The sequence below is a fragment of the Dendrobates tinctorius genome, unplaced genomic scaffold, assembly GCF_039654945.1.
Source record: "Dendrobates tinctorius isolate UK_male_01 unplaced genomic scaffold, ASM3965494v1 ptg000097l, whole genome shotgun sequence".
Lineage (NCBI taxonomy): Eukaryota > Metazoa > Chordata > Amphibia > Anura > Dendrobatidae > Dendrobates > Dendrobates tinctorius.
This window is the reverse complement of record NW_027361765.1, coordinates 17485960-17607855: the sequence shown is the minus strand read 5'-3', so window position 1 is coordinate 17607855 and position 121896 is coordinate 17485960. Positions and strand designations below refer to the sequence as shown.

Genomic DNA, 121896 nt, shown 5'->3' with positions numbered 1-121896 from the left:
CTTTTGCCCTCTCCCTTGTAATTAGTATTATGGCAGAGATAAGTCTGGTACATATCCGCCTGGAAGATCTTCTTACGTACATGGATAATGACTGCATGTGGCTTGTGCAGTGCGGCAGGAGTATACACACCATGATACTGGGGTGGGGGTTAGTCCAGCAATCAGCTCATGGACCCCAGATTGAAGCCTTTACGAGAGCAGTATTTCTCCATGGTGTGTTAGCGGTTCAGACATATCCAGTAAGGCACCTCACTGTTCTATTGTACTAAATGAACACTTGGGAGAATACAGCCCTATTGTGGACTCTGATGGCAATGTACTCCAGCCAGATGTGTTACATCTCATATATATGTACTTTCAGGCTGTATTGACTTCTGTCAGCGTAAAAAAAAAAACATCAAGAACATGGATTGGGTCAAAGAAAAGATCAATATTAGTGAAGTGTAAAAGAAAAAAAACCATCAGGTAAGTCTATGGACAAAATGTTTCTGTGCTGGGCCTGTAGCACAGCACCCCCTGCTGGAGGCTGCAGACCTTGCAGGACAGTAGTAATAGTCTTCATTTAGTTTGCCCTTCAGTGAATATGCTTTTTTGTTGTCTTTATGTAATGTTGATTATTTCACTTTCCTCCCAATTTTAATTTGACTATCATTTTCTAGTAGGACTAATATTATGTACATAGTATCAGATATAACATACTAAATGACCTAATAACTAACAATTATCTGGCTGTGATATGGTTTATTTCGTTTAACTGTTTATTTGTGTGTTTAAAACTATTTGCTACTGATATGCAGCCAACATATTCAATCATCTTGTCCCTGGATCTTAAACATCGACATGTATCCCGGCTCAAAAGCATGTATATACAACCAAATTACGCCATCTGGAAGACTTTGTTGTAGACCCAGATGTGTTTGACGGAGATATAATAAAAAAAATTTTTTAAAAAATGTACCTAAGCACTAACAGGCAGGGCTGTGGAGTCGGAGTCGTGGAGTCGGAGTCTGAGTTAGTTTTGGTTGGAGTCGGAGTCGGTAGAAATGTACCGACTCCGACTCCAGCTTTAAAAAAAAGTATTAATATTTCATAATTGAACTTTCATATGAATTTTATAAATGTTACTCAAATATATATGTTCTATCAAACTATGAACAACAGTGATAAGCAGTTCTGCTGGAGATAGAGACATTTCTTACTTCTTGTGTGTCACTGTTCTCCACTGCCCTTATCTAATCTTATACTTGGTTAACCTCATGCTGCCCCAACCCCCCTACTTACAATGTATGAAACTGAAAGTGAAAATGTGTTGCAAATTCTTAGTAGTAAAGCTCCTCCTCTAGACTAGATCATACTAGGTGTGCGTCTTCCAAGCATCTCACAGCTGCCTGCTACTCAGAAGAGGAAGACTGTAAGAAGTATTATCCTTTCAACAAACTTTGCATCAGTTAACTGTGAGTACATGAGGAATAATAACAGTATTACTGACCACTATATCAGTTGTACGACCTGGCAATAATTTTGTACAATTGTTTTTAGGAAAAACAATTGTCATTTGGATTGTGAATGCAGAATTAAAAACCTGAGAATGTCAAAGAAGCATCACATTAAATCAGCTGTATTTGAATATTTCACCATCACTCAAGATAGAAAGCATTATGTCTGTCAGTGTATGACAAATGATCCAGACGAAAACAAATGCTGTGAAGCCAAGATGAGTGCATATTCAGGCAAAGATAAAAATGCTCCTACCAGAGCTTCTAATCTAAAGAGACATTTACAGCGCTTTCATCCAGAAGTACTGAAAGCAGTGGATGAGAAAGACTGCATCCAAACCAATGAACCATTTTCCAGCTCTTCCAGCTAAACAAAGGAGCAGAGAACTTTGCAGCCATCAGTTGCAAGATATTTTGTCAGTGACAAAGTTACTGTGACAATGACAGTAGATACATTTAAAAAACAGATCATAGAGCTTGTTGTAAAGGATAGTGTGCCTATTTCATTATTTTCACGACCAGCTTTTGTGTGTCTGAATGGGGAAATGGCCCGCAAGCTTGGTGTTTCTCTGAGAGAGAGTATTAGAAAATTAGTAATCGAAGAAGCTTTTAAACAAAAGGAAGAACTTAAAAAATCTCTCAAGGGACGCTTTCTGTTTCTTAAAATGGATGCCTGCACACATCACAGAGTGAACTATTTTGCCATCAATGTCCGATTTGTTTGTGACAAAAATGAAATAGTTACCAAGACATTGGCAGTAAAAGACACCAAAGCTCATCACACCAGTGAGTTTCTCCAGGTCTTGGTGGAAAAGGTTCTGCAAGACTATGAACTTAAAAAAGAGCAAGTTCTTTCTGTCGTAACTGACAATGCTTCAAATATGATAAGTACTATTAAGCTAATGAATGAGAGTAATGATGGTGACCAGCAGCTAGAAGAACATTCTGGGTCCACAGACACAGAAATGTTTGAAATAGAGGAACACAGTATTGTAACTGAGGAGCAAACTGAAGTTGCTTCAGATGAACAGCAACATGATAGTTTAGATGATCTTGTTGAAATTGTGTCAATATGTTCTTTCATTCATCACATGCGCTGTGTTGTGCATACGCTACAGCTGGCTATAACAGACAGTCTGCAAGAAGGACATGCTGCTGCACTGATTGGCAAGGTGAGAAAATTGGCTACTGTTGCCAGAACCCCTAAAGTTGACTCAATTTTCAAGAGACGTGCTGGAAAAGGGGCAATTATTGATCAAGCCACACGATGGGGCAGTACTTACTTAATGATTCAGCGCTTGGTTGAACTGAAAACCTTTCTTGTAGACATGGCTAACCCTCAACTGACGCTAAATGGAAGTCAGTGGAATCAGGTGACTGAGCTGGAAAAATTGCTAGAGCACCCATTTACAGTGACTAAAAAATTTCAAGCAGAGGACTTAACTCCAGGTATTTTCTTAAAGGAGTGGAAGAACCTGATGTTTCGCCTGTCCCAAAGAGGAGGGTTAATTGCAAGTGGCATTGCTACATCAATGAAACGGAGAGAGGAGCTACTATTACAAAATAACATTCTTTTGGCAGCTGTTTATGTAGAAAAATTGAGAAATTTGACCGTTCATCAAAAATAACAGTGCAACAAGCGATTCCTCTGTATCCTGACATTGTCAGAGATGTTGCCCGAGTGGTTACTGCTTTGCCACCAACATAAGTTAGTGTAGAGAGGTTGTTCTCTGCTCTCAAAATAATTAGATCAGATTTGAGGGCATCCATGAAGGAGGATCTGACAGAGGCAATACTTTTTCTGAGGACAAATTTATAGATTTCTTCTTATTAACTGCATAAAAGTGTTTATTGCATATTTACTTACAGTTTAGAAAAGTTTATAAAAGTTATTTGCTATATTCTAATTGTATTCTAATAAATGTAGTTTTTGCTCTAAGTGGTCTGATTACTTATATGATGGTGAGAAACGGAATAAGCACGATGTCTAATATTTTACAACAGTAAATTTGTTGTTATGAATTGGCCATTTATGAAGGAGCCGGAGTCGGAGCCTGATAAAATCCAGGAGTCGGAGTCGGAGTTGCAACTGTGGCTTACCGACTCCACCGCCTTGCTAACAGGCACGTAATTGCAATTTACCTTCTTGCTGTGCACGGTGCAGTTTTCCCATGGCACAGAGCAGTCACAGACCGCTCCTGCTGGGAATTCAGGAGCCTCTGCTGACGTCATGTCGACAGGGCGGACCGGAAAAGAAGCCTCCAATCTGAAGACTTCTGGCATTATTCTGATTAACAGCCGGATCCACGCTGCCTAACTGGGGGGAGCCTGCTGTCAGTCAGAATGACGTCTGAAGTCCAGTCCTATCACATCAGCAGAGGAAGCTGAATCTCTGGCAGGAGCAGTCTAACTCTCTCTTCCTGGACTGATTATTCATTCTCAAACTTCTCAATTCTCTGTATATAGTGAAGACAAATAGTTACATTACTGATGATAGTTGGTGCTATGGAGATGGGAGGTGAGCTCCTGTCTCCTCTTCTCTGCTCCCCTGTGTACAGAATCTTACCAACTGCCATCTCCTATATAACTAGCTGTTTCCAGTCAGCTAACGCTCGGCATGCTCATTGCTATCTAATTAACGCTGCTGGTAATTAAACTAAAGTAAATAATGACAACATTCAATAGCGCTTACACAGGTGGTAAATTAAAATGAAGTTAATAACAATAATAATCATTAAAAATCTGAATAATACTAATGATACATTTTATTCACAGTGTAAAATCAAAAACAAACTGGATTCAGTAAGATGTGCGTTTTTTATTCATTCCAGCATCGAAACAAATTTCATAAGGAAACATAAATTAAGTTAATATTTCTCTGTAAACACAATTAAATGTATAGTCATTTTCGTCATTTTCAAAGATCTTTCCTTGACTTCTACCAGGTACAATTTGAACTGAAAGACCTTTACAACTTGTTACTCTAGAGAATGCAGTGTATAATTGACCATGTGTGAATACAGGATCAGGTAGGAGAATGCCAATCTTATCGAATGTTTGTCCTTGCGATTTTGTAATTGTCATGGAATAAGCCAGACGAAGTGGGAATTGTTTTCTTGTTAACTTAAACGGGATATCGCAATTTTCGCTAGTGTCCAATGGTATTCTTGGAATGAGAACCTTTTGACCACGACGCTCCCCAGAAAAAATACTGCAGTCGATGAGATTTGTGCCAAGAGTTTCTACTATTAATCGAGTACCATTGCACAGTCCTTTCTTTGGATTTAGATTGCTGAGTAGCATGACACAGCAGCCTTTCTTAAGGTTCAGCATATGAGGAGGGAGGCCCATAGGAGTTAGGGAATGTACAAATTCGATGGGGTACTGAGCTCTTTCTTATTCTGTCTCACAGGATGAAATATTTTCGACACTGAAGTATGATTTAGTCTGACCTCTAAGCATGTTCAACACTTGTTCATTGACTGTCAGCGTGTCACAGGTTTTAGGGCATAGTACTGCTCTGGAAGCAAGATCAGCAGGAGTGAGAGTTCAGGTCATTCCCAAATACGCTCGTCACAACGTCATGAGTCAGAATGTCTTTGCTCAGCTTCACAAAATCCACCAGATTCCCATCTTCAACTCTTGATCCAACAGTTAGCAGCCACTCACAAAATTCAACCTCATCAGGATTGACTCGCATGTTCCTGATTAATTTCAGTTCCTTGAAGGATTTCCAGACTGGACTGCTCTTGACACACGCCTCTACAATACTCACGCGATTTCCATGAAGTACAACTGGAGCTTGCTGACAAAAATCTCCTTCAACAACAATCGGGATCCCACCAAAAGGTTCTTCATTGTGAAGGAGAATACGTAAGCTTCTATCAACGGCATTGAAAAGATGAACGTGAGACATTGAAATTTCATCCCATATAATAAGTTTAGTATCCCGAAGCTCTCGGCAGACTGAGGGTCCTTATTTAATACTTGATACAGTTCTCTCATTCAAATGAATTGAAATTCCAAATCCGGAGTGGAGTGTTTTACCACCTGTGTAAAACAAAAAAAAAATCTTCAATACAGACATCTTAAATTTACATTTTTCAGTATTCTGTAATCGTAATTAAAATTACCTTTTAGTAATGTAGCTGCCAAGCCGGTAGGAACAACTGTTTTTACAATGCCACCATTCCCAAGTATAGTAGATGTCAAAGCCTTGTACACGAAAGTCTTTCCACAACCTCCTGCACCAGATAAAAAAAGCATTTTTGTGATGTGGTTGGATTATTAACTGCATTCATGATTGTTTGAAAGGCGCCTCGTTGTTCTAGGTTCATCAGAAACTGCAGTCGTTCAGATTCTTGTTTCTCCCTTTCCACATCAACAATGTCACACATTTTATACGCATCTGATGGGGAAGGTAGTCCACAACTTTTGCAATCTTTAGCAAACTGTCGTAAGTGGTCTTAGATATCAGCAAGTGTTTGCTGCTCTGCCATGTATTCGTTATGAGTCAGGAGGAAGTCTTCCATCATGTTATTTTTATATTTGTTGTATAAATCAAGTCCCCTTGTGATGTTGGCGTGGTTCAGGATGGCAGCAAATCGCTGTTGAAGCTCACCGGGCATTCTAAATAAAGATGCTTCTTCCATTGTTTTGTCCCACTCTGAATTGTCATGCAATAATCCCATGGCCTTTGCTGCCAGAATATAAGTTTCATATGTGTGTCCTTCCACTGTTCTCAGATCTTCGAATGACGTAGCACCTGTAAACAACATAAAGAAAATAATTAAAAATTAAAAAAGGATCTAATAACGTACAATTAGATGAATATGACTTACCCTTGATATGCATCAGGAGTAGGCGCAGGGAAAATCTTTCCCTATCTTGTGGAGAGACAGAGTACATTCTTGGAAGGATCTTGTCATCACCTCTTTTTCTTGTCTTCCAAAACTTATTTGTCCAGACATAACGTTAGGGTATTTCACAATATAAATACTGACGTGCTGATGGATCAGTTTGGTTTAGAACGAACCATTTCGTAAGTTTTGTGCCATCACGCTGAGCTTTTTCCACAGAAAGCTGCTCCGTTCCATCCTCAAAGTAAACTGATTGTTGGAAAGGTAGGTGTACCGGAAGTCTTTCTACAGCATGGGAACGTGCAGACATCTCAAATTTTCGCAGCCGCCACATTGCTTCAGGCGATGCCAAATATCGTGTGTCGATGTAAGTCTTAATCTCATCCCAGCGGTAGGTGCCGGTGTTGCTGACTTCGTTCACCTGAACAATGGCTGCATCATGTCCTTTGTACACGTACTTGAAAATATATTTGACGGTCTGGATGGAAGAGCAGATTTCCACATTTATGTGTGCGCTGTATTTCTGAGAGAGGTAGGGGTTGCATGGTACAACCGAGCGGCTGTCAACTTCCACATCCCTAAGCTTGAGCTTAATGCCATCTTTTCGTCTGCGGTATACTGGATAACTATCCACATTAATATTTGTTTCTTCGCTGAAGTCTTTGGGAAACTTTTTGGAGCATGTCCGGGTTCCTTTTACATCTTCCATACACGGTGAATTTCTATTGTGTTCTCCACAGGGCCCATGAATCATGCAGCTGGTGACAACATCGTAAAGCTCCTTGTTAATATCCGGGTCAAGAATTTCTGCACAAACAGCATTGTCACAATCGATAGCTTTTTGAAACTTGTCTTCGTCGTCCAGAATTAAGAGCATATGGCAATGAGGAAGACCTGAAATAAAAGGATGCATTAAATGTGCATTATTAATCATTCCATTCTTAACATTACTGTTACGAACATTCAGATGAATGCACGTAATACCTCTTTTTTGACGTAGGTGTATGCCTTTACTTGTCCCATCACTCCACCTTTTTTTTGCAGTCAAGTCGTTTAGTAACTCTTGTAGCTTTAAGTGGAATATGGTAGATACCAAATCTGGGCGGTCTATTGCTGTTTCATGTTGTAAAAGGCCGGACTGAATTTCTTCCCACTTTGGGTTGCAAGTGAACGTAATAAACAAATCCGGCTTTCCAAATTTCGCTACCAAAGTCATCGCATCTTGGTAATTCTGTGTCATGGCACTTTTCCACCGGTAAAAGAAGAGGAAAGTATGACGATGCGACCCGGTCTCAGATCTTGTTGTTCAGCCCTACTGTTGATATAATCCATAAGCCCGACATATAATTCTACTCTGAGTTTCTTTTGGTTTTGTCTGTTCCAGTCCAGTCACTGCGCTTCAACCTTTAGGTAGACATCAATTATGTATTGTTGTGTCAGCTTGCCAGAATGTAACAGCGGATTGAAGGATTGTCGATCCTGAAGGCGGTACGCATAGAATTCCCTCATTGACACATTTCTGTTTTTTTTTTTTTTTCCTTGTTCCCCTGCATCGTGACTGATATCTTCCTGTTCTTCATCGTCACCTTCCTCCATTTCATGACTTTTCCTTTTTGCAGTTCTCCCTTGCTTCCAGGTTATTCCAGGTTGCCATCCGTGTTCACCATATGGAAAGAGGAGTGAATACACCATTGGATCACAGTTTGGGCTATGGTACACAATATTCTGTAGTCCTCGCTGCCCAATGGGATGAACGGCAATGTCTCTTTTGATCGGCGGCTCTCCATCATCGGAGACCAACACAGCTGCAACTTCATTGGCTGTCGGCAAGTTGTATCGGCGAGGGTCGTGTTGTCTATCCTTGGTTATCCACATTTCGATTTTATGCTGGTCGTAGCCACGCTGATCAATCAAATCCTTCATCATCTTGAAAGCCTGAGCAAATGGGTTCATATCTCTGAGTAAACAGTCAATAGTATTCATTATGTCCCTCTTGCATCCTTCATTTTGCTCGTTATGTAATCGTTGAATGTTTGCATACTCAGGATACAATATGTAGAGTTGTGAATATGAAGGAGTATCAGATCTAAAGAAAGCACAAATATATTTTCATTAAAAAATAGTAGGAATGAATTAAAAACGTACATTTAATTTTATTCAGGTCTTTTACCTTAGAGAAGTTGATGTACAGTGGCACACTTGTCCATGAATGACTAAAACGGGTGGGCCACCGGAAAATTTCATTGACTGAAATCCAAAGGATGCAAAGGCAAAAGCACTGTTGTACTTTCAAGTGTTCTTTCTAAAAATTTTTGCCTCGTTCGTATCTTCAGTTAACCATGCTTGAAACTGCTGAGGATATTCATTTACTTCACGTAAGTGTATAGTACCACTTTCGCAGCACGACGCAAACTTTGCACTGTGTAATTTTTCTTTCTAAAAGTGAGATGCACCGCAATCACTACACAACGTCTTGCTTTCCCACGTGGTGTTCACTGGGTATATTCTCTGGATTTCTTGCTGCAAACCTCGAAGGTGGTGGCAGTTTACGTCGACGGGCATTGTTGTTTTCAACTTCCGCAGATGTCAAATTCCTTCTTCGTTGACGCTGGTGATATATATCAGCTTCCCTTCTTTCTGTCACTCGGTTGATATAAACCTTGTGATATCTCTCTCTGTCCTTATCAATCTGCTCAGGTGTTCGCTGTTGATAACCAATCCTACGATTTTGTCGATATTGTTGTTGTCGATCAGCTACTGCATCGTTGTCCGGATTTTCCTGCGGCCTGTGAGATGGACCTGGCGACTCTTCTTGGCTCATTTTGTTTGAGAGAATGCGGATGCAATTAAATGTACGTTTACCTTGGCTGAAGTGGTTGAATTACATAGAAAGGAAGTGCTGCGTGTGGTAATGGGGGGGAACGGAGCCTCGTGTGGTAATGTGTGGGGACGGAGCCTCGTGTGGTAATGTGTGGGGACAGAGCCTCGTGTGGTAATGTGTGGGGACGCAGCCTCGTGTGGTAATGTGTGGGGACGCAGCCTCGTGTGGTAATGTGTGGGGACGCAGCCTCGTGTGGTAATGTGTGGGGACGCAGCCTCGTGTGGTAATGTGTGGGGACGCAGCCTCGTGTGGTAATGTGTGGGGACGCAGCCTCGTGTGGTAATGTGTGGGGACGCAGCCTCGTGTGGTAATGTGTGGGGACGCAGCCTCGTGTGGTAATGTGTGGGGACGCAGCCTCGTGTGGTAATGTGTGGGGACGCAGCCTCGTGTGGTAATGTGTGGGGACGCAGCCTCGTGTGGTAATGGGGGGGGACGCAGCCTCGTGTGGTAATGGGGGGGGACGGAGCCTCGTGTGGTAATGGGGGGGGGACGGAGCCTCGTGTGGTAAATTGGGGGGGACGGAGCCTCGTGTGGTAAATTGGGGGGGCGGAGCCTCGTGTGGTAATGTGTGGGGACGGAGCCTCGTGTGGTAATGTGTGGGGACGCAGCCTCGTGTGGTAATGTGTGGGGACGCAGCCTCGTGTGGTAATGTGTGGGGACGCAGCCTCGTGTGGTAATGTGTGGGGACGCAGCCTCGTGTGGTAATGTGTGGGGACGCAGCCTCGTGTGGTAATGTGTGGGGACGCAGCCTCGTGTGGTAATGTGGGGGGACGGAGCCTCGTGTGGTAATGTGGGGGGACAGAGCCTCGTGTGGTAATGTGGGGGGACGGAGCCTCGTGTGGTAATGTGGGAGGACGGAGCCTCGTGTGGTAATGTGGGGGGACGGAGCCTCGTGTGGTAATGTGGGGGGACGGAGCCTCGTGTGGTAATGTGTGGGGACGGAGCCTCGTGTGGTAATGTGTGGGGACGCAGCCTCGTGTGGTAATGTGTGAGGACAGAACCTCGTGTGGTAATGTGTGGGGATGCAGCCTCGTGTGGTAATGTGTGAGGACGGAGCCTCGTGTGGTAATGTGTGGGGACGCAGACTCGTGTGGTAGTGTGTGAGGACGGAGCCTCGTGTGCTAATGTGTGGGGATGGAGCCTCGTGTGGTAAATTGGGGGGGGACGGAGCCTCGTGTGGTAAATTGGGGGGGACAGAGCCTCGTGTGGTAATGTGGGGGAACGGAGCCTCATGTGGTAATGTGTGGGGACGGAGCCTCATGTGGTAATGTGTGGGGACGGTGCCTCGTGTGGTAATGTGTGGGGACGGAGCCTCGTGTACAGGGGCGGACACTGACAGCTTGGTGCCCCTGTGCAAGAAATGTGTCTGGGCCCCCCTCCTTTTATGGCGTCAAAGCTACATGTGTATATGTGTATATATATATATATATATATATATAGCCACACACACATGCATGTATATACTGTATATTACATAGTCTCCTTTATTATGTATATTGCTGTCCCTTACACAGTGCCCTCTCTTATGTACAGTACCGTCCCTTACATATTGAATTATATAGAGCCCTGTTTTTTATTACATACCGTCCTATCTTGTTAGCTGTATAATGCAATGATGGCTGATGGAGCATGGGAAAGCTTCCTTTCTAATGGAGGAGCTGATTGACTGGTAGTTTGGTCACCGGCTGCTCCATCAGCAGTCATTTTATATCTAACAAGAGAGGGGACTATGTAATAAAAGGGCACTGTAAATAACAAAATTAACAAGAATACACTATGTAAGAGACAGCACTATACATAACAGCAGAGGAAGCTATATAATAAGGGACGGCACCATATATAACTAGAGAGGATGGCACATAATGGCGGGACGTGTTACACATAATAAAAGAGGAAACTATGTAACTAAGGGTGGTGTTATACAGAATTAGTGAGTACACTATATACTAAGGGACTTTGTTAGACATAGTAAGTACACTATATACTAAGGGACTGTGTTAGACATAATAAGCGATAACGTCTTCCTCCACCTCCCCCTTCCTAACATCCCAATCCCCCACACCCCTCATTGTCCTCCTCCCCTCGCATACCATTATTGTCCTCTCCCCCACCTCATCATTGCCCTCTTCACCACCTCCATCATTTTCTTCTCCCCCACCACTATCTTTGCTTTCTCCCCCACCAATCCCATCATTGCCCATTTCACCACCTCCATCACTTCCTCCTCCTCCACCACCTCCATTATTGCCCTTTCCACCACCACCAGTGCATTCTCCCCACCACTTCTTTTTCCCCCATCATTGCCTTCTCCCCATAACTCCCATCATTGCCTTCTCCATCACCCCATCACTCCCATCATTGCCTTCTCCCCATCACTCCCATCATTGCCTACTCCCATCATTGCCTGCTCCATCACCCCATCACTCCTATCATTGTCTTCTCCCCATCACTTCCATCATTGCCTGCTCCATCACCCCATCATTGCCTGCTCCATCACCCCATCACTCCCATCATTGCCTTCTCTCCATCACTCCCATCATTTCCTTCTCCCCATCACTCCCTTCTCTCCATCACTCCCATGATCCCATCAATGCCTTCTTTCCATCACCCCTCATGGCCTTCTCCCATCACCCCGGGCATCATGGCCTTCTCTCCTCATCACAGTCTTCTCATGTCCGCATCTCCTCCAGGGCCAGGCTCCACCTACACACAGACACACACACATACATACACACATATACATACACACACAGACATACATACACACAGACACACATACATACGCACATACAGACACACACATACATACACACAGACATACACATACAAACATGCACACATACACAAAGACATACACAAACACACACATACACACACAAGTGACTTACTGACCTGCGGCTGCAGCCACCATCCGGCCGGCGCCACAGGCACAGTGAAACAGTCTGTCTCCTCCTCTCCTCCCCCACAGCAGCAGCACAGCGTGACTGACGCTGATATCATCTCACCTCAGGGCTGGCTCCTCTCCTCCTTGCTGGCGCTCCACATGGCTAATTTGAATAATTAGCCATGGGGTGCTGGAGGGGCCCCCTCTCCCCTGGGGCCCCGTGCAATGCACGGGCTGCAGGGACGCTAGGTCCGCCCCTGCTCGTGTGGGGACGGAGCCTCGTGTGGTAATGTGGGGGGACGGAGCCTCGTGTGGTAATGTGGAGGGGCGGGATTATGTGGTAATGTGGTGGGGGGGCGGGATTGTGTGGTGATGTGGTGGGGGGGCGGGATTATGTAAGGTGATGTGGTGGGGGGGCGGGATGTGCGGTGATGTGGTGGGGGGCGGGATTATGTGCGGTGATGTGGGGGGCGGGACTATGTGCGGTAATGTGGGGGGGCAGGATTATGTGTGGTGATGTAGTGGGGGGGCGGGATGTGTGGTGATGTGGTGGGGGGGCGGGATTATGTGCGGTGATGTGGTGGGGGGCGGGACTATGTGCGGTAATGTGGTGGGGGGGCGGGACTATGTGCGGTAATGTGGTGGGGGGCGGGACTATGTGCGGTAATGTGGTGGGGGGGCGGGACTATGTGCGGTAATGTGGTGGGGGGGCGGGACTATGTGCGGTAATGTGGTGGGGGGCAGGACTATGTGCGGTAATGTGGTGGGGGGCGGGATTGTGTGGCGATGTGGTGGGGGGGCAGGATTGTGTGATGTGGTGGGGGGGCGGGATGTGTGGTGATGTGGTGGGGGCGGGACTATGTGCGGTAATGTGGTGGGGGGCGGGACTATGTGCGGTAATGTGGTGGGGGGTGGGACTATGTGCGGTAATGTGGTGGGGGGGCCGGGATTATGTGCGGTAATGTGGTGGGGGGGCCGGGATTATGTGCGGTGATGTGGTGGGGGGCCGGGATTATGTGTGGTGATGTGGTGGGGGGCAGGATTATGTGTGGTGATGTGGTGGGGGGGCGGGATTGTGTGTGGTGATGTGGTGCAGGGCCGGGATTATGTGTGATGTGGTGGGGGGCCGGGATTGTGTGTGGTGATGTGGTGGGGGGGCGGTATTTGTGTGTGGTGATGTGGGGGGCGGGATTGTGTGTGGTGATGTGGTGGGGGGCGGGATTGTGTGTGGTGATGGGTTGGGGGGCGGGATTGTGTGTGGTGATGTGGTGTGGGGGCCGGATTGTGTGTGGTAATGTGGTGGGGGGTGGGATTGTGTGTGGTGATGTGGTGTGGGGGCAGGATTGTGTGTGGTAATGTGGTGGGGGGCGGGATTGTGTGTGGTAATGTGGTGGGGGGCGGGATTGTGTGGTAATGTGGTGGGGGCGGGATTGTGTGTGGTAATGGGGTGGGGGCGGGATTATGTGTGGTGATGTGGGGGCGGGATTATGTGTGGTGATGTGGTGGGGGCGGAGCTACTGTGCAGGGGGCTGGATTAGCAAGTAATCACGATGCCTCATATACAGTCATATGTAAAAGTTTGGGCACCCCTATTAATGTTAACCTTTTTTCTTTATAACAGTTTTGGTTTTTGCAACAGCTATTTCAGTTTCATATATCTAATAACTGATGGACTCAGTTATATTTCTGGATTCAAATGAGGTTTATTGTACTAACAGAAAATGTGCAATCTGCATTTAAACAAAATTTGACCGGTGCAAAAGTATGGGCACCCTTATCATTTTCTTGATTTGAACACTCCTAACTACTTTTTACTGACTTCCTGAAGCACTAAATTGGTTTTGTAACCTCATTGAGCTTTGAACTTCATAGCCAGGTGTATCAAATCATGAGAAAAGGTATTTAAGGTGGCCACTTGCAAGTAGTTCTCCTATTTGATTCTCCTATGAAGAGTGGCATCATGGGCTCCTCAAAACAACTCTCAAATGATCTGAAAACAAAGATTATTCAGCATATTCTCCAATACAAGTCAATGGGTGCGATTAAAAAAACGGACCATCTGTTTTCAACGGATACATTACCATTCTGTGGCATAGAACACTGTAAATGGTCCTGTAAATGACTGTAGAAAAATAGTTGCTGGGGAAAAAAAACGGATTGTAAAACGGATGTAAAGATTAAAAACCGCATAGAAATCGCAGGACACTCACATAACACTCCACCCTTTTTTACAGTCCAGAAATCGGACCGTTTTTTTATTCGCCAATGGGTATGAGGCCTTAAAGAGGACCTCTCACACCAGATTTCTGTGTGTGAGATGTAATGACACAGTGCTGATCTCCTAGTCTAACCTCCTGCTTGAGCAAGTGTGGGTTGAGGGGCAGTATAGCTGAATTTACCTTTGTCACATTACAAACACTTCTCTCATGAGTACTCAATGTGTCAGAAATCACAGTTATGTCTGCTGTGCTGAGACAACATGTACTCGCTCTGCAGTGAGCTCACCTTGTCAATACATTTCACACAAGTTAGCTGTCTGTTCTGTACTTCTCCTGTGTGAGATGTAATGTCAGCCTGCACTGCTTTCAGTGCAGTGCTATTGCAAGTTCAACACAACAGACATAAGTGTCATTACGAATAAATCTCTGAACATGCAGTGTGGGGGAGGGACAGAACAGCAGAGCCGACAGTGTAGTGAGGAGAGCTGATAGAAGAGTTTGTAATGTTATGCAGCTAAACTCACCTGCACGTTCCCTCCTTCTACTCTGACTAATCCTGGACGTTAGACTAGGAGGACAGAGCTGTACCATTACATCTAACATGCTGAGAAATCTGCTGGAACCTAGGGTGGGGGGCATAATCTTTCCTTTGAGTATTTCTGCTTGCTTATGATTGGTTAGCATCATACAGGGAGAAGACGCACACTCCCCCAAGGAAAACTCTGATAACACCCTTATACTTTGATTGCTAATATCTCTGCAACAAAGAGGCAATTTTTTTTTTTAAAAGAAAAAAAAAAAAAAAGCGTTTTATTCCGCTCTGCAGCCACTATTGTATCATTTGTCCAGTTCAACATGAAATATTTGGAGAAAGGTGCTCTTTACTAATGTTTGAGCAGCCAATCATATTCCAGATACCCTTCTATTAAAGGTCAGCCATGGATATTTGTAGAGTATGGATTCACATTTCTTTTGCAATCAAAGAGCAGGGTGATGTGTGGTTTAGCTTCTTACCACACCAAATGCTGGATACTATTCTTGGAGGTGATCCGCTCTTGCATTCTACTCTTCCTTTGACACCATTACGCTCAGCTAGCATTGGCAGACCTCAAGTGTTTGCTTTAAGAGAACCCATCACTTTGTACATTCAGTCCGATCTGTGGTCAGCATAGTATGGAGAAGTTGAGCATCTTACATGGGTTTGTTGGAAAAGATTCAGTACAACTTACTTTATTCACCGAAATCTCTGCTGTTTGTGAGCAGCCAAGTCCAGTGGGCGGCATTAGGGTAAGTGCCCACGTTGCAGAAATGCTGTGGAAATGTGCGCAGTATTTCCGCAACTTCCTGCTGCGGGTAAAAAGCATGCGGAATTCGCATGCGTTTTCCTGCAAAACACAAGAGTTTTGCAAGAGTTTTTAGATTGCAGAATGCTTGCGCTTTCCAAGCGATTTGAAGCATCTCTTGGAAAAGTGATTGACAGGTTGGTCACACTTGTCAGGCATAGGCAGCATCAATAGTAAAAGATAGGATGTAAAAAATAAATTAAAAAAATGTTATTCTCATCTTCTGACGGCCCTGAATCTCCTCAGTGACGCTGCCGGCAAGCTCCATTCCCAGGGATGCATTGCGAGAATCACCCCAGATGACATCACGCTCGCGAGGTACCGACGTCATCTCAGGTCATTTGCGCAATGCATCCCTGGGAACGGAAGATGCCGGCAGCGTGGCTGAGGGCAGGAGGGCTCCGGAGGCCATCAGAAGGTGAGTATATCACTATTTTTTATTTTTATTCTATTTTTTACAGGAATATGGTACCCAGGGCATGGAGGAGAGTCTCCCCTCCTCCAGACCCTGGTTACCATCTGCACACGAAGCGCTCACTTCATGCATAGTGGGCATAGTCACATGCGTAAAGTGAGCATTTCAATGCAATCCTATGGCGGCGGAATTGCCGCGATTCCGCAGGAATAATGAACATACTGCAGATTTTACCGCTATGCGATTCCGCAACATGGGCACTGCAACTGCAGAATTCCATAGGACTGCATGGGATGCGTTTTAAGTGTTTCCGCTGCAGAAAAAAAGCGGCAAAAACGCTTAAAAAACGCAACATGTGCACACAGCCTTACTGTTGCAGTCATACAGGAAGGACTGCCCATCAAGGAATAGGACTGTATTTTTGTAAGCCGTGTTGTGTAAGCCAAAACATGGAAACATGACTGATTTTAATCAGAGTTAAGGATCAAACTCGCCAGGGGAAATTTATGGGTCACTGAAAATAATGTGCTGTCTGATTTCATGTTCGCTTTATAGGAGAAGCTTTAAAAAAACCAAGCATATGCACAAAAATAAGACGCGGATCAAACACGGACCCAACACTGAAGAAAATTGTCATGTTTCTCATACAGAAAAAAACTACCAGATATCTAAATGAATACTACTGTACATATTACCAGTTAACCCAATGTGTGCCACATAAAAACAAAGAGGAGACCAGTTCACTAAAATATATAGATTTATCTCATAAAAGGAAATATTTCAAATAACTGCAGCCAACGAGCTGCATATAATGTAATAAAAAAAGAACGTGCATTGCAGAACGTAGTCTGGAGATCTGGAGATGGACGCAGTCTCTGGAAGGTTTAGGCTACCAGGGAGACGGACGTTCCAGTCCCTGAGGTTGTGGGTCAGTCAGTGACCGGATCAGTGGCTATTACTGCACATGTCTGAAGAGCTCTGGCTTCATCTGTGTCCACTTCTCCTTTAAGTTGACCTTGATGTGTTCTGGAGCGAAGATGTAATCGATGGCTCGGTGTGACAGATCCCATATTTGATGTGGGGTCAGGTTAAATGTCTTAGCAGCGATTTCATACTCCAGGGACAGATCTGTAGCGAAGACGCCTTTATCATCAGTCTATGAAATAAACAAATAAGGTAAAAATACTGGGGAGCATTCATCATTGTGTTTGCACCACTTTTTTTTTTTTTTTTTGCAACATTAAATTTTTGTAGATGTCCAAGCAAAATTTACTAATGTTTTTTGCCATTTCTAGTACCTGTGTCAAAACCTAAAATGATGAGTAAATGATGGCATGGTTAACCTTGTGGTGTGAAGTACAACATATTTATAAACGCATTTCTAGCTGCATTACAAAAGGCGTGGAAGAAATACATTTATGTTGTAACTAGTGTTAAAAAAAAAAAAGTTGCAAATTTCACAAAATTTCAAATTATGCAACACATTGGTCTCCCTTTGCTTTCTAACAGTAAGAAGTGCGCCCATTAACAAGTATAAAATGTTGCAATTTGCATAAATACACTTTGCCTTCAAGTGCAACATCTGACAGTTTTGTCTCGGACATTTATCTAACATTGTACCTTGCTTAAGAAGTTGCCAAAAAAGTGCAATTCACCAATAGTTATTTTTTTTTTCACTATGTTCACTATACTGTAAAACTGACCCAGTAATATCTCCAGGTCAGCATGATTACACAGATACCAAACATGTATAGTTTTTTTTTCTAATTAATTGGTGTTTTTATTGCCAGTAACGCTTTCAATTTTCGGGATAAGGGGCTGTGTGAAGAAGTTTTTACTGACACCATTTGAGGGTAGATATGATGTCTAACAAAGACATTACAATTGCAATGTTGTGGCGGCCAAAACACCGTAACTCTGGCGTTTCAATTTTTTTTCCGTTACAGCGTTTACCAGTCGTATTCATTTATTTATATTTTGACAGAATGACCTTTTCCATATGCAGTGATACAAAATATATTTTTTATTTTAACTGTTTTATTTTTAATGGGGAAAAAAATGGGTGATTTGAAGTATTGTGTTTTTTTTCAGATTTTTTTTTTCACTTTTTTCTGTATTTATAGGTTCCCTTAGGGGGCTTGAAGCTGCCATCATCTGATCGCTTGTACTGTACATAGCAGTGCATCAGAAAATCACGATGTCCTATGAACGCCTGCTAAACGATAAGGACAGGCAGAACAGTGATTTTCAACGGATCCCCAGCTGTCAAAGCAACCCATTGGCAATCCACGATCACGTCATGTGGGCCAAATGACATGTGGAATGATGCGTCCCCCTGTCAGCACATGTCAAACACCTCTGTCAAGAGAATGACAGCAGCTTTTAACTGCCGCAGGCGACGCTCCGCTCCAACCACGGCTGCTAGAAGCAGATGATGGCTGAATAGTTCAGCCATCATCTGCCGGGAAACATGCAGGCACAACTTGCTACCCAGCATCAAAGTCATGAAGCCGGCATATGTCGGTAAGGGGTTAAAGAGGATCTGTCACCCTAGGGGATTATCAGCTGCGGCCACAGCCATCAGGGGCTTATCTACAGCATGCGGTAATGCTGTAGATAAGCCCCCGATGTAACCTGAAAGAAAAAAGAGTTAGATTATACTCACCCCGGCGTTCGGTCCGGTCCGATGGGTGTCGCCGTCCGATCCGGCGCCTCCCATCTTCATACGATGCCGTCCTCCTCCTTCTTGCTTCTCCCTCGGCTCCTGCGCAGACGTACTTTCTCTGCCCTACTGAGGGCAGAGCAGAATACTGCAGTGCACAGGCGCCGGACCCTCTCTGACTTTTCCCGGCGCCTGCACACTGTAGTAATTTTCTCTGCCCTCAACAGGGCAGAGAAAGTACGCCTGCACAGGAGCCGAGGGAGTAGCAAGAAGGAGGATGTCATCATATAAAGATGGGAGGCGCCTGACCGCGACACCCACCGCACCGGACGACGCTCCCCTGTGAGTATAATCTATCTTGTTTTTCTTATCTTTCAGGTTTCATCGGGGGCTTATCTACAGCATTACAAAATGCTGTAGATAAGCCCCTGATGGCTGTGGCCGCAGCTGATAGGCCGAAAATTAGGTGACAGATTCGCTTTAATAAACGTTGGCCACTATCTTTAAATATAATCTGTTAGCATGACTTCACAACCTAAATTATTTATATGTGCATGTTAGCCCATTTAAAGACAAGTCCAGCAATATCTTTACATAGCCAGACCATTCTACCATTACAGAGAAATCAGATTTATAATTGATTTACAAATGGCCATGGTAGATCTGAAGCCTCTGTCACTCCAGCTCTATTCCCCAACCAGCGCCTCCTCCTGATCCTTAACTGATGGCTCCTTTGTCTGAAGTCATACAGCATACAGGCCAGAGTGACGGAGACTTCAGATCTACCATAGCCATTTGCATATCAATTCAAATGCTAATTTCTCAATAATGGAGGAAGGGACTGGCCATGTATAGGTATTGCTGGACTTGCTACCAGGGCTGTGGAGTTGGTAAGCTAAACCTCTGACTTCTCAATTTCCCTGACCCCACAGCACTGGTCACTACTGAGCATGTACATAAAGTGCAGCACAGATTCATCTCAGCTATGACTCCCCAGCACTGGTCACTACTGAGCATGTACATAAAGTGCAGCACAGATTCATCTCCACTATGCCCCCACAGCACTGGTCACTACTCAGTATGTCCATAAAGTGCAGCACAGATTCATCTAAGCTATGACCCCACAGCACTGGTCACTACTGAGCATGTACATAAAGTGCAGCACAGATTCATCTCAGCTATGACTCCACAGCACTGGTCACTACTGAGCATGTACATAAAGTGCAGCACAGATTCATCTCAGCTATGACCCCACAGCACTGGTCACTACTGAGCATGTACATAAAGTGCAGCACAGATTCATCTCAGCTATAACTCCACAGCACTGGTCACTACTGAGCATGTACATAAAGTGCAGCAGAGATTCATCTCAGCTATGACCCCACAGCACTGGTCACTACTGAGCATGTACATAAAGTGCAGCACAGATTCATCTCAGCTATGACTCCACAGCACTGGTCACTACTGAGCATGGACATAAAGTGCAGCACAGATTCATCTAAGCTATGACCCCACAGCACTGGTCACTACTGAGCATGTACATAAAGTGCAGCACAGATTCATCTCAGCTATGACCCCACAGCACTGGTCACTACTGAGCATGTACATAAAGTGCAGCACAGATTCATCTCAGCTATAACTCCACAGCACTGGTCACTACTGAGCATGTACATAAAGTGCAGCACAGATTCATCTCAGCTATGACTCCACAGCACTGGTCACTACTGAGCATGTACATAAAGTGCAGCACAGATTCATCTCAGCTATGACTCCACAGCACTGGTCACTACTGAGCATGGACATAAAGTGCAGCACAGATTCATCTCCACTAACAGTCCAGATCCTTAGACCAGAAACAGAACAGACAGTTATAGGACATTGCATAACTTTCCCAAATTCTTATGAAGACATTTACAGCACATACTGCATTGTACTACTGCACCCAATTTATTGTATATTTAGGAGTCGGTCCATTTTATACTGACTCCACAGCCCGGCTTGCTACATGTGTGTATAAATAGCTTGGGGGGTGACATCCTGCTGACAGATTCCTTCTAAAGCTAATAAACTGAGCACAACATATTCAGAAACTTAACAATTTGTCTACTATTTTCTCCAGCCAGTCTATTTTTCCCAATTACTTAATTTCTATTCAATCAATACCCGTTGTAGTTATAGTACTCAGTTGCTATGAAACATGGATTTTTGTGAGTACTCACCGTAAAATCCTTTTCTCCGAGACGCTCATTGGGGGACACAGAGACTGTGGGTGTATGCTACTGCCGTCTGGAGGCTGACACTAGGTATACAAAAAACAAGTTAGCTCCTCCTCCGCCGCATACACCCTCGCCCCGATAGCGGGCGGAAACCAGTTTAGTGCAAAAGCAGTAGGAGAACATAAAAAACAAATTAGCCTTAATGCAGAAAGTCATGTGTCTGGAGAAGGACCACCCTACATTAAAAACAGGAATTATAGTAATTAAATAAAGAAGAGCCAACTGGCCTATAGGGTGGGTGCTGTGTCCCCAATGAGCGTCTCGGAGAAAAGGATTTTACGGTAAGTACTCACAAAAATCCATGTTTCTCCTTCGTCTCATTGGGGGACACAGAGACTGTGGGACGTCCTAAAGCAGTCCCTGGGTGGGAGGACAACTCACCGATCCAATCCGCATGCCCTCCTGTCTAAAGGTGTGCCACTGCTGCTTGGAGAATTTTTCTACCCAGGCTCGCATCCGACGAGGCCTGAGTATGCACATTGTAATGCTTACAAAAAGTGTGCAGGCTGGACCAGGTTGCTGCTTTGCATACCTGCTCTGCCGAAGCTTGGTGCCGAAGCGCCCAAGAGGCGCCCACTGCCCGAGTAGAGTGCGCCCCTACCCCTGTTGGAATCGGTGCGCCTCTAATACGGTAAGCCTCCTGAATAGTTAGGCGAATCCATCTGTCTATGGTCGACCGTGAGGCTGTGAGCCCCTTCCTGTGCCCTTCAGGAATCACAAACAACGAGTCTGTCTGGCGAAAAGGTGCTGTCCTTGCCACGTACCTCCTGAGAGCTCTTACCAGGTCTAAAGTGTGGAGCCCCCTTTCCACTCTGTGTACTGGCGCTGGACAAAACGAAGGCAGAACAATGTCCTCATTAATATGGAAAGAGGACACGACCTTCGTCAGAAAAGGCGGCGGTGGTCTAAGGACTACCTTATCCTTAAAAAAAGTCAAAAATGGGGCTCTACAAGATAATGCTCCCAACTTCGAGACCCGCCTAATGGATGTTATGGCTACCAAGAATACAACCTTCCTGGAGAGATAGGACAAAGAAATTTCCTGTAACGGTTCAAACGGGGCTTCCTGCAGGACACTCAGGACCAGGTTAAGGTCCCAGGCGTCTATGGGTGCTCTATAGGGGGGAACTAAATGAGAGACCCCCTGAATGAACATCCTGACCTGCATGTTGGTAGCGATCTTTCGCTGGAAAAGGACCGACAAGGCCGATATCTGCCTCCTAAGGGAACTCGGAGCCAACCCTGCGTCTAGGCCGGACTGAAGAAAAGCCAGGATGTTGGGGACCGAAAAGGATAATGGCGCAACCCCGTGTTCTCGACACCAATGAAAGAAAACTTTCCAAGTGTTATGATAAATTCTCGCTGAGGCCGGCTTCCGGGCGCTAACCGTTGTAGCAACCACTTCACGCCCAAACCCCGCCTGGGCCAGAATCCAAGATTCAACAGCCATGCCGTCAAACCCAGGTCCCCTAAGTTCAGGTGGCAGATCGGCCCCTGGGACAGTAAGTCTGGTCGTTCCGGTAGACGCCAAGGCACGTCTGCGAGGAGCTGCACTAGATCCGTGTACCATACTCGACGGGGCCAGTCTGGGGCCAGCAGAATTGCTGGGACCCCCTCTGCCTTGATCTTTTTGATGACCCTCGGGAGAAGTGGCAGTGGGGGAAACAGGTATGGGAGCCGAAACTGGTTCCATGGTAGGACCAACGCATCCACTGCGATTGCTCGCGGGTCCTGGGACCGAGCGACAAACGTGCCCACTTTGGCGTTCTCCCTGGAGGCCATCAGATCCACGTCCGGAGTCCCCCACCGTTGGCAAATCTGCTGGAAGACCTCGGGGTGCAGGGACCATTCCCCGGCCGCGACACCTTGCCGGCTTAGGAAATCTGCTGCCCAATTTTCCACGCCTGGTATGTAAACTGCTGAGATTACCGAGTGGCGCCTCTCGGCCCAACGGAGTACATGCTCTATCTCGCGCATGGTTGCCCTGCTGCGCGTGCCTCCCTGGTGATTCACGTACGCCACTGCCGTGGCGTTGTCTGATTGAACCCGGACTGGGCGTCCTGCTAGCAAGTGCTGAAAATGCTGCAGTGCCAACCGCACCGCTCGAATCTCCAACAACAGGTTGATCGGGAGACGAGTCTCCTGAGGCGACCATTGCCCCTGGGCCGTGTGATGGCGGAAGATTGCCCCCCAACCGAAAAGACTTGCATCGGTCGTGATCACCAACCATTGATCTGGGGGAAAGGGCTTCCCTGACGAAGAGAGGAGTCGCGCGTCCACCATTGAAGTGCCCGTCGAACCTGAGAGGACAACCTGCACTGATGATCGAGCGAGAACGGACTCCTGTCCCAAGACGCTAAGAGAGCATGCTGCAGGGGACGAAGATAAAATTGAGCAAACGGAATTGCTTCCATCGCCGCCACCATCCTCCCTAGAACCCTCATCCCGAACCGGATAGTGTGAGGGCCTGGTTGTTGAAGACTTCAAACTCCCTGCCGGAGCGCCCGAGCCTTGTCCTGAGGGAGAATTACCAACCCTCGGGAAGTGTCGAAAATCATCCCTAGGAATGAAATCCTCTGAGCTGGGGTAAGGGATGACTTCTTCCCGTTGACCAACCATCCTAGGCAAGATAGGGTATCCAGTGTGTTGCTGACGTTTTCCTCGCATGCCCGAAAGGACGGGCCCTTTACTAAGAGGTCGTCTAAGTACGGCAAAACCACTATGCCCCGAGAATGTAGAATGGCCATGACGACAGCCATCACCTTCGTGAAAATTCTGGGGGCCGTGGCCAACCCGAAAGGTAGGGCCACAAATTGGAAATGCCGACCATCGATTGCAAACAGAAGGAACCTTTGATGCGGGGGAAAAATAGGGATGTGCAGGTAGGCATCCTGGACATCGATCGAGGCCAAATATTCTCCGTGCTCCATGGACGATATGACCGACCGGAGAGATTCCATGCGAAAATGCCTGACTCTGATGAACCTGTTCAGGAGCTTTAGGTTCAGAACCGGCCTTACTGTTCCGTCCTTCTTGGGGACCGCGAACAGGTTGGAATAAAATCTTTGGGTTCTTTCGCACTCTGGTACAGGGACAATGACCCCATTGCGCTGCAGCACCTCGATGGCCCCTAACAATGCCTCTGCCCGGGATTCCGTTTTGGGAAGCCGGGAAAGAAAAAATTGTCTTGGCGGATCTCTGACAAATTCTATTTTGTACCCGGAACACACTAATTCTGCCACTCATGCGTCGTGCGCCACTGCGACCCAGACGCGGCAGAACCTGAGCAGACGTCCGCCTACTCTGCTGTCCTCGGGTACCGGATGCCTCGAGTCATTTTGCTGAGGGCCTCTGGGACCTGGCCCCCCTTGACCTGGGCGGGCGGCCCAGCATCCTGCCCAGCGGGTTGGTTTTATACGTGACCTGACGCTCTTTGTCTTAGCTATAGCGAGCTGGGGCGGGGGTACTGGCCTCTGCCATCCACCCGGGGGTGCGAAATGCTCGAAAGCGCGCCTGAGGTTGACGAAATGGCAGTCTAATCTTCTGTTGTGGAAGAAAGCTGCTTTTTCCCCCTGTAGCGTCTGAAATGAGTTTGTCTAATTTCTCCCCAAATAGCCGATTACCCTGAAAAGGCAGGGAAGTCAAAGACTTCTTAGAAATCGAATCAGCCCGCCATAGCCTTAACCACAAGGCTCTCCTAATGGCGATTGCATTTGCCGCCGCTAGTGCCGCGCCATTAGCCGCATCCAAAGATGCATTAATTAAATAGTCACCCGCCATTGCGATCTGACTTGCTACCTCAGCCACTTCCGTCGGCAATTCTCTATCCTGTAGGACCCTATTCAAAGAATCTGACCATGACATCATGGCTTTGGCTACCCACGTTGCCGCAAAAGAAGGAAAGAGCGCTGATACCGATGCCTCATACACCGAGCCCGAAGCCGCGGGCTAAATTAGAGACGGTCCACCCGCTTGGTATGCTGGCGGACCGCTACCCCGCGATCTGACTCCCCATGCCACTCCGTCTGCTGGCGGCTCCCCGGGCCCACTGAGTCTCCCGGACCGCACCGGTACCAGGAGGGAGGAGGGAAGTGACGGCGCGAGGAAGGTTAGATGAGCGGAGGGAGGGAGGCTTTAGCCATTCTAAAGACTGTCCCTCCCAGCCAAATGGCCGCCTGACTCCTGCAGGGCCTCTCCACCCGGGGGTAAGCCTGACTACTATCCCTGGCTCCGAAAAACGCTGCCCATGGCCCTCTCCAGCTCCTACCTGCGCTCTAGCTCGATAGCCAGCACCTGAGGTATTTCCGTTTAGGACGGTGCAGGCACCCTAACTCCATCCGCCTTGCATGGGCGAGGAGAGGGACCGTCCGCCGCCATGCAGCACCACCGTCATGTGTTGGTGGAGCAGTGGGGGCCGCACAGACTAGTCTTGTGCCTCTGTGCAAGCCCATAGTTTCAATACCTAGGGGTGGACAGGGCTAAGTCTGGCATAGTGTCCCATGTCGCGGGAAAGGAAACGTGCAGGGACACTCGCACGTGGTCGCCCGTTGCTGGTTTGGGGAAATCGGATCCTTTCAATAGGATGCGTTGCCCCTGTCTTATCTTCATAAAATAAAAAACAAAGAAAAAAAATAGATGTCTGGGGAAAAGTCCCAGAGATGTCCCTCGGTGCGGGAAAGGATACGCGGAGGCGATACTCAACGCGTGCTCGCCCATTGTTGGTTTGGGGAGATCGGACCCTTTCTATAGGATCCGTCGCCCCTGTCTCATCTTCATGGTAAACTAGAAAAAAATAGTCTGGAGAGATCCAGACTGCGTGTGCCTCCATAAGACACTAAGCAAAAAACTGGTTTCCGCCCGCTATCGGGGCGAGGGTGTATGCGGCGGAGGAGGAGCTAACTTGTTTTTTGTATACCTAGTGTCAGCCTCCAGATGGCAGTAGCATACACCCACAGTCTCTCTGTCCCCAATGAGACGAAGGAGAAATTAGTCAGCAGTATAACAGGATATATTTTCCTCAACTTCCTAGTCATGTCAGAAACATTTCTCTTTTTTTGCCACCTAGTGAATAGGACATCAATATTTGGAAATAATAGTGCACATATTTAATAAATTAGACACATTTTGTGACTCCCTTTTTTCGTTAAAACAAAAGTGCTAAGTACTAAGAAGTTCTATTCTGGTGCATATTGTTTAGTAAAACTGCTTGGTTGTAGCTGAATAGTAAGATGGGGCATTAGGCAATAGTAAGGGTCAAATACAGTACTATTAATATTCTGCCAATTGCATGCAAAGGATGGAAGATATCGGGAGATGAATCAATGCAAAACACAATTTTATGGCAGAATTGCAATTAAAGGGAATTTGGAACCAGGTTTTTACCACCTAATGTAGTAACAGAGACCCTGACTGCAATGTGTCACTGGGCTGCTAGCTGTGGTTTTGATAAAATCACCATTTTATCAGCAGGAGATTATCACTAGAGGACTAGTTAACCTGCTGCCATGTATTCCTCTAGATTTTTGTATAACTGCGTCCCCACCAATGACTGGGCAGCTTTCTGCCTATGCACAGTGTACACAGAAAGCTGTCAATCAGTGGTGTGGGCGGGGTTATACAGAGCTAGCAGTCCTCTTGAATGCTGAGATCTGCTGCAGATAGGACAGTCCTTTATCAAAATTGCACCAGTCAGTCAAGTAAATGATATATCACTGGAATCAGGGTCTTTGCCCGTACATCATGCTGTTTTCCAGGGTGGTAGCAAAAACCTGCTGACAAGATTCCTATTTGGGAAAAAAAAGCATTGCCGAATGATTTTTGGAGGTAGCAGGATTTCCCTGTAAATTCTGCACTCCGTGCAGTCATGTTGCAGGATACCTACTGTACATGTACCTCATTACCAAACTCAGCTAAATAATGCTGTTTTTTTATTATACACGTTTTAAGAACGGTGACAATTAAGTGATAGACTTACACATAATACAGACGGATGATCCAGGTTGTACCAAAATCCAAAATGATGCTTGTCATAGGAAGAGACCGTCTGTCCTTTAACATTTGAGGTCAAGCAGAGTTCTAGGCAGAGTAATAATTACTTACAGTATTATATTCATTCCATGCGGTTATGAAAACACCTAGCTGGTGGCAAGGTCAATAAAACATGAAGCGGAACAACAATGGCGTAGAACAAAATGTTATCGTCTAAAAATACCAGGTCGCTCCGAGTCCTCATCACTTAACATTCATAATACATACATAGCGGAGGACTTCATATTTAGCACCGCTAACAGCCATAATGTAAAACTGCACACGGTTAGTCACGGCAGAGATTAATGGGAAAGAAGCGCATGTGGCATCTGACTCATTGTTTCACATCCAGCAGGGCTGACTCATTTTCAAAGAGATTTTCAGGACAAAGCTACGTTTAGTATAGCTGTATATAGAAAATATTACATTTGGATGTTAAGATTTTACCAACTGATCTGCCTGATAATAGTTTCTTATATTGATTTGTTAAGATTAAAGAGGACTTGTCACTTGCTCAACCAGATTGATTTAAGTAACTTGTTAATCTCTCCTGATTTTGCTACTTTTTTTTGTTTTGTGTTGTGTCGCTTCATTACAGAGATATTCACATTTGCTTTTAGAGAGCACTATGTGAAATCTCCTCTTGTAGTGCAGATGGGCGATTCTTCAGTTTTCTCTAGATAGATAAAAATGCATGTAATTGTATCCCCCAGATGCTGAAAATCACAGGTCGGCAGCATCGGAGTCTGCTAGATCGGCTGCCAGGTCGTGATTGGCCCCCAGAGAAGGCTCTGAAGAAACGCATAGCTGAACTACAAGCAAAAATTTCACATAATCCGCTCCAAAAGCAACAAATGTGAATGGAGTGATGAAACATAAAATGAAAAAGGCGGCAGAATCAGGGATTTAGGTATTTAATTCAAATTTTTTTTTTTTTTTTTTTTTTTTTAAGGAGTGACAGGTCCTTTTTAAATTTCGTTTTACCAAGGTAATGAATTAACCTCTACTCTTAAGATAGGGGACAACTAACTGATCACTGGAGGTTCCACCGCCAGGACCAACAACAATCCCATCTGAATGGAATGGAGGTCAGGCATACTCACACCCGCTCCATTTACTGTCTGTGGGACTGCTGGAGAAAGCAGAGTACAGCTTTTAATGGCGATCCCATTGACCATGAAAGAAGTGTAGGTGCTCATGCTCGACCGTTCAGTAACTCCTCTGTTCTAATAATGGGGGGTAACTAAGCAACACCTTTGAAGAAAAGCTCAATTTAAAACCTGCTTTAGTAGACATGAAACCTTTTTCTGTACTATTGTGTCTAGATGCCTTATAACCTCTCACAGTAGCAGGCCCAAATCCTGAACTGCACCCCTGAAAGTATCTATGTGGTACATCATGGTTTCCTGTGCAGTGTGGTCATGGAGACCACGTGTGGCTACCACAAGGCCTACTTCATACCTGACTTACATAGGGATAGATATGTGTGCTCATGGATGGATCACTCCTTATACTGACAAACCCGTTAACAGGAGCAGACGGGTAGGCCGGGGTCACACTTGCCAGTGTGATGCGAGAAACTCGGCAGCACAGAAAGACATGCAGCCGCACACTCCAGTCCGAGTGCCAGCGGCAGCGCCGGGTATTGATGCGAGTTTCTCGCATCACACTCGTAAGTGTGACCCCAGCCTTACAAGGACGATAATCAGCCTTCTTTATTATCCAGCCGCACTTTCCGCTATTACCAATCTAAATGTGCTAATAGCATTAAATATCTGCTGGCAAATGCAAGAAGTGTCTCAAACAAAATGAATGAACTGGAGACTGTTAGGTCAGTCACAGAATATGATGTGCTGGGCATTACGGAAACAGGGCTGGATGACTGCCATGACTGGGTGACAAATGTAGAGGGTTACACTACATTTAGAAAGGACAGGAAAGACAAAAAAGGTGGAGGGGTATGTATTTTCATCAAATACAAATTAAGACCTGTGCTCAATGATGACATTGGGGGGAGCTGCGACAATATAGAGTCATTATTGGTAAATATATATGGGGATGGCAATAATGGAAAGCTGCTAATTGGAGGATTAAATGCTGCTACAAATTAAAAAGGCAGCAAATACAGTGCCTTGCGAAAGTATTTGGCCCCCTGGAACTTTTCAACCTTTTCCCACATATTATAAAGATACCAAATGTACCTTTTCCCTTCAAACATAAAGATACCAAATGTAAATTTTTGGTGAAGAATCAACAAGTGAGACACAATTGTGAAGTTGAATGAAATTTATTGGTTGTTTTAAATTTTTGTGGAAATTCAAAAACTGAAAAATGGGGCGTGCAATATTATTCGGCCCCTTTAACTTAATACTTTGCTGCGCCACCTTTTGCTGTGATTAAAGCTGCAAGTCGCGTGGGGTATGTCTCCTATCAGTTTTGTACATCAAGAAACTGAAATTCTTGCTCATTCTTCCTTGGCAAACAGCTCGAGCTCAGTGAGGTTTGATGGAGATCGTTTGTGAACAGCAGTTTTCAGCTCTTTCCACAGATTCTCGACTGGATTCAGGTCTGGACTTTGTCTTGGCCATTCTAACACCTGGATAGGTATATATGTGATCCATGCCATTGTAGATTTTGCTTTATGTTTGGGATTATTGTCTTGTTGGAAGACAAATCTCCGTCCCTGTCTCAGGTCTTTTGCAGACTCCAACAGGTTTTCATGAAGAATGGTCCTGTATTTGGCTCCATCCATCTTCCCATCAATTTTAACCATCTTCCCTGTCCCTGCTGAAGAAAAGCAGGCCCAAACCATGATGCTGCCACCACGTTTGACAGTGGGGATGGTGTGTTTAGGGTGATGAGCAGTGTTGCCTTTACGCCAAACATAACGTTTGGCATTGTTGCCAAAAAGTTTGATTTTTGTTTCATCTGGTGTGTCTCCCAGGTGGCTTGTTGCAAACTCTAAAACAACACTTTTTATGGATATCTTTGAGAAATGTCTTTCTTCTTGCCACTCTTCCATAAAGGCCAGATTTGTGCAGTGTACGACTGATTGTTGTCTATGGACAGACTGTCCCACCTCAGCTGTATATCTCTGCAGTTCATCCAGAGTGATCATGGGCCTCTTGGCTGCATCTCTGATCAGTCTTTTCCCTGTTTTAGATGAAAGTTTAGAGGGACGGCCGGGTCTTGGTAGATTGGCAGTGGTATAATACTCCTTCCATTTCAATATGATCGCTTGCACAGTGCTACTTGGGATGTTTAAAGTTTTGGAAATCATTTTGTATCTAAATGCGGCTTTAAACTTCTCCACAAAAGTATCACAGACCTGCCTGTTGTGTTCCTTGGTCTTCATGATGCTCTGTGTGCTTCAAACAGAACCCTGAGACTATCACAGAGCAGGTGCATTTATATGGAGACTTGATTACACACAGGTGGATTATATTTATCATCATTAGTCATTTAGGATAACATTGGATCATTCAGAGATCCACAATGAACTTCTGGAGTGAGTTTGCTGCACTGAAAGTAAAGGGGCCGAATAATATTGCACTCCCCACTTTTCAATTTTTGAATTTCCACAAAAATTTAAAATAACCAATAAATTTCATTCAACTTCACAATTGTGTCCCACTTGTTGATTCTTCACCAAAAGTTTACATTTGGTATCTTTATGTTTGAAGCATGATATGTGGGAAAAGGTTGACAAGTTTCAGGGGGCCGAATACTTTCGCAAGGCACTGTAATAATTGCGTCCTTCTTATAGGGCATATCAACTATCCAGACAATCAATCGGACATAGAATCATCTGATTTTGCTAAAGGCTGCAAGTTCTTATTCACAATTCAGGACAACTACCTCTCTCAGCTGGTAGATAAACCAACCAGGGGAGGTAATCTGCTGGATCTAGTCCTGTCAAAACAGACGAGATTCAATTTTAGATCTTCAGGTCTGGGAGTATTTGGGATACAGAGATCATAATATGGTAAATTTCAATGTAATTTTCAATTAAACGGGGAAATGCAAAGCCTGGAACTTTAGGAAAGATGATCTCAACAAATTAAGAAAAGAGCTTAATCGTTTAGACTGCAACCATGTCATAATAACTGGGGATACCAACCATAAATGGGGTGTTTAAGGATATACTGCGGGAATCCTGTAGAAAACGTATACCCTCTGCTATTAAAATGTCCACATATAAAAAGAAGCCATTATGGATAAATAAGACAGTACAAAAGTTAAATAAGAAAAGCAAAAATAATTCAAAATCAGTGGTTAGCACTTCAGCCTTGCAGCACTGGGGTCCTGAGTTCAAATCCCACCAAGGACAATATCTGCAAGGAGTCTGTATGTTCTCCCCGTGTTTGCGTGGGTTTCCTCCCACACTCCAAAGACATACTGATAGGGATTCTAGAGTGTAAGCTCTAATGGGGACAGTGATGATAATGTCTGTAACGCGCTGTGGAATTAATGGCGCTATATAAATGATTAAAATAAATAAAAATAAATAAAATCTTGAAATCTTGAAGGCCGAGAATACAGAAATTCCAAAAAAAAACAAAACAACTGATAGTGTCAACAATAACAACAAGATAATTATAGAAAACAAAGAAAAGGCTGATATTAACCCCTTACTGACATCGGGCGTAATAGTTCACCAATGTCAATATCCCCGGCTTTGATGAGCCCACATCAAAGCCGGGACATGTCAGCTGTTTTGAACAGCTGACATGTGGCCGCAATAGCCGCAAGCGGAATCGTGATCCCCCGCGGCTATTAAATAGGTAAATACCGCTGTCAATATCACAAGCAGCACAACCTGTTCACCTGGGGCAAGGTGCTGCCAATAACAATAATTTTTTTGCCAGCATAAATGATCCGATCAGCCAGCGAACAAATGTTTTGCTTGTTCATCAGGTGATCTTTGGCATTTTTGTATGGTTTACCTTGTCCAATTTTGGAACCATGTTGAGCAAGGTGAAAAAAGTGTCTAAACCTTAAAATAAAAACATTGAAAGGCATGGAAACAGATAATATTGTTCTAGATGACAATCTGTAGTATGATTTACACCGATCATGAAAACCCTCATCTACATCGTAATATAATCACTGTAGATCTGTCATGAAAATGGCAAAATGTATCGTACAGTACTATTAATTGATCTACACAGCATATCATTAATGGCACATGAAGCAACAAGAAACTGGCACATAAAGCAATAATAATACTTAACCATCATACGATATAGCGGTATAAGCCGTTTAAATATACAAAAGCAGAACGAATACCTACCCATGGGTATGCGATGTTCCTTAACCACTTCAACAATTTTTGGAGAGTTACAGAGGAAAGTCCCGTGTCCTATTCTGTCTGGTGGAAGTCCAAGTAGAAGCATAGTCTCCTCTTCTTGACTGGCCACCTATAATCAATGAGTTGCCTATATATCAGGAATCGGCATCAATCATTCTACCTCAGTCCAATTACACACTTAAAATATTGCTGCCTGTCGTTTGGAAATATGAGTTATATGGCCTGGTTTTTGGGTGGAGGTCTACTTATCGAATGCTGTAACACTTTCAGGATAAAGACCTTTTCATTCTTTAGGAATTATGATACATTCTTATAGTATAAAATAAAAAATAAAATCAAAACATTTGACTTCCTTTTTCTGCAACCAAGTTCCTAGCAAAATACCCTTAATTGTGGTAACACAATGTAACCATTATCTTGCAATGTTTTTGTTGGAAATTGGACAAAACTGCAATAGAGATACTTTTATAATTTACATTAATTTTACAAATACTTAAATATTTTTTACCTAAATATAATCCTATTTATCTTGTATATATAACATCACATCAACAGCTTGTGCCATTAATTCAGTCTGAGCTCACTGATTGGCTGCAGCGCTGTCAACATGATATCAGCACTTCAATATACAGAAATCTAGACTACACATACACACATCGATCATATCGTGAATATATGAAATACCTCTGACAAATGAAGAGCTAGTTTGAGGCCAGATCTTCTAGCTTCAGTGAGCGGATCCATGAAGTCTTTTCCGTGTCCAACCTAAAATCATCAAAGTCATCATTATCGTTCCACAACCAGTCTACTGAAATACAAGTTACACAACTGCAACTCTACGCAAATAAGAAAACGTTCCCAATTTGATATATTCTTCTGGATTCAAAAAGGTTTCCTATAGTTTTATACAGTTCTATCTTAAAAAGTTTTTCTTGTTTGTTTTTCTTTGTAAGGAAATGAGCCATACTTACCCGCTGTCCCCCTCAATCACGGACTGCAGGGTTGGGAGATAACCAAATCCAGCTTATCACAAAGGTTCGAAATTAGGTTAAACTTGTCTGATGGCAACTAAAGACACCCATACACATGAGTTGGCTATTCGGTTTGTCTGACCCGTGACCATCTTGCCCGACTTTCCCACACACCGTAGCGCTTGCTCTGCCAAGCACTCCTGGGTTCTCTATTAGGCCGGCGTCACACTACCTTAGAATATGGGCGAGTGCTATGCGAGAAAACATCGCATAGCACTCGGCCCAGTGTTAACCTATGGGGCAGCTCACATCACCGCTTCTTTTCTCGGGCGTATTCAGTGTGCGCATAAAATCGCAGCATGCTGCGATTGTCACTGAGACTCGGCCGAGACTCGCCAATGCAAGCCTATGGGTCCGAGAAAAGAAACTGCACAGCACTCGCATGGTCCGGGTGTCCTTTGAAAAGTCGGCAAGTCATGTGTAATATCATATGGACAGGGATCTCCGGTATGGAAGTTAGGGTAAATCCCTCAGAGCTCTGATTCTCACCTCAGGCTTCTATTAAAGGGATCATTGGTATGGAAGTCATGGCAAATCCACTCAGCGCTCTGGTTCTGACGCCAGGCTGACGGGATGATGTGGGATATTATGGGTAGCAGTCCGGTAGCTCTGGCTGACGGGATGATGTGGGATATTAGTGGTAGTTGTCCGGTGGCTCTGGCTGATGGGATGATGTGGGACATTAGGGGTAGTAGTCCAGTGGCTCTGGCTGACGGGATGATGTGGGATATTATGGGTAGTTGTCTGGTAGCTCTGGCTGATGGGAAGATGTGGGATATTGTAGTGAATGTGGCCATGCGGAATGGGCGGGGCTCTACACTCAGCTTTATATACATAGATATAATCATTATAATTTTTTAGTTAGTTACTATGCCCGGGCAGTGTGTGTATATATATATATATATATATATATATATATACACACACACACATATATACATACACACACACACACTGTATATATACACATGCATTATATGCAAGGTTTTCACCTCACGGGGCACACCTGTGATGTGAAAACCATTTCCAGTGACTACCTCTTGAAGCTCATCAAGAGAATGCCAAGAGTGTGCAAAGCAGTAATCAAAGCAAAAGGTGGCTACTTTGAAGGACCTAGAATATAAGACATATTTTCAGTTGTGTCACACTTTTTTGTTAATTATATAAATCCACATGTGTTAATTCATTGTTTTGATGCCTTCAGAGTGAATCTACAATTTTCAAAGTTATGAAAATAAAGAAAACTCTTTGAATGAGAAGGTGTGTCCAAACTTTTGGTCTGTACATGCGGCATATACCAAGGTGATGCACTTTCCCCATTGCTGTTCTGCATAGGCTTGAACCCCCTCAGTCAGATAATTACAGTCTGGCTATGGATACAAGTTCAAGAGGGGAAGCACCATCAGCCATTTCCTCTACATGGATGACATCAAGCTGTATGTGAAAAATAAACGACACACGAATTCATTGATCCACCTGACAAGGATCTACTGTACAGTGAAGACATCGGGATGTCCTTTAGACTGGAGAAGTGCGGCCGGTTGGTAATAAAGAGAGGCAGGGTAGTCAAGACTGATGGAGTGGAAATACCAGCAGGGCACATAGCAGATGTAGATACATGCTACAAGTACCTCAGCATCCCACATGGATACGTTAACCAAGATGAGGAGGCAAGGAAAGCGGCAACATCCAAATACCATCAAAGGGTAAGACAGGTCCTGAAGAGCCAGCTCAATGGGAAGAATAAAATCCGTGCCATCAATACATATGCCCTGCCAGTTATCAGATACCCTGCTGGCATAGTGTGCTGGCCAAAAGAAGAGATGAAAGCTGAAGATGTGAAGACACAAAAGCTCATCACAATGCATGGAGGTCTCCACCCTAAGTCTAACACCCAAAGATTACATACAAACAGAATGGAGGGTGGTCGAGGCTTGATAAGCATCCAAGCCACCATCACGGATTAAACAAGGATTATCCAGGAATACATCAGAAAAATGGCACCAAAAGATGAGATGCTGAGAGAAAGCCTAAAGCATCAACAACAACAGATCTGGAAGGAAGTAAAGAAACATGAAGCACCACGGCAAGACAAGCCGCTGCATGGGATGTACCATCGACAGATAATGGAGGTGGCAGACATGGAGAAATCCTACCAATGGCTGGAGAAAGCTGGACTTCGAGACAGCACAGAGGAACTAATCATAGCGGCACAAGAGCAAGCACTAAGTACCAAATCCATAGAAGCAGGAATATACCACACAAGACAAGACCCAAGGAACAGACTATGCAAAGGAACCTCAGAAACCGTCCAACACGTAGTGTCAGGATGCAAAATGCAAGCAGGAACAGTGTATATTGAACGCTACAACCCAGTAGCGGGAATTGTATACAGGAACATCTGCACAGCGTATGGGCTAAGTCCAGGTGGGGAGACCCCAGAAAAAGTGGTGGAGAATGAAAAGGCTAAAATCCTGTGTGACTTCAAGATCCAGATGGATAAGCAGGTGTTGGCTAACCAACCAGACATTGTGATAGTAGACGAGGATCAGAAGACAGCAATGATAATAGATGTGGCAGTGCCAAGTGACAGCAACATCAGGAAGAAGGAATAAGAGAAGTTGGAGAAATACAAAGAAGATGTGGAAGGTGAAGGCAACAATGATTCCAGTGGTGATAGGAGCACTTGGAGCAGTGACCCCCCCAAGTTGGAAAAATGGCTATAACAGATCCCAGGAGCAAAATCTGTACTCTCTGTCCAGAAAAGCGCAATGCTGGGAACAACTAAGATCCTGTGCAGAATCCTCACACTCCCAGGCCTCTGGTAGAGGACCCGAGAATGAGGAAGGGCAAAAAATTCATATGGCGTTTACAGTAAAATCGCAGAGACAGTTTAGAATAGATAGAATGCATAGATATATATAGAGGTCAGTGATATACATAATATATTATATATACACACACACACTGTATAAAGCAATTCATGTTCCTCGTTCTGTAAAATCACAGCAGGAGCTGACAGGATAGAAGAGATGGATTACATACAGTAAATACAAATAGAATAGCTAGATATATAGATGTCTGTGATAAGTACAATTAGTGCAGTGTGTGTGCACCTTAGGCTAATTTCACATTTTGCGCTTTTCCATGCGTTTGTGTTTTTTATGCGCATTTGTTCTCTAGGGGTTAAAACCAGTGTCTACACATTTTTACGCCAAAACCGCATGCGCACGAAAACGCAGACGAACGCATGTCCATGTGCACGCCTGCGTTCCCATAGACTGTAATGCGTTATTTTGTCGCATTCCATGCGCAAGCATGCGCATTCTGTTTTTTTACGCCTTTCGGCGGCCCCAAAAATGCAGCAGGTTGCGTCTGGCGCGCCTAGGCGCACACCCTGAAAAAACGCATATGAACGCGTGCAAACGCAAGACCATGCGCTCGCCATGTTAAACATAGGTACGCATGATGCATGCACATGGACGCGCACGATGTGCTACGCAAAAAAACCCTAACGTGAAACCAGCCTTACTGTGCATGTATTCAATAAAATTTTTCTTGGAAAAAAATGGCATGGTCTCACATGCAATTTTCGTAACCAGCAGAGGAAAAACCGACAGCTGGGGGCTGATGTTTATAGCTTGGGAAGTGGGTAATACCCATGGAGCTTCCTAGGCTATTAATATCAGCTCACAGCTGTATAATTAGCCTTTACTGGCTATTAAAATGGAGGACCTCAAAAAAATGAAGTGGGTCCCCCCATTATTAATAACCAGCAAACACTACGCAGACAGCTGTGGGCTGATATTAATAGCCTAGAAAGGGGCCATGGATACTGCTACCCAGGCTAAAAACATCTCTGGCACTTAGCCTCACTCTTCCCAATTGCCCTGTAGCGGTGGCAAGTGGGGTGATAGTTGGGGGGGTTGAAGTCACCTTTGTATTGTCAGGTGACATTAAGCCCCGAGGTTAGTAATGGAGAGGCGTCAATAAGACACCCCCATTACTAACCCCATAGTCACATTGTAAGAAAACACAGACAAAAAAAAAAAGGAAATTCTGGCAATTAAAATTTATTTATTGCCTTCTCATGTTTGCCTTTTTGGTTGACCATAATAATTTTAGATTTTGATAGATCAGATGTTTACAAATGTTGTCTAACCGAATATGCTTATTGATTTTAATTTTTTTTTTTAAAGGGACTATGCAGATCATACAATTGGTGACCTATTCACACCCAGCACCCCACAGCTCTGTTGAAATGTTCTGCAACAACCAGATATTTTTTCTATCTCCCATTCACTTATATCTGAGATAAGGTGCATTCCTCAGCAATGGCCACTAAACAATTCATATTGTAGAAGATTTCAGCTTGCTGGTGGCGGCCCGGCCAGAGTGTCAGACCCCCACCAATCTTATATTGTTGACCTATCCTGTAGATACGGTAGGTCAGGAATTGTTTAGTCTGGCAATCTTATTATTCTTTATTATTACTGTACTTTTCACTTTTTTCCAGTCTTCAGTGTCAGCCAGTGTCCGATAAATGCTGCCCGTACATCGGACAGCATGCATCACATAAAGTTCCCTTTATTGTTAAACCAAATACCAACAGAAATTAAACTACCCAACTACATAATAAACTATTCCATCTTTATCAGGTAAAGTACAATAAAAACATACAATTAAAAAGCTGAAATAAAGGAGGGATTTTTCAGAGACAGAAGTGGTAATCAATCATATATACACATAATGAAAGATATAATATAACAAGACTAATATAAATATATACTGGTATACACACTCTCATAAAGAATTTTACAAAGTGCAGAATATATCAGGAGATGGATGGTTCCAATAACCAAGCAATAAATACGGCAGATGCCACAGCGCCACCTAGTGGTTTAAAGGTGATAGTATTATTTAGGGGAAAATAATGTCCTTATAGATCATATATAGACATATATTACATGAACAGCATTCCGTCCTGTTTTCTTACTTGATCAAGATACTTGGTGTTTATACCTCCACCAGCTGCATAATACCCATGGAAGACTTTATGTAGCACTGGTCTGCACTTTACTTTATACTTACCTCATCTTCCATGGATATTGTACAGTGGTTGTTATATATGCTCTGACTACATTATATATTTTCTTTTGGGTATGTTCAGCTTTTGCTCTGTGTCTCTTTATTAAATAGTGGTATGAATCACTTGTTGCACAATATTTTATTAATAAGCAAACAATAATTATATTCATTTTTTATTTATTTATTTATTGATGTATACGGTGCAGTGAGTGTTTTATACATACACATCTTAACTTAGGGGAAAATAATGTCCCTGTAGATCCCCTAAATAATACTATCACCTTTCCACCACTAGATGGCGCTGTAGCATCTGCCGTATTGCTTGGTTATTGTAACCATCTCCTGATATATTCTGCACTTTGTAAAATTCCGTGTGTGTGTGTGTGTATGTATATATATCAATCAAGAAAAAGGGCAGCACTACCAAAATAATACAGCAATTTCAATAAGAAATAAAGAAAAGCATCATTTTACTCCAACCCTGGTTTGCTGAGTTCTTGCTGGATTTCCTTCTTGTTCTCCTATTGAAGGATTTACTCCTAATCCAGTCCGTGCAGGTACTTGATTACCAGGTGGGAAAGACCCATGAGTCTCATTGCTGCAGCTGGACACTGACTATATATATATATAGTCTTGTTATATTATATATTTCATAATGTTTATAATAGCATGGCCCGTGCAAGATTTTCACACATTGGTCGTCGGGGGCGCAGGCAATTTCATAAAAAGCAAGCTGCTCAAATGTAAATGTATTTCATGAGCTGATGAGCACAGACAGGTATTTATATATGTAGATTGGTAATACAATAAATGGTTTTGATAGGTAGAGGCCAATCAATGTTTTCCGTTTGAGGTGCCACCCGCAGGTCATTGTGTCTTTCTGCAGAAAATTAATGTTTAAACTGTATTTTGTGATCAAATCGTGAATGTGTGGTTTGTTTGGATCTTTTCTTGTTGAAGGGGGCAAGTTTACCTTTCAAATGGTGTATCGTGTATGTGTGGGTGCAGTATGAACGGAGATACAAATGAATCACCGAAAAACAGTGTGCAGAAATAGTAGAATCGATGATTACCACTTCTGTCCCTGAAAAATCCCCCCCTTTATTTCAGCTTTTTAATTGTATGTTTTTATTGGACTTTACCTAATAAAGATGGAATATTTCATACTCCCTTATATTGGTTAAACAGTGACTTGTATTCGTTTGAAGCATGTTGGCGTTACACATATATGTCTGGAACCATGAAGCTAGGAACCATGAAGCTGTATTTTTAATGATGTGTGAATAACGAAGTATCTGCTTGAATTATAGGCTCTGGATAGTAGACGTCTAATCTATGTTTTTCTGCTTTGTTTTTGTTTTTTAGCCACACTTGTCTTCAAAACCAGAGATATGATTTCCCACGTATGTACATTTCCATGATGCTGATAAAACCGGTTGTATCTGCTTGTGTTTTACGCATGGTCTCTGAAGCAAGATACAGCACCTATGCTTGTTTCCTGAATACTATCTCGCTCACCCTACCTTCTAGGACCAGATGGCACACAGGAGATAAGGCCACTTTGTCACAAAGTCCTTCTATGACACTAGGCAACAAGCTCGGGGGCCTCCACAAGGATAAGAGCGCAGGAATACATTCTGTCTCTGTTCTGCAAGAAGATACAGCATGGCTACATGGGCTACTATCTATCAGAAACATCTCACACTTATTTCAAAACAAAAAAGGTATTCTTGTAAAAGCTCTTCTATGTTTAGGTCAACCTAGAAAACAATGTACATGGCTCTGTGCTGGATCATAGATTTAGTTGTTTTTCTTGCTGTTAGAAAAAAAGAAATAATTGTTTTACAAATGTGTTATACATTTACATAATGGTTAACCCCTTAATCAACCCTTAAGTGGGTTCTGCGGGAATTTTAAAATATCCTAAATACTTATCATTAATAAATCAAAATCAAACCTGTTTAAGGAGGTAATTCATATATAGAGTTTAAATATCAGCCTGTCCGAGAAGGTGCCTGTGCAGTAGAAAGCTCCCCTGCTGTGACCTGGAGATAATCTACACCGTGTATTGCCACTCAGAAAGACAGCAGTGTGAGCAGTCTCTTCTTGCCACAGCATCCATGGTATCTACACTATTAGTTTCAACGGTTTTATTGAAAAGGAAACATAAAACATGAAATACATTCATATTAGAGTACAAGGATCACCTCGCAGGGGGAAATATACAAGAAAATACACAATATGTCATACTTTATCCTTGACTTCGTAATCTAAATTTGTAGAAATTTGTAGAAGAACAATTATAACACGACTAATCTAGTCTTAACGAGGTGGGGAGGGAGAGAGGGGAGTATGTAATAAGTGTCAATAGTATAGAGTAAATAGGTACTAGAGAGTTTGTTTTAGAGACTATAATTGTAAGAGACAACTACCATGTCAGTCCGCTATGTGGATAAAGATATCCTGGAAAGGTCATCATCCCCATAAGCCTGAATCCAAGGGTCCCAGATATTTCGAAAAGCGTCGAGTGCATCAGATCTGATGGCTTCTATTTTCTCGTATAACATCAAATTAACCCTTCTCTTCACCTGCGTTATTGATAGCATACTAGTCTTCCATCTGCTAGCTATGTGGTTTCTCGTTGCCATAGCAATAAAGTCAATAAGACGGCAAGTCCCATTATTAGCATTGATTGGTCTGTCTCCCAGTAGTAGTACTGATGGCGACAGAAGCAATTTCTTACCCAATATATTGTAAATTAGTTTTACCACATCTTTCCAGAGAGACTTTACCATCGGGCATGTCCACCATATGTGGAGGGTATATCCCCACTATCCGTGCACCCTCTAAAACAACCGCCAGGGACTGAATGGTAGATATTGTGCAGGAAGCTAGGTACGTAGCGAATCCTATGGAACAGTTTAAGAGATGTTTCGGTGAGTGAAACTTGATTGCTACCCCTCGTTATATTCTCGTAACACCTGTACCACCTTTGAGGTGTGAGGGAGATTTGTAGGTCTGCTTCCCATTGCTCCATAGATTTCAGTTTAGAGCCGTCTCTAGGTTGATTAAATGTAGAATAGAGTTGGGATATAAGGCCATTACCCAGGGTTCATATAAACATTTTAACTCGTACGTTGTAGGTTTTATGTTTGGTGAGCCTACTGTTAGGTTTTGCAGAAAGTGGAAAATTTGTTCCAGTCTGAAAGCCTCAGACCTCGGGACTTGATATTTCGCGACAAACTCTTGTTTTGACATTAGTTTAAAAGTGAGTCGATAAATTCTGCAGCCTAGTTATTTTATTCTGGTGCCACCACGAGTGGTTCCAAGACGTAATTCCTGGCAGAAATATGGGGTTATTAAACAAGTTTAAAAGTGGGAGGTGTGAGATTGTAGTGCGAATTGGAATCTGTTCGCTCTCCCGAGACTTCGGTAAGGGTCCTGTGGCCCAGATTAGGCTCTCCAAGGAATAAGGTGCTATCTGTGAGTTTTCTATTTGCGGCCAGATGGGAGTGTGTTGTTCTGCGTTGACCCCTGCCAGCTGGGCATTCTGGGCCGCCCTGTAATAAAGAGTAAAGTTTGGCAGAGAGACTCCTCCCTGTCTTTTATGTCTGAACAAAATTTGCTGAGAGATACGGGGCTTTTTATTATTCCAGTTAAAACGTGTTATGTGCGACATTATCATTTTGAAAGTCATCAGAGGCACTCGAGTGGGCAGAGATCGAAACAAATATAGGAATTGAGGCAAAGTGACCGTTTTAATCGAATGGACTCTTCCTAAAAAAGAGAGAGACAGGGAGGACCATTTTGATAAAAATTGTGTTCGTTTTTGGAGAAGAGGGGTGTAGTTATGCTTAAATAACGTGGATTTGGATAGTGTAAGGTTTATTCCTAGGTAGGTGATATAGCGCTTCGCATTGCAGAAATGGAAGTTCTCTAATACTGAGGTTTGTTCAGTAGGGGAAGTATTAAGGAACATGATTTCTGATTTATCAACGTTAACCTTCAAACCAGAAATGTCCTCAAAGTGTTTAAATGTATTTATAAGATTAGGCAGGGACACATGTGGGTTCGTCAGAGTCAAAAGAAGATCGTTGGCAAACAGACTGACCTTGTATTCATGTTTACCTATAGTTTGGCCTGTGATATCGGGGTGTAGGCGGATCTTCTGCGCCAATGGTTCCATTACCATAGCGAATAGAGCTGGAGACAAGGGGCAACCCTGCCTAGTTCCCCTATGAATAACTATTGGTTCTGGAGAAGTTGAGGGTAGTTTTAAATACGCTACTGGGTTATTGTAGAGGAGTTTGAGTGAGTTGATTAATTGTTGCGATATCCCCAATTTGTGCATTATATTAAATATATATGACCATGTGACGGTAACAAAAGCTTTTTCTATATATAAAGCAAGTATAGTTAAAGGGGTTTTACGTTTGTTGGCGCTATGAATAAGATTTAGGTTTTTACGTATATTATCTGGGGCCTGCCTAGTTGGAATGAATCCATCCTGATCCCTGTGAATAAGGCTAGGTAGGCATTTATTAATCCTGTTGGCTATTAAGAAGGAAAAGATCTTGAGGTCCACATTCAAGAGGGATATTGGCCTATAGTTTTTCGTGAATAACGGGTCTCTCCCTTGTTTTGGGATAACAGTGATATGTGCTGTGCAAAATTCCGGCGGCATTGTTTGGCCTGTTAGTATGTTATTGCAGTACATTTGAATATGTTTAAGCAAGATATTTGAGAATTTTTTATAGTGTAGTGCGGTCAATCCATCGGGTCCCGGAGCTTTCCCAACTTTTAGGCGGCTTATTGTGGATGTGATTTCCTCTTCGGAGATAGGAGAGTGTAATGTGGCAGCGTAAGTCGGGGTTAGGGAAGGTAGTGGCACATTAGATAAAAAGTCCTCCAGTTTGGGCAATGAGAAATTTGCACTATCAGTGTATAATTTTTGGTAGTAACTTTGAAACGTTTTATAGATTTTATTAGGATTAAAGGTAGTTTGGGACTGTTCGTCTTTTATAGAAAAAATAGAGTTTATTCGCTCTTTCTGTTTTAATTTTCAAGCAAGCATTCGGTCCATTTTATTAGAGAATCGATAAAATGTCACTTGCGTCCACCTAATTGCTCTTTCTGTGCGGGTCATTAGCAAAGTGTTTAGCTTTAGTTTTAAATCATAAATTTGCTTAGTTAAGTATAATGAGGGGTGTAGCTGGTTGGCGGTTTCTAATTTATAGAGTTCGTTCTCGAGAATCAGTTGCTCCTGAAGACTATTTTTCTTTTTTTGGGATGCTATCCTAATGAGTACGCCAGTGATATATTTTTTATGGGCCATCCACACATTACCCATAGAGGTGTCAGGGGTAATATTAGAGAGTAAAAAGGCATTAAGCTCCTGTTTAACCAGTAGTCGAGTCTGAGGATCGGACAATAAGGATTCATTCAATCTCCATGTGTACAGACGTGTATTCGCTACGCCCAGTTTAAATACAGAGAGCACACCATCATGGTCAGACCATGAAGAAAGGACATGCCTGGAATACATCAGTGATGGTATATTTTCTGAGTTGGTGAGAACCCAGTCTATCCTGGAGTATGAATGAAAAACCCTAGAAAAAGATGTGTAACCTCTTGACTGTCTATGGGATTCTCTCCATGTATTAACCAAATGATGAGTTTGGAGGATATTTTCAAGTATAACTTTATCCTTCCTTGACATGTCGGACCTCTTATTATTGGAGCTATCAAGGGTTGGGTTTAAGATCAAGTTAAAATCACCCCCCCATATGATAGTATCATAGGAGATGGACCTTAGGGATTTTGCAATAGATTTAATTGTTTTCATTTGTAATGTCGGAGGTGCATATCAATTAGTAAGACAGAGTCGCTTCTCCTGTACCGTGCCCCAAAGGATTATGTATCTACCCTCTGTGTCCACAGTCATACCTTCCTGCAAAAATGGGAAAGAATTATGGAGCAGTATGGCGACTCCTTTCGTTTTTTTATCATGAGAGGCAAGAAAAAAATCTCGAGTAAAGCTTATGGAAAAATTTAGGGGATGAGTTATTGGAAAAATGAGTTTCCTGCAGGAATAGCACATCAGGGGAATGTTTCAGGTAGTCAATAAAGGCGCGGTTTCTTTTTATCGGAGAATTGAACCCCCTAACATTGTGTGAAAGTGTCTTAAGCATTTGGTTTAATTAAATAGGTCTAAATAAATCTCTAGCATAATAACATCCAGGGTGGATAGCTTCACGTCGGTTATCAATCTAGGAACATGTTTATAAGACATCAGCACTCTTTTAGTGGAAAGGAGGGAGCGGAGGTAACAAAAACTATAATAACAAATGAAATGGTCACAACCAATGACCGGTATGCGGGCTAGAGTGTGCCAGCCCATTATTAGTAGGGCCAGAAGCAGCAACAGCCCAAAATGGAGTGGCATACTTACTCCAGGGGCACAACGCTCAACAACAAGAAAAGAGAAAACAATATTATATGTAAATTGTCATAAATCACATCAAATAGTAATACTTATCAGAACAATGTCCCAGCATTTCATTTGCTCTTTGAATCTGTTCCAGCACAATCGCCGGTAGCGGTCTCAAGAAGTATCTACACTATTAGATCTGATAGACAAGAAGACAACTCTCAACCCTACATTAGTACCAGTAGCATAGCTACTGGGGGGGGCAGAGGGGGCCGTTGCCCCGGGCCCAGTCATATGCAGGGGTCCACTGGGAGACAGGGCCAGTATCTGAGGTGTCATGGAGAGTGCAGCACAATGCCGGCTCCCCTGTCTGACAGACTGCACAGCGGCTGGTTGCAGAGCCAGAGTCTCAGTCCCTGCAGTGTGCTGCTTTCTCACCCCAGAAGCTCCTTCCAGCAGCTGCAGTTACTTTCTCTCTGTGCAGGCTCATGCACGCTGGGTCCTAGTGTCCTTCTCACATTAATCTGGACACTTCCTGGTCCTGCCTCACTGTGCCTGGAAGCTTCATTGGTAAGTGGGGATGCAATTGATTAGATTCATTTAGTTTGGGCATGTCATGGTCACTGTGGGTTGAATGGGGGTATTATGAGGGGGGGCTAGGGCACTGGGGGAGTGAATGTGAGAGGATGGGGTATTATGGGGGCTAAAGAGGGGAACAGGGCACTGGGGGTTAATGTGAGACAATGGGGTATTATGGGGAGAGGAAACGACACTGGGGGTGAATGAGAGGATGGGGTATTATGGAGAGAGGGACGGCACTGGGGGTGAATGTGAGAGGATGGGGTATTATGGGGGCTGAAGAGGGGAACAGGGCACTGGGGGATTAATGTGAGACGATGGGGGTATTATGGGGAGAGAAAACGACACTGGGGGTGAAAGAGGATGGGGGTATTATGGAGAGAGGATACGGCACTGGGGGTGAATGTGAGATGATGAGGGTATTATGGGGAGAGGAAACAGGGCACTGGGGGTGAATGTGAGAGGATGGGGTATTATGGGGGCTGAAGTGGGGGGACAGGGCACTGGGGGTTAATGTGAGAAAATGGGGTATTTTGGGGGCTAGGGCACTGGGGGTGAAGGTGAGAAGATGGGGAGAGAAGACATGATGCTGTAGTGTGAATGTGAGAGGATGGGAGTATTGTGGGTGTTGGGGTGGTGGAGATGAGATACGGCACTGGGGGTGAATGTGAGAGGATGGGGGTATTTTGGGGAGAAGTGGACAGGGCACTGGGGGCTGATTATTATACTGTTTTGATATGAAATTATATGCACTCCCATCACATGTAACAGTTGCTATCTTGGGGCTCGAGATAGGGGGCTTTTTATACTTGCAAGCTGGGTATTTTATAAGTATTAGTATAATAAGCATGACAATACAGGTTAATAGCAATAAGTTAATAAGGGGTTAATATCTCAGTATTAGTATAACCAGGATAAGTATAAGGCCTGGGTCAGACTTGCGAGTGTGATGCGAGAAACTCGCACGAGTCTCATGTCTCAATACCTGGCACTGCCACCGGCACTCGGACCGGCGTGTGCGGCCACACAGAAATACATGCAGCCGCACACGCCGCTCCCAAGTGCCGGCGGCAGTGTCGGCTATTGAGGTGCGAGACTCGTGTGAGTTTCTCGCAAGTGTGACCCCGGCCTTAGCATAAGGGTGCAGGCAGACGGCCGTATAACTCATGCGAGGATTGCTTCGCAATCCTCGGACTGGCTGCTGCCGCTCCTGACATGAGCGTCACAGTGTGATGGATTACTATGCAGCTGTTACACTCAGGTCAGGAGAGCCAACTGTCAGTCCGAGCATTGCAGTACGATCCTCGCATGAGAAATACGTCTGTCTGTCTGTCCCCAAACAAGTATAACCACACAGTAACCACGAGCTGCATTCTATTTAATAATTTCATAATTTATTATTATAAAGTAACTAAAGGCACGGGGGGATAAATGTCTGCAGTCACTCAGACTACAGATGGCCATGACATGGTGCACCTGCTGTCATGAGACCCCAATACCACTGGTGCGATCAGGCGGTCATGCGACCACGTTTGCTATGTGCCTGTGTCGATTAGATAAGTTTGACTTCTCTCAATAGAAGGGGACATCATACTGTATATAAGTGAGCTATGGACCCATCATACTGTGTATAGGGGAGCTGTGGGATCATCATACAGTGTATAGGGGAGATGTGGGATCATCATATGGTGTATAGGGGAGTTGTGGGCCCAGCATGCTGTATATAGGGGAGTTGTACATGGGGAACTTAGGGGACATAATTAAATGTTAAGTGAGCACTTAAACATTATTGTTATAGGGGCACTCAGTATTGTGACCATCAAAGTTGCACATTGAGTATTATTACTTTCTAGGGACAAAACGTGGAGGGCACATGCACCTGAAATTAATATTTTCTTGGAGGCAATTTTACCATCTAGAGATCACAAAGGAGGCATTATTACGATGTAAGGGGCACAGTGGTGGCATTACTATATGGGGCAGTAAGAGGAGCTCTGTTTTTGTACCGCACAGTAGATGCAGGAATAGGGATTCATATGGCAGCAGCGGCTCAGTATTGGGGTATCAGCAGAATGAGGAGTTTGTGCAGGTTGGGAATACATTTACACATGGAAACACAAGAAGCAATAGGATGAAACTGAAAGGGAGAATATACAGATTAGATATTAGAAAAAACTCTTTGACAGTGAGGATGATCAATGAGTGGAACACGCTGCCACGAGAGGTGGTGAGTTCTCCTTCAATGGAGGTCTTCAAACAGGCTGGACAGACATCTGTCTGAGATGGTTTAGTGAATCCTGCAATGAGCAGGGGGTCTGACACGAGGATTATGATTCTACATGTGAACGGTGCTGGAAATGTGAGAAGTCAGATGTGTCTTTGTTGTAATCTCTGCAGATGAGTCCTGGCTGGAGAAGTAGACATGTCTGTCTGGGCCACATGGAATAGACGGGAAAAGTGAATGACTCCACCTGAAAGAACGTCCTCTGTAAGTCACCATCTATAACTGTACTGTAATCTCTATATGTTCTGCAGGACTGGTATCTACCACTATGTGTCACCATATGGCGGTAATATCAGTGCTGGTCTTTGTATAGAGATTTTCAATAACAGTTTGGTCATCTCCTGAGGTTCCCCTATACCACCATAGTTATAATTATGATTACCTGGTTAGGGGCCACAAGGAGACACAGATGGAAAGAGCCCCTGTGCAATAACAATATATGGGCCCTTTGCAGCCCAAGATCACCTTCTTTGGAGGTAGATATGGGCCCCCTAATCTCTTGCACTCATGTGCGGTTGCGCAGGTTGCACCAATGATATGTCCTCCAGTTAGGGGCCCACTCAGATGTTTTGCCTACCCCCCAGAGCTGAACCCCTAGCTACGCCTCTGGTTAGTACCCATGGTATCTCCAGTATAAGATCAAATAGAAAGGGTGGACTGCAGAGTAAGCAGCCTCTTCTTACCTAAGCACTTCCGGTATGGCTGGTAATACATCAGATAGACACAGTGGAAAGCACTGTGATCAGCCTCTTATCTCAACACCCATAATATTATTTATTATTATACATTTTTATAGCGCCATTTATTCCATGGCGCTTTACATGTGAAAAGGGGTAAATATAGACAAGTACAATAAACATGAGCAATACAAGGGACACACAAGTACAGAAGGAGAGAGGACCCTACCCGCAAGGGCTCACAGTCTACAGGGAATGGGTGAGAATACACTAGGAGAGGGTAGAGCTGGTCGTGCGGCGGTTAAGTAGACTGAGGATCACTGCAGGTTGTAGGCTTGTCGGAAGAGGTGGGTCTTCAGGTTCTTTTTGAAGGTTTCCATGGTAGACGAGAGTCTGATGTGTTGATGTAGAGAGTTCCAGAGTATGGGGGAAACACGGGAGAAGTCTTGTATGTGGTTGTGGGAAGAAGAGATAAGAGGGAAATAGATAAGGAGATCTTAATAGGATCGAAGGTTGCTTGTGGGCAAGTACCGGGAGGCCATGTCACAGATGTATGGATTAGACAGGTTGTGGATGGCTTTGTATGTCATACAGTGGGGAAAAAAAGTATTTAGTCTGTCAGCAATAGTGCAAGTTCCACCACTTAAAAAGGTGAGAGGCGTCTGTAATTTACATCATAGGTAGACCTCAACTATGGGAGACAAACTGAGAAAAAAAAAATCCAGAAAATCACATTGTCTGTTTTTTTTTTCATTTTATTTGCATATTATGATGGAAAATAAGTATTTGGTCAGAAACAAAATTTCATCTCAATACTTTGTGATATATCCTTTGTTGGCAATGACAGAGGTCAAACGTTTTCTGTAAGTCTTCACAAGGTTGCCACACACTGTTGTTGGTATGTTGGCCCATTCCTCCATGCAGATCTCCTCTAGAGCAGTGATGTTTTTGGCTTTTCGCTTGGCAACACGGACTTTCAACTCCCTCCAAAGGTTTTCTATAGGGTTGAGATCTGGAGACTGGCTAGGCCACTCCAGGACCTTGAAATGCTTCTTACGAAGCCACTCCTTCGTTGCCCTGGCGGTGTGCTTTGGATCATTGTCATGTTGAAAGACCCAGCCACGTTTCATCTTCAATGCCCTTGCTGATGGAAGGAGGTTTGCACTCAAAATCTCACGATACATGGCCCCATTCATTCTTTCATGTACCCGGATCAGTCGTCCTGGCCCCTTTGCAGAGAAACAGCCCCAAAGCATGATGTTTCCACCACCATGCTTTACAGTAGGTATGGTGTTTGATGGATGCAACTCAGTATTCTTTTTCCTCCAAACACGACAAGTTGTGTTTCTATCAAACAGTTCCAGTTTGGTTTCATCAGACCATAGGACATTCTCCCAAAACTCCTCTGGATCATCCAAATGCTCTCTAGCAAACTTCAGACGGGCCCGGACATGTACAGGCTTAAGCAGTGGGACACGTCTGGCACTGCAGGATCTGAGTCCATGGTGGCGTAGTGTGTTACTTATGGTAGGCCTTGTTACATTGGTCCCAGCTCTCTGCAGTTCATTCACTAGGTCCCCCCGCGTGGTTCTGGGATTTTTGCTCACCGTTCTTGTGATCATTCTGACCCCACGGGATGGGATTTTGCGTGGAGCACCAGATCGAGGGAGATTATCAGTGGTCTTGTATGTCTTCCATTTTCTAATTATTGCTCCCACAGTTGATTTCTTCACTCCAAGCTGGTTGGCTATTGCAGATTCAGTCTTCCCAGCCTGGTGCAGGGCTACAATTTTGTTTCTGGTGTCCTTTGACAGCTCTTTGGTCTTCACCATAGTGGAGTTTGGAGTCAGACTGTTTGAGGGTGTGCACAGGTGTCTTTTTATACTGATAACAAGTTTAAAACAGGTGCCATTACTACAGGTAATGAGTGGAGGAAAGAGGAGACTCTTAAAGAAGAAGTTACAGGTCTGTGAGAGCCAGAAATCTTGATTGCTTGTTTCTGACCAAATACTTATTTTCCACCATAATATGCAAATAAAATGAAAAAAAAAACAGACAATGAGATTTTCTGGATTTTTTTTCCTCAGTTTGTCTCCCATAGTTGAGGTCTACTTATGATGTAAATTACAGACGCCTCTCATCTTTTTAAGTGGTGGAACTTGCACTATTGCTGACTGACTAAATACTTTTTTTCCCACTGTAGTTAGGATTTTGAACTGGAGCCTCTGGACGATAGGAAGCCAATGAAGGGCTTGGCAGAGTCGAGGATCACCCCAAAATGGAACCGAGCATGCGGGACTGGGGAAAGTGAGCAGCCATTGACATTGATGGATAGGTCTGGTGGAGGGGTAGAGTGAGATGGGGGAAAGATTATGAATTCTGTTTTGTCCATGTTCAGTTTTATAAAGCGAGCAGAGAAGAAAGCTGAAACAGCAGACAGACATTGTGGGATTTTGGTAAGTAAGGAGGTGAGGTCAGATCCAGATAGGTAGATCTGCGTGTCATCAGCATAGAGATGATACTGCAAACCGTGGGATTTTATGAGCTGTCCCAGGCAGAAGGTGTAGATGGATAAGAGTAGGGGTCCTAGAACTGAGCCTTGAGGAACACCGACAGACAGGGGGTGAGGTGGGGAGGTGGTGTGGGAGAGGGTGACACTGAATGTTCAGTATGTTAGATATGATGAGATCCAGGATAGGGTCAAGCCTGTGATGCCAAGAGATGAGAGAATGGTCCACAGTGTCGAAGGCAGAGACAGGTCCAGGAGAAGGAGGACAGAGTAGTGTCGCTTGCTCTTGGCGATTAGTAGGTCGCTGGTGACTTTACTTAGGGCAGTTTCAGTTGAGTGATTATGTCAGAAGTCTGATTGTAAGCGGTCAAAGAGGGAGCAGGAGGAGATGTGGGAGGACAGTTCAAGATAGACATGCTGTTCCAGTAGTTTTGAGGCATAAGGGAGAAGAGATATCGGGCGATAGCTAGACACAAAGAATGGGTCAAGGGAGGTTTTTTTTGAGGATGGACGTGATCGAGGCATGTTTGAAGGATGAGGGGAACACACCATTTGTAAGTGAGAGGTTGAAGAGGTGTGTTAGAGTAGGAATGAGGACTGTGGCGAGGTTAGGGATGAGTTGGGATGGGAGCGGGTCAAGCATACAAGTGGTGAGGTGTGATCTTGATAGGAGGGTGGAGAACTGATCTTCTGTCATGGTGGTGAAGTTGGATTTGGAGGAACAGGGCTGAGCAGCTAAGAGGGGCATTGGGGGCTTTTGGCCAAATATCTATTTAGCTCAGATAGGCAGGATGGACAGCAGTGTGAGCAGCCTACTCTTACCTCCATTATTAGATCAGAATATTCACTGGGAGTACGTCTTCCTACACATGAATGGAGAGACGGATCTTTTACAGCAAAAGGTCATTGGCACCTGTTTTCTGTTTTGTTGTTAATAATCTATGACATGTTTCTATCAGTGACCATTTCAATTCTATATTGCTTATCTTCTTAGAAAAAAGGATTGTCCGTTTCTAATTAAATGTATTTAGTAAATTATTTATAATGACAATTTAATGACCGGAAAGTCTCTACTAACATCACTGCATGAAAACTCCTGCAACCTAGAAGCAGCAGGTAAGCTTCCTTACTGTCATAAAAAACCCAGGGATGCTGGAGTGAAAATAAAGGCAGTTTATACACAACTTCTGTCTTCTCTTTTTCATCTTATATAGTACTTAAAGAGCGCAGGAGCAGAAAAAACGGGATTACTAAAATATGCTGCATTTTTTCCTTATGATTTACAGCTTTCAGTGCGTTGGGTTTTTTGGGGTTTTTTTTCAAAACAGGATGGCAATTATTTCAGCATATTTGCAGTGCTTGTGCTGTATTTTTTACCCATTGAAATCAATTTGGGTCTTAATAAATGCAATTGAAAGTTTACATGCTTTTCTCATGCTTTTTTGTGTTGCTATTTCACCCTATAAAAACGTAGGTGCGTTTTTAAAATAGGATGATATTAGATGTCACGCTGGTGACTCACACAGGCGGGAAGTCCCGTCCCATTCACTACAGTCACCACTCTGCTCTCCTCAGTAGCAGGCTCTCTTGCTGAGCTGCCTCTTGTAGCATTTCCAACATTGCTGCATCATACTAAGTCTCCACTTGCCTGTTGAGAGGCGCGGCCACTATCTGCAGATATTTAACCCCATGGTGTCCTGCAGAGGTGAGATCCTTTGGCCTATCCCCAAACAGCACCACTCCTTACCTGATCTAAGGTTCTAGTTCAGTCTATGTCTAGATTCTTGAAAAGTGCTGTCTTGTATGGTCTCTTCTGTTATCTGACCCGCTTTGCCTACCCATTTATCCAGACCTCTCCTCTCCTGACCTCGGCTACGTTTATTGTACCCATGCTGCCTTTCCTGACCTTGGATTGTATGACCACGTCTTTGCCTCTGTCCACTTGTACTAATATCTCTGAACCTCTGGTGAGCTGACCCGGGGACTGCCCTGGAGTGGTACTTCGTTACTAAAGGCGTCCATGCCTATCCTCACCATTAAATGCTCTAGTGAACACCCAGTAGTCACTTAGTCACACTTCTCCAGGGTAAGCCTGGCCCATGACGCAGCGGGTTCGCACCCACCAGCGTTACATTGGATCCTCTGAGGAGGAGGAGGAAGACATTGCAACTTAAAGAAAGCATCAACAACCTCATCAATAACGTATAAAAAAAGCTTTTTTCCTACCAATACACTTATTTCATGTGGGGGAAAAAGCAGCAAAAACGATTTGTGTGAAGATACCCTAACTGTAAACGAAAATGTTTGTGCTAATTGACTGCAAGGAGAGATCATGAAGGTTTGAAACGTAAATTACATTAGTTGCCTAACTGGAGAAAGTTAGAAAACTCCTTTAAAACAAGCACAAAGTATGGATAAATAACATCCGTAAAACTGGTTAGCGACATTAGTCATGTGGTATAGGAAATGTCAGCACATAGAGTACACTGAACTCACGGTTGGGTCGCCGCTGAGATCCAGGCCTAAAACAAGATCATTGGTAGAATGGAAAAATTGCTCGGCCAGTTTTACAGTTTCTTTAGCAACTGTTGGACCACCTCTTCTGTCAATTGCTAGTAAGAATCTGAAAGAAATGAGAAACCGAAATAACGTTATATAAAAATTTCTATGTTTAAAAGATAGCCCCTTTCCAATAAAATACTCCTCGGCTTTCTTTATGTAACAGACCAAAGTGAGTTCTGTGGAAATACCCACAAGGAATTGTAGTAGAGCGAAACCACTGGGCGAGGCGTACCTAACATCGATGTCCACCTCCTCAGCCTTGCACCGCTTTATCCCTTCAAGCACAGTCTCCACATATGTTTGCTTTGTCATCCCTGCAAGGAGATTAAGTAATAGCACGAATTCATCCATTTGGTGAACACATGGTCCAGGCAACATATCAACTGTCTGTTGCTCTAAACATGATGTGCTCACAACCTTTATGTAATTCTTCCTCAAAATACCAAAAATGAAATGGGCAATACATAGTACCTGTGGCAGACTCCCTTGGTGTGCTCCGTAACTCCAGGTATTTGACACCATCTGCCGCAAACTCTTTAATAACATCCTTTGTAACCTAAATGAATAACAGGTAATCAGGGAAAACCAGGACAAGTTCATTTTAAAGGGACTGTGTCATCAGAAAAAGATATACTGCTTATAATCATATTATTAACTAGCTGAAGAGCCCGGCGTTGCCTGGGCATAGTAACCAACTGGGGTTAGTTATAACAAATTATAATGATTATACTGCACATAAAAACCATGCATCTAATCCTATCCTGTGTGATACTGACTGCTGAGCCATGTATCTAATCCTATCCTGTGTGATGCTGACTGCTGAGCCGTGTATCTAATCCTATCCTGTGTGATACTGACTGCTGAGCTGTGTATCTAATCCTATCCTGTGTGATACTGTCTGCTGAGCTGTGTATCTATTCCTATCCTGTGTGATGCTGACTGCTGAGCTGTGTATCTAATCCTATCCTGTGTGATACTGTCTGCTGAGCCATGTATCTAATCCTATCCTGTGTGATACTGACTGCTGAGCCGTGTATCTAATCCTATCCTGTGTGATACTGGGCTCCCCCTGCAGTCTGTGTCAGAGGGTGGTCTGTGTTGGCACGATAATAAATTGTGTTATTTCCAGCTTTACAGAAGGACGATAACACCATAGAAATGATAAGAATAATAGGCCTCAGTTACCACAACTGTCTACAAAGAAAACTGTTGCTGATAGCAACCAATCACAGCTCATTTTTCATCTTTTAAACAGCTCTGGGACAGCGTGCGAGTGGCGACTTTTGTGTTTCGACTTTTATGTGGCGAGGTTGGTGTATGTGTGGTGAAATGTGTACTGAGGGTGGTATATGTGTTGAAGCACGTGGTAGTGTGTGGCGCATTTTGTGTGTGTGTTCATATCCCCGTGTGTGGTGAGTATCCCATGTCAGGGCCCCACCTTAGTAACTGTACGGTATATACCCTTTGGCGCCATCGCTCTCATTCTTTAAGTCACCCCTGTTCACATCTAACAGCTGTCAATTTGCCTCCAACACTTTTCCTTTCACTTTTTCCCCATTATGTAGATAGGGGTAAAATTGTTTGGTGAATTGGAACGCGCAAGGTTAAAATTTTGCCTCTCAACATAGCCTATGACGCTCTCGGGGTCCAGACTTGTGACTTTGCAAAATAATGTGGCTGTAGCTGCGATGGTGCGGATGCCAATCCCGGACATACATACACACACACACGCACACATTGAGCTTTATATATTAGATGAATTTTTAAAGCATTTTTAATCATCTTTTTATTTTTCGTATCATGATTTGTATTTAAAAAAAAAAAACAACTTGAAATATTGCAACTTTCATAGTGGGCACTGGGGCTATTCCAGACTCATTCTTCCTGTTTCAGGAAATTCACATCTTTTGCATCAAAGAATCTAATAAGTGTGTGCAAGGGTCATTGTGAAAAAAATGGGAAACAGAAGGAGCTGTGACACCTCCTAATGTGATTGGTGGATCCTGCATTATCAGTTATGCAAGACCTGTCACCAGTCATTGTAATCCTGCCTGTGATGATTACGAGGCTTCTGAAAAGTATTTTCTAAAGAATAGGATGTCTGAGTCTATAATGGTCCAAGTGTGAAAATTGAACAATTTGTAATATGATGAACACTATATCAATATGAGTGCTTGTGCAGGACTGTATTGAATATTAAGGTGTTAAAGGAGTTCTGCAGTTAAGTAATGTTTTTTAAGGCATCAAATCTAGAATAACCTACTAATATACTCTAATTAAAAAAGTGCAGTGCCCTGATGTGGAGAATACAGCACTAGTCCTGAGGGGTAACTCAGGTACATTTCAAATGCTAAGCCAGGACCTATTCAGTCTACGGAGATTTGAAGATGGGGGTTGGCTTAGCTACTTTAAGAAGCCAGACAGCCAACCCCCTTTGAACACTTGACAAAGTGACAAGGAGGAAGCTCTCTACATATCGAAAAAAGTGAAAGTGCAGCTAAATGGATCACTGGGTATAGTTCTTTTTCTTAAGTATATCAGTAAGCTTAAGGGTATGTTCAAATTTAGTTTTTTTGTGTGTATTTTTGCAACTAATTCATTTTAATCTCAAGACTGAAAAACTGCATTAAAAGGGATGAAAAAATTGACATGTCTTGTTACTTATTTTTTTTAAATGTCATCTTTTTTGAATGTCACTCAGCAACCGCAGGATGACATCAAGTGACCTACAAAAGGAATGGCAAATGGCAACTGGGGTGAAAAGCACGACAAGATAAGTTCGTAACAGGCTCCTAGAGGCAGGGCTCAAGTCATGTAAAGCTACAAAAAAGGCTTTCATCAATGAGAAGCAAAGGAGAGTCAAGCTGAAGTTTGCCAAAGACCATAAGGATTGGATCATAGCAGAATGGAGTAAGGTAATCTTCTCTGATGAGTCTAATTTTCAGCTTTGCCCAACACATGGTCATCTATTGGTTAGACGGAGACCTGGAGAGGCGTACAAGCCACAGTGTCTTGCACCCACCGTGAAACTTGGTGGAGGATCGGTGATGATCTGGGGATGCTTCAGCAAGGCTGGAATTGGGCAGGTGAATCTTTGGGAAGGACGTATGAATCTAGCCGCATACAAGGTTAGCCTGGAAAAACAGTTGATTCCTTCTGCTCAGGCAATGTTACCCAACTCTGAGGACTGCCACACAGCTGGGTCAATCAATGTGTGGATGAAGGATCACCATGTGACGAGCGTCAGTTTACGCTGAGTCATTTTTCTTCTTAGAGTGGACCCTCTGGGCCGTGGCACCCACCCACCTAGGGCGAGCTGACCTAGTAAGAACCCACCCCCTGTAGAGGGAGAGTCAGGGGCAAGACCAAGGGGGTGAGCCACCACAGCAGCTGGACCAGACAGCAGGCTCAGGGAGACACTATTGAGTGTCTAGCAACAGGACGAACAGGATATGAAACATAAGCGAGGTCACAGGGTTTCTTCAGCAAACGTGGTTACACACTTTAATCCGATACAAGGCAAAAACAGAGAATCAGATGCAGGGCACAAACGGTGAAACACGGCAAGGTGCGTGCAAGGGCATGCCAAATGTTCCAGACATAACACGTGCAGAAAACATACCGGAGTCCAGGGCAGGGTATGTGTTAGGGGGTCACACCAGAGTTCCTAGGTGGGATGCGTGCTAGGACACGCTAGAGTCCAAGACAAGGTGCGTGCTCGGAGACACGCCAGAGTCCAAGGCAGAGTGCGTGCAAGAAGACACGCCAGGGTCCAAGGCGGGTGCGAAGGCATCAGACTCCGGAAGACTGGCAAGGACTGACAGGATCCAGGCATCAGGATGTAGTTATCTGGTTCCGGACCTCTGGCAGCGGTCAGCAGGCTTCGGGAATCCGGCAAACTAACCAGAATATGGGGCAGGGTGCGTGCTAGGAGACACGCCAGGGTCAGGTTCAAGGACGGAGGCCTGCGTGTGCAGAGGGCACGCCAGGGACAGGTACAAGGACGGAGGCCTGCGCGTGTAGAGGGACACGCCAGAGACAGGTACGAGGATGGAGGCCTGCGCGTGTAGAGGGATACGCCAGGGACAGGTACAAGGACGGAGGCCTGTGCGTGCAGAGGGAAACGGCAGGGACAGGTACAAGGACAGAAGCCTGCGCGTGTAGAGGGACACGCCAGGGACAGGTACAGGCAAGGACCTGTACGTGCGAGAGGGCACGACAGGGTACTTGGCAAGACCTGCGCGTACTTTTACAGAAGCACGGGGAGGTATGCCACGGGGCAGGCGAGGGCCTGCGCGTGCTAAGAGAAGCACGGAGAGCACAATGCAGAGACAGCCTGAGGTGCAAGGAAGCACAGAGAGCACAGCTGGGGCACTGTCTAGCTGATCGGGCTGCGGCACTGACAGACGTGCAAGACTCCAGCGAACCCGGCTGAGGAATGGCAGGCGACACAGCTGTCACTGACCGACGAGCACGGCTGAGGCACAAGCAGGCGGGCACGGCTAGGGTGGGCACGGCTGAAGCACAAACAGGAGGCTAGGAATGCCAGGCGCATGCAAAGAGCACACGAAGCAACAAAGCAAGGTAAGACAAGAAACAAGGCAGAGCAAAACAGAGAGTGGAACACGGAGAGGAACATAGGCAGAAACACAGAGTTAGGTCAGAGAGAGAACAGAGCTAGTAGCAGAGCGTAGGCCGAAGCCCAGAGCCGGGCCAAGGCAGAGCCTTGGGACTAGACAAGGAAATGTGCAAGAGAGCACAAGAGGACAGAGTACGGAAAACCAGGCAGAGACAAGAAACATGAGAAGCCCTACAAGGCTCAGAATAGCAAAGAACAGACATGGTGAAACAGGCTAAGGCAGAGAACAGCGGAAATACTACAAGGCAAAGCAAGGCAAGGACAAACATGGCACGAGACAGGAGACAGAGTACAAGCACAGAGCGTGTGCAGAGACGCACGACAGGGCAGAGTGCAGGGGCACAGAATACAGAGAGCGACCAAGCAGACCAAGCAGCCATGCAGGGAAGCAACACGATACTCAGGCCCTGACCATAGGGAGGGGCGATCTGATATAGCACCATAGCACCAGTACTTCCGGGTCAGCACCAGGGAGGGACTTTGGGTTCAGATCCTCCAGGATCATAGAGAGCATTGCTAGAACAGCCTGAGTAGAACCATAGAGAAGGTCACAGGATCAGGGGTTATAGGAATGCAGCGGATTGCAGAACCAGAGCAGGGCTGGAGCATAGGAAAGGTCACATGACCAAGGGTTCCAGAATACAGCGGATTGCAGAGTGAGATAGAGACGGATGGTTACCCAGCAACAGCGTGCAGCCATGAGGTAAGGCGCGCGTGCACACTGCTCCAGGCATCTTGCGGCATGACAGACATGGCGGACATGACAGACATGGCGGACATGACACACCACATCAAATCCCTGTCATGGCCATCCCAATCTCCAGACCTGATCCCCATTGAAAACCTCTGGAATGTAATCAAGAGGAAGATGGATAGTCACAAGCCATCAAACAAAGAAGAACTGCTTTAATTTTTGTACCAGGTGTGGCATAAGGTCACCCAAAAGCAGCGTGAAAGACTAGTGGAAAGCATGCCAAGACGCATGAAAGCTGTGATTAAAAATCATGGTTATTCCACAAAATATTCATTTCTGAACTCTTCCTGAGTTAAAATATTATACACACACAGTCAGACGCAGCAGTGCTCCACAGTCAGACGCAGCAGTGCTCCACTGTCAGACGCAATAGTGCTTTAAGCCTAGGAGGTGAATATCAGCCACACGGCAGAAACTAATACCCATCCTGGCAGGGTAATGAATAATTTATGTATTAACAGCAAACCTATTAACAATAATGGTACTTACCAGTAATATGTCTTCTGCTGTATCTGTAATCTGATGAATTATTCGGAACATTTGAAAACACCTAGAATGAGATGAGATCAAGGAAAGAAGACGGATAAATCACTTGTAGTAACATATCTGTAATAGGTGTGAAATCAATGCAACACAATAGAGGCTAAAAGTACCAGAAACTACTGGAAAATGAAAAACAAAAATTCCATCATGGTGAAAGCATAGTTTATACCTAGATTTCAGTAGAATGTGAACTAAAATATACCGTAAGCTGATGTAGACATACTGACAAAGGCCACGTTCATATGTTCAGTATTTGTAAGCCAAAACCAGGAGTGGAACGGTCAGAAGAAAAGTATAATAGAAACACGTCACCACTTCTGGATTTATCATCCACTCCTGGGTTTGGCTTAGAAATACTGATGCGAAATACTGACCAAATACTGAACATGTGAACTTAGCATTATGGAGATACTGAGCCTCATTTATCAAAAGTGTGGAAAAAAAAAAAACTTTTTTTTTTTTTTTTTAACTACCTTGACAAAACGAAAGCTGTGCTGTGATTAGTTTCTATGGACCCAAAAAAAACACCACCCCCCAAAAAATTAAATTTTCGTTCAGTCTTGATGAATCTGCCTCATTGCACCTCATCTAGTATCCTTCTAGAAATACACATTATCCAGCTCAACTAACAGGAACTTACGGTACATAATCGCATTAAGCAGGTAAACGCTTTGGCTGTGTTCAAATTTAGGGTACATGCTGCGGTTTTTTTATCCAGTTGATTTTTATCCGCATGTGTCGGAGCTAAAAAAAATATGCAATGACAATCTTCTCTGATTATTGTGACTTTTTGATGCATTTTCCCTTTAATTTGATGCGATTTGATTGCAGATTTAAAGCTACATTTTTATGCATTTTTCTAGTGCAGAAATGCTGAGACTCTGCACTTAGCCCATTCGTGACCGCTAATACGTCTCTTTACTGACCTGCGATATAAGAGAATAGCATCCCAATACAGGTGACAATCCAGCAGCTGTTGCTGTGCACTCTAGCTGACAACTTGCTGCATCAGCCACGATCAGTGATGGCACCAACCATGGCCGTTTAACCTCTTCAATGCTGCTGACAATTATGACTACAGCACCTAGTGGTTAACAGAGTGTGTGGGGGGGGGCTTCCTCTTTAACCCCACTGGCACCCTGAGATCTTGATTGTGTGGTCCTGCAGTTCACTGCCAAATAACAGCCTTAGGCTATGTGCACACGCTGCGGATTGGTCTGCGGATTCTTATCTGCGGAACTGCAGGTAAAACCGCAGGTAAAATGACCTGCGGTATTACCTGCGGATTGGCCTGCGGTTTGACACCTGGACAATGGAATAGGTGGCAAACCGCAGCAGAATCCGCAGAAACAATTGACATGTCAATTCTTTCTGCAGATTCAAATCCGCAGCTTTCCCGCAGATAAAAATCCGCAGCATGTGCACAGCAGAATGTAAATCCCATAGGATAACATGCTACTGTACACGGTCTGCAGAACTGCTGCGGCCAAAACCGCAGCGGAACCGCAGCGTGTGCACATAGCCTAAGAGTCTGCCGGCTACAGCGGCCTGTTCAGAAGTTAGAGACATTTAGACTGTAAAAATAAATGTCTTCATTCCTGTTATGATACTTTGCATTAATTCCTAAAAAGCACCTGAAGGGTTAATAAAGTACCAGAAAGCAATTTTGAATACGTTGAGGAGTGCCGGTTTTAAATTATCACTTATGGGGGTTTTAAGGCTATGTGCCCACGTAGCGATTCCTGAGCAGAATCGCACACCCTGCTCCCGGGAAAACGCATGCGGTTTTTGACGCGCTTTTTTAAGCGTTTGTCAAGCGTTTTTGCCCATACAATTGATGGTATGCGGAATCGCGCGCGATTCCACAAAATTAATGAACATACTACGTTTTTTACCGCCAAGCTATTCCGCAGCGGAAAAAAACGCACCATTGGCACAACATGTGCGTTTTCAATTAGGAATGCATGGAATGCTTTCTTTTTTAAGCATTTCCGCGGCAGAATCGTGCGTTTAAAATCATTGCGGAAACGCATAAAAAATGTTACGTGGGCACACAGCCTTAATATATAGGACCCCCAAAGTCACTTCAAAACTGAACAGGTCTCTAAAAAAAAATGCTACATTGTAAAACCTTCTAAAACGTTAACAAAATAAAAGATTTTATGAATGGTGCTGATATAAAATTAGACAAGAGGGACATGTTATTTATTGATGTTTTGCTATGGTATGACTCTCTGGATTAAAAGAATAATCATTCAAAGTTTGAAAATCGAAAATTTTTTGAAAATCTTGGGAAAATTTTATATTTTCATAAATAAATACAAAACATATCGATCTAAAAATTTACCATTACCATAAAGTACAATGTGTAATACACATTTAACTTTTTGTTTTGGCTCCCCACAGAAGCCTGTAGAGAAAAAATATGCACAGTTCAATGGAATCATTAACACTATAAAGTGGGGGTACGTGAGTTTTCAATTAATCACACCCACTTTGCAGACAATTAAACGCAGCAGATTTTCTTAAAACAAAAAAATAAATAATCCAGAGCATTTACGCTACATATGAACATGGCCTTGGATACACCCGTGCTGCTGTAAGTATTTAAACCTACATGTTGGCAATATACTCTAGACACCATGGAATTAAAAGGGGTTGTACAACATCTTATGCCAATTCCCTATCTAATAAAACTAAGTATTCCTCTAATTTAGGTCAGATTTACCCTATTTCTTCTTTTTTTTAAACTTCGAATGCGGATTGAAACTCCCAGCATGCATAGAGGGGATCTAAGACAAAATGTCATCACTGATGATCACTCCATGGGCTAGTCCTGCTGTCACATCCACTGGCTCATGCCCTTCAGAAGCTCATCAATGACATCTGCTTCAGGGGTTGGACTCGCTTTCCCGTGTACTGAGCATGTGTCGGTTGTTTGATCTGACACATGCTCAGTGTCGTCTCTCTCGTTAATTCATCCATTCTCCCTCTTCACTACTAATATATCAGGCCTTGCTTCTTATCCAATCATACAGTGCCTTTAACAATGTCATTTAGACCCACATGCCCAATAAAGTCCATGAAGAAAGCTGGCCATCACCTGCTTGCTTGGCCCTTGATCTCACCTGCCCAGCTAAAAGGATTATGAGAAATGGAGTATGGTCACTATGTGAGCTCTACCACTATGTCATCAATGGTACAATGGAGCTGGGAGGAGAGGGAGAGTCACTGATAGGTGATTGTCACGGTCAGGACGATCTAGCGCACTAGCTGAGAAGCTAAAATTATTGGGGGATAATATAGCTCCATTTTCATTAATACAATGACATTGGTGTTAGAGAATCTATTCAATTAAGCATTACATGCACCATTTCTATTAGACATTAAAAGGGACCTGTCACCAGGGCTGTGGAGTCGGTAAGACAAATCAGACTCCTCAATTTCTGTGACTTGGACTGACTCCAAAGCACTGGTCACTACTGAGGGTGTACATAAAGTGCAGCACAGATTCATCTCAGCTATGACCCCACAGCACTGGTCACTACTGAGCATGTCCATAAAGTGCAGCATAGATTCATCTCAGCTACAACTCCACAGCACTGGTCACTACTGAGCATGTACATAAAGTGCAGCACAGATTCATCTCAGCTATGACCCCACAGCACTGGTCACTACTGAGCATGTGCATAAAGTGCAGCACAGATTCATCTCATCTATGACTCCGCAGCACTGGTCACTACTGAGAATGTCCATAAAGTGCAGCACAGATTCATCTCATCTATGACTCCGCAGCACTGGTCACTACTGAGCATGTACATAAAGTGCAGCACAGATTCATCTCAGCTATGACTCCACAGCAGTGGTCACTACTGAGCATGTACATAAAGTGCAGCACAGATTCATCTCAGCTATGAGTCCACAGCACTGGTCACTACTGAGCATGTGCATAAAGTGCAGCACAGATTCATCTCAGCTATGACTCCACAGCACTGGTCACTACTGAGCATGTACATAAAGTGCAGCACAGATTCATCTCAGCTATGACTCCACAGCACTGGTCACTACTGAGCATGAACATAAAGTGCAGCACAGATTCATCTCCGCTATGACCCCACAGCACTGGTCACTACTGAGCATGTACATAAAGTGCAGCACAGATTCATCTCAGCTATGACTCCACAGCACTGGTCACTACTGAGCATGTACATAAAGTGCAGCACAGATTCATCTCCGCTATGACCCCACAGCACTGGTCGCTACTGAGCATGTACATAAAGTGCAGCACAGATTCATCTCAGCTATGACTCCACAGCACTGGTCACTACTGAGCATGTACATAAAGTGCAGCACAGATTCATCTCCGCTATGACCCCACAGCACTGGTCGCTACTGAGCATGTACATAAAGTGCAGCACAGATTCATCTCAGCTATGACTCCACAGCACTGGTCACTACTGAGCATGCACATAAAATGCAGCACAGATTCATCCTCACTAAAAGCAGAGATCCTTAGTTCTGGAATAGTTGGGAAAGTTATGAAATGTCTTATAAATATAGGACATTTCATAACTTTCTCAAATTCTTATGTAAAATATGCAGCACATCCCGCATTGAACTAATGTACCCAATTTATTAGATATTTTAGGAGTCGGATTCGGTTCATTTTATAAAGACTGACTCCAACTCCACAGCCCTGCCTGTCACCTCTCCTGACCTCTGTCTTTTAGTAAATGATAGCTTTCTCTAAGGCTATTTTCACACATCCGGTGTGATTGTTCCGACGGGGTGCGGCGGAAAGCCGGACCGCCGGATCAGGCGTGCAGCGGTGATAGCGGATGCAGGTGCGGCGCCTGATCTGGCTTGTAAAACATTTAAAGGAGCCGCAGAGGGAGCAAGCGAGAGAGGCAGCACCGGGGAGGCCGGTATGTACGGAGGAGAGAGAGGCAGCACCGGGGAAGCCAGCACCGGGGAAGCCGGTATTAAAGGATCCGCAGCGGGAGCAAGCTAGAGAGGCAGCACCGGGGAAGCCAGCACCGGGGAAGCCGGTATGTACGGAGGAGAGAGAGGCAGCATTGGGAAAGCCAGCACCAGGGAAGCCGGTAAAGGAGCCGCAGCGGGAGGAAGCGAGGCAGCACCGGGGAAGCCGGTATGTACGGAGGGGGGGGAAACGCGCGTGCTGCGCCGGGCACTTATGGGGTTAAAACTCACAGTGCCCGCGCATGCGCTGTTGAAAAAGCCGGTCCAGCGCTGTAAAAAAAAAAAACGTTGCAGCCAACGTTTTTAGCTGACGCCGGACGGCGCAGGTTTGCCGTTTCCGGCAAAACCCGGAGGCGCCGTATGTCCATCCGGCACGATGCGGCGATCATTACATTCTATGTGCCAAAACCGGATCCAATTCCGGATCCAGTTTTCACACTTTTCGATGCATCGTGCCGGATTAAAAAAAACGGATATGTGAAAGAGGCCTTAGAAATAACAATTCTGGATCGTCGTTTGTAAGAACTCTGCATTGTACTGTACAGCGGCTATTTCTCCATAAAATGTATGAATAAATTGACAGGCTACTACCAGCCACAGCCCTTTATCAATGGATGCATCACTATACTGGCAACATTTACTGCACAAGGGCAAACTGTGAAGAGACACATACCAACTGGGGACACTCAGTTATCAGTGTATTCACACATTTCTAGGATTAGTAACAGAGAAATGGCACAATGCAGTTATAAGACTAAAGAAAAGGTGCTCCAGAATTGTTTGGGATGAGCACCATGGTAAGACGTACATGTGGCACACACGGTCCCTGACCTTCATCTCCTGGCTGCTGTAGGGGGAGGCGTGGGTGCAGATAAGTGACTCTCCAATTCCAAGCAAAACGCTCAGCAAGTTGTACTCGACTGATTTTGTCCAATAACAAGATATAAAAACTTATTAATGCCCAGAGATGGGATCAGATACTTACTCTTCTAGACTCCTCTTCTGTCCTTTGTCTATCATCGTCATTCCATTCTGAATTTGAAGATGAGGTTTTTGTGCCATGAGCTTTTTCATGGTGGCAGAACTTATGGAGCCATTGAGGTGGGCATGCAGCTCCTAGAAGAGGCAACCCAATACACCAATTATCATATTATATTGTGAACGTCAATTGAATTTGTTGATTTTCCTCTGTATTGTAGAAACAACCAGTGATTGAAAACACTTTCATATACAGTGGGTACGGAAAGCATTCAGACCTCTTTACATTTTTCACTCTTTGTTTCATTGCAGCCATTTGGTAAATTCAAACAAGTTCATTTTTTTCTCATTAATGTACACTCATGACTGAAAAATAAACAGAAATGTAGACATTTTTGCAAATTTATTAAAAAAAGAAAAACTGAAATATCACATGGTCATAAGTATTCAGTATGAAAAAACAAAAATGTTGTTTATCAAAAGGCTCTTGAACGAGTTGAAAATAAAATACTACTTGAAATTCAGTGAGATCAAGGCTAAATATAATCTACCATCATCTGAGCTGGTCTTTTACACCATGTTGAAAGACAGAATTTTGAAAATCATAAAAGGGAAGACTTTAAATTATGAAATGCTAACTTCACTGTGCAACCTTAAAAATAAAAACCTCTGGAGTCTGCGTAATTTGTATAGATCTGTCGTCAAGGACCTAACGAGCCACAAAAACATATACATGAAGAGATGGGAGTCCGATTTTGGTGCTGATATCCGTCTCGAGAACTGGAACATTGCCATCAAATTCACTTACAATTCCAACATATCAATGGGTCTTCACGAGGGTTATTTTAAACTGTTAAATAGGTGGTACTATACCCCGACAAGGTTATCACATTTTAACACAGAATTATCTTCCTTGTGCTGGAGAGGCTGTGGACATCAAGGGAACCTCTACCATATATTTTGGGGTTGTTCAAAAATCAAAAACCTCTGGTTCCAGGTCACACAGCACATTAACCTCATTGCTAAGGACTTCACAATTACGCCTGAAAGAGCACTTCTTTCATTAGACATGGAACAATTTGATGATTCGGTAAGACACATTATCATCCACATCCTCCTAGTGACTAAGACCATGTTAGCACAATGGTGGAAGAAAGTCGAGGTTCCTAAGTTTTCGGATGTACTTGATAAAATAGGCCAACATAGTGATTTAGAACTCAGATTTGCGATTAACAACAATCACATCCACAAATATACAAAAAAAAAGAAGACTTGGAACAACAAATTCCATATCAAATAGACCTATTAAGAGGTATTATATTTTGAGGCCTAAACATGGCCGTTGTAGTACCGGGATGTCGTATCTCCTTCTAAGAATGTTACCCCATAATAAGGATTGTCGATTTTCTTTTCTTTTTTTGTTGTTATTTGCAATATGCTATTTAATGTCTATTTGTGGGTTCTCTAGTTTTAAATTTTTTCCGTACCTGTACAAGGTTCTTTACTTCCCATTCCCTTTCCTCCCTTCCTACCTTCCTTCCCTTACCCTGTTTAATGACTGAAAACCAATAAAATTATTTGAAAAGAAAAGAAAATACTATCAATACTTGGGTAATCGTTTAGTTAATTTGTGTTGCAAATCTGTAGTGTTGAATATGTGATGTGAAATGTTTTTATGTGCAATATAATCATTATAATCTAGTATAATAAATGCGCTAAGCAGCTTCCGTCCGGTTGTAACGCAGCTTCTGTCCGGTTGTAACTTGGTGACGTCACATCCAGACAGAAGCTGCCTTTGGCAGTAGCACTGTGCCTCTTCTGCCTCCCCGCACACTCCCCGACACAGTGGCGTAGCGTGGGGGGGCGGTCCGCCCCAGGCAGCACGTGTGTGGGGGCGGCACGGCGCGGCAGCACTGACAGCTCCTCAGCTGCTTTTAGGAAAGGCCCCAGCAGCCGTGTTGTTATGGTAACACTGTAGGACTACATTACCCGTCATGCCTCGGGCGCGCGTTCCTGGTATGACCCCGCTGCAGCGCTGTAGACTGGCAGTCACATGACCGTGGAATCTGCCGAGGCTCCGGCTGTCACATGCCCAAACAGCGAGCGGAGCGGCCGCACAGCACGGAGCATGGCCAATGTGGCCAACAGGGTGTCGTGGTCCGGCCGGGAGTAGCTGGAAGAGGCCGGGGAGAGCACACCGCTGCTGAACGGAGCCGGCAACCGACAGGTGAGGGCGGGACGAGGTATACTGGGAATTGGGGCGCTGTGCAGATAGGTGGCCACGGCGAGGCTGTGCAGGGGAGGACATGGGGGGCTCTGTAGGGAGAGGACATGGGGGGGCTGTAGGGAGAGGACATGGGGGGCTCAGTAGGGGGAGGACATGGGGGCTCTGTAGGGGAGGACATGGGGGGCTGTGTAGGGGAGGACATGGGGGGCTGTGCAGGGGAGGACATGGGGGGCTGTGCAGGGGAGGACATGGAGGGCTGTGCAGGGGAGGACATGGAGGGGCTGTGCAAGGGGAGAACGTGAGGGCTCTGTAGGGGGTGTACTGTGGGTCTGTGCAGGGGGAGGACACGTGGGTCTCCTTACACTGTTTTATGGTGCGGCTCTCGGCAGGGCAGTGGTGGAGGTTCAGTAGGGTCATCAAGCTAATACATACATATATATATATATATATATATATATATATATATATATATATATATATACACAGAGAGAGAGAGGGAGAACTGCAATAAGATGAAAGTCTAGAAATTTAGAAATAACAGCAGAGTCAGCTTTGAGTGTAGTGTGGGCTCTTCGGATGCTTCCGGATTATCAACGACCAAAGGGGCGGCAAATTTTTTGACCGCCCCAGGCGCCACAAACAGTTGCTACGCCACTGCTATCTCCACTCACGTCCCCCCACTCTTTCACTCCACATACGACCCTTTCTCTCACTCCGTCTCTCATACTCACGCCGTCATCGCCGCTGCTCCACGATCGCCGTCGGCATCGGCACGATCCCCGACCACTTCTTCCGCCGGCGCCATCCTGGATCCAGACGTTGTCCACGCCGGCGACATGTTCTTGCGGCGACGCCATCTTGGATCGGCGATATCCTGCGATACTCAAGACGGCGTCTGCGAAATCTTGCGAGATTTCGCCTACGCTATCTTGAGGATCGCGGGATTTCGCCGATCCAAGATGGCGTTGCCGCAAGAACATGTCGCTGGCGTGGACGACGTCAGGATCCAAGATGGCGTCGGCGAAATCTCGCGAGATTTCGCCGACGCCATCTTGGATCCCGCGGAATTTCGTCATTTACCTCACGCCGTCTTGCTGTGCGGACGTGTTGCTTTGCTCCTCTGCCTGTTCACTGCCGGTGTCTAATTACAGGGGCAATTTGCCTCTACCACTTCATAACTACTGCTGGGCAATTACAGGGCCAATTTGCCGATACAACTTCATAACTACTGCTGGGCAACTACAGGGCCAATTTGCCTCTATCACTTCATAACTACTGCTGGGCAATTACAGGGCCAATTTTGCCTCGACTAGGAGGACACCAGTTTCTTCAAACGTTAAGCATAACTACAGGAGGACCCCAGTTTAAGTCTTCTGCATAATTACACCAGTTAATAAGTCATTTATCTCACATCATTTATATGCCCTGTTTTGCTGTACCCCACTTCTATAAGAAGACTCACAGTGCCGCACAACACATGGTCAACACTACATCACTATCCGGGCCTTAATCTAGTCTACTATATAATTGTCTAATTCAGTCTGTCTTTCTGTAATGGAAATCCTGCCTTGCTGATTGGTCACAGCCTAACTGCCGCGACCAATCAGCGACAATTGCTTAGTCGTCGCGGCAACACGGTTGCATTGCTTATTGTACAGGCACATTACAGCCGTTAAAGGAATCACTGCTGCGTCGCTCATTACACAGGCACAGTCCTGTACATATTCTGGAGTACATTAGGTAACAGCAGAAAAGTGACTGCAGCTCTGGGTGTAACTGGAGTACAATACATTAGGTAAGATCTGAACAGTGACTGCAGCTCTGGCTGTAACAGGAGTATAATACATTAGGTAAGAGAAGAACGGTGACTGCAGCTCTGGGTGTAACTGGACTACAATACATTAGGTAAAAGCAGAACAGTGACTGCAGCTCTGGGAGTAACTGGAGTACAATACATTAGGTAACAGCAGAACAGTGACTGCAGATCTGGGTGTAACTGGAGTACACTACATTAGGTAACAGCAGAACAGTGACTGCAGCTCTGGATGTAACAGGAGTACATTAGGTAAGAGGAGAACAGTGACTGCAGCTCTGGGTGTAACTTGAGTACAATACATTTGGTAAGATCTGAACAGTGACTGCAGTTCTGGCTGTAACAGGAGTATAATACATTAGGTAAGAGAAGAACGGTGACTGCAGCTCTGGGTGTAACTGGACTACAATACATTAGGTAAAAGAAGAAAAGTGACTGCAGCTCTGGGAGTAACTGGAGTACAATACATTAGATAACAGCAGAACAGTGACAGCAGCTCTGGGAGTAACTGGAGTACAATACATTAGGTAACAGCAGAACAGTGACTGCAGCTCCAGGTGTAACATGAGTAAAATACACTAGATGGTGGCCCGATTCTATCGCATCGGGTAGTTTAGAGTCTCTGTTAAAATAAAAAATAGTTATATACTCACTTTCCGACGGCCCCCGGACTCTGTCCCGCCTCTCACCACGCTCCCGGCATCTTCCGGTTCCAGTAATGATTAGCGAGAAGGGCCGAAGATGATGTCACTCTTGCGAGAGCGTGACGTCATCAGCGGTGATTCGCACAAAGCATTACTGGGACCGGAAGATGCCGGGAGCGTGGTGAGAGGAGGGACAGAGTTCGGGGGCCGTCGGAAGGTGAGTATATCACTATTTTTTATTTTAACAGAGACGCTAGAATACCCGATGCGATAGAATCGGGCCACAATCTAGTTTGTTATAACTAACCACAGTTAGTTACTATGTCTGGGCAACGCCGGGCTCTTCAGCTAGTCTATTATAAGCATGGGCTCCTGGAACCTGATCCCTCATCGTCACCCGATACTTAAAGAGCTACCATCCGTCACTGTCCTCTCACAATCCAGAGTCATGACTTGGTTAGACCTCCCCCACAGGTCAATACAGCAGTGTGATTCACTTCCCTCTGTATCTACAGTCAGGACCAACTCGGTATCGTCACATTCTCTATTAGGTCTCTTATCTTGGACCCTCAGCATTAGTTTAACAGGGGATTCACTACCCCTCAACCTAGTATGGCCACTATCCTCAGGACGTCTCCGGAAAGCTCTAAGATGGTGTTTTCCTCCATCACCTAGAGACCGTTGCACCACCTGTCTCTAGCTTCTGCTGTGGCCAGTAATAAACACACTGATTGTGCGTCTATAGTATACACACCAGGGGGAGTGTGAAGGGAGGCAGCAGTCTCGAATTGGTGCGTGCGGCCGCTGCTGAATGCGAGCCACACGAGAGCAGGACCTGAGACATGTGACCACCGGGGGAGTGGCAGGAGGTGGAGCTAACCCCAGTGTGAGAGAAAGAATGAAAACGGGAGTCGGCAGCGCCAGGAGAAAGGTCAGACTAGCCAAGTTCAGTAACCGGAGCATAACGCAGTGTCATAGGGATGAGACAGAGGAATGGTGCAATACAAGTCGAAGTCAGAAGCCGGACAGGAACACAGTAACCAGGGGCACAGACAAGGGGGAAGTCAGAGAACTTAGCCAAAGGTCAGAACCGGAGAATTATCAGAGGTACCGAATCATAATGCAGACAAAACGAGGGAGAAGCCGAATCATACACAGTACAAGCACACAGAGGAATAAGCGGTATAGACAAGTATCACTTAGGTCAGCTGCTCAGCCGAGAACGGAAGTATCACTGACAAAGAGCCTAGCACAAGAGCGTGTTAAAATAGCCCTCCCCCAACCCAAGGGAGGCTATGCAGCGTTAACCTCAACAAATCCAGGGCAGGGAAGGAAATCCTGTCCTGAGCCACGCCAGGCTCATCTATTACTGGAAGGCCCTCCACTTCGTTGGGTACCATGCGTAACAGAGGGCTTCCAACTTTGGAAGCGATGCCGTCATTCGATCCTCGCTCTTTCCAGCCTTAACTGCTGTAGTTCTTTAAGATGAGCCAGCCTGCATGCGAGGAGAATCTGCATATTGCCAAGACTCTCTCCTGTCCCCACCATGAGGAACGGAACCATACCCACTTTCCTGGGAACCTTGCCTTCTTTATTATGGGGAATTCTCACTCTCGTCACTCCCGATTTCTCTACCATTTACTGCATGAGTTGCCTGTTTGTCCCGATAACTTCTCTCAGCAGAGAACTAGGCACCTGGACAACATCTTCCAGTAAATTTCCTCATAAGTTGGGTAGGTCATATGGCAGACTGGACACCCATAGTACACTTGTCCCCAGCAACAGTCCGTCTGCGCCACCCCTTTGAAAGCGGGATGCTCCTCCCTCTTTTGGGCCATTATCCCCTTTACGGCCACCACCCCCTTTTGGGACTCTGCCCCCTTTTGGGCAACTACCCCTTTTGGGGATACCGCCCCCCTTTTGGGCAACTACCCCCTTTTGAGATTACCGCCCCCTTTTCGGCAACTTTCCGTGGACACCCCACCAGCTCCTGCGGATGCCCACGGATCACTGAGTGATAAATCTCCTCGAGAGTGTCACTGTAAGCCACTTCACACATGGCTGCTTCGCTTCCCACGGCTGTCGCTGGACCTCCTGACACCCCCAGTTGTTGGACCCCTGCCGCTGCACACCAATCCACGCCGGGCATTTTGCATGTCTCGTTGCGGTCGCTCTTAATCTTGGCATGCTCCTCCGGGCCACAGCAAACCTGGGTTGAGTGCATTGATACGCTTTGTAACCCCTCCGAGTTACAGCCAGATGCTTTAATCTTTGTGGCCCCACCGAGCCAAAGCGAGATGCTTGCTTCCGCGTGTGCTGTTGCAGCTATATCGTTGCCCCCAGCAACCAGGCTGCACAATCCAGAACCGTGCACCTCGTCCGTTGCACCCAGCAACCGAGCTTGTAAGCCTCATCCGTTGCCCCTAGCAAAAAGGCTACAAGAGTGCCCCTAGCATTGTCCACCACATGTGACATAGCGATCACTTAAGTGAGTTGGGGAACACTCACATGGCAGCGATATTCAAATGCACAGCAGCCGTTTTTTCATTAAAACAAGTCCAGTCCTGGTTTATTATATAAGCATAAACCACTATAGGGCAGTTGCACAACCTCACGCCTCCTGATAAAGTGACACTCAGGAAACGTGCATCGGGGAAGCGGGAGCACCAGAATCAGCCTCTACTCATTTGTGCAAGTTCCATTTGCACTTTGTACTTGAGACAAAGCACTTTAAAGGATTTCAGTGTATATATAGCGTTTTTTGTGCATGCTTTTCAGCAGCAGCTTGTATCTAATCAGGCACTAATTCAGCACTTTATATATATTTAAATATGCCTATAAGTTAACTTATGTTTAAAGCTATAACACTTTATATTTAAAACAAAAAACACTTTATAGGATTATATTACCGGTATATGCAGTATTTACTCAGCATGCTTTTTAGCAGCATTTTAAATTTTTCTAGCATTTAATATATTTGTATGCTTATGAGGAAGATGAACTAAGGTCTCCCTAGACTGTTACTGGATTTGCAGCCTCCGATTTGGCATTAGTACTCTATTTATTTGGAATATTTTTTTATTATGTTTAATAAAGATTTATATTAATTCTTTATTTTTGTACGTAAGCTCTTTTTTTTCCTTTTGAGTTAATAAATAGAGAGGATGTTACGTAATAAGGGATGGCAGGGTACAGTTACCGCAGACACAGTGCAATGTGCAAAAAGGAGGCAGGAGCATGACGGCGACCGTACCAAAGGGCCGGTGAATAAGCTGGTGTCCCTGCATGGAGGGAGGAGGGGACACCTTGTTGGGCATAGCGCTACATGCCCCTTTCTCTGATAATTTGTCTTGTTCTTCTGCAACACATGAAAAAAAAAAAAAAAGATTCTGCTCACCTGTCTCAGCTCCCACGCCACGCGGCGTCCTCTTCTGCAACCGGCGCAGGAGCCGCCTGCTGACTTCGGCCTCCCCACCATCGTGCATCATGTCACTGCCATATGCCCCCCAGTCATGGGCACACTTAGGTCAGCTGCTGGACGCAAGTTGGCCAGCGGTGTGTACTGCAGGGGAACTGACAGATCCCCTGCGCTGCAATATATTTCAGCCTAAAGTGCGTCCAAGGATGCAGACCGAACTGAAATATTTGCTGGTATCAACCGGCCTCACTCCACCTCTGGGCCCGATGCAGACGCACCGGCGATTTGCCTGTTCCCTGGAAACCCTCGTTAAGCGATACTTACCCTTACACATACTGACTATTGTGTTTCAGGTACTAAATTACATATATATTACATATACACACACACACACATATATATATATACACAGACTGTGTGTCCATAAAGTCATGGTGCATTTTTGACCAGTCACAGGTGAAAGCCATGGCCACCACGATCCCCGGATCTGACGCCCTTTCACTTTTCCTGTTATGTGAAGCAACATGTACATTGTACGTATCAACGACATTAATCACTTAAAACAGAGAATCACAGACGTTATTCACTCTGTTACACCAGACGTCCTTACCCGTGTGTGGCAAGAACTTCACTATCGTTTGGATGTGTGTAGGGCAACAAATGGAGCACACATCAAACTGCACTGAAAAGGTATGAAACTGGGAGAGTTTTTCTTTTATTTGGAGCACAATTCACATACCTATCATTTTTTGTTGCTTTCCAGTGACTGGTCAAAAGTGCACCATGACTTTACGGACACACTGTATAGTTTTTTATATATATATATATATATATATATATATATATATATATTATACACACACACTGCTCAAAAAAATAAGGTAACACTTAAACAACAGAATATAACTCCAAGTAAATCAAACTTCTGTGAAATCAAATTGTCCACCTAGGAAGCAACACTGATTGACAATCAATTTCACATGATGTTGTGCAAAATGGAATAGACAACAGATGGAGATTGGCAATTATCAAGACACCCTCAATAAAGGAGTGGTACTGCAGGTGGAGACCACAGACCATATCTCAGTACCAATGCTTTCTGGCTGATGTGAGGAGGGTCATCAGAAGACTTGGGAAAGTGATGCAGATGGTGAATAGGTCCGGTCTGATGAGAGTGAGGATTCTGGCTGATGACGAAGCCCAGGTCGTTGGTGAAGATGGGATGGTTCCATTCCTCGTTGTCGGATCCATGGAGAGCCTTGGGAATATCCAGATGCTCCTGGAGTATCGCATGGCGTTCCTGAAAGAAGTAGAGCAGCTAAGACTTGAGAGGGAGCAGATCAACAGAGAGCTGCAGGAAATGGGAAGAAGATGGTCGCCACCTTCAACTCGCGGTATAGAGAGGCGAAGAGGTTCGCTTAAGACTGGAAGTCCTCAAGCTGCAGCTAATAGACGACAGGGACTGCTCTCCAGGTAATAAAGACCATAGGAGAAGTGGTCAGCAGAGATATAACAGAAGGTGGCCTGATGGAGGAGGTAGAAGCAGTGATGCCTCAGTTAGCTCAGGGCTGAGTGACCTAAGCGGGAGACACTGTAGACAAAATGACAAAGAGTCAGACCAGACAGGTCGCATGGGTGCATGGGAGTTATGCCTACATACTGACCGATGGGGGCAGGGAAGGCCTAATAGATTTCTGATGCTGAAACATGAGGCGACAAAGTCTGATAGAGCATTGTTCACAGACAGGGATGTGGTGACAGTGACGGACTATGTCTCAGGAGCTGACGCTCAAAACCAATGGGGAAGGCCCTCTCGACGGGTAGGGCAAGGTGATATGGGTGTCCTGGCTCGAGGCCCTCGGTTTAGGACAAGTGTTCAGCCCCACAGGTTTGAACGGGGGGGGGATATGTGGTGTGACTGGTGGTCGCATGGTTAATGGGAGGTATATGTAACAGGGATGGATGCTCTCTCCTCACCTCTGGGTACCCCTGTTTCCCTGTGTGTGGTTGTGAATTTCATGACCTGCAGTGAGGTCATGACCATGTGACCAGCCCATGTGATCCATACCTCACCTGTGGGTGTGGTTACAAGCTATGTAATCGAGGTGTGTTTAGCACATGGCAGTGAGTGTTTGGGAGTCTGCCAGTGTGGACAGACTTCCATGTGTCCAGGCTGGATATTACAGGGTGGTCTGTGTCTTGAGAGGGAGAAGCCTTCCTGTGTCTGTGGCTCCAGATAGAGCCTGCGTGCTGGACATTGCACAGTCTGTGTGCCCACAGGCCTGGGAGAGCAGAGCTCTGCTATGGACATTGATGTAAAGACTGTTTACCTTTTTGTTGCTGACTTCATGGTTTATGAAGCAAATAAACCCACATGGAAGTTGAAGAGAATGTCTCTCCTGTTTCCTCCTACGCACCTAAGTGAGTACAATCCTTACAATATACACACTTTCACAAACTGAAAATAGTAAGTCTGTACACATTTTATTACCTCTTTCTGGCAGGTGCATTCTTCCGTCTCCAGCAGCTCCATCCTGGTGGTCTTCAGTCCATCCATAAGCACTTACTAGCCAGATCTCCAGCTGTCACCAGTCCTTCTGCCTCTTCATTACCTCTGATAGCTTCAGAGAATAGCCTTCGAGCAGTCAGTGAATTGGACACTTCTTCCTCCTGAGAAGTTCTGGCAGGTGCCTGACCCATGTGAACATCGGCCATCACATCAACCTCCCCTTCGCCCGTAGCCACTTACCACCCCCGGTATTGAGGGGGCTCTATTGGGACACAGCTGCACTAGACATTCACTGGACACTGCAGCTACTGCCTCTGAATGTGCCAGAGCAGCAGTTTTCCATTAAAGGGAATCTGTCACCTTATTTTTCACCTATGAGCTGCTGGCACCGTCTTCAGGGGCTTATCTGCAGCATTCTGTAATGCAGTAGGTAAGCCCCAGATGTAACCTGAAAGAGAAGAAAAAGGAGTTAGATTATACTCACCCAGGGGCGTTCCGGCTCCGGTCTTGGTCCGATGGGTGTCACGATGCGGTCCGGCGCCTCCCTTCTTCTAACGGTGACGTCTTCTTCTTTGCTGCCTGTCGTGGCTCCTGCACAGGCGCACTGCTCTGCCCTGTTGAGGGCAGAGCAGAATACTGCAGTGCGCAGGAGCCAGACCTCTCACGCCCCTCTCTGACAGCAAAAGACTAAGGTATGGGCCCCCTTCCTCTCCTCTTAGGTTATGTTTCCACTCTGCGTACTTGCAGCGCTTTGGATGCAGCGGAAACCCCACTCCACCCAAAGCGCCACACCCTGTTGTACGCGCGGTGAAACTGCATGTGCTCATTGCACACATGCAGAATCATCGCATCCTATCCATAGACTGGGTTATTTATCTTGCGTAGACGGAGCGTCTCTGCAAGATAGACATGCTGCGATCTGGAAAGATGCGCCGCATGCCTGTAATTTCGGGTGTGTCACCCGTGTCCCTGCATGCATAGTGAATACTGGATTTCATAAAATCCACTCCACTATGCTGTAACATCTGGACGCTGCGGATTGAACGTTGCTGCGGTACGCAGAGTTCTATCTGCAGCAAATCCTGAAAACATACGCTATGTGGAAACATACCCTTAGTGTAGATGCTGCCGCTGGCTCTATCAGAGAACAAGACATTTCAGCAGTTGATCGGGCCCCCTCTTCTCCGGGGCTCCTGTGCAGCTGCACCTCCTGCATCGGCAGTATGTCCACCCCTGCCTACCACCACTATAACTCAAACCAATAAACTGATCTATGCTGTTGCCTCAGCAATCATGGAAATGCTTAGCTATTCAACCAGCAAGAACAATAGAAGTACATGCCCCCCCTTGAAAAAGACTAGAGACAAAGATCAAGGTGACACAAAGGGAAGTCAGCCAACTAACAGAAATACAGATCTTGTAAAGATCAAGAATAAGACCAAGCTGGACAAGCAAAGGCCTGACCCAATCTGAAGCCCTAGAGACTGCTACAAAGGCTCACAGCACTCGCTGAAAGACTAGGGAGATACAATAGAGAAATTGAGGCCAAGAAGATAAATGCCCTGTTCTCCAAAGAAGCATTCAAGGTGTACTCTCAACTACAGAGTAACAGCACAAAGGCAGCAACTCCACCAATAGCAGAGACTGAACAATACTGGAGGAACATATGGGAGAAGGAAAAAACGTACAACACAAGTGCAATGTGGCTGCAAAATCTGAGAATGAAACACAACAACCATCTAGAGCAAGAACCAATCACCATTACAGAAGCAGACATCCAACAGAGGGAAAAGAACATGAAGAGCTGGACAGCACCTGGCCCAGACATGATCCACACCTACTGGCTAAAGAAAATAACAGCTGTACATGAACGCATGGCAAAGATGATAAACCAATTGCTAAGGGTATGTGCACACGTTGAAGATTTGTGGGCAGAATTTTCTGCACAAAATCTGCATCTCCTGGCAGAAAACGCAGCTGCGGATTTGTCAAACTTTATTGCGGTTTTGTCACGTTTTTGTGCGGATTCTATGCGTTTTTAGTGCGTTTTTCATTGCAGTTCTTGCTGCGTTATTTGTGTGGATTTGATGCGTTTTTGCTTACATTTTTCATGCAGATTTGTCGGCATTTTCGTAAAGCTAAATAAAGAGAAGAAACTTCAAAACAGAAAAAAAAAAAAGGTTTTGTAGGAAATGATATCGCATCAGCCCACAGTCGCTGGCTTTCCCTCTCTAGACTTGAAAATTGGGCGGGAGCCCACACCATTTTTTTTTCAAGTCCAGAGAGGTAAAGCCAGTGATGGGGGCTAATGTTTACAGCCTATAAAGGGGTTACTCTTCACAGGCTATAAACATCGGCCCCAAGTCACTGGCTTTACCTCCCTGGACTTGGAAAAAAAAAAATGGCGTGGGCTCCCGCCCAACTTTCAAGTCCAGAGAGGTAAAGCCAGCGACTGTGGGCTGATGTTTTGTAGCCTGGGAAGGGGGTTAATCTTCCCAGGCTATGAATATCAGTCCGCAGCTGTCTGCATAACCTTTTATGGCTATTAAAATAGGGGGACCCCCCAAAAAAATTGACGTGGGGTCCCCCTATAATTTATAGCCAGAAAAGACTACGCAGACAGCTGCGGGCTGATATTCATAGCCGAGGAAGGGGCCATGGATATCGGCCCCCCCCGGCTACAAATACCAGCCCGCATCCCCCCCAGAAATGGTGCATCTGTAAGATGCACCAAATCTGGCGCTTAGCCTCTCTCTTTCCACTCCCTTGTAGTGATGGGTTATGGGGTAATAAGGGGTTAATGCCACCTTGCGATTGGAAGGTGACATTAAGCCCGGTTAATAATGGAGAGGCATCAATAAGATGCCGATCCATTATTAATCCTATAGTAGAAAGGAAAAAGAAAAAAAAAACAGACAGGAAAAAAATATTTTAATGTTCTTATTTTTACCATACTTACGAATACGCCTAATTCCACGAATCCCTCAATCATCTGTAACAAAAGTAAAATAATAAACCAACAATATACCACCTGTTCCGACGTAGTCCAATCAATATCGAGTGTACCACGACGATCTAGCGTGGAGAACAGTCACATCAAGAGATGTGACTGCTCTCCACGGCTTCCAAAACACACTGACAGGAGCTAAAGCTCCTGCAATGTGACTGCGCATGCGCGAGAGTTTACCGAAGTTCAATCAACTCCGGGACGCTCACTTTACGGCACTTCATGCAGGTCAAGTGCCGTAAAGTGAGATCCCGGAGTAAACTACCGGGGAGCAGTGATACACTGCAGGAGTGATTAAAGCCCCCGTCACACACAGCGACCTCGCTAGTGAGATCGCTGCTGAGTCACAAGTTTTGTGACGCAACAGCGATCTCACCAGCGAGATCGCTGTGTGTAACAGCTATCAGCGACCGACCCCCTGCCGGGTATCGCTGATTGTTCATGAAAGGTCAGGACTTTTTTTGGATCATTGGTCTCCTGCTGGCCAGCACGCAATGCTGCGTGTGGCAGGCGGGAGAGCAACGACCAGCTAGCTGGTAACCAAGGTAAACGTCGGGTTTCTAAGCGGCGCACAGTGCTTAGAAACCCGATGTGTACCTTAGTTACCAGTGTGCTGATGCAGGGAGCTGGTAACCAAGGTACATATCGGGTTTCTAAGTGCCGCTTAGAAACCCAATGTGTACCTTGGTTACTAGCTCCCTGCATCAGCGCGCTGGTAACTAACGTACACAGCGACGCGCCTGCTCGGCGTCGCTGGTGCTCATCGCCGGTAAAGCTGCCTGTTTGATAGCTCACCAGCGATCATGTAGCGACACACCAGCAATCCTGACAAGTTCATATCGTTGTCGGGATCGCTGGTGAGTCGCTATGTGTGACGGGGCCCTAACTCTTGCAGTGTATCACCGAAGGATGTCGTGGGACAGTCTATTGGATTACCGTGGACCAGGGAGTTTTTATTTTTAAATTTTCAGATGATCGAGGGAGGGCTTCGGGGACAAAGCATATGTAGTGAGCATGTACTACATGTTGTATGTACTGTATGTTACATGTATGTAATGTGTTTGTGTTTTTAACCCATTGTAGTCATTCGCCTGACGATGGGACAACTCTCCCATCATCATATTTTGATGGGAGCAGTTGTCCCATCCAACGAATGACTACAGTCAGTCACTAGACACACAGACCATATTTACCAACTCAACCAGACGCCTGACACCCATCCTCATGCGACGGTACGACTCCATTTTGACAACACTCCGCCCACACACTTCTTCCTGTGACATCACTTCCCTCTGCTGCGTTTTTGACACCCCAAACTACATCAAATCCACAGCAAATCCGCAGATGTTTTTTACATGTGCGGTTTTGTTGCGGATTTGCCTGACACAATGGAAGTCAATGGGTGCAGAAACGCTGAAAAGAAGAAAAGAACTGACATGCTGAAGAAAATAAAACGCTGTGTTTCTGTGCGGATTTTTCCGCAGCATGTGCACATCAAGTCTGCCGTTCCCATGACTAACATTGGTTGTGCAGTACACTGCGGATTTGATGCAATTCCGCGCTGAGAAAAACGCTGAGGATCTGCAATTACATTCGCAGCGTGTGCATATACCCTTAAAGAAAGCCACCAACCAACCTAGCTAACACAAGGAAGAACAGTGCTGATCATGAAGGATCCTCACAAAGGAACAGTTCCATCCAACTAGTGCCCAATAACCTGCCTTACAACAACATAGAAACTCCTGTCAGGCATCATAGCCACCAATCTACAGAACCATATGAACCAGTACATAAATCCACCTCAGAAAGGCTTGGGACCGAAACCAGAGGCTCTAAGCACCAGCACATAGTAGATAGAGCACAAGCTCAAGACTCAAGATCCAGACACACCAATCTCAGCACAGCTTGGATTGACTACAGGAAAGCCTGTGACTCAATAGCACACACATGGATCTGTGAATGCTTGGCTCTCCACAATATCAACAGGAAATTAAGAATCTTCCTCAGAAACTCAATGGGGCTATGGAGAACAACATTGGATATCAACTCAAGACAACTAGCACAAGTGACCATCAAATGAGGCATATAACAAGGTGATGCACTGTCCCCATTGCTGTTCTGCGTAGGCTTGAACCCCCTCAGTCAGATAATTACAGTCTGGCTATGGATACAAGTTCGAGAGTGGAAGCACCATCAGCCACTTCCTCTACATGGATGACATCAAGCTGTATGTGAAAAATGAACGAGACACCAATTCACTGATCCACTTGACAAGGATCTACAGCGAAGACATCGAATGTCCTTTTGGACTGGAGAAGTGCGGCCGGTTGGTAATAAAGAGAGGCAGGGTAGTCAAGACTGATGGAGTGGAAATACCAGCAGGGCACATAGCAGATGTACAGACATGCTACAAGTACCTCAGCATCCCACAGGGATACGGTAACCAAGATGAGGAGACAAGGAAAGCAGCAACATTCAAATACCACCAAAGGGTAAGACAGGTCCTGAATAGCCAGCTCAGTGGGAAGAATAATATCTGCACCATCAATACATATGCCCTGCCAGTTATCAGATACTCTTCTGGCATAGTGTGCTGGCCAAAAGAGATAAAAGCTGCAGACGTGAAGACACAAAAGCTCCTCACAATGCATGGAGATCTGCACCCTAAGTCTAACACCCAAATATTGTATACCAACAGAATGGAGGGTGGTCGAGGCTTAATAAGCATCCAAGCCACCATCACGAATGAAACAAGGATTATCCAGGATTACATCAGAAAAATGGCACCAAAAGAGGAGATGCTGAGAGAAAGCCTGAGGGAGCAACAACAACAGATCTGGAACGAAGTACAGGAACATGAAGCACCATGACAAGACAAGCCGCAGCATGGGATGTATCATTGACAGATAATGGAGGTGGCTGACATGGAGAAATCCTACCAATGGCTGGAGAAAGCAGACTATGCAAAGAAACCTCAGAAACCGTCCAACACATAGTGTCAGGATGCAAAATCAAGCAGGAACAGCGTATACCGAACACCACATCCAAGTAGCAGGAATTGTATACAGGAACATCTGCACAGCATATGGGCTAAGTCCCCCTAAGTCCAGGTGGGAGACCCCAGAGAAAGTGGTGGAGAATGAGAGGGCTAAAATCCTGTGGGACTTCAAGATCCAGACGGATAAGCAGGTGTTGGCTAACCAACCCAAGGATCAGAAGACAGCAATGATAATAGATGTGGCAGTGCCACGTGGCAGCAACAACAGAAAGGAGGAATATGAGAAGCTGGAGAGGACAAAAAAAGACCACCCCGATTGGGGGGGGGGGGGGGGTAAGAAGGAAGAGATATATATTATATATATAAATAATATATTTTTTTTCAGCTCTATCCACAGATTCTCGATTGGATTCAGGTCTGGACTTTGACTTGGCCATTCTAACACCTGTATACGTTTATTTGTGAACCATTCCACTGTAGATTTTGCCTTATGTTTGGAATCATTGTCTTGTTGGAAGACAAATCTCCGTCCGAGTCTCAGGTCTTTTGCAGACTCCAACAGGTTTTCTTCAAGAATGATCCTGTATTTGGCTCCATCCATCTTCCCTGTCCCTGCTGAAGAAAAGCAGGCCAAAACCATGATGCTGCCACCACCATGTTTGACAGTGGGGATGGCGTGTTCAGGGTGATGAGCTGTGTGGCTTTTACACCAAACATATCGCTTGTTGCCAAAAAGTTCGATTTTGGTTTCATTTGACCAGAGCACCATCTTCCACATGTTTGATGTATCTCCCAGGTGGCTTGTTGCAAACTTGAAACGACACTTTTTATGGATATCTTTGAGAAGTGGCTTTCTTCTTGCCACTCTTCCATAAAGGCCAGATTTGTGCAGTGTACGACTGATTGTTGTCCTATGGACAGACTGTCCCACCTCAGCTGTAGATATCTGCAGTTCATCCAGTGTGATCATGAGCCTCTTATCTGCATCTCTGATCAGTCTTCTCTGTTGTGAAGTGAATTCGCTTTCTGGCCTACCTCTGGTTACTAGTGAAGGTAGTGGAGCTGGTTATATTGACAGAGGGGTCGCGAGTTCTCTTTCCGGGCTCCCTCTGGTGGTTACTGGAGGTAATGGAGCTGATCTAATTAACAGAGGCCTGCCACCTGATAATGAGGAGGATGACTGGAAATCTGGAGTTTCTGACTGGATTTAAGACAGCGACTCTCTCTATCCCTGCTGGTGATTTTTTCCTGCCTACTGAGGTCTTAGTTTCCAGCTCAGTCCCTGCATGCTCAGCTAAGTGTTCTTTTGCTATTGTTCACATTTGATCTGGTTTTGTCTATTTCAGTTTTGTGTGTTCAGCCAGCTTCGGCTGGGGCTGTGCTGAATTTCCATCCCTTTGTTACTGCTTGTGCCAGTTTGTTTTTCTCCCTTATTAGATTGGCCTCTTTTTGCTCGGCTTTCAGAATATACCAGAGTGCTGATATAGTGGGCAACGTCTAGTGACTTCAGAATTTTTCTATCAGACGTGTTGGGCATTTTTTGCAGGGTTTTTTGCGTGATTGCAGACAGTCTTTCCTTTCCTTCTAGTTAGTGTGGGCCCCATCGTTTGCTCAGTCTATTTTCCTAACTGCGTTTGTGTTTTCACCTTTTCTCACCAACAATATATGTTTGAGGGCTATCTATTCCTTTGGGGTGTGCTCTGGGGCAGTTTAGATTTCCCCTTTCTTGCTTTAGGCTTATTTAGTTCTCCGGCTGTGTCGAGGCGTCTAGGATCATCGTAGGTACGCTCCACGGCTACTGCTAGTTGTGTGGATAGGATCAGGGGTCTGCAATCCGCTTAGTTACCAACCTCTCTGGTTTTCTGTGGCTTAGCTTGGTCTTGCTTTCCTCCTCGGTGACCCAATCATAACACTTCTCCCTATTTGAGATGAAAGTTTAGAGGGACGGACGGGTCTTGGTAGATTTGCAGTGGTGTGATACTCCTTCCATTTCAATATGATCGCTAGAACAGTGCTCCTTGGGATGTTTAAAGTTTTGGATATAATTTCGTATCCAAATCCGGCATTAAACTTCTCCACAACAGTATCATGGACCTGTCTGCTGTGTTCCTTGGTCTTCATAATGCTCTCTGTGCTTCAAACAGAACCCTGAGACTATCACAGAGCAGGTGCATTTATACGGAGACTTTATTACACACAGGTGGATTATATTTATCATCATTATTCATTTAAGACAACATTGGATCATTCAGAGATCCACAATGAACTTCTGGAGTGAGTTTGCTGCACTGAAAAAGTAAAGGGGCCGAATAATATTGCACGCCCCACTTTTCAGTTTTTGAATTTCCACAAAAATTTAAAATAACCAATAAATTTCATTCAACATCACAACTGTGTTCCACTTGTTGATTCCTCACCAAAAATTTACATTTGGTATCTTTATGTTTGAAGCATGATATGTGGGAAAAGGTTGACAAGTTCCAGGGAGCCGAATACTTTCGCAAGGCACACACATATATATATATATATATATATATACACACATACACATAGATACATCAAAACCCTGTCATGGGCAGCCCATTCTCGGGACCTGAACCCCATTGAAAACCTCTGGAATGTAATCAAGAGGATGATGGATAGTCACAAGCCATCAAACAAAGAACTGCTTAAATTTTTGAGCCAGAAGCAGTGTGAAAGACTGGTGGAAAGCATGCCAAGATGCATGAAAGCTGTTTTTAAAAATTATGGTCATTTCAAAAATATTGATTTCAGAACTCTTCCTGAGTTAAAACATTAGTATTGTTGTTTCTAACTGAATATGAACTTGTTTTCTTTGTATTATTTGAGGTCTGAAAGCACTGAATTTTTGTTTGTTTTTTTTAATTTTGACCATTTTTCTTTGTCAGAAAAAAAATACAAAATTTATTGCTTGGAAATTCGGAGACATGTTGACAGAAGTTTATAGACTAATTTACATACATATGTACATTTATTATTTGAATCCTCCAAAACTCATGGAGTCCAGTTCTGTCAGCAACTAATGAAATTGGCTGCCTGAGAATAACTGTAAACATTAGAAAGGTGAAGTTTGAAGACTAATAATTTAGATTATTAATCATGAGAAAACTGATTAGTCAGTTATACTACTGTTGGTATTGACTGTTTTTTCTAACCAAACCATGGGGCCTCCAGTATCAGGGAGAACACTCATGTTATCAGTAGATCATTTGCACTGAGTGTTTAGGAAAGAGGCCTACAGGCTAAAGCTGGCCATACAAGAGACAACCATCTCCCCAGGGTCTCCATACACAAGACAACCATCTCCCCAGAGTCCATACACAAGAACTCAGCCGAGCGTGAAAGCTGCCAGACAATCGGGCAGTGCTCAGGTTGCAAAACAGACTGGGCATAGAAATGCCAATACTCTAATTCTTCTTTACCAGGATGTCCTTGTCATCTCATGAATTAGACAAATGGGCATCGCCACTTTCGCACATATTTTTCAAAAGATGACTGAAAGTGACGAGAAACCGATATTCCACAATGATGAAACTGCAGGCGGTTTTTTCCAAGCAAATACACTGGCAAACCATTCAAAAAGATGCCGATTTTGAGCCTATTTACTTGTATTGTAAATAATTTACAGTAATATGGATTTTTTTTTATCTAGTTTTGGCTAATAAATGTCTACTCTAGCCTAACCTATAGAATCACTTTGGCTTTGTCCACGTCGCATCCATGATGAATGGCTCATCTGGACTGGTATAAGTTATAATCTCCTTTTTTTCCCTTAATTGAAATATTTAATCTGTGATGTACACACCAATATTTTTTTTAAAAAAAAAGAGACAAAGAACAGAAATAAATACCATACAATGAACAGAAAACGCCATGTCCCGATCTGTACATGCCAGACGTTGAATAAACATCACGGCACTTTTCAGCCTGATATTTCATCAGTTCCTTCTAAATTTGGACATTGATCGATCCTAAATCTCTTCTATTAGTGCTATATCGGCAAGTAAGAGAAATAACTGTCCCAAAGTGGGCCCCATAAGAAATAATGCTGAAACTGTCATCAGTAGACACAAGGTGCCCAGTATAATGTCCAGGACTGTCAGCAGTAGATACAAGGTGCCAAGTATAATGCCCAGGACTGTCAGCTGTAGATACAAGGTGCCCAGTATAATGCCCAGGACTGTCAGCTGTAGATACAAGGTGCCCAGTATAATACCCAGGACTGTCAGAGGTAGATACAAGGTGCCAAGTATAATGCCCAGGACTGTCAGCTGTAGATACAAGGTGCCAAGTATAATGCCCAGGACTGTCAGCTGTAGATACAAGGTGCCCAATATAATGCTCAGGACTGTCAGCAGTAGATACAAGGTGCCCAGTATAATGCCCAGTACTGGCAGCAGTAGATACAAGGTGCCCAGTATAATGCCCAGGACTGTCAGCAGTAGATACAAGGTGCCCAATATAATGCTCAGGACTGTCAGCAGTAGATACAAGGTGCCCAGTATAATGCCCAGGACTGTCAGCAGTAGATACAAGGTGCCCAGTATAATGCCCAGGACTGTCAGCGGTAGATACAAGGTTCCCAGTATAATGCCCAGGACAGTCAGCTGTAGATACAAGGTGCCCAGTATAATGCCCAGGACAGTCAGCTGTAGATACAAGGTTCCCAGTATAATACCCAGGACTGTCAGCAGTAGATACAAGTGCCCAGTATAATGCCCAGGACTGTCAGCAGTAGATACAAGGTGCCCAGTATAATACCCAGGACTGTCAGCAGTAGATACAAGGTGCCCAGTATAATGCCCAGGACTGTCAGCTGTAGATACAAGGTGCCCAGTATAATGCCCAGGACTGTCTGCTGTAGATACAAGGTGCCCAGTATAATGCCCAGGACTGTCAGCAGTAGATACAAGGTGCCCAGTATAATGCCCAGGACAGGACTGTCTGCTGTAGATACAAGGTGCCCAGTATAATGCCCAGGACTGTCAGCAGTAGATACAAGGTGCCCAGTATAATGCCCAGGACTGTCAGCTGTAGATACAAGGTGCCCAGTATAATACCCAGGACTGTCAGAGGTAGATACAAGGTGCCAAGTATAATGCCCAGGACTGTCAGCTGTAGATACAAGGTGCCAAGTATAATGCCCAGGACTGTCAGCTGTAGATACAAGGTGCCCAATATAATGCTCAGGACTGTCAGCAGTAGATACAAGGTGCCCAGTATAATGCCCAGTACTGTCAGCAGTAGATACAAGGTGCCCAGTATAATGCCCAGGACTGTCAGCAGTAGATACAAGGTGCCCAATATAATGCTCAGGTCTGTCAGCAGTAGATACAAGGTGCCCAGTATAATGCCCAGGACTGTCAGCAGTAGATACAAGGTGCCCAGTATAATGCCCAGGACTGTCAGCGGTAGATACAAGGTTCCCAGTATAATGCCCAGGACAGTCAGCTGTAGATACAAGGTGCCCAGTATAATGCCCAGGACAGTCAGCTGTAGATACAAGGTTCCCAGTATAATACCCAGGACTGCCAGCAGTAGATACAAGTGCCCAGTATAATGCCCAGGACTGTCAGCAGTAGATACAAGGTGCCCAGTATAATACCCAGGACTGTCAGCAGTAGATACAAGGTGCCCAGTATAATGCCCAGGACTGTCAGCTGTAGATACAAGGTGCCCAGTATAATGCCCAGGACTGTCTGCTGTAGATACAAGGTGCCCAGTATAATGCCCAGGACTGTCAGCAGTAGATACAAGGTGCCCAGTATAATGCCCAGGACAGGACTGTCTGCTGTAGATACAAGGTGCCCAGTATAATGCCCAGGACTGTCAGCAGTAGATACAAGGTGCCCAGTATAATGCCCAGGACTGTCAGCAGTAGATACAAGGTACCCAGTATAATGCCCAGGACAGTCAGCTGTAGATACAAGGTGCCCAGTATAATGCCCAGGACTGTCAGCAGTAGATACAAGGTACCCAGTATAATGCCCAGGACAGTCAGCTGTAGATACAAGGTGCCCAGTATAATGCCCAGGACAGTCAGCTGTAGATACAAGGTTCCCAGTATAATACCCAGGACAGTCAGCTGTAGATACAAGGTACCCAGTATAATGCCCAGGACAGTCAGCTGTAGATACAAGGTGCCCAGTATAATGCCCAGGACAGTCAGCTGTAGATACAAGGTGCCCAGTATAATGCCCAGGACAGTCAGCTGTAGATACAAGGTGCCCAGTATAATGCCCAGGACAGTCAGCTGTAGATACAAGGTGCCCAGTATAATGCCCAGGACAGTCAGCTGTAGATACAAGGTTCCCAGTATAATACCCAGGACTGTCAGCAGTAGATACAAGTGCCCAGTATAATGCCCAGGACAGTCAGCTGTAGATACAAGGTGCCCAGTACTGTCAGCTGTAGATACAAGGTGCCCAGTATAATGCCTAGGACTGTCAGCAGTAGATACAAGGTGCCCAGTATAATGCCCAGTACTGTCAGCTGTAGATACAAGGTGCCCAGTATAATGCCCAGGACTGTCAGCTGTAGATACAAGGTGCCCAGTATAATGCCCAGGACTGTCAGCTGTAGATACAAGGTGCCCAGTATAATACCCAGGACAGTCAGCTGTAGATACAAGGTGCCCAGTATAATGCCCAGGACAGTCAGCAGTAGATACAAGGTGCCCAGTATAATGCCCAGGACAGTCAGCTGTAGATACAAGGTGCCCAGTATAATGCCCAGGACAGTCAGCTGTAGATACAAGGTGCCCAGTATAATGCCCAGGACAGTGCTGCAGCAGAACAGGACGACTACTATAAGGTTATTACACACCACAGCTGTGATATCTGGCAGCGCTCTGCAGATGGCGGTAATTGCGGGGCTCTCACCACTTTGGGCAGCTGTGTGTAGAAGTGTCGCTCCGCTCCTCCAGACATTGCGCCTCGGCTCCTGTGTCCTGTCCGATGTGTGAACACTCACAGCGCCGTTGTCTTCCTCTACTCCAGTAACTCCACATACAAGAGCCGCGCTCATTGGCCGCGGAGCCGCCATCCTCCTCCATGTGGGCGGCCGTGTCACCATCCTTCCCAGGCGTCATACTTTGTGGTCTGTGCACCTGCACCACAGCAGAGAAGCCGGGGCGTGTCCAGGGATTCCAGGGGCGTGTCCAGGGGCGTGTCCAGGGATTCCAGGGGCGTGTCCAGGGATTCCAGGGGCGTGTCCAGGACTCCGGAGCTCAGCAGCATCAACTCAGAGGAGAGGAAGGGGCCCTTCCCTTAGGCTATGTGCACACCTAGTTCAGAGAGCTGCGGATTTTTCCGCGCGGATTTATAAAAATCCACAGGTCAAAAGACCTGCGGATTAGCTTGCGGTTTAGCTCTGCGGTTTCACACCTCTACAATGGAGAAGGTGTGAAACCGCAGCGGATTCCGCACAAAGAATTGACATGCTGCGGATTGTAACCAGCAGCAAATCCGCGCGGAAATATCCGCAGCATGTGCACAGCGTTTTTGGTTTGACCATAGAAAACAATGGTACTGTACAATGCAGCAGAAACTGCTTCGGACCCGCAGGGCCAGAACCGCTGCAGATCCGCAACGTGTGCACATGGCCTTATAGCAAGACAGGTACGAGCCCCCTTCCTCTTCTTTTAGTGTAGATGTTGCCGCTGGCTGTATCAGAGAACAAGATATTTCAGCAGCTGATCGGGCTCCCTGTCCTCCTGGGCCCCTGTGCAGCCGCACCAGCTGCACATGTGGTATGTCCGCCCATGGCTCCCGTGTGGTGTAGTATATAGAGGATCTGTCAGCTCTCCCGTGTGGTGTAGTATATAGAGGATCTGTCAGCTCTCCTGTGTGGTGTAGTATATAGAGGATGTGTCAGCTCTCCTGTGTGGTGTAGTATATAGAGGATCTGTCAGCTCTCCCGTGTGGTGTAGTATATAGAGGATCTGTCAGCTGTCCTGTGTTGTGTAGTATATAGAGGATCTGTCAGCTCTCCCATGTGGTGTAGTATATAGAGGATCTGTCAGCTCTCCCGTGTGGTGTAGTATATAGAGGATCTGTCAGCTCTCCTGTGTGGTGTAGTATATAGAGGATCTGTCAGCTCTCCTGTGTGGTGTAGTATATAGAGGATCTGTCAGCTCTCCTGTGTGCTGTAGTATATAGAGGATCTGTCAGCTCTCCCGTGTGGTGTAGTATATAGAGGATCTGTCAGCTCTCCTGTGTGCTGTAGTATATAGAGGATCTGTCAGCTCTCCCGTGTGGTGTAGTATATAGAGGATCTGTCAGCTCTCCTGTGTGGTGTAGTATATAGAGGATGTGTCAGCTCTCCTGTGTGGTGTAGTATATAGAGGATCTGTCAGCTCTCCCGTGTGGTGTAGTATATAGAGGATCTGTCAGCTGTCCTGTGTTGTGTAGTATATAGAGGATCTGTCAGCTCTCCCATGTGGTGTAGTATATAGAGGATCTGTCAGCTCTCCCGTGTGGTGTAGTATATAGAGGATCTGTCAGCTCTCCTGTGTGGTGTAGTATATAGAGGATCTGTCAGCTCTCCTGTGTGGTGTAGTATATAGAGGATCTGTCAGCTCTCCTGTGTGCTGTAGTATATAGAGGATCTGTCAGCTCTCCCGTGTGGTGTAGTATATAGAGGATCTGTCAGCTCTCCTGTGTGCTGTAGTATATAGAGGATCTGTCAGCTCTCCCGTGTGGTGTAGTATATAGAGGATCTGTCAGCTCTCTTGTGTGGTGTAGTATATAGAGGATCTGTCAGCTCTCCCGTGTGGTGTAGTATATAGAGGATCTGTCAGCTCTCCCGTGTGGTGTAGTATATAGAGGATCTGTCAGCTCTCCCGTGTGGTGTAGTATATAGAGGATCTGTCAGCTCTCCCGTGTGGTGTAGTATATAGAGGATCTGTCAGCTCTCCTGTGTGGTGTAGTATATAGAGGATGTGTCAGCTCTCCTGTGTGGTGTAGTATATAGAGGATCTGTCAGCTCTCCCGTGTGGTGTAGTATATAGAGGATCTGTCAGCTCTCTTGTGTGGTGTAGTATATAGAGGATCTGTCAGCTCTCCCGTGTGGTGTAGTATATAGAGGATCTGTCAGCTCTCCCGTGTGGTGTAGTATATAGAGGATCTGTCAGCTCTCCTGTGTGGTGTAGTATATAGAGGATCTGTCAGCTCTCCCGTGTGGTGTAGTATATAGAGGATCTGTCAGCTCTCTTGTGTGGTGTAGTATATAGAGGATCTGTCAGCTCTCCCGTGTGGTGTAGTATATAGAGGATCTGTCAGCTCTCCCGTGTGGTGTAGTATATAGAGGATCTGTCAGCTTTCCCGTGTGGTGTAGTATATAGAGGATCTGTCAGCTCTCCCGTATGGTGTATTATATAGAGGGTCTGTCAGCTCTCCCGTGTGGTGTAGTATATAGAGGATCTGTCAGCTCTCCCGTGTGGTGTAGTATATAGAGGATCTGTCAGCTCTCCCGTGTGGTGTAGTATATAGAGGATCTGTCAGCTCTCCCGTGTGGTGTAGTATATAGAGGATCTGTCAGCTCTCCCGTGTGGTGTAGTATATAGAGGATCTGTCAGCTCTCCCGTGTGGTGTAGTATATAGAGGATCTGTCAGCTCTCTTGTGTGGTGTAGTATATAGAGGATCTGTCAGCTCTCCCGTGTGGTGTAGTATATAGAGGATCTGTCAGCTCTCCCGTGTGGTGTAGTATATAGAGGATCTGTCAGCTCTCCCGTGTGGTGTAGTATATAGAGGATCTGTCAGCTCTCCCGTGTGGTGTAGTATATAGAGGATCTGTCAGCTCTCCTGTGTGGTGTAGTATATAGAGGATCTGTCAGCTCTCCCGTGTGGTGTAGTATATAGAGGATCTGTCAGCTCTCCCGTGTGGTGTAGTATATAGAGGATCTGTCAGCTCTCCCGTGTGGTGTAGTATATAGAGGATCTGTCAGCTCTCCCGTGTGGTGTAGTATATAGAGGATCTGTCAGCTCTCCCGTGTGGTGTAGTATATAGAGGATCTGTCAGCTCTCCCGTGTGGTGTAGTATATAGAGGATCTGTCAGCTCTCCCGTGTGGTGTAGTATATAGAGGATCTGTCAGCTCTCCCGTGTGGTGTAGTATATAGAGGATCTGTCAACTCTCCCGTGTGGTGTAGTATATAGAGGATCTGTCAGCTCTCCCGTGTGGTGTAGTATATAGAGGATCTGTCAGCTCTCCCGTGTGGTGTAGTATATAGAGGATCTGTCAGCTCTCCCGTGTGGTGTAGTATATAGAGGATCTGTCAGCTCTCCCGTGTGGTGTAGTATATAGAGGATCTGTCAGCTCTCCCGTGTGGTGTAGTATATAGAGGATCTGTCAGCTCTCCCGTGTGGTGTAGTTTATAGAGGATCTGTCAGCTCTCCCGTGTGGTGTAGTATATAGAGGATCTGTCAGCTCTCCCGTGTGGTGTAGTATATAGAGGATCTGTCAGCTCTCCCGTGTGGTGTAGTATATAGAGGATCTGTCAGCTCTCTTGTGTGGTGTAGTATATAGAGGATCTGTCAGCTCTCCCATGTGGTGTAGTATATAGAGGATCTGTCAGCTCTCCCGTGTGGTGTAGTATATAGAGGATCTGTCAGCTCTCCCGTGTGGTGTAGTATATAGAGGATCTGTCAGCTCTCCCGTGTGGTGTAGTATATAGAGGATCTGTCAGCTCTCTTGTGTGGTGTAGTATATAGAGGATCTGTCAGCTCTCCCGTGTGGTGTAGTATATAGAGGATCTGTCAGCTCTCTTGTGTGGTGTAGTATATAGAGGATCTGTCAGCTCTCCCGTGTGGTGTAGTATATAGAGGATCTGTCAGCTCTCCCGTGTGGTGTAGTATATAGAGGATCTGTCAGCTCTCCCGTGTGGTGTAGTATATAGAGGATCTGTCAGCTCTCCCGTATGGTGTATTATATAGAGGGTCTGTCAGCTCTCCCGTGTGGTGTAGTATATAGAGGATCTGTCAGCTCTCCCGTGTGGTGTAGTATATAGAGGATCTGTCAGCTCTCCCGTGTGGTGTAGTATATAGAGGATCTGTCAGCTCTCCCGTGTGGTGTAGTATATAGAGGATCTGTCAGCTCTCCCGTGTGGTGTAGTATATAGAGGATCTGTCAGCTCTCTTGTGTGGTGTAGTATATAGAGGATCTGTCAGCGCTCCCGTGTGGTGTAGTATATAGAGGATCTGTCAGCTCTCCCGTGTGGTGTAGTATATAGAGGATCTGTCAGCTCTCCCGTGTGGTGTAGTATATAGAGGATCTGTCAGCTCTCCCGTATGGTGTATTATATAGAGGGTCTGTCAGCTCTCCCGTGTGGTGTAGTATATAGAGGATCTGTCAGCTCTCCCGTGTGGTGTAGTATATAGAGGATCTGTCAGCTCTCCCGTGTGGTGTAGTATATAGAGGATCTGTCAGCTCTCCCGTGTGGTGTAGTATATAGAGGATCTGTCAGCTCTCCCGTGTGGTGTAGTATATAGAGGATCTGTCAGCTCTCTTGTGTGGTGTAGTATATAGAGGATCTGTCAGCTCTCCCGTGTGGTGTAGTATATAGAGGATCTGTCAGCTCTCCCGTGTGGTGTAGTATATAGAGGATCTGTCAGCTCTCCCGTGCGGTGTAGTATATAGAGGATCTGTCAGCTCTCCCGTGCGGTGTAGTATATAGAGGATCTGTCAGCTCTCCCGTGCGGTGTAGTATATAGAGGATCTGTCAGCTCTCCCGTGCGGTGTAGTATATAGAGGATCTGTCAGCTCTCCCGTGTGGTGTAGTATATAGAGGATCTGTCAGCTCTCCCGTGTGGTGTAGTATATAGAGGATCTGTCAGCTCTCCCGTGTGGTGTAGTATATAGAGGATCTGTCAGCTCTCCCGTGTGGTGTAGTATATAGAGGATCTGTCAGCTCTCCCGTGTGGTGTAGTATATAGAGGATCTGTCAGCTCTCCCGTGTGGTGTAGTATATAGAGGATCTGTCAGCTCTCCCGTGTGGTGTAGTATATAGAGGATCTGTCAGCTCTCCCGTGTGGTGTAGTATATAGAGGATCTGTCAGCTCTCCCGTGTGGTGTAGTATATAGAGGATCTGTCAGCTCTCCCGTGTGGTGTAGTATATAGAGGATCTGTCAGCTCTCCCGTGTGGTGTAGTATATAGAGGATCTGTCAGCTCTCCCGTGTGGTGTAGTATATAGAGGATCTGTCAGCTCTCCCGTGTGGTGTAGTATATAGAGGATCTGTCAACTCTCCCGTGTGGTGTAGTATATAGAGGATCTGTCAGCTCTCCCGTGTGGTGTAGTATATAGAGGATCTGTCAGCTCTCCCGTGTGGTGTAGTATATAGAGGATCTGTCAGCTCTCCCGTGTGGTGTAGTATATAGAGGATCTGTCAGCTCTCCCGTGTGGTGTAGTATATAGAGGATCTGTCAGCTCTCCCGTGTGGTGTAGTATATAGAGGATCTGTCAGCTCTCCCGTGTGGTGTAGTTTATAGAGGATCTGTCAGCTCTCCCGTGTGGTGTAGTATATAGAGGATCTGTCAGCTCTCCCGTGTGGTGTAGTATATAGAGGATCTGTCAGCTCTCCCGTGTGGTGTAGTATATAGAGGATCTGTCAGCTCTCTTGTGTGGTGTAGTATATAGAGGATCTGTCAGCTCTCCCATGTGGTGTAGTATATAGAGGATCTGTCAGCTCTCCCGTGTGGTGTAGTATATAGAGGATCTGTCAGCTCTCCCGTGTGGTGTAGTATATAGAGGATCTGTCAGCTCTCCCGTGTGGTGTAGTATATAGAGGATCTGTCAGCTCTCTTGTGTGGTGTAGTATATAGAGGATCTGTCAGCTCTCCCGTGTGGTGTAGTATATAGAGGATCTGTCAGCTCTCCCGTGTGGTGTAGTATATAGAGGATCTGTCAGCTCTCCCGTGTGGTGTAGTATATAGAGGATCTGTCAGCTCTCCCGTATGGTGTATTATATAGAGGGTCTGTCAGCTCTCCCGTGTGGTGTAGTATATAGAGGATCTGTCAGCTCTCCCGTGTGGTGTAGTATATAGAGGATCTGTCAGCTCTCCCGTGTGGTGTAGTATATAGAGGATCTGTCAGCTCTCCCGTGTGGTGTAGTATATAGAGGATCTGTCAGCTCTCCCGTGTGGTGTAGTATATAGAGGATCTGTCAGCTCTCTTGTGTGGTGTAGTATATAGAGGATCTGTCAGCTCTCCCGTGTGGTGTAGTATATAGAGGATCTGTCAGCTCTCCCGTGTGGTGTAGTATATAGAGGATCTGTCAGCTCTCCCGTGTGGTGTAGTATATAGAGGATCTGTCAGCTCTCCCGTATGGTGTATTATATAGAGGGTCTGTCAGCTCTCCCGTGTGGTGTAGTATATAGAGGATCTGTCAGCTCTCCCGTGTGGTGTAGTATATAGAGGATCTGTCAGCTCTCCCGTGTGGTGTAGTATATAGAGGATCTGTCAGCTCTCCCGTGTGGTGTAGTATATAGAGGATCTGTCAGCTCTCCCGTGTGGTGTAGTATATAGAGGATCTGTCAGCTCTCTTGTGTGGTGTAGTATATAGAGGATCTGTCAGCTCTCCCGTGTGGTGTAGTATATAGAGGATCTGTCAGCTCTCCCGTGTGGTGTAGTATATAGAGGATCTGTCAGCTCTCCCGTGCGGTGTAGTATATAGAGGATCTGTCAGCTCTCCCGTGCGGTGTAGTATATAGAGGATCTGTCAGCTCTCCCGTGCGGTGTAGTATATAGAGGATCTGTCAGCTCTCCCGTGCGGTGTAGTATATAGAGGATCTGTCAGCTCTCCCGTGTGGTGTAGTATATAGAGGATCTGTCAGCTCTCCCGTGTGGTGTAGTATATAGAGGATCTGTCAGCTCTCCCGTGTGGTGTAGTATATAGAGGATCTGTCAGCTCTCCCGTGTGGTGTAGTATATAGAGGATCTGTCAGCTCTCCCGTGTGGTGTAGTATATAGAGGATCTGTCAGCTCTCCCGTGTGGTGTAGTATATAGAGGATCTGTCAGCTCTCCCGTGTGGTGTAGTATATAGAGGATCTGTCAGCTCTCCCGTGTGGTGTAGTATATAGAGGATCTGTCAGCTCTCCCGTGTGGTGTAGTATATAGAGGATCTGTCAGCTCTCCCGTGTGGTGTAGTATATAGAGGATCTGTCAGCTCTCCCGTGTGGTGTAGTATATAGAGGATCTGTCAGCTCTCCCGTGTGGTGTAGTGTATAGAGGATCTGTCAGCTCTCTCGTGTGGTGTAGTATATAGAGGATCTGTCAGCTCTCCCGTGTGGTGTAGTGTATAGAGGATCTGTCAGCTCTCCCGTGTGGTGTAGTATATAGAGGATCTGTCAGCTCTCCCGTGTGGTGTAGTATATAGAGGATCTGTCAGCTCTCTTGTGTAGTGTAGTATATAGAGGATCTGTCAGCTCTCCCGTGTGGTGTAGTATATAGAGGATCTGTCAGCTCTCCCGTGTGGTGTAGTATATACAGGATCTGTCAGCTCTCCCGTGTGGTGTAGTATATAGAGGATCTGTCAGCTCTCCCGTATGGTGTAGTATATAGAGGATCTGTCAGCTCTCCTGTGTGGTGTAGTATATAGAGGATTTGTCAGCTCTCCTGTGTGGTGTAGTATATAGAGGATCTGTCAGCTCGCCCGTGTGGTGTAGTATATAGAGGATCTGTCAGCTCGCCCGTGTGGTGTAGTATATAGAGGATCTGTCAGCTCGCCTGTATGGTGTATTATATAGAGGATCTGTCAGCTCTCCTGTGTGGTGTATTATATAGAGGGTCTGTCAGCTCTCCTGTGTGGTGTAGTATATAGAGGATCTGTCAGCTCTCCCGTGTGGTGTAGTATATAGAGGATCTGTCAGCTGTCCTGTGTTGTGTAGTATATAGAGGATCTGTCAGCTCTCCCATGTGGTGTAGTATATAGAGGATCTGTCAGCTCTCCCGTGTGGTGTAGTATATAGAGGATCTGTCAGCTCTCCTGTGTGGTGTAGTATATAGAGGATCTGTCAGCTCTCCTGTGTGGTGTAGTATATAGAGGATCTGTCAGCTCTCCTGTGTGCTGTAGTATATAGAGGATCTGTCAGCTCTCCCGTGTGGTGTAGTATATAGAGGATCTGTCAGCTCTCCTGTGTGCTGTAGTATATAGAGGATCTGTCAGCTCTCCCGTGTGGTGTAGTATATAGAGGATCTGTCAGCTCTCTTGTGTGGTGTAGTATATAGAGGATCTGTCAGCTCTCCCGTGTGGTGTAGTATATAGAGGATCTGTCAGCTCTCCCGTGTGGTGTAGTATATAGAGGATCTGTCAGCTCTCCCGTGTGGTGTAGTATATAGAGGATCTGTCAGCTCTCCCGTGTGGTGTAGTATATAGAGGATCTGTCAGCTCTCCTGTGTGGTGTAGTATATAGAGGATGTGTCAGCTCTCCTGTGTGGTGTAGTATATAGAGGATCTGTCAGCTCTCCCGTGTGGTGTAGTATATAGAGGATCTGTCAGCTCTCTTGTGTGGTGTAGTATATAGAGGATCTGTCAGCTCTCCCGTGTGGTGTAGTATATAGAGGATCTGTCAGCTCTCCCGTGTGGTGTAGTATATAGAGGATCTGTCAGCTCTCCTGTGTGGTGTAGTATATAGAGGATCTGTCAGCTCTCCCGTGTGGTGTAGTATATAGAGGATCTGTCAGCTCTCTTGTGTGGTGTAGTATATAGAGGATCTGTCAGCTCTCCCGTGTGGTGTAGTATATAGAGGATCTGTCAGCTCTCCCGTGTGGTGTAGTATATAGAGGATCTGTCAGCTTTCCCGTGTGGTGTAGTATATAGAGGATCTGTCAGCTCTCCCGTATGGTGTATTATATAGAGGGTCTGTCAGCTCTCCCGTGTGGTGTAGTATATAGAGGATCTGTCAGCTCTCCCGTGTGGTGTAGTATATAGAGGATCTGTCAGCTCTCCCGTGTGGTGTAGTATATAGAGGATCTGTCAGCTCTCCCGTGTGGTGTAGTATATAGAGGATCTGTCAGCTCTCCCGTGTGGTGTAGTATATAGAGGATCTGTCAGCTCTCCCGTGTGGTGTAGTATATAGAGGATCTGTCAGCTCTCTTGTGTGGTGTAGTATATAGAGGATCTGTCAGCTCTCCCGTGTGGTGTAGTATATAGAGGATCTGTCAGCTCTCCCGTGTGGTGTAGTATATAGAGGATCTGTCAGCTCTCCCGTGTGGTGTAGTATATAGAGGATCTGTCAGCTCTCCCGTGTGGTGTAGTATATAGAGGATCTGTCAGCTCTCCCGTGTGGTGTAGTATATAGAGGATCTGTCAGCTCTCCCGTGTGGTGTAGTATATAGAGGATCTGTCAGCTCTCCCGTGTGGTGTAGTATATATAGGATCTGTCAGCTCTCCCGTGTGGTGTAGTATATAGAGGATCTGTCAGCTCTCCCGTGTGGTGTAGTATATAGAGGATCTGTCAGCTCTCCCGTGTGGTGTAGTTTATAGAGGATCTGTCAGCTCTCCCGTGTGGTGTAGTATATAGAGGATCTGTCAGCTCTCCCGTGTGGTGTAGTATATAGAGGATCTGTCAGCTCTCCCGTGTGGTGTAGTATATAGAGGATCTGTCAGCTCTCCCGTATGGTGTATTATATAGAGGGTCTGTCAGCTCTCCCGTGTGGTGTAGTATATAGAGGATCTGTCAGCTCTCCCGTGTGGTGTAGTATATAGAGGATCTGTCAGTTCTCCCGTGTGGTGTAGTATATAGAGGATCTGTCAGCTCTCCTGTGTGGTGTAGTATATAGAGGATCTGTCAGCTCTCCTGTGTGGTGTATATAGAGAATCTGTCAGCTCTCCTGTGTGGTGTAGTATATAGAGAATCTGTCAGCTCTCCTGTGTGGTGTTGTATATAGAGGATCTGTCAGCTCTCCTGTGTGGTGTTGTATATAGAGGATCTGTCAGCTCTCAAGTGTCATGATCCAGTGTGGATCTTACAGTTTAAATGGATAAGTGAACTTTTTTTTCCTTTGGCTAGGTGCCAAAGTGATGTGATTGCCCCCGGTGGCCATTAGAATTATTACACGTGGTGTTCATTCTAAGTTGCCCCGGTGGTGGTGAGTGGTAGTGCACCTTAGTTTCTTTGGTTTAGTGAACGTAATTATAATTCAGGTGTTAGGCTCTATAAAGGAGAGCCAGGTGTGTTCAATCACTAGTGTTGGTGATATTGTGTTCGTCATTTGGGAAGCAAGCCTGGGTGAGGAAGGAGCTGAACATGACTCCTGCGCAGCCCAGCCAGAGGGGACGAGTGGCAGCTATGTGGTCTGCAAGAAGGGCTGGCATAGCGTGGTGGAGTCACAGTTTATGGTGTCGGCAGGAAGTGCTTGCATGGCTTGGTGGAGTGACGACTATGGAGAGAGTTGCACTCAGCATGCGGGACTTGGTTGCTGAGAGCTGGACTCAAGCATGCTTGACTTTTTGGGCAGGAGCTGAACTCATCTTTGGGACTCTGTTACTGGACTTCTGCAATTGGTGGTGGACTCTGCTCCAAGGCTGCTCTATGATGAAGGATCCAGTTATGGTGATGGATCCGGGTGGAGAAGATGCACACAGGTGGTGGGCTCTGTTGCTAGGAGCGTACGCACCAGAGCAAAGCTAAGTGGTGTTTCCCCTGTATTGTCATTTTCCCTCATGTGTGTTTAGTGCAGTGGTGGGATTAGTTTCCGCACCGACCAATTTTCTAGTGAGGGTTTAGGTTCAGGGTAAGCTAGGGTTTTTAGGTTCCTATGTGTCGCCCGGTGCGGAACCGGCATAGGGAACGTTAGGAGTGCAGGGACACTGGCTCAGGGGAGTACAGGAGATCTCCACTTCCCTATTCCCTATTGCAGGGCCCACCATTGTTAATGTTACCCAGGTTCCCCTTTATTATTTAAATTCGCCTTACTGGAGGCGGGGTTTCCAGACTACTGTATGTATACGTGTAATACCTAAATTCGCCAGTTGGAGGCGGTGTATCCAGCTGCACGTCGTATTATTTAAATTCGCCCAACTGGAGGCGGTGTATCCAGGGTCACGTGTGTCATATGGGTTCGCCTTGCGGTACTCGCTGCGTCCAGACACACGTGACCATGACATCAAGTATAATCTAGAGAGGATCATCCCGACACACTTATTCACAGATACATTCTTCTCTTTGAAAATTCCTAAATTCCTCACATCCCACAAACTCTGCATCACACAAGTCATAATTAACCCCTTCGCGACCTAGGATGCCTACGTAGGCGTCATGAATAGTCGTGCCCAAACGACCCATGACGCCTACGTAGGCGTTATGCTATAAATAGCGTTTGTGCGGGTCGGGTGACCGGGGTCACTGAAATGTCACCCGACCCGCAGATACAGGACAACATTGAGTTAAGCCCGGGGGGTGGCTTCGCCCCCACGTGGTTAGGATCGCTCTGATTGGCTGTTAAAAGTGAAACAGCCAATCAGAGCGATAGTAATATTTCATCAATGAAAATTGATGAAATATTACAATACAGCCATGGCCGATGCACTAGCATCGGACATGGCTGAAGACACTAACATGACCCCCCCACATGGCTGGCGGGGGTGATCGGCCCCCGCCATGGACTGACGGCAGCGATGGGCCGCTGCCATCACGATCTGCTCCCCCTCCCCTTCCCTCCTGTCCCCCCGATGTCCGATCCCCCCTCACCCTCCCCGGTACCTCCTATGTCCCGCCGTCCCTCCTGCATGGGTGCCGCCATCTTGGAAAATGGCGGGCGCATGCGCTGTGCGCCCACCGGCATTTCCCGGCTGTAGATTCAATTTTTTTTATTTTGTTCACTGTGATAAACTCTCACAGTGATCAGAATAAAAAAAAAAAGTAAATCACCGCCCCCCTTATCACCCCCATAGGCAGGCACATGTAATAAAATAAAGAAAATATTTTTATTTTTCAATTAGGGCTAGGGTTAGGGCTAGGTTTAGGGTTAGGGCTAGGGTTAGGGCTAGGGTTAGGGCTAGGGTTGGAATTAGGGTTAGGGTTGGAATTAAGGTTAGGGTGGAATTAGGTTTGTTATTAGGGTTAGGGTTGGAATTAGGGTTAGGAATAGGTTTAGGGTTGGGTTGGGATTAGGGAAAGGCTTGTGGTTAGGGTTAGGGGTGTATTGGGGTTAGGGTTGTGGTTAGGGTTATGATTAGGGTTGGGATTAGGGTTAGGGGTGTGTTGGGGTTAGGGGTGTGTTGGGGTTAGGATTGGAGATAGAATTGAGGGGTTTGCACTGTTTAGGCACATCAGGGGGTCTCCAAACGCGACATGGAGCCACCATTTATTCCAGCCAATTTTGCGTTCAAAAAGTCAAACAGTGCTCCCTCCATTCCGAGCCACGACGTGTGCCCAAACAGTGGTTTACCCCGACATATGGGGTATCAGCGTACTCAGGAAAAATGGCACAACAACTTTGGGGGTCTAAATTCTCCTGTTACCCTTGGGAAAATAAAAAATAGGGGGCTAAAAAAATTATTTTTGTGGAAAAATAATTATTTTTTATTTTCACACCTGGGCATTATAAAATTCTGTGAAGCACTTGGGGGTTCAAAGTGCTCACCACACATCTAGATACGTTCCTTGGGGTCCAGTTTATCCTGTTACCATTGTAAAAATAAAAAATTGTGGGCTAAAAATAATTTTTTGAGGAAAAAAATTTTTTACTTTCATGGCTCTGCGTTATAAACTGCTGTGAAGCACTTGGGGGTTCAAAGTGCTCACCACACATCTACATAAGTTCCTTGGGGGGTCTAGTTTCCAGAATGGAGTCACTTGTGGGGGGTTTCTACTGTTTAGGTACATCAGGGGCTCTGCAAACGTAACATGACGCCCGCAGACCATTCCATCAAGTCAGCATTTCAAAATGTCACTACTTCCCTTCCAAGCCCCAACGTGTGCCCAAACAGTGGTTACCCCCCACATATGGGGTACCAGCGTATTCAGGACAAACTGGACAACAATTTTTTGGGGTCCAAGTTCTCCTGTTACCATTGTGAAAATAAAAATTAGTGGGCTAAAAAATCATTTTTTGAGGAAAAAAAAAATATTTTTATTTTCACGACTGCGTTGTAAACTTCTGTGAAGCACCTGGAGGTTCAAAGTGCTCACTATGCATCTAGATAAGTTCCTTAGGGGGTCTAGTTTCCAAAATGGGGTCATTTGTGGGGGAGCTCCAAAGCTTAGGCACACAGGGGATTTCCAAACACGACATGGTGTCCGCTAAGGATTGGAGCTAATTTTCTGTTCAAAAAGTCAAATGGCGCTCCTTCCCTTCTGAGCCCTGCCGTGCGCACAAACAGTGGCTCCCCCCCACATATGGGGTACCAGCGTACTCCGGACAAACTGGACAACAACTTTTGTGGTCCAATTTATCCTGTTTCCCTTGGGAAAATAAAAATTAGCTTGCTAAAATATAATTTTTGAGGAAAAAAAATGATTTTTTATTTTCTCTGCTTTGTGTTATAATCTTCTGTGAAGCACTTGGGGGTTCAAAGTGCTCACCACACATCTAGATAAGTTCCTTCGGGGGTCTAGTTTCCAAAATGGGGTCACTTGTGGAGGAGCTCCAATGTTTAGGCACACAGGGACTCTCCAAACGCGACATGGCAACCGCTAAATATTCCAGCATATTTTCCATTCAAAAAGTCAAATGGTGCTCCTTCCATTCTGAGCCCTGTCGTGCGCCCAAACAGTGGTTTATGACCACATATGAGGTATCGATATAATCAGGAGAAATTGCCCAACAAATTTTAGGTTCTATTTTACCCTGTGGCCCACGTGAAAATGAAAAAAACTGAGGCTAAAAGTAAATTTTTGCGAAAAAAAAGTATTTTTTTTTTATTACAGATCAATTTGTGAAGCACCTGGGGGTTCAAAGTGTTCACTATGCATCTAGATAAGTTCCTGTTAGGGCTGGCGGAACGCACCAAATTATAAAATAATAATAGGTGCGTTCGCAGCCCGGGGTCCACCGTGCAGAGGTGGTACACTGCTGCTAAGTAATGGCGGAAGAATTAAGCGGTGTGAAACCAGTCACACGTGGGTTACGTCACCCAATGTGAACAGGGCGAACTCTGTTACTGCACAGAGCCGCACCACCGCTGAAAGTAGATGCCGGAGCCTGTTAACTCACAGAGCTCGGCCAAAAGAGTGCACAGTGTACGGCCACAGAACTCTACCCCAAGGACACGGGGTTAGAGTCCTTCTAGGCCCGTGTTCCCTCTCAAACTCACAATATTACATTCCACATCATTCTTACGTATTATTTTCATCGCATTCTTAGCCATTCTAAAATCATTCATCGGTACACTCAGTAAATCATGCTTCCTCACAAACTTCTCAATCACCTCATACCAGACCGGACACTGGAAAGCAACAGGCACTCTAGCATCCCTCTTTCTCCAACATAAGCCATATAACATCCAACCAGCAGAATAACTTGCCATATACCCTCCCTTATTTCCTTTATTCAACAAAATAACAACAGTTTTGATATACTGAAGCCCCAGAAAAATCTCAATGTTTGGAAAGGCCATGGCACCATGGTGACACGCCTTAAAAAGACTCTCTCTCTTAAGTTTCTCTATTTTACGGCTCCAGAAAAAAGTAAAAACCAACTTTTCCACTCTTTTTATTTTCCTACACGACGGTGGAAAAACTGTTGCAACAAAAAGCAAAATCGGAAGAATCACCGCTTTTATGACCAAAATCTTACCACTCAAGGTCAAGTCTCTCAGTCGCCAAAAATTTAACTTACGCTCTATGCACAATCCACACTCCTCCCAGCTCTCCTTACCTTCCAAGTCCTTATTAAATAACACTCCCAGCACTTTGATAGCACCCTCCTCACACTTTACCCCCTCCATTTTAACCTTGTTATCCCAAAAACATTTAAAACTACATTTATTCCAATTCACTCTAAAGCCAGATGCACCACAGAAAAACTCCAGAAGCAACTTAACCCTACTCATAGACGCAACACTTTCACTCACAGCCACAACATCATCCATATATCCAAGAACTTTCACATGCTTCCCACCACTCCCAGGTACCAGCACACCTCGCATCATTTTATCACGTCTCACCAAGCACAACAGAGGTTCAATCACACATACAAACAAGACAGGGGACATGGGACACCCCTGCCTTACACCAGACTTAATATTCACTTTCTCACTCAACCACCAATTAACAAGAAACTCACTTGACACACAATCATACAGAGACATTATCCCATTCACAAATTTTTCAGGAAATCCCATTCTCTCCAGAACTTTAAGCAAAAACACATGCGAGACCCTATTAAACGCTTTCTCAAAATCAATTGACAAAACCATACACTTCCGTTTCCTTCCCATGCAGTCTCCAATCAAATCCCTTAATAACAATAAGTTATCACTCATACTTCTTCCAGGCACAGCACACACTTGATCCTCATCCACAACACTACCAATCACCTCACGCATACGATTCGCCATCAATTTGCTATAGATTTTGTAATCTGCATTCAGCAATGTTATAGGTCTCCAATTCTCTAAACACTTTCTCTCACCTTTCTTATGCACAAGCACAACCACCCCCTCTTTCATTGATTCACACAACTTACCACTCTCCCACATATACTTACATACAGTCATATGTAAAAGTTTGGGCACCCCTATTAATGTTAACCTTTTTTCTTTATAACAATTTTGGTTTTTGCAACAGGTATTTCAGTTTCATATATCTAATAACTGATGGACTCCGTTATATTTCTGGATTCAAATGAGGTTTATTGTACTAACAGAAAATGTGCAATCTGCATTTAAACAAAATTTCACCGGTGCAAAAGTATGGGCACCCTTATCATTTTATTGATTTGAACACTCCTAACTACTTTTTACTGACTTCCTGAAGCACTAAATTGGTTTTGTAACCTCATTGAGCTTTGATCTTCATAGCCTGGTGTATCAAATCATGAGAAAAGGTATTTAAAGTGGTCACTTGCAAGTAGTTCTCCTATTTGATTCTCCTATGAAGAGTGGCATCATGGGCTCCTCAAAACAACTCTCAAATGATCTGAAAACAAAGATTATTCAACATAGCTTTTCAGGGGAAGGATACAAAAAGTTGTCTCAGAGATTTAACCTGTCAGTTTCCACTGTGAGGAACATAGTAAGGAAATGGAAGAACACAGGTACAGTTCTTGTTGAGCCCAGAAGTGGCAGGCCAAGAAAAATATCAGAAAAGCAGAGAAGAAGAATGGTGAGAACAGTCAAGGACAATCCACAGACCACCTCCAAAGACCTGCAGCATCATCTTGCTGCAGATGGTGTCACTGTGCATCGGTCAACAATACAGCGCACTTTGCACAAGGAGAAGCTGTATGGGAGAGTGATGCGAAAGAAGCCGTTTCTGCAAGCACACCACAAACAGAGTCGCCTGAGGTATGCAAAAGCACATTTGGACAAGCCAGTTACATTTTAGAAGAAGGTCCTGTGGACTGATGAAACAAAGATTGAGTTGTTTGGTCATACAAAAAGGCGTTATGCATGCGCTGTATTGTTGACCGATGCACAGTGACACCATCTGCAGCAAGATGATGCTGCAGGTCTTTGGAGGTGGTCTGTGGATTGTCCTTGACTGTTCTCACCATTCTTCTTCTCTGCCTTTCTGATATTTTTCTTGGCCTGCCACTTCTGGGCTTAACAAGAACTGTACCTGTGTTCTTCCATTTCCTTACTATGTTCCTCACAGTGGAAACTGACAGGTTAAATCTCTGAGACAACTTTTTGTATCCTTCCCCTGAAAAGCTATGTTGAATAATCTTTGTTTTCAGATAATTTGAGAGTTGTTTTGAGGAGCCCATGATGCCACTCTTCATAGGAGAATCAAATAGGAGAACTACTTGCAAGTGGCCACTTTAAATACCTTTTCTCATGATTTGATACACCTGGCTATGAAGATCAAAGCTCAATGAGGTTACAAAACCAATTTAGTGCTTCAGGAAGTCAGTAAAAAGTAGTTAGGAGTGTTCAAATCAAGAAAATGATAAGGGTGCCCATACTTTTGCACCGGTCAAATTTTGTTTAAATGCAGATTGCACATTTTCTGTTAGTACAATAAACCTCATTTGAATCCAGAAATATAACTGAGTCCATCAGTTATTAGATATATAAAACTGAAATAGCTGTTGCAAAAACCAAAATTGTTATAAAGAAAAAAGGTTAACATTAATAGGGGTGCCCAAACTTTTACATATGACTGTATCTCGGTCAAATCAGCACCCAGAAAATCCCACGCCTTCACATAGAATTCTACCGCCAATCCGTGTTTATCTGGTGTCCTATTCTTTTTAGCACTCTTCATCACGTTTTCTACTTCATCCATAATCACATCCTCATTCAAAATATCACATTCTCCACTATCCAACTTGTTCTCTAACCCATTCAGCACTTCTGAAACAAGACCAGAATCAATCCATTTTTTATCATATAACTTGCTATAGAACCTATTCACCTCCTTTATCACATTCTCACCTGACACATACAAGCCGTTCCTATCCAGGATTTTAACCATATCAACCTTTCTCCCATTCATTTTCTTAAAAAAGAACCTCGTGCACTTTTCATCTTTCTCAAGATGTTCTATTTTGGTGCGATAGATGATTTCTTTCCCTTTTTCATCCACAACATGCTTTAATTCACTCTTTGTCTCAGCCAGCAGATCAGACACATCATCCCACTTTCTCCACACTTCCTTAACCAGTCTAAACGCCTATTTAAATCATTAAATCTACTCCGATAAATAGCAGCCTTTTTATAGCCCCATTTTTTGAAGAATTTTTTGCAACACACCTTAACCCAGTCCCACCATTCCAGCACACACGCAAAATCCCTCTTACATACTCTCCACTCTTTATACTTTATTTTTAATTCATTCATCACATCCTCATCTTCTAACAATCTTACATTCAGCTTCAAACCCCACCCCCATACACACGGTCATCAATCGCACTAAACATACCTCTCAAACACTCATGATCAGAAAAATGTTCAAAAAATGTTCAAAATGTTCAAAAATGTTCAAAAATGTTCAAAAATGTTCAAAAATTTGTTCAAAATTCATACACAACATATTTTTGGAAAACAACATTTTATCTATCCTGGATGCATTACCACCCCTATCAGCATGGTACGTTGGGGGTGGTGGGATGCCAAATTTCAGAGCAGCAGCATCTAGAAGGGAAAAATCAGAAATAAGATTGGATAACTTTTTGCCAGTTAGGTCACAATTCCCTTCTGTGATGCAATTAAAGTCACCAACTAAAAGTGTAGGCATTTTGCCCGGAATAAACAAACTTAATTTTTCCAAAAGAGCCAGACGATCCTTTTTCCTGTCGTGTCCTGATGGACAATACATCTACCCACCTCTACCACCGTATAGCTATCTAAACTAATCTCCCTGCTTTAGATATGGGGAATTGGAGGAAAAGATCGCCCTATACGCGGACGATATACTCCTGTTCTTAAAAGACGGCGGAAAAGCACTGACTGAGGTCATGGGCCTTATAAGGAAATTTGGACACTTTTCCGGATTGAGAATTAATTGGGACAAGTCATGTATCATGGGGGTTGATAGAGAGTTGGGAGTTCGAGATGTGGGGGGGATAGCTGGACACTTGAAAGTAGTTAAGGAATTTAAATACCTCGGAATATGGGTATCTATGCCTGTGTCTAGATTTCTCGAACTAAACTTGGACCCATTACTAGTTAAATTTAAAGTTAAGATGACAGCATGGTGTAAGCTAGTACTATCAATAGTGGGGAGGACAAATTTAATTAAAATGATTATGATGCCTCAGTTGATATACATCCTTCATAATGCCCCGGTTTGGATCCCAAAGAAAAAATTTTACAAAATTAATACCATTTTTAGTGAATTGATTTGGGGGAAAAAACAAGCAAAAATTAAATTGGAAATACTGCAAAGGGGGAAGGAAGAGGGTGGGTTGGCGGCACCAAATCCATGGATATACTTTCTAGCAACACAGGGGCAGCACTTTAGGGGCTGGAGAGAAGAGGGGAACTTGAGCGTTATGGGGAGAGTTTTGGCCCAAATGACCAACAAGAGAACATTGGTACAGAGTCTAGAAGCAGGAAACTTCGGGAGATTAGGGAAGGAAATGCCCACATTTGGACTAATGCACAAAATATGGCAGCATATCAAAATTCTTAGAAGAGTTGAGGAATTGACGACATACACACCTATCTGGGATAATGTGAACCTTTCTGAACTATACAAACTGCGGGACTTTAGTGATTGGGAGAGGAGAGGTTTGCAATATGTGTGGCAACTATTGGAAGGATCTGAGATCAAGTCTTTTACTGTTTTAAAAGAAGAGTTTGGACTCCCATGTAGTGGGGAATTTCGATATTTTGGTCTCAGGCATGCATTTCAAGCGCAGAAACAGATAATGAATATGACGGTGCAGAGGGATGTGGTATTGGATTTTGTGTGTGCGTTTGGGGGTACGAGAGGTGTTATTTCTACCATCTATAGAGACTTATTATATTCTTACTTGGCTGGGTCTCCCTTAACAGTAAAATCTAAATGGGAGAGAGAAGTGGGGGAAATAGTAGATGACACATGGGAGTCTATTTTAGAGTATATACCTAAACTCTCTTTGAGTGAGCCAGGTAGGATATCGCAACTATATATTGTACATAGAACATATAAGACTCCAGAACTTATGAGGAAAAGGGGCTTGAGGGATAATGCGGAATGTCCAAGATGTGGATATGAACCTGCAGGAATGCTTCATATGCTTTGGTCTTGTCCACGACTATCATCATACTGGGAGGAGGTTATAGGGCTTGTTGAGAAGATATACCGATGCGTTATAGGAAGGGACCCGGTAACGTGTGTGCTGGGGTATGTGGAGGAGGTGTCGTGGGGAATGCCTATAAGTCCATCATAGCAAAACTCATATATTGCCCGTAAGCTGATAGCTCAAAAATGGATCGATGCTGAACCCCCAACGGTTGGGGAGTTTGTTACTCGTGTGAATAACGTAATCAGATTGGAGGAGAGAATTTATAGAAGGCGACATACGGAAGTTCACTTTGAAAAACTCTGGGCCATGTGGTTACAGTGGAGACAATCACATTGAGAAAGTCTGTATTGCAGCTGGGAAGGGGGGGAGGGAGGAGGGAGGTGGTTGGGTTAGTTCATCTTCTTGACGGGGAGGAAATTGAATGTCGTGTACTTTTCTATATGTAATGGAAATGATTTGAAAGCTGTGCTTGAATGTAATTATAACGACATTTGAATATAATAAAAATCTTTGGTTTAAAAAAAACTAATCTCCCTGTTACCCATTAATATCCCTACACCATCATTCCTATTAACACATGAGCCAGACCATACATGCTGTCCGTAAGGCCAGTCCCTATCGCTTGGAGCGTCCACAATCCCACATTCCTGAAGACAAAAGATGTGAGCATTCATCTGTTTAATATAATCTAGAACGATTGACTTCCTGAATTTGGATCTAATTTGTCTGACATTCAGGGACGCAATGCCCCAACCAGCTTGGGAAGCCATAACATGACTGTGTTATTTACATGACGATAAACACGCCATTTCCTCTTCAGCCGTTTTCGTCTTCCATCTGGAACTGCAACTCCTCGAATCTGTTTACGTCTGCGGGAATGCCTATAAACGCATAGGTGTCAGGAGAGAAGACGTTCTGAGGGTAACTACGTTCACTCATCGGACTTAAACCAACTTCACCGGGGTCTGCCCAATCCGTTCTGGGCTTCTTACAGGAAGTTCCAGGCTCCTTATCCTCAGAGGACCTCGCAAGTGTGAAGTCACCTTGATCTCCACAACTGGCCAACTCCTCCTCAGTAACAAACCAAGATACACTGGAGGTATTGCCAAGAGTACTCTCCAACTCCCCCTCCCCACAGACATCAGACTGATGAGGGAGCTCACATTCAACATCAGCAACTTCCAAAACTGCCACCTCTGGGCTGGGAGACTCCGTTTGGGGCAGGGCCTCCTCATGTGCATCCATGATTTCAGGTTCCTCAATAAGATCCGGGTCTGAAACCTGTGGAATGTCAACAACAGCAGTAGGGGACGTAGCTGCCCCACTGAGACCTCAGCGTAAGACCTAGGACTGATCCTGGCCTTACAGTCCCAATACCACAAGCATTACACATAACAGGATTTGTGCAGTCTTTTTCCATATGGCCAGAAGTATTGCAATTCCTGCAAGTTGGCATCTCCTTGCAACTATCCTGGGTATGCCCGAAATTTTTACACCTCCTGCAATACATCGGGGCATCTGGAAAGAACAAAAAAACACTATTTTTCCCAATTGAAAAATTAAGAGGTGGGTAATGGATGCCTCCCGGGCCTTGGGGATCCATCCCAAATCTCACAAAAAATTTGTACTTCCCGGTCCAGAGCCCTTCTCCATTCAGGACCCTGTGGGAGTACTGAACATAAATGCAATGTCATTTCAAAAATAAAGTAATGTCCTCCAGGGAAACAAAAGGGTTGTGCATGAAAACTACAAGAGGGATATCTCCCTTAAAGTACAGCACAGTAAAGGTAAGACCTTCCAGCAAAGGATTTGCAACTCCATTTTTCAGGGCAGTAAACAAATTCTGGCAAGCCGCCATAGAAGATAGCACCAGTACATACCTGCCTTCCCTCCTAAACTCCTGCAGGCATACTATATCAGACTTCCGAATCTTCAGGATGTCATAAAACACCATGTTGGCCAAATATCCCAAGGAAAAATGCAACTTCTTATCTTCAGTGTTGTCAATCCTGAATCCATTTTTAACCCGGCTATCACCGTTCCCAGAGAATTGAAGTCGGACTCCCATCATCCACAACTCCAAGGATCTCCTCCTTGAATCCTCCTGGCTATCTCCCAAAAGCAACGACCGGCTTAAGCCACCGAAGTGGCGATGCCGGAAGGCCAAGAGACAGCACTCAAGGAATTCAGGAAACTTTGCCCCTCATCAGTGCAAAGTTTGAGATCTGATTTGGCTAGGTGAGAGGCTCTGGACTGAGGTCTAAGGGGTAAGGTTTCTCCTTGTGGAGATTGACATGCCAGCTCTGGCTTGTCAAGGTAAGGAGGCTTATTTGCCGTGCAATGCTCCTCTTGGAAAATAATATACAAATTGCCATTTCAGAAAGAAAGAGGACTTGAACTCTATAGCGCCACCTGTTGGTAGTAGCGATCCTACAAGTCACAATCAACCCTTTAATGAGTCTTGTAATATGACTTAAGATAAAAGCCAAATCAGAAATTCAATTTGCAGACACGGTGTTTCGAGCTATTGGCTCTCGTCAGTGCAAAGTATGAGATCTGATTTGGCTAGGTGAGAGGCTCTGGACTGAGGTAAAGAGTAGAGTAAAAGTCCTCTTTCTTTCTGAAGAGGCAATTTGCATATTATTTTCCCAGAAGAGCATTGCACGGCGAATAAGCCTCCTTACCTTGACAAGCCAGAGCTGGCATGTCACTCTCCAAAAGGAGAAACCTTACCCCTTAGCATATTACCAGTCATTTGTACAACTATAGAGCAAAAACTCAATTAGGTAACCTTACGAAGAAAGCAGTTCTACGCAAAGACATGAAAGAGCACAATCAACAGAAAAAAGCATACACTGAACATGCAAAATCTCATCTTTTATGCAGAATATTTTTTAAAAACATAAAAATAGACATACATGAAAAAGTGCCAACAGTGCTTGATAATGAGCCCAAAAGACCAAATAAGTGGCACCAACAGATGGCCGGTAGGAAAATGTAAACCAAACACTCTCTTAAAACTGTGGATTATAATCCCAAATATATATAAACATATAATGCAAAAAGGAATTATCAATCATGAGTTAATTAGAATCCACATTATACACTAACAGTGATAACAGCGTCCCTAGTACAGACTAATATACATACCAAAGTACTAAAGAAGTTAGCTGCTCAAATCACAGAGTCATATCAAATAAACATAATGAGAAACAGACCTACCAGCGCTCAAGTGATGGTGTCACTTCCCCAACGCGCGTTTCGGCAGCGTGCCTTCGTCAGGGGGAGTGGCATCATAACCTCAGCATGCTCCTTAAAAATCCCCAATAACCAATCACATCAATCCTTCATCTTCCTGTCCAATCACGCAACACAAAAAATAAGCCCAAAGGATGCTGGTATATGTAGTTTAATAAGCAGCCCTCTGCCTAACTATATTGCATTAGCGGCTGTGTATCCAATCACATCAGTCTTTCGCTTTGGTCACTCAGTCACACAGCACAGGAAGTAACCCCAAAGGATGCTGGTATATGTAGTTTAGTAAACAATCCTCAGTCTAACTGCGCTGTGTGGGTGGCTGTGTATCGGCGCATGCGGCACTGAGACATCCGGGTCAAATGAGGGCGGAGACATCAGACCCGCGCGCTGCCCACCGCCGCTGACAGACGCCATCGCCGAGGACATGCCCAGAGTGTCAGGACGCATGCGCACCAGCTGGAACATAGAGAGACCAGGACAGATAAAATATTAACTATCGGTTTCACAGACTTATCGCAATGATGTGTGTCGTAGCTGTTTTCGTTCTGACCAAAGTCAGTTCGCCAGATCACGAGTGAGTCCGAATTGTGAGGTTTTTCACCCTTCTGATGACAAGCGCTTGGAGACAAAGGGACTCGACACACAAGCCGTGGTCAAATCACTTTATCTGACGTAATGAAATACAAGACATGTTTTTATACCATTTACAACAATATGTGACTCTATGGAGCTCATTTGGCCCCCACCATCACCTCAGGGTCGTACCTTGTTTACAATGTACCCAGAACACGCTGTTGAGAACACATATGATAACAAGTATAGTTTCCTTGAAGACAGAGACTACTAGTCTACATAAGAATAATTCTAGCAATAATAAGGCAAAAGGCAATTGAAGTCTTAAAGGCATTTAAAGGGATATAAAAGCAAACCATTAACTCTTCTATATCAATTTCCCCCTTTTGTAAATGGTATAACCTTTGCCACAGGGTCAGCTGATGTCCACAAAGGAGCTACTGTCTCATGGGTCTAGTACCCATAAGGGGGCTTCCTACCTGCTTCGCCCATCCACCCTCAGTGGATGCAAATTAACCACAAACATAGCCCCAAGAGTGATGATTGGGCAAAAAAATACTAAAAAGTAGCAGCCACACCACACCTCCCAATGATGAAAGGTACATAATCTAATGATGTAGCCAAAAAACCACCACACCGTGAACAGTGATGACAGTGACAAGTACTAAAGTAAAGTGCCAAAGTGCAAATTTAATATCTAAGGTGCAAAAAATACATCAGAATAATAATAAGGCCAAAAGCAGGCACATAATAAAGTGCAAGGTGCATAACCATATTGTAAGGCTTCCTACCTGCTTCGCCCATCCACCCTCAGTGTGGACACTCACTTTCCCAATCAGCAATGGCTACCTGGGGTCTATGATACACTTCAGAAGGTTCAGCCTTAGATTCTTTTTTATGCATACATTATTCAGTAGCTTAAGTAATACATATATTAGCGCTTTTACGGCTACATAAAACAATAAGCAAAACAACAAAATTTGCATATAAGTCTGTACAATGCCAAAAATCCATCCTGCTAGGCCATTAAACCAATTTGCTGGATTTAGGAAAGACAATGCGTTACCCCACCAGGAGTCTCTGTTTGCACTGTGTTGTTTCAACCATTGGTCTCTGAGTTCACCTATTTTGTCTATACCGGCCCTGATCTGGAGATTGCCAGCAGGGTCGATATAATTACAACAGGTGGGACCCATTATCTGACACATTCCTCCTCCTTTTGCGGTCAGGTAATCTAGTACTATCGTATGCTGGTTAGTAACTATGATTAATTGTCTCTGTATTGTGTTAGTTTCGTTAAGAACTTCGAGAATCTGGAGAATCTGATCGTCCAGGTAGTTGGTAGCTTCCACTAATTTATCCCACAGTTGTGTTATGAAGGGGTATATTAGCATACTACTGAATATTTTATTTGTTATCCCCATTTCTACTAGATGCGGCCTACCATGTGGCCGGGGCTTATTGTCTGCAGCCCTTCTATACAAAGTATGAATTGGAACTGCTGCTGTGTCTATTTTACTATGAGGAACCATGAAAGTGTCCGGTGTCAGTTTAGCAAGAGTGCAAACCCCTCTTATGTCCGGGCTCACCCACCTGTAGGCACGATGTCCGCAAACCAAGAATACTCCTTCTGGGAGAACACAAACTTGACCCGGGGTCTGTATACATTGGTATAAACTCAAAAGTCCTGACATAGGCTGATGGGCACACCAAGTATTATTCATTTGTTTTCCACTTATACCAGATGTACATTTACCCCTTTCTTTCCTTATTATTTTACCCGTAGATGCTTTACATCCAATTATAGCCAATGAGGCAGATACATCATGGGGCAAATCTTTTCCCCAAAACCTAGATTGAGTCCAAGTCTCATGGTATATGCGGTGTGGGGTTAATACCTCCCATGGCTCCAGAGGTAAGGCTAAGTATGGCATAGTCCTCGCAGATACTTTGCTGTGTGTACAGATCCAACAGTCTTTCGGTTTCTGCCCTTCCATGTCCTTTATAAGAAGAGCATGATGCTGAATAAGTTTGTTGTCCCAATCAGCATTTAAGGGTTTGTCCTGTGTCTCTGTAGAGTGCAGTAATCCTGTCACTGCCAGCAAGGTGATGAGGAGAACAGTCATTCTGCTGTTGACAGGACCTTCTTGCAGTGACTGGCGTGGATCCAGGTGGGTTTTCTCTCAAGTTTTACTGAGGTGGATGTGGTCAGCTGGACTTGGAAGGGACCGTCAAATCGTGGGTCCAGACTCCTTCTCACGTGTCTGCGTATAACCACCCAATCAGCTGGATTCAGCTGATGCACATCTGCACTGGCATTAGGATCTGGAATGGATGAGAACACATGTTTATGCACCACATTAAGGTTTTCCTGCAAGGCCTGGACGTAGGCTGTCATTGAACTGTGCTGCATTTGTAGCACCTGTGGGAAGTACAGACCAGTCTTTGGTGCACTACCAAACAGGACTTCAAAAGGAGACAAGCCTGTGTTTCTATTTGGAGTGTGTCTGACTGAAAAGAGTGCAAGAGGCAAGCACTCTACCCAGCTCTTTCCTGTGTCTGCCATGGCCTTTTGAATTTTCAGTTTAAGTGTCCCATTTAGTCTTTCCACTTTCTCACTACTTTGTGGCCTATAAGGTGTATGAAATGCTTGCTGTACACCCAGGGCCTGCATGACTTCCCTCATTATTTCTCCCGTGAAGTGTGTACCCCTATCTGCTTCTGTGGCTTCTGGGACACCATGCCTACAGATCAGTTCTTTCATCAGTTTGTCTGCAGTCGTTTTAGCAGTTGCACATTTTACCAGATAGGCTTCCGGCCAACCAGAGAAGAGATCTACACATACTAGGATATTTGCATACACTCCTACCTTGGTAGCTGTATGTAGTCAATCTGCAGTCTCTGAAACGGGTAGAGAGGCCTAGGTGTCGCTTTCTTAGGGACTTTTACTTTCTTACCTGGGTTGTGCTGTGCACAGATGAGGCGTGATTGTACAAGTTTCGCGGCTGCGTGACTGAAACCAGGAGCGATCCAGAAGGCATCTACCATGGCACACATGTGACTTTTTGAGGTGTGAGTGGGGCCATGTGTTGCTTGTGCCATGATTGGGAACAGGGACTTTGGTAGGCACAATTTATCCTTATTCTCCCATACTCCATTTGAGTTCAGCTCAGCTCTCAGGCTCCGCCGGTGTACCTTCTCTGTTTGGGCAGCCTTTTGCCGGAGGGATTTCAGGACATCTAGACCCAATGTGGCTGGAATATGCTGACTCCCTGCCACCGTCCACTGCTCTCTCTAGGCCGCCTTGTGCTACTTTAGCAGCCTCATCTGCCCTTCTGTTGCCCTCTACCTCCACGGAGTCACCTTTGTGTGTGCTTTTACCTTGACAATGCCAACCTGGACTGGTAACATCAATGCCTCAATCAATTGTTTAACCAGCTCTGCATTTTTAATGGGCTTCGAATCTGTGAAAATATTAGCGACTTTACCTGCAGCGGCTCTACACGCCTCAGTGAGTGCCTTCAACTCTGCCTCCTGCGCCGACATGTGAGGAGAGAGTGGTTCCGCTCGGATTACCTCATGTGAGAATACTACTGCATATCCAGTGTAGAATCGTCCATCCTGGTGGTATCTGGAACCATCTACAACAAACTCAAAATCTGCATTAGGAACAGGGTTTTTTTTTTTTTCCATGAACGTGTGCAAGACCCACTGTCTCCTGACTCATCAGTTCTATGCAGTCATGTTCATGCGTCATGTCAAAGTATTCCTCTTCACTCGCTAATACGGCCACCAATTCCCCCTTTTTTGAATCCACAGGCAGGAGGGTGGCTGGATTCAGAATGTTTTGGTTGAACTTGTATGAGTATGGCATGGATGTCATGTGGGGAATAGATTGTCAAAGGAAACGTCAGTGTGATCTCACATGCCTTTCCTAGTTAGTAGTAGTGCAGCTGCTCTTACCGCACAGACACAATCAATTGTATTTTGTGTGAGGTCCCGGGTCTGATGACAAGCAGTCATAAAGTGGTTGCAACATTTGTGAAGCGGACCTTATCCAAGGCCTACAGTAGGTCACTAAACCTAGGAAAGTGCGTAGATGCTGATGTGACCTGGGTAGAGGGAGATTGTGAATTGCCTGTTTCCTGTCAGGTTTCTGGTACCTTCGGCAATACAATGTCCCAACAAATGTCACCTTTTGTTTGCAATACTGTAATTTGTCACGTCAGACCTTGCAACCCTTTCCTGAAAAAAACATAGCAAGGAAACCATAGCTCCCCTGCAGGACCTCTGGTCCAAGCAGAACAGCAAAAGGTCATCCACGTACTGTAATAGTACAATCAGCGGATGAGGTGATTGCCACTACTCAAGGATCCCTGCCATTGCTGCTGAATAAATGGCAGGGGATTTCTTTCCCCCTTTGTGGGAGGACTGTCCAACAATATTATTCACCTTTATGAGTAAAGGAGAAAGATACTGACAGTCAGGGTGCATGGGGTACAGAGAAAAATGCACTTGCTAAATCAATGACTGTGAAACATTCTGACATCACTGGGATCTGTGACAGTATTGTGTGTGTGTGTGTGTGTGTGTTAGGGATGATTGAGGTCACCCTCACTGTATCATCATTAATAGCCCTTATGTCATGAACCTTTCTGTAAGTGTCAGCAAACCCTTGAGTCCTTTTTTCTTAATGGGATACCAAGGGGTGTTGCAGGGGGAAGATCTTTGCACCAGAACCCCTGCCTTAACATACTCTCTAATATCTCTGCTGGGGCCATTGGTGTGGCTAGGCTCAAGGGGTATTGCTTTAAACAAGGAGTGTTTCCTTCTTTCAATTTAATTGTGACAGTAAATTCATGGGGGTATTGTCACTAACAATAAGTTTTGTAAGAACCACAATTCCAGCACCTCACTGTTTCTATGTCCTTAGGTCCCTTATTACGTCTCCACTTTTTTCCTTGTGCTCCAGCATACATGACAGGTTTTCTTATTGTCCTTGTTTGCTCAACTTCTTTAGCTGCCTTAAGGAGGTCTTTCGGATCTGCATATCTCCATTCAGGTCTGGCTGTCTGTACTGCGTCTCGTAAGTCTTTGTTCATACCGTCAATGAATGCATTCACCAGTATTCTAACATCAAGTGGGTTTATGCAGATGTACCCCATGTCTGCCCATTTCAGCTGTAACCATCCAAAGTACATCTCTACCCTCTCTCCTTTTTGTGTCACGTCAGTCAGGAGAACGGACTGCTCTGATTGTTTCACTATAGCCCATTGTTTTAGTGACTCACAGTATGTCTCCCCAGATCCTATATATAGTGCCAGATATTTTTATGGTATTTCATTCCATCACTCCTGTGGTGGGTCTTTATTTTTTATCTATTTGGTTTCTGCTTTGAAGTGTAGAAAGGTGTGTTTTTTTTTTTTTCCCTTTCTCTGTTTGTTGGCCTTGTCCAGCGTTAGTTATTTACCCTGCATAGTAATGCCTGCTCTGGCCTTGTGCTAATTGGTTAATTACTGATTGTGGCCTTTTGGTGGCTGAAGCTAGCAGACATTTCATTTCATATATATTTAGCTCTGGCTGGGATAGCACGCGTGCGGGCTTACGCGTGCAACAGATATTAAGTGCAACAGGATCAAGTGTTTTGCAGTTAGACAATGCAGTAGGGCAGGAGACAGGTAAGGTGCATAAGTTTTTCATGCACGCATGCTTCTTGGTCAGTCGTACTACATATGCATTGATCATATTAACCTGCTGCTTATTTGTCTTCACTTCTGCTTTTTAACAACTCGCCTGCCCTTTTACACATTCTGTGCACTCTCTGCATATCCACCCCTCCCCTTTTCCCCTCTCCCATGTTTAACTCTGAGGCTCTATTGACATTTCTTACCCACACCAAACCATCCAAAACCTCCATGCAGCACTCAAAACGTTCATACAAATCATCCCACCACCTGCTTTTTCTGTTTTTTCTCCTTTTAATAGTTGCAGGTGACATCTCCCCCAACCCTGGGCCTCCCTCCACCAGCATACATTACTCTCCTCCAGCTGCATATAGAAACCCTGCTAATCTTATTAACATTCAGTGCATTCCTTCTCCTCTCACTTTCCAATGTGCTCTCTGGAATGCACGGTCTGTGTGTAACAAACTGACTTACATTCACGATCTTTTTCTCTCTAATTCCCTTAACCTTCTGGCTATTACAGAAACCTGGATCCAGCATTCAGACACCACCGCTGCTGCCGCTCTCTCGTTTGGTGGGCTGAAATTTTCACATAACCCCAGACCTGAGAACAGACAGGGTGGAGGTGTTGGTTTGCTCCTTTCATCACAATGTGCTTTCCAGGTCATCCCCCCGGTTCCCTCACTTACATTTCCTTCCTTTGAAGTCCACGCCGTCAGACTCTTTAAGCCCTTCTCCTTACGAGTGGCGGTCGTTTATCGCCCTCCAGGCTCCTCCCGCCAGTTTCTAGACCACTTCACCACCTGGCTTACTCACTTTCTGTCCTGTGACATCCCCACCCTCATCATGGGAGACTTTAACATCCCCATCAATGATCCGCTCTCCCAGTCTGCTCTCATCTTCTTTCTCTAACTTCTTCATTCGGCCTCTCACAGTTTACTAATTCTCCTACACATGAGGACGGGAATACTCTGGACCTGGTTTTCTCCCGTCCCGGCTCGCTGCACGACTTTACTAATTCACCTCTCCCGCTCTCGGACCACAACCTTCTTTCCTTCTCTGTCAAGAATTGTCTCCTCACCCGGGACACCCCCACTTACCACACTTATCGGAATACACGTACCATTAATACCCAACAGCTTAGGGACAATCTCCACACATCTTTAGCCCCCATCTCCACCCTCTCCTGTCCAGACATAGCATTGTCACACTTCAATAATACACTGAAGAATGCCCTAGATGAAGCAGCACCTTCTATACGCAGAAAGACCCGACACAGACAAAGGCAGCCCTGGCGCACAACACAAACACGCTCTCTTCAGCGCTGCTCGAGGTGTGCAGAGTGGCAGTGGAGAAAATCTCTCTTAGCAGAAGACTTCATCCACTATAAGTTCATGCTCAAAACCTATAACTCTGCCCTTCATCTGGCCAAACAATCCTACTTCACCACCCTCATCACCTCACTATCCAACAACCCAAGACGACTTTTTGAAACCTTAAACTCCCTCCTGAAACCTAAAGTACAGGCCCCCATCACCAACCTCAGCGGTGAGGATCTGGCCACTTATTTCCTAGAAAAAATCAACCACATCCATCAGGATATCTCAGCCCTATCTCCTCAGTGCCTGGATCCCCTTCCCTGCCGCACCTCAAGCTCACTAGACATCTTTGAGCCTGTTTCAGAAGAAGAAGTTTCCAAGCTCCTCGCTTCTGCTCGGCCTACAACCTGCAACAGTGACCCTATTCCTTCACAGCTCCTGCAGTCTCTCTCACCAGTGGTCACCACTCACCTGACTAAAATATTTAACCTCTCTCTTTCTTCAGGTATATTTCACTCCTCATTTAAACATGCCATCATAACCCCTTTACTTAAAAAGCCATCCCTGGACCAGAACTGCACTGCTAACTACAGACCTGTCTCTAACCTTCCCTTCATCTCTAAACTCCTGGAACGCCTGGTCCACTCCCGTCTAATCCGCTATCTCTCGGATAACTCTCTTCTCGACCCCTTACAATCTGGTTTCCGCTCTTTACACTCTACTGAAACTGCCCTCACTAAAGTCTCTAATGATTTAATAACAGCTAAATCGAAAGGTCATTGCTCCCTGCTGATTCTCCTGGATCTCTCTGCCGCATTTGACACTGTGGATCACCAGCTCCTCCTCACTATGCTCCGCTCTATAGGCCTCAAGGACACAGCCCTCTCCTGGTTCTCCTCCTACCTCTCTGACCGCTCCTTCACTGTATCTTTTTCCGGCTCCTCTTCCTCTTCTCGTCCCCTTACTATCGGGGTCCCGCAGGGCTCAGTCCTAGGCCCCCTCCTCTTCTCTTTATACACTGCCCCTATTGGACAAACAATCAGCAGATTTGGGTTCCAGTATCATCTCTATGCTGATGACACCCAATTATACACTTCTTCCCCTGACATCACCCCTACCCTAATTCAAAATACCAAGGATTGTCTGTCTGCTGTCTCTAGCATCATGTCCTCCCTCTATCTGAAACTAAATCTCTCTAAAACTGAACTTCTTGTGTTTCTCCCCTCTACTAACCTCACTCTACCTAACATCGAAATAACCCTGGAGGGTTCAACCATAACTCCCAAGCAGCATGCCCGCTGTCTTGGGGTCATATTCGACACTGAACTTTCCTTTACTCCGTACATCCGATCACTCAGTCGCTCTTGTCACCTGCATCTTAAAAACATCTCCAGAATCCGACCTTTTCTCACCTTTGAAACTGCTAAGACTCTTACTGTCGCTCTTATTCATTCTCGTCTGGACTACTGCAACTCTCTTCTGATCGGTCTCCCTCTTACCAAACTTTCTCCTCTCCAATCCATCTTGAATGCGGCAGCCAGGGTCATATTTCTGTCCAGCCGCTTCACCGATGCCTCCATCTTGTGCCAGTCATTACACTGGCTACCTATTCGCTACAGGGTCCAGTATAAACTCATCTCTCTCACCCACAAAGCTCTCCACTGTTCTGCACCGCCTTATATCTCCTCTCTCATCTCTGTCTATCGCCCTACACGTGCCCTCCGTTCTACAAATGACCTAAGACTAACATCCCCCGTAATCCGAACCTCGCACCTCCGTCTCCAAGACTTCTCTCGTGCTGCTCCAGCTCTCTGGAATGCACTTCCCCAGACGATCAGACTGATACCTAGCCCTGACCTATTCAAGCGCGCTTTGAAAACCCATCTCTTCAAAGAAGCCTATCACATCAACTACTCAGCAAGCTAACTTTGCCCTGTTCCCTCCTTCCAAATATTATTCTGAATCTGCACCCTACTATTCATCTGTCTCCACACCCTTCATGCACATGATAACTGCACTTGATACTTGTCTATTGCACTTAAACACACGGGCTGATGACCGGATCATGCAGCTTTATATGAAAATCCCTATTATAATTGCCAGACCTGAATTAACAAGCATTTCTCACCTACTGTGTCCCCCCATTTCCTTGTAGATTG

General features: G+C 45.0%; 1 protein-coding gene and 1 long non-coding RNA gene across 4 annotated transcripts; one reads left to right on the top strand and one right to left on the bottom strand.

The window, feature by feature from the left end:
• Positions 1 to 206: 206 nt before the first annotated feature.
• On the top strand, positions 207 to 40452 carry LOC141098929 (uncharacterized). The gene is made up of 2 exons (XR_012234389.1): positions 207 to 465; positions 39858 to 40452. It is a non-coding gene; the product is annotated as an uncharacterized lncRNA (long non-coding RNA).
• Positions 16837 to 89169, bottom strand: MAPDA (N6-Methyl-AMP deaminase). 3 transcript variants are annotated; one of them, XM_073586938.1, is made up of 10 exons: positions 88946 to 89126; positions 65435 to 65565; positions 59416 to 59476; positions 54005 to 54089; positions 53766 to 53847; positions 53468 to 53594; positions 33058 to 33138; positions 32356 to 32482; positions 27010 to 27110; positions 16837 to 17253 (listed from the first exon to the last, which is right to left on the bottom strand). In XM_073586938.1, exons 1-10 carry the CDS (start codon positions 88991 to 88993, stop codon positions 17053 to 17055), a joined length of 1044 nt encoding a protein of 347 aa, XP_073443039.1. In that variant the 5' UTR covers positions 88994 to 89126; the 3' UTR covers positions 16837 to 17052. The 3 variants fall into 3 exon arrangements, with proteins under 3 accessions (XP_073443039.1, XP_073443040.1, XP_073443038.1); XM_073586939.1 differs by having other exon boundaries at positions 88890 to 89109; XM_073586937.1 differs by lacking the exon at positions 65435 to 65565 and having other exon boundaries at positions 88946 to 89169.
• Positions 89170 to 121896: the final 32727 nt, after the last annotated feature.

Bases quoted from the DNA above. Each gene is read 5' to 3' on its own strand.
- MAPDA (XM_073586939.1), bottom strand. From the start codon at position 89,108: ATGGCGGCTCCGCGGCCAATGAGCGCGGCTCTTGTATGTGGAGTTACT. The intron at 65,566-88,889 runs GTGTGTAATAAC...TGCCTCTTCTAG, and splicing joins TGCCAGATATCACAGCTGTG to GAGCTGCATGCCCACCTCAA. The intron at 27,111-32,355 runs GTAGGTATTCGT...TACTCTGCCTAG, and splicing joins GGAACATCGCATACCCATGG to AACTCTGCTTGACCTCAAAT.